The sequence below is a fragment of the Carcharhinus amblyrhynchos genome, chromosome 4 (assembly GCF_965287045.1).
Source record: "Carcharhinus amblyrhynchos chromosome 4, sCarAmb.v2.hapA, whole genome shotgun sequence".
In the NCBI taxonomy this organism is placed as follows: Eukaryota; Metazoa; Chordata; class Chondrichthyes; order Carcharhiniformes; family Carcharhinidae; genus Carcharhinus; species Carcharhinus amblyrhynchos.
Window position 1 is genome coordinate 167,877 of NC_137327.1, and position 144,179 is coordinate 312,055.

The 144,179-nt window shown below is 45.4% G+C and overlaps 1 protein-coding gene across 1 annotated transcript; it reads left to right on the plus strand.

Annotated features, from left to right (window-relative positions):
- Nucleotides 1-7,894: 7,894 nt before the first annotated feature.
- tat (tyrosine aminotransferase) lies at nt 7,895-116,649 on the plus strand. The gene is made up of 11 exons (XM_080188046.1): nt 7,895-8,099; nt 8,550-8,654; nt 41,021-41,088; nt 49,944-50,102; nt 58,447-58,585; nt 85,042-85,094; nt 89,684-89,836; nt 92,029-92,157; nt 107,962-108,045; nt 108,143-108,241; nt 116,500-116,649. Exons 1-11 carry the CDS (start codon nt 7,895-7,897, stop codon nt 116,647-116,649), a joined length of 1,344 nt encoding a protein of 447 aa, XP_080044172.1.
- The last annotated feature ends 27,530 nt before the right edge of the window (nt 116,650-144,179 follow it).

Genomic DNA, 144,179 nt, shown 5'->3' on the forward strand with positions numbered 1-144,179 from the left:
GAAATATTCATTTAGGATTTCACCCATTAGGATAGCCCCTTTTTGCCCTCCTGATTTCTCTCTTAACTCTACTCCTACACCCTCTATACTCTTCAAGGGATTCACATGATCCCAGCTGCCTTTGCATGTCATGTGCCTCTTTCTTTTTCTTGACCAGGGTCTCAATATCCCGAGTTATCCTGGGTTCCCTACTTCTGTCAGCCTTGTCTTTCACTCTAAGAGGAATGTGTTTATTCTGAACCCTGATTAACACACTTTTAAAAGCCTGCCACTTATCAGAGGTCCCTTTGCCTCCCCACAGACTCCTCCAATTAACTTTTGAAAGTTCCTGCCTGATACCATTAAAATCATAATATAAAAGAAGATAGAAAGAGTTTTTTTCAATATATAAAAGGTAAGACAGAGGCAAAAATAGCCATTGGATCACTAGAAAATGAAGCTGGAGAAATAATAATAGGAAACAAAGCAATGGCAGAGGAACTGAATAGTTACTTTGCATCAGTCTTCATGGTGGAAGACACCAGTGGGATGCCAGAGTGCCATGGGAGTCAGGGGGCACAGGTGAGTGTAGTGGCCATCATTAAGGAAAAGAATCTGGGGAAACTGAAAGGTCTGAAGGTGGATAAATCACCTGGATCGGATGGATTACACCCCAGGGTTCTAAAAGAGATAGCTGAGGGAATTGTGAAAACATTGGTGGTGATCCTTCAGGAATCACTGGAGGCAGGGAGGGTCATGATGTGGAGATGCCGGTGTTGGACTGGGGTAAACACAGTAAGAAGTCTGACAACACCAGGTTTAAATCCAACCGATTTATTTGATAGTAAACTCACAAGAGCTTGTGAGTTTATTATCAAATAAATCGGCAGGAAGGGTACCAGAGGACTGAAAAGTAGTGAATTGAACATCGCTGTTTAAGAAGGGTGGGAGGCAGCACACGGGAAATCATAGGGCAGTTAGCCTGACTTCAGTCATTGGCGAGATTTTAGAGTCCATTATTAAAAACGAGATTGCAGAGTAACTGAGTTAGCATGGCTCTATTAAGGGGAGGTCATGTCTGACAAATCTGTTAGAGTTCTTTGAGGAGGTAACAAGGAAGTTAGATAAAAGAGAACCAGTGGACATGATTTATTTAGATTTCCAGAAGACCTTTGACAAGGTGCTGCATAGGAGACTGTTAAATAAGTTAAGTGCCCACGGTAAGATCCTGGCATGGATTGAGTATTGGTTGACTGGCAGAAGGCAGAGAGCTGGGGTAAAGGAATCTTTCTCAGGATAGCAGCCAGTGACTAGAGGTGTGCTCCAGGGTTGTGCTGGGGCCACAACTTTTCAGACTATGCATTAACAATTTGGAGGAAGGAACTAAAGGCACTATTCCTAAGTCTGCAGATGATACAAAGATATATAGAGGGACAGGTAGTATTGAGGAAGCAGGGGGGCTGCAGAAGGACTTGGACAAGTTAGGAGAGTGGGCGAAGAAGTGGCAGATGGAATACAATGTGGAAAAGTGTGAGGTTATACACTTTAGAAGGTGCAATGGAGGCATAGACTATCTTCTAAGTGGGAAAATGCTTTGAAACTTAGAAACATAAAGGGACTTGGGAGTCACTGTTCAAGATTCTCTTAAGGTTAATGTGCAGGTTCAGTCGGCAGTTAGGAAGGCAAATGCAATGTTAGCATTCATGTCAAGAAGGCTAGAATAATAGAGCAGGGATGTACTTCTGAGGCTGTATAAGGCTCTGATCAGAGCCCATCTGGAGTATTGTGAGCAGTTTTGGACCTCATATCTAAGGAAGAGTGTGCTGACTTTGGAAAGGGTCCAGAGGAGGTTCAGAAGAATGATCCCTGGAATAAAGAGCTTGTCGTATGAGAAACAGTTGAGGACTCTAGGTCTGTACTTGTTGGAGTTTAGAAGGATGAGGGGGTATCTTATTGAAACTAACAGGATAATGCAAGGCCTGGATAGAGTGGGTGTGGAGAGGATGTTTCCAGTGGTAGGAAAAACTAGAACCAGGGGGCACAACCTCAGGCTAAAGAGACAACTCTTTAAAACAGAGATGAGAAGGAATTTCTTCACTCTCTTCCAGAGAGTGGTGAATCTGTAGAACTCTTTGCTGCAGAAGGCCGTGGAGGCCAAGTCATTGAGTGTCTTTAAGACAGAGGTAGATAGGTTCTTGATTGATAAGATCAGGGAATATGAGGAAAATCAGGGGAATGAGGATGAGAAAAATATCGGCATGATTGAATGGCAGAACGAACTCGAGGGGCTGAGTGGCCTAATTCTGCTCCTATGTTTTATGGTCTTATGGACTATCAGGTCTCCTTCTACAATCACATGCTTAGACTTAGCCTGACCCTGCTCCGCGGTGTGTCCAGCTGCTGCTCTAAGCGAACCATGTGGTCTGTGAGGAGCTGCAACAGGTTACACTTCCTGCAGACATAGTTGTCAGGGAAACCAGAAAGTTCCCTGATCTCCCACATCTGGCAGGGGGAGCCTATTGCTGCCCTAGCTGCCATCTTTGCCTTTGTACAATTAAGAAAGATCTAAGAATAAGAATCTTACCTTGTTTTTACCTTGCTTATTCTCCTCACAGTGCCTTTTTTATGACTAGAGGAGGAGAGAGGGAGGGAAACACTAATGTAGTATCTCAGGCTTAATCCCTCCTTGACACCAGTTCTTCCGTTATCCACTGCACAGTTGAGGTGACTGCGCCAACTCCTCCCAGAATGCTTCTCTGCCACCTCTGCTGCAAGTGATTAGGAAGGCAAATGGAATATTGTTGTTTATTGAAGGGAGAATGGAACATAAAATGAGGGATGTTTTGTTCTTTTGGTACAGGGTTTGGTGAGACCACAACTGGAAATTTCCAACCACGTCCAGGGCTAAGATTCTCCAGTTCTGCTGCTGTGAATGGAGATTTGGCTGGTGGCAGGGCATGCAAAACTGGAGAACTCAGACCAAATGTAGAGTGTACAGTTTTCGTCTCCTTTAGAGAGAACATAATTGCATTAGAAGCATTTCAGAAAAAGTTCCCTCGACTGATTCCTGAAATGAGGGTTTATTCTTATGAGGAAAGGTAGGTCAGGAGAGGCCTGTGTCCATTGGAGTTTAGAAGAATGAGAGGTGATTTTATCGAAGATACAAGATTCTAAGGAGATTCGAAAGTGTGGATGCTGAGAATACGTTTCCCTTTGTGGGAAAAATCAGAACTAGGAGAGAAATAAGGGGCCTCTCAGGGCAGGGATGAGGAGATTTTTTTATTCAGAGGGTGGTTAATCTGTTTAATTCTCTTCCCCAGACTCTGTGGAGGCTGCGGATTATTGAATATTCTAAAGACTGATTAGAGTTGGGTGGTACAGTGGTTAGCACTGTTGCCTCACTGCGCCAGTGACCCAGGTTCGATTCCAGCCTTGGGTCACTGTCTGTGTGGAGTTCGCATGTTCTCCTCGTGTCTGCATGGGTTTCCTGCGGGTGTGCTGGTTTCCTCCCACAGTCCAAAGATGTGCAGCCTAGGTGGATTGCCATGCTAAATTGTCCCTTAGTGTCCCAAGGTATGTAGGTTAGGGGAACTAGTGGAATAATTCCATGGGATTACGGGGTTAGGGCCTGGGTGAGATGCTCTGTTAGAGAGTTGGCACAGACTAGATGGGCTGAATGGTCACATGCACTGTAGGGATTCTTGATCTGATCTGACATAGTTCTGAAGAAGGGTCCTATGGACTCAAAACATTAATTCTGTTTCTCTTTCCACAGATGCTGCCAGACTGCTGAGTTTAGAAACATAGAAGATAAGAGCAGCAGGGGGGCCACATGGTCCTTTGAGCCTGTTCCACCATTCATCATAATCATGGCTGATCATCCAACTCCATAGCCTAATCCTGCTTTCTCTCCATGACCTTTGATCCCATTTACCCCAAGTGCTATATCAAACCGCTTCTTGAATACATTCAATGTTTTGGCATCAACTACTTCCTGTGGTAATGAATTCCACAGGCTCACCACTCTTTGCATGAAGAAATGTCTCCTCACCTCCATCCTAAATGGCCTACCCCAAATCCTCAGTCTGTGACCCCTGGTTCTGGACTCCCCCACCATCAGGAACGTTCTCCTTGCATCAACCCCATCTAGACCTGTTAGAATTTTATAAGTCACTATGACTGTCCCCTCATTAGAACAAAGAAACTTACGGTACAGGAACAGGCCCTACGGCCCTCCAAGCCTGCACCTACCAGACTGCCTGACCTGAACTAAAACCCCCCTATCCTTTTGGGGACCATATCCCTCTATTCCCATCCTATACATGTATTTATCAAGATACCACCAAAAGTATCCACTTCCACTATCTCTCCCGGCAACAAGTTCCAGGCATCCACTACTCTCGGTGTAAAAAGTCTGCCTCGTACATCTCCTTTAAACTTTGCCCCTCACACTTTAAACCTATGCCCCCTAATAATTGACTCTTTCACTCTGGGAAAAAGCTTCTGACTATCCACTCTGTCCGTGCCTCTCATAATCTTGTAGACTTCAATCAGGTCTCCCCCCAACCTCCGTCATTCCAGTGAGAACAAACCAAGTTTCTCCAGCTTCTCCTCATAGCTAATGCCTTCCATACCAGGCAACATCCTGGTAAATCTTTTCTGTACCCTCTCCAAAGCCTCCATATCCTTCTAGTAGTGTGACGACCAAAATTGAACACTATTCCAAGTGCGGCCTAACTAAGGTTCTGTATAGCTGCAACATGACTTGCCAATTTTTCAACTGAATGCCCTGGCCAATGAAGGCAATTATGCCAATGTGCTTTCTTGACTACCTTCTCCACCTGCATTGCCACTTTCAGTGACCTGTGTACTTCTACACCCAGATCCCTTTGCCTATCAATACTCATAAGGGTTCTGCCATGTACTATATATTTCCTATCTGTATTAGACATTCCAATATGCATTACCTCACATTTGTCTGGATTAACCTCCACCTGCCATCTCTCCGCCCAAGTCTCCAACTGATCTATATCCTGCTGTATCCTCTGATGGTCCTCATCGCTATCCACAAATCCACCAACCTTTGTGTCATCCCCAAACTTACTAGTCAAACAATTACATTTTCCTTCAAACAGTAAATTAGTCTGAACGCCAGCAAAAACAATCCTAACCTAGTCAATCTCTTCTCATTCATCAGTCCTGCCGTTCCCAGAATCAGCCTGGTAAACCTTCACTGCACTCCTTTAAGAGCAAGAACATCCTTCTTCAGAAAAAGAGACCATAACTGCACACAATACTGTAGGTGTGGTCTCACCAAGGCCCTGGATAGTTGCAACAACACATCCCTGCTTCTCACAATGGCCAATATGCCATTTGCCTTCTTTACTGCACCTGCATGCTTATCTTCAGTGACTGGTGCACAAGGACACCCAGGTCTCACTTCACACTTCTGTCTCCCAATTCACAGCCATTCAGATAGTAATATGCCTTCTTGTTTTTACTTCCAACATGAATAACCTCACATTTATCCAAAGTATACTGCATCTGCCATTGATTAGCCCGCTCACACAACCTGTCCATATCATGCTGAAGGATCTCTGCATCCTTGTCACAGTTCACCCTCCCAACTAACTTGGTATCATCTGCAAACTTTGAGATGCTACATTTTGTTCTCTCATCCAAATCATTAATATATATTGTGAATAGCTGGGATCCCAGCACTGATCCCTCTGGCACCCCACTAGTTACTGCCTGCCAATTTGAAAAGCACCCATTAATTCCTATTCTTTGTTTCCTCTCTGCCAACCAGTTTTCTAACCATCTCAAGACCCTTCCCCCAATCCCATGAGCTTTATCTTGCACAATAATCTCTTGCGCGGAACTTTGTCAACTGTTGGCTGAAAGTCCAAATATATCAGATCCACTGGCTCCCCCTTGTCAACTCTATTAGTTACATCCTCAAAGAATTCCAACAGATTTGTCAAGAATGATTTCCTTTCATAATTCCATGCTGTCTCTGTTTGATCCTGCCACTGCTTTCTAAATGCTCCACTATAAAGTCCTTGATAATGGATTTGAGAATTTTCCCCATTACCGATGTTAAGCTTACTGGTCTATAATTCCCTGTTTTCTCTCTACCTCCCTTTTTGAATATTGGAGTGACATTCACTACCCTCCGATCTGCAGAGACTGTTCCAGAGTCTATAGAATCCTGGAAGATGACCACCAATGCATCCACTATTTCTAAAGCCATTTCCTTAAGTACTTTGGGATGTAGATCATCAGGCCCTAGGGATTTATCCACCTTCAATCCCAGCAATTTTCCCAACACCATTTCTCTACTAATATTGATCTCCCTCAGTTCTTCCCTCTCACTAGTTCTTGCATTCTCCAACATTTCTGGTATCTGATTTGTGTCCTCTTTTGTGAAGACAGAACCAAAGTATGTATTCAGATGCTCGGCCATTTCTTTGTCCCCTCATATACATTCTCCCATTTCTGTCCGTAAGGGACCTACATTTGCCTTCACCAACTCTTTCCCTTCATGCATCTATAGAGATTCTTAGTCTTTATGTCCCCTGCAAGCTTACATTTGTGCTGTATTTTCCTCTCTTTAATCAGTCCCTTAGTCCTTCCTTGCTGAATTCTAAACTGCTCCCAGTTCTCAGACCTATTATTTTTCTTGGCCAATCTGTATGTTTCTTCCTTAGATCAGATACTCTCTGTAATTTCCTTTGTAAGCCATGGATTGGCCCTCTTACCCATTTTGCTTTTGTGCCAGCGTACTGTAAATTCACACCATTTTGCTTTTATATTGGATAGATTCTTGATTGATAAGAGAGTTGAAGAGTTGATAAGAGAGGTGAGAATCAATCAACAATAATCATATCAAATGGCAGAACAGGGACCAAATTGCCTACACTTGCTCTGGCTTTGGTTTGCATGCTGTGGATGCTGGAATCTAAAACAAAAACAGAAATCTTGGCAGATCTGACAGCATCTGTGGAGAGAGAATAAAGCCAACCTTTCCAGTATAAATAACACTTCCACAGAGCTCTGACTCCAAATGTTGACTCTATTCTCTGTCCACAGATACTGTCAGATCTGCGGAGGTTTTCCATCATTTTCTGTTTTTGTTCCATGTCAATAAAGCTCCAGATAATTTATCCTGCTGTCTTCAATGACTTATGCACACCTAACCCCAGGTTTCTCTGCTCCTGTACTGCCTTTAGATGATGAAAGTTGAAAGATCTGGGCGCAGAGAACTTTCTCGTGGACTTAACCTGATCATCAGTAAAAGCTGACATCTAAACCTGAAAAACAACATCGCAGAGATAGCGTCACTTTCCTTGATCGCAGATACTCCTCGCTGTGTGTGACTAGTCTACTGTTTACTTTGATTGAGTAATTCTGGTTTGTTTTTTGTCCTTGTTCTTGTCCCATTCGGCGGACGTCAATGTGGAAAGTCAGGCTCGGGGTCGGTGGCCGGACACAGCCTCCCGACGGATCCAATGAGCTTTCGGAGGTCAATTCGCCGCCCCCTCAAAGACCCTGCTTTTAGAGAGCAGCTCAACTCCCCCCGCCACTCTCCACTTTGCTTCACTGAGACTTACCTGCACATCATCTCAAACTTCCTCCCCAGCGGTAGGTATCCAACAGCGACTCACTCATCAAACTGGCATCATTAGAAATCCTAACGGTTTCATTTAATTATAACGAACATTGAGTTTAACTATTGCAATGATTTTCTAAGTGGAATAGTTTGCTAGTTTGGTTAGTGTCGATTTAAAGTGGCCGAGAAAGAGAGCAAATAGTTCCAGTCACAGAAATGCCATCAGCGAATCTACCTTCTCACCCAGCTCCCTGTGTTTTCATTCTGCTCCTTTATTTCTGAACCTTGTTATTTTCCAGTGACATGGCCAGCGAGAACCTGTTCATCCTCGATTCCATCCTGAACGGCAGCAGTTTCGCTTGTTCAGGAAGATTAAAATCCAAACGCACCAAATGGAATGTCCGAGCCTCAGAAATGTCTAAACGAACGTTCAACCCAATCCGTGCCATTGTGGACAACATGAGGATTGAACCCAATCCGGACAAAGCTATGATTTCCCTGTCTATCGGTAAGATATGAAATCAAATCATCTCCTTTTGTATTATTCGGTTCAGAACAACATTCGCCCACACAATTCTTGGCTGTTTCTTCAAATTCTGGTCTTTTTTTTCATCTACTGATTAATTTTTCAGGCAACTGGCGACATTCAGGGGAAATTGGGAATAAACTTCTGGCCACTTAAACCCGAATCAATAACACAGATTTCAAAAATTTAACAGAATCGAAAAAAATAGAAATAGTAAATTGGTTTCGAATCTGTGGGATTCAAAACGAGAAAAGAACTGATTCTAGGTGAGAGAGAGGTTCTGGCCAGTCGCAATCTTCCACATACATTTCCTAACGCCTGCATTGGTTTCATTGACACACTGGCGGTGCCTATGTTTCTTTGTAAATGCTCCCATTTGAGCAGAAGGTTCATGAAGAAGCATTTAAAAATCTAACTGTCATTTTATTAAAGGTGATCCCACAGTGTTCGGCAACCTTCCGACTGATGACAAGGTTTTACAAGCCATGAAAAACGCCGTGGATTCAGGCAGATTCAACGGTTATGCGTCTTCCATAGGTACAGATTCAGAATCTCGGTGCTGGATTTGAATGTAAACTATTTCCAAATCCTAATCTCCAAAGTCAATTTAGAAAATTTCCAAATCTCATGAGGTTTAAGTTTAACCAATTGTTCAAACGCATCCTCTTCCCTCATCTCTGATTCTGTAGTTTCCAATAAATTTGGGACTATGATGTTGTGGCCATTAGGGAGACATGGTTAGAACAGGCATAGGAATGGCTGTTGGAAGTTCTGGGGTATAGATGTTTCAGTAATAGTGGGGAAGATGGTAAAAGAGGTGGAGGAGTAGCATTGTTAATCAAGGGTCTTTGTTAAGGGCTGCAGAAAGGCAGTTGATGGGGGATCTCCAACTGAGGCTGAAATTAGAAATAGGAAAGGATCGGTCACGTTGTTAGGAGTTTTCCATAGGCCCCCAAATAGTAATAGAGATGTGAAGGAAGAAATTGCAAAGCAGATTATGGATAAATGTGGAGGTCACAGGGCCACAGGAACATAGAACATAGAACAATACAGCGCAGAACAGGCCCTTCGGCCCACGATGTTGCGCCGACCAGTTAAAAAACAATGACCCTCAAACCTAAACCAATCCCTTTCCATCCATAAACCTATCCACGGATCTCTTAAATGCCCCCAAACTAGGCGCATTTACAACTGCAGCAGGCAGGGCATTCCAATCCCTCACCACCCTCTGGGTAAAGAACCTACTCCTGACATCCGTCCTATAACTACCCCCCCTTAATTTAAAGCCATGCCCCCTCGTGCTAGCTTTCTCCATCCGAGGAAAAAGGCTATCACTGTCCACCCTATCTAAACCTCTAATCATCTTATATGTTTCAATAAGATCCCTTCTTAGCCGCCTTCTTTCTAACGAAAACAACCCCAAATCCCTCAGTTTCTCCTCATAGGACCTCCCCTCCATACCAGGCAACATCCTGGTAAACCTCCTCTGCACCCTCTCCAAAGCCTCCACATCCTTCCTATAATGCTTGATAGGGCGGACGCAACATGGTTTCATTAAAGGGAAGTCGTGTCTGACAAATTTACTGGAGCTCTATGAGGATGTGTCTAGGGCAGTGGATAGAGGAGAGCCGGTGGATGTGGTCTTTCTGGATTTTAAGAAGGCATTTGACAAGGTACCTCACAAGAGGTTATTGCAGAAGGTCAGGGGACATGGAGTTGGGGGTAGGGTGTTAGCGTGGATAGAGGATTGGTTGTCAAATAGGAGGCAGAGAGTGGGGGTCAATGGGTGCTATTCGGATTGGCGGTTGGTGACTAGTGGGGTGCCCCAGGGGTTGGTGCTGGGGCCTCAGCTATTTACCATTTATATAGATGATCTGGAGGAGGGAACCGAGTGCAGGGTGTCGAAATTTGCTGATGACACCAAGATTGGGGGAAAGGCAAATTGTGCGGAGGGTGTGGAGAGTCTGCAGAAGGATCTAGATAGGCTGGGCGAATGGGCCAGGAAATGGCAAATGGAATTTAATGTTGGCAAGTGTGAGGTGGTCCACTTTGGTAGGAAGAATGGTAGGAAGGACTATTACTTACGTGGTGAAAAACTGCAGCAGGCGACGGTGCAGAGGGACCTCGGGGTCCTTGTGCATGAGTCGCAAAAACCCAGCTTGCAGGTGCAGCAGGTGGTCAGGAAGGCGAATGGGATGCTGGCCTTCATAGCGAGGGGGATTGAATATAAAAGTAGGGAGGTCTTGCTGCAGCTGTATAGGGCATTGGTGAGGCCGCAGCTGGAGTACTGTGTGCAGTTTTGGGCGCCGCACCTGCGCAAGGATATTTTGGCCCTGGAGGGAGTGCAGAGGAGGTTTACTAGGCTGATACCGGAGTTGAGGGGATTGAGCTATGAGGAGAGGCTGAATAAACTAGGCTTGTACTCGTTAGAGTTTAGAAGAATGAGGGGAGATCTCATTGAGACGTATAAGATGATGAATGGGATGGATAGGATAGAGGTGGAGAGACTCTTCCCGCTCAAAAAAGACAGTAGGACTAGGGGGCACAGCCTCAAGATAAAGGGGAGGCGGTTTAGAACGGAGTTGAGGAGGAACTTCTTCACTCAAAGGGTGGTGAATCTCTGGAATTCTCTGCCCGTTGAAGTGGTGGAGGCTGCCTTGCTAAATATTTTTAAGAAGCGGGTTGATGGGTTCTTGATAAGAGAGGGGATTAAGGGTTATGGGGAGAGGGCGGGAAAGTGGAACTGAGCCACGACAGATCAGCCATGATCTTATTGAATGGCGGGGCAGGCTCGAAGGGCTAGATGGCCTACTCCTGCTCCTATTTCTTATGTTCTTATGTTCTTATGTAGAACTGCACACAATACTCCAAGTGCGGCCGCACCAGAGTTGTGTACAGTTGCAACATGACGCTGCGACTCCTCAATTCAATCCCCCTACCAATAAACGCCAAGACACCGTATGCCTTCTTAACAACCTTATCTACTTGATTCCCAACTTTCAGGGATCTATGTACACATGCACCCAGATCCCTCTGTTCATCCACACTATTCAGAGTCCTCCCATTAGCCCTATACTCGACACATCTGTTATTCCTGCCAAAGTGAATTACCTCACACTTCTCCGTATTAAACTCCATCCGCCACCTCTCGGCCCAGCTCTGCAACCTGTCCAAGTCTCCCTGCAAACTATGACACCCTTCCTCACAATCTACCACACCTCCGACTTTGGTGTCATCAGCAAATTTACTAATCCACCCAACTATACCCTCATCCAGATCATTAATAAAAATTACAAACAGCAGTGGCCTCAAAACAGATCCCTGAGGCACACCACTCGTAACCGAACTCCATGACGAATATTTACCATCAACCACCACCCTCTGTCTCCTATCTGCTAGCCAATTCCTGATCCAATTACCTAGATTACCCCCAATCCCATACATCTGCATTTTCTGCAGAAGCCTTCTGATCTGTTCCTTGCTGCCTGTACATTTCATACAACTCTCTGTTCCTCTTAATCAGTGTTACAATCTCCCTCGAAAACCAATGTTCCTTGTTCCTATTCACTTTGCCTTTAATCCTGACAGGAGCATACAAACTCTGCCCTCTCAAAATTTCTCCTTTGAAGGCCTCCCACTTTCCATTTGCATCCTTACCAGAGACCAGCCTGTGCCAATCCACACTTCCCAGATCCCTTCTCTGGTGATAAAGAAGGAATGTAAGAAAAGGGATAACCAGCTGTGGATAACAAAGGAAATAAAGGAGAGTATTAAATTAAAATAAGGTCGGGGGGGGGGAGTCAGTTTAGAACAGAGTTGAGGAGGAACTTCTTCTCTCAGAGGGGAGTGAATCTCTGGAATTCTCTGCCCATTGAAGCGGTGGAAGCTACCTCGTTGAATATGTTTAAGTCACAGGTAGATAGATTTCTGATCGATAAGGGAATTAAGGGTTATGGGGAGCAGGCGGGTATGTGGAACTGAACCACTTTCAGATCAGCCATGATCTTATTGAATGGCAGGGCAGGCTCGAGGGGCTAGATGGCCTACTCCTGCTCCTATTTCTTATGTTCATTTCATCAAATTTGGCCTTTTTCCAGTTCAGAACTTCAACCCGAGGACTAGATCTATCCTTATCCATCATCAGGTTGAAACTAATGGCATTATGATCACTGGATCCAAAGTGTTCCTTCACACTCACATCCATCACCTGCCCCAACTCATTCCCAACAGGAGATCCAATATCGCATCATCTATAGTTGGCACCTCTAGATACTGATGTAGAAAATTCTCCCAAACACATTTTACAAACTGTACCCCGTCTAAACCTTTAAGAACATAAGAAATAGGAGCAGGAGTAGGCCATCTAGCCCTTCGAGCCTGCCCCGCCATTCAATAAGATCATGGCTGATCTGACGTGGCTCAGTTCCACTTTCCCGCCCTCTCCCCATAACCCTTAATCCCCTTGCCTATCAAAAACCTATCTACCCGCGTCTTAAATATATTTAACGAGGCAGCCTCCACCACTTCAACGGGCAGAGAATTCCAGAGATTCACCACTCTTTGAGTGAAGAAGTTCCTCCTCAACTCTGTTCTAAACTGCCCCCCCTTTATCTTGAGGCTGTGCCCTCTAGTCCTACTGTCCTTTCTGAGCGGGAAGAGCCTCTCCACCTCTATCCTATCCATCCCATTCATCATCTTATACGTCTCAATGAGATCTCCCCTCATTCTTCTAAACTCTAACGAGTACAAGCCTAGTTTATTCAGCCTCTCCTCATAACTCAACCCCCTCAACTCCGGTATCAGCCTAGTCAACCTCCTCTGCACTCCCTCCAAGGCCAAAATATCCTTGCGTAAGTGCGGCGACCAAAACTGCACACAGTACTCCAGCTGCGGCCTCACCAGTGCCCTGTACAATTGCAGCAAGACCTCCCTACTTTTATATTCAGTCCCCCTCGCTATGAAGGCCAGTATCCCATTCGCCTTCCTGACCACCTGCTGCACCTGCAGGCTGGGTTTTTGCGACTCATGCACAAGGACCCTGAGGTCCCTCTGCACCGTAGCATGCTGCAGTTTTTCGCCATGTAAGTAGTAGTCCTTCCTACTATTATTCCTACCAAAGTGGACAACTTCACACTTGCCAACATTAAATTCCATTTGCCAGTTCCTGGCTCATCCACACTACCAGGTATCTTACCATTAGCCCAGCACTCTTTATTCCTGTTACTCCTTCCAAAGTGAATCACTTCACATTAAACTCCATTTGCCACCTCTCAGCCCAGCTCTGCAGCTTATCTATTCCCTCTTTAACCTCCATTGCCCATGCTAAATTCTCCCTCAGTGTACCTGAACAGGCACCAGAGTGTGGCAACTAGGGGATTTTCGCAGAAATTTTATGGCAGTGTTAATGTAAGCTGCTAAATAAATAAACAGTCCTTTTGCTCCTTGACTCCGATGCCCCCTCCCTCACCTCCAACAATAAATGAGAGGAACTCATGAACTTTGTAAATAAAATGGAGAATGGACTATTATACTGGCCTCTGCCACACTCTTCCTTTCTGTTTGTTGATCACTTGGCCAAACCTCCAATAAAAATTAATTCCTGTCTAACCCTGAATTCGAGTCTTTCTCCAATTTCTCTCCTTCACCTTAAGCCTTCTCTGAGCTCATCTAATCAATGAAACCCACCTCATCTTCTCTCAATACTATTTCCACTAAACATTTTTTTATTCATTTGTGGGCATCAATTGCTAGACCAGCATTTACTGTCCATCCTTAGTTCCCTTGAGAAGGTGGTGATGAGCTGCCTTCTTGTACCACTGCAGTCCCTGAGGTGTAAGTACACCCACAGTGTAGTTGGGGAGGGAGTTCCAGGATTTTGACCAAGTGACAGTTAAGAAACAGAAATATATTTCCAAGTCAGGATGGTGAGTGACTAGAAGGGGAACCTCTGGATGGTAATGTTCCCGGGTATCTGCTGCCCTCGTCCCTCTGGATGATAGTGGTTGTGGGTTCCTAATGGAAACCTTAATGGAAAGACTCTTAGTAGTGTTGACGAGCAGAGAGACCTCGGTGTACACGTGCAAAGATCTCTGAAAGTCGGCACCCAGGTTGATAAGGTTGTTAAGAAGGCGTACGGTGTGTTAGCTTTTATTGGTAGAGGGAATGAATTTTGGAGCCGTGAGATCATGTTACAACTGTACAAAACTCTGTTGCGGCCGCACTTGGAGTATTGCGTACAGTTCTGGTCGCCGCATTATAAGAAAGATGTGGAGGCATTGGAAAGGGTGCAGAGGAGGTTTACCAGGATGTTGCCTGGTATGGTGGGAAGGTCTTATGAGGAAAGGCTGAGGGACTTGAGGTTGTTTTCGTTAGAGAGAAGAAGGTTAAGAGGTAACCTAATTGAGGCATACAAGATGATCAGAGGGTTAGATAGGGTGGACAGTGAGAGCCTTTTGCCTCGGATGGTGATGGCTAACACAAGGGGACATAGCTTTAAAGTAAGGGGTGATAGATATAGGACGGATGTCAGAGGTAGGTTCTTTACTCAGAGGGTAGTAAGGGCGTGGAATGCCCTGCCTGCAGCAGTCGCCAACTTTAAGCGCATTCAAATGGTCAGTGGATAGGCGTATGGATAACATTGGAATAGTTTAGGTTAGAGGGTCGTTAGATTGGTTCCACTGGTCAGTGCAACATCGAGGGCTGAAGGGCCTGTACTGCACTGTAATGTTTTATGTTCTATGCTGTCAAGGGCTGTCACTCTCACCTCTGGAATTCAGCTCTTTTGTCCATGTTTGAACCAAGTCTCTAATGAGGTCAGGAGTTGAGTGACACTGGAAGGACCAAACTGAGCATCACTGAGCAGATAATTGGTTGGGTTGGATTTGTCCTGTTTCTTCTTTACAGAACATATCTGGACAATTTTTCACACTGTCAACATTGTTTCCACATTGCTAATATTCTTTGCTGATCAAGCAGCTTCCCCTTCCGATCACCATGTTTAACTTATATTGTTAATAGTTCTTTGTCTTCAGGGAGAGAAGTTACTTCCTTTAAGTCTACCATCATCCCTTCTCTCCTCATAAAATTTATCCTTAACCTCAGTTATCAGATCAGAAGTCATGATCCCATTGGATAGCAGAGCAGATTTAAAAGGATGGTCCACTTCTGCTTTCACATCTTATGGACTTTGAAAAGTAGTAGAACAAGGAACAGTACAGCGCAGGAACAGGCCCTTCAGCCCACCAAGTCTGCACTGATCATGTTGCCCTGTCTAGACCAACCGCCTGTATCTGTTCCCTGTCTGTTCATGTGTCTATCCAGATAAGTCTTAAATGTCGCTAATGTGTCTGCCTCAACCACCTCACTTAGCAGTGCATTCCAGACCCCCACCACCCTCTGTGTGAAAAAAACCTCACAACACATCTCACTGAACCTTTCCCCCCTCATCTTAAACTTGTGCCCCCTTGTAATTGTCATTTCTACCCTGGGAGAAAGCTTCCAACTGTTCACTCTATCCATACCCCCTCATAATTTTATAAACTTCTATCAGGTCGCCCTTCAGCCTCTGTCTTTCCAGGAAACACTTATCCCATTTCCAAAATCCCTTTCCAGTTGGAAGTCCTTGAACATAAATCCTTGGCTAACCATCCAAGAACTCCCTGTTGAACCCCTCGAATCAGATTCCTTTCCTGTCACAGAAAGACTCTTATCAAAATCACAAATGACATCCTCTGTGACTGTAACAAAAATAAACTACCCCACCATGTTCTTCCAGCCTGTGATACAATTGACCACACAATTGTTCTGCTTTCACTGCCTTTTGAGGAAGAGAGTTCCAGAGACCCAAGAATCCCTGAGGGGTAAAAACATTCTCCATCTTAAGTTCATAAAATATAGGAGCAAAATTAGATCATTCTGCCCATCGAGCACGCTCCACCATTCGATCATGCCTGCATTGCTCCTCATCCCCATTTTCCTGCCTTTAACTCATTACTAATTAAAAATCTGTCTAACTCCTCCTTAAATTTACTCACTGTCCCAGCATCCACCGCACTTTGGGGTAGCAAATTCCACACATGCACAACTCTTTGGGGGAAGTGGTTTCTTTTCAACTCTGTTTTAAATTTGCTACCCCTTATCCTAAGACTATGACCTCTTTGCCTCGAATGCCCAACAAGAGGAAGCATCCGCTCCATGTCTACTTTATCCATACCTTTTATCGTCTTGTCTTCCTCAATTTGATCTCCCATCATTCTTCTAAATTCCAGAGAGTATAGGCCTAAACTGTTCAATCTGTCTTCATATGATAAACCCCTCATCTCTGGAATCAATCTAGTGAACCTCCTCTGAACTGCCTCCATCTTTCCTCAAATACAGGGACCAAAACTGTACACAATACTCCAGGTGCGGCCTCATCAATAATGCCTTGTATAGTTGCAGCAATACTTCCTTATCTTTATAATTTATTCCTTTAGCTATAAATGCCAACATTCCATTCGCTTTCTTTATTATCTGCTGTACCTGCATGCTGGTTTCCTATGATTCATGAACAAGGGCACCCAGATCCCTCTGCATCGCACCGTGAAGTCTCTCCCCATTTAGATAATAAGTCGCCTTCCCATTTTTTTGATCGAAATGCAAGAACTCACACTTCTCCACGTTAAATTCCATCTACCATATTTTGGCCCACTCTCCTAACCTATCTATATCCATTTGTAAGATTCTTACAATATTTCCTCATTGTAACTTACTGTCCCACCTATTTTTGTGTCATCTGCAAATTTGGCTACAGAGCCTTCTATTCCTGTATCCAAGATAATATAGATTGTAAATAGCTGGGGCCCAAGGACCGAACTCTGCCATCCCATCAGTTACCACTTCCCATCCAGAAAAAAAATCTATCCCGACTCTCTGTCTTCTGTCCATCAGCCAGTCACCTATCCAAGCTAATAAATTACCCCCAATCCCATGTGATCTAACCTTGTGAATTAACCTTTTGTGCAGCACCTTATCAAATGCCTTCTGGAAATCCAGATTTACTACATTTGCGAGATCCCCATTATTCACTTTGCTTTTTACATTAGCAAATTAGTCAAACATGATTTGCCTTTCATAATACCATGTTGACTCTGATGGATAGTGTTTTGACTTTCCAAAACTCCTAATATTATTGCTTCCTTGATATTTGATTCTAACATTTACCCAACAACAGATGTTAAACCAACTGGTGTGTAATTCCCGCATTTTGCCTCTCTCCTTTTTTGAATAAGGGCACTACACTAGCATTTCAATCCATTGGAACCTTTCCTGTGTCCAGGGAATTTTGGAATATTATAACCAATGGAACCACTATTTCTGCCACCACATCCTTTAATACTCTAGGATGGGGGCCATCAGGCCCAGGGGACTTGTCTGCCCTCAACCCCAATAGTTTGCTGAATACCTTTTCCATTTTCGTGTTGATTATTCTAGACTCTACCCTTTCTATTAACTCTGACTTGCCCATTCCTGTAGGAGTGACTCAAATGAGTGGCCCCTTATTTTTAAACAGTCACTCTAGTTCTAGATCTTCTGACAACAGGAAACATCCTTTCCATATCCGTCCTGTCCCATAATCCTCAGGGTCTTAATGCTTTCAATCAAGTTGCTTATTACTCTTTTAAACTCTAGTGTATACAAAGATAACCTCTCCAGTCTTTCCTCACAAGACAACCCGCCCGTGTTTTCCTACTTACTTGCTGAACCTGTATACTAGCCTTTGTGATTCACTGAAAAAACGGAAGCTAAAGCTAAAGAAGCTATTCAAAAAAAGGGGGTAGAAAGAAAACAGGGAACTATAGACCAGCGAACCTAATGTCAGTTTGGGGGACATTGCTAGAGTCCATTATCAAGGATTTTATAACTCGGCATTTGGAAGGCAGTGGCATAATCAGACAAAGTCAGCATGGATTTACAAAGGGGAAATAATCATGCTTGACAAAGCTATTGGAATTCTTTGAGGATGTAACTGATGGAGTTGACCAAGGAGAACCAGTGGGTGTGGTTTATTTAGACTTTCAGAGGCTTTCAACAACATCTCACATAACAAATTACTATGTAAGGTTAAAACACGTGGGGTTGCAGGTAATGTCTTGAGATGGATACAAAGCTGGTTAACAGATAGGAAGCAAAGAGTTGGCATAAATGGGTCTTTTTCTGATTGGTAGTCAGTGACTAGTGGGGTTCTCTGCCAGGACCCAAAATGTTCACATTGTGTATTAATGATTTGGAAGAGGGAAGTGAATGTATTATCTCCAAATGTTCAGATGATATTTAGTTGGGTGGAAGAGTGAGCTGCGAGGAGGATGCAGGAGGAACTTCTTCACTCAAAGGGTGGTGAATCTCTGGAATTCTCTGCCCGTTGAAGTGGTGGAGGCTACCTCGCTAAATATATTTAAGTCACGGGTAGATAGGTTTTTGGTAGACAAGGGAATTAAGGGTTATGGGGAGAGGGCGGGAAAGTGGAACTGATCCACTTCAGATCAGCCATGATCTTATTGAATGGCGGAGCAGGCTCGAAGGGCTATATGGCCTACTCCTGCTCCTATTTCTTATGTTCTTATGTTCTTATAGAGATGCTCCAGTGTGATTCTGACATGCTGAATGTGTGGACATATGCATGGCAGATGCTGTATAATGTGGATAAATGTGAGGTTATTCACTTTGATAACAATAATGAAAAGACAGATTATTACTTGAATGAGTGTAATTTGAGAGAGGTTGATACCCAGTGAAATCTTGGTATCCACCTGCATCAGTCGTTGAAAGTAAGCACACATGTACAGCAGGCAGTAAAGAAAGCAAATGGTATGTTGGTTTTCATAGCAAGGGGACTTGAGTATAAGAACATAAGGGAGTATAGGGATACAGATGTTCTGCTGAAATTGTATAGGGCATTCGTGAAGCCACACCTGGAGTATTATGTGCAGTTTTGGCGTCCTTATCTGAGGAAGGAGGTCCTTGCTATAGAGGGAGCACAGCAAAGGTTTATTAGGCTGATTCCTGGGTTGGCAGGTCTGTCATATGAGGAGAGACTAAGTCGGTTAGGATTATGTTCACTGGAGGTTAGAAGACTGAGAGGGGATCTCATAGAAACATATAAAGTTCTCACAGGGTTAGACAGGATAGATTCAGAAAGATGTTCCCAATGGCAGGGGAGTCCAGAATTAGGGATCATAGTTTGAGGATAAGGGGTAAACCTTTTAGAACTGCAATGACGAGAAATTTGTTCACAAAAAGAGTGGTGAATGTGTGGAATTCACTACCATAGAAAGTAGTTGAGGCCAAATCGTTGTGTGATTTCAAGAAGAAATTAGATATAGCTCTTGCGGCTAAAGGGATCAAGGGATATTGGTGGGGTGGGGGTGGGAGAATCAGGATATTGAATTTGATGATCAGCTATAATCAAAATGAATGGTGGAGCAGGGTCAAAGGACCTAATGGCCTATTCCTGCTTCCAGTGCCATATTTCTATGTTAAGACTTTTTCCAGCAGTACCTTCAAGTTAATGCTCTTCAAGGACAATTGAAAATGGACAATAAGTGTCGATGACATTCACGTCCCTTAACAAATAAAATATCAACCTTCTTTGTTAACTCATGAAAAGATTATCAAGCTAGTCAGACACAATTTGTCTTTAACAAATCCACACTTGCTCTTACTGCTTAACCTATGAAAATTCATTTTGTCCCTAATAATGATTTTTAGTAACTACCCCATCACCAACATGAGGTGCAATGCCCTGTAGTTCCCTAGTCAGCCCCTGTCTCCTTTTTTCAATAATGGTATAACATCTCAAACTCTCCAGCTTTTTCCTGGACCCAGTGAGGATTGAAAGATTGTAATTAATGACTCTTCTATTTCTACTGTTTCTTTTTTCAGCAATTTAGAATGTATTCCTGACAACGTGACTTCTTTTTTACTTTTAATGCTACCAAGCTTTTAAAGTACCTTGTTTTAATCTATTTTTGTCATATCTTGGTCATCTGGTCGCAGGTGTTTGGCAGGACTTCATCCTCAAATCTTTTCACATTCAATCAGTTAATGACCAGGAGATGGTGCAGCCACCCAATTAATGGTGGTGGGCAGGAGCTGGTGCTGGCAGATTGCTGGAAGGTGCCCTTTCTAAAGAGCAGGCTGCAGGATCTGTCAGAAGGGAGCAAGGCAGCCTGTACATGATACCTCCATGGAGGTGTTCAGGCAAGTGCTGAAGGAAGAGGAAGAGCTTCTCATACCAACTGACAAGTGGGGGCGAGCCAGCCAGAGTTGGCTGAGTACGTCAGTAGCTATAGGTTGTTGCAAGAACATAGGTCCAGTGCCAGAAGAGATTTAATGGTCTGGTGTGGTTTGGAAAGCTGTGTTGCGTTCATAATTGCAAATGGGCAGCAGAACATGAATGGAAAGCCAGCCTTAAACTGTGAGGCTGGATGGCTGACTCATACATCAGACATGACCAGGCAATGCCATCCACACTGAGGCACCCATTTCTGCATATCTGAAAGCTCTGTCAGTGATCATATGCCGGCATTGGACTGGGGTAAACACAGTAAAAAGACTGACAACACCAGGTTTAAATCCAACCGATTTATTTGATAGTAAACTCACAAGCTAGTGAGTGTACTATCAAATAAATCGGTTGGACTTAAACCTGGTGTTGTCAGACTTTTTACAGTGATCATTGGTACATTGAGATAACTTAATGGCCGCTGGTTGCTGCCATCCCAACAACACACTGCAGGAGGCAGCATAACTGGGCCATCAGAGAGGAGCAACACTGTGTATGTTTGTGCTTGCTGGAAAAGTGCGCTCACAATTCCAGAGAAGATAAAGACATGGAAGGTGGAGTGTCACCAGTCTACTCTCAAACATCAGCAAAATGATGGCAGGTGTCATCAACAGTGTTGTCAAGTGGTACTTACTGAACAAACACCTGGACATCATGCTCCATTTGGATTCTACCAGAACACTTGACTGCAGTTTTGGTCCAACATGGCCAAGAGTTGAATTCCAGATATGAGAATGACTGCCCTTGACAGCCTGAACAAAATTAAAGCCAATAGGAACCAGAGGAAAATTTCTTCTCAGGTTGGAGTTATACCTAGTGCAAAGGAAGAAAGTTGTTGTTTGAGGCCAATCATCTCAAACCGAGGACGTCACTACAAGAAATCCCTAAGAGTACTATCCTATATCCAACCACCTTCACCTGCTTCACCAATTCACTTCCTTCCAACACTTCCTCCTACATGGGAGGTAAGTTAGGAAGGTTCAGGCGCTAGGTATACATGGAGAGGTAATAAACTGGATTAGACATTGGCTCAATGGAAGAAGCCAGAGAGCGGTTGTGGAGGATTGCTTCTCTGAGTGGAGGCCTGTGACTAGTGGTGTGCTGCAGGGATCAGTGCTGGGTCCATTGTTGTTTGTCATCTATATCAATGATCTGGATGATAATGTGGTAAATTGGATCAGCAAATTTGCTGATGATACAAAGATTGGAGGTGTGGTGGACAGTGAGGAAGGTTTTCAAAGCTTGCAGAGGGATTTGGATCAACTGGAAAAATGGCATGAAAAATGGCAGATGGAGCTTAATGCAGACAAGTGTGAGGTATTGCACTTTGGAAGGACAAACCAAGGTAGAACATACATGGTAAATGGTAGGACACTGAAGAGTGCAGTAGAACAGAGGGATCTGGGAGTACAGAGACATAATTCCCTAAAAGTGGCATCACAGGTGGATAGGGTCGTAAAGAGTGCTTTTGGTACATTGGCCTTTATAAATAAAGTATTGAGTATAAGAGTTGGAATGTTATGATGAGGTTGTATGAGACATTGGTGAGGTCGAATTTAGAGTATTGTGTGCAATTTTAGTCACTTAATTACAGGAAGGATATTAATAAGGTTGAAAGAGTGCAAAGAAGGTTTACAAGGAAATTGCCAGGACTTGAGAAACTGAGTTACAGAGAAAGGTTGAATAGGTTAGGACTTTATTCCCTGGAGCGTAGAAGAATGAGGGGAGATTTGATAGAATTATGATGGGTATAGATAGAGTGAATGCAAGCAGGCTTTTTCCACTGAGGCTAGGGGAGAAAAAAACTAGAGGATGTGGGTTAAGGGTGAAGAGGGAAAAGTTTAAAGGGAATATTTGGGGGGGCTTCTTCACACAGAGAGTGGTGGGAGTGTGGAATGAGCTGCCAGATGAAGTGGTAAATGCGGGGTCACTTTTAACATTTAAGAAAAACTTGCACAGGTTCATGGATGAGAGGGGTGTGGAGGGATATGGTCCAGGTGCAGGTCAGTGGGACTAGGCAGAAAAATGGCTCGGCACAGTCGAGAAGGGCCAAAAGGCCTGTTTCTGTGCTGGAATGTTCTATGGTTCTATGGTTCTACAAGTGGGGTTAGAAACATAGAACATAGAAAAACTACAGCACAATACAGGCCCTTCAGCCTACAAGTTGTGCCCTACATGTCCCTACCTTAGAGATTACTAGGCTTACCTATAACCCTCTATCTTACTAAGTTCCATGTACTTATCCAAAAGTCTCTTAAAAGACCCTATCGAATCCGCCTCCACCACCACCGCCGGCAGCCGATTCCATTCACCCACCACCCTCTGAGTGAAAAACTAACCCGACATCTCCTCTATAGCTCCTCCCCAGAACCTTAAACCTGTGTCCTCTTGTGGCAGCCATTTCAGCCCTGAGAATCCACTCGATCAATACCTCTCAACATTTTATACACCTCTATCAGGTCACCTCTCATCCTTCATCTCTCCAAGGAGAAAAGACTGAGCTCTCTCAACCTATCCTCATAAGGCATGCCACCCAATCCAGGTAACATCCTTGTAAATCTCCTCTGCACCCTTTCTATGGCTTCCACATCCTTCCTGTAATGAGGCGACCAGAACTGCACACGGTACTCCAAGTGGGGTCTGACCAGGGTCTTATAAAGTTGCAGCATTATCTCCCGATTCCTAAACTCAGTCCCTCGATTGATGAAGGCCAGTACACCACACACCTTCTTAACCACATCCTCTACCTGCGAAGCTGCTTTGAGCATCCTAGGAACCTTCTGATCTTCCAACTGCTGAGAGTCTTACCGTTTATATTCTGTCACTGGCGTGTATGGGTATCAGGGAGGGGTAATACCTTTGGTGAGGGAACATGTCACATCCTTTCAGGGTGGTTTGTCCATCCTTTGTCCCCACCTGTCACTCAGCTCTCACCTGTAGCTCCCTGTAGCTGTTTGCTTGCGACAGCGGCCACACCCCGGGCAATGGCCTCGACAAGCCGGCTAAACCGGGTGAGGGTAGCCGACGGGTCTCAACCCTCAGTGAGACAGGGAGATGTCTATCCCAGCATGTGAAGACAGAGTCCGATGGATTGAGTGGACGAGACCAATGGAAGGTCCAACGGTCAAGAAGGCGGTCTCTGCAAGTGTCGTGGAACGCGAAGAGCAGGACAAGACACAGAAGGCGTCCTGGTCATCCACTGTGCCTAGTCCCATCTCCAGCCATCTTGACTCTTGTCTTGCCACTGGATCTAGATGGGAATTGGGAAGAGACAGTGAGGCTGACGCTGCGCAACTCTCCCTCACTCTAATCCAAATCAAGCGCTAATTTCGACACCATCTTCATCATATCAGTGTCCTGTTCAATCATAAGAACATAAGAACTATCATAAAACTGCGTAAAATGCAGGATGCCTGGCTGAGCTCCAAGACAGATGAAATACAGGGATACGCTGACAGAAACAACTTGAAACGGTTCTATGAAGTCCTCAACACTCTCCATGGACCTCAGTCTCTCTGGAGTTCCCCCCTCCTGAGTACAGATGGTACAACTCTCATTACAGAGAGGGCTCAGATCCTGCAGAGATGGGCTGAACACTTTGAAGCCGTCCTCAACTGACCGTCATCTATTAACGATGAGGCAATAGACAGGATTCCCCAGGTTGATATCAACAGCGCCATGGATGACCCATCAGTAGTAGCCAAAGTCATGAAAGCTGTCAGCCAGCTATCCAGTGGCAAAGCCCCAGGGTAGATGCCATACCCGCAGAGATCCATAAAGCTGCTGGGCCTGCACTTATCGAGAAGCTCACCGAGTTGTTCCAGTCCTTTTGGAAGCAAGGATCCATTCCTCAGGAACTTAAAGATGTTTCCATCGTACACCTCTACAAGAGGAAGGGCAATCGGCAAGTATGTGACAACCACAAAGGAATCTCGCTGCTCTCCATCACAGGAAAAACCCTCGCAAGAGCCCTGCTAAATCGTCTGGTCACCCATCTGGAGCTGGGCCTCCTTCCAGAGTCACAGTGTGGCTTCTGCAAAGGTCGTGGGAATACTGACATGATGTTTGCTGCGCGCCAACTTCAGGAGAAGTGTCAGAGCAGAATCGCGAGCTGTACACAACCATTGTTGACCTCATGAAAGCCTTTGACACTGTCAGCCGACAAGGCCTGTGGAGAATCATGTCAAAGTTCAGCTGTCCCCCCCAAATTCATTCAGATGGTTCGCCAGTTCCATGGTGGCCAGAGTACTGGATGGCGGAGAATCCTCTGAAGCATTCCCAGTCACCAATGGCATCAAACAGGGCTGTGTGCTCGCACCCACACTGTTCAGCATGATGTTTACTGCCATGCTGAATGATGCCTTCCAGAACAGTGTTGCTGGAATCAGCCTCAAGTACAGAGTGGATGGGAAACTCTTCAACTTGAGCAGACTTCAAGCTATTACCAAAGTGTTCTGTTAGATTTCCTCTTTGCCGATGACTGTGCCCTGTATACTGGCTCAGAGCCAGAGATGCAAGTCAGTATGGACAAATTTTCCACGGTTTGTGACAACTTTGGACTCACCATCAACATTAAAATTACCAAAGTCATGCACCAGCCTGCTCCTCATGCACCGTACACAGAACCCATAATCACAATCAAAGGGCAGAAACTGCAGGCAGTGGACCAGTTCACTTATCTTGGCAGCACCCTCTCCCAAGCAGTGACTGTTGATACAGAACTTAACTGCAGGATAGCAAAGACAAGTTCTGCTTTCGGTAGACTGCGCTCCACTGTATGGGAACATCGAGGAATCAGCCCAGCAACAAAACTGAAGGTCTACAGCGCCGCGGTACTCACTACCCTCCTGTATGCCTGTGAAACGTGGACTGTGTATCGAAGGCATGCAAGACAGCTCAATCATTTCCACATGACTTGTCTTTGCAGAATATTACGCATCAGATGGCAAGACAAAGTACCAGACACTGAAGTTCTCTCTAGTGCAAGTCTACCATCAGTCCACACACTGCTGATGAGAGCGCAGACCCGGTGGGCAGGTCATGTCATCCGTATGTCAGACGAACGCATACCCAAGCAGCTCCTTTTTGGGGAACTCTCTGCGGGAAGACGCTCGCATGGAGGGCAGAAGAAATGTTTCAAAGACACACTCAAGGCCTCCCTGAAGTCACTTGACATTGACACGACCACCTGGGAAACGCTGGCACAATACCGCCCTACCTGGTACTGCCTCATCCACAAAGGCTGTCAAGCTCACGAAGCAAGGTGTATTGCTGAATCACAACTTAAGCACGAGCTGCTCAAGCCCAGAGCCACCAGTGCAACAACTATAGAGTCTACACAAGTCTGTCCAATATGTGCCTGGACATTCTGTGCCGACTTGTCCTAATCAGTCATTTTCGGACACACCGCAACCAGCCTCAAAATGATTAATGGTGTCGAGATCCTCATCGATGATGAACAACAACAATATTCTGTCATCCTATTTGACCTGCCAAAATGAACCACCACACACTTATCCAGGTTGAAGCCCATCTGCCACTTCTCCGCCCAGTCTTGCATCTTATCAATGTCTCGTTGCAATTCTGACATCCCTCCAGACTATCCACAACACCTCCAACCCTTGTGTTATCAGCAAACTTACCAACCCATCCCTCCACTTCCTCATCCAGGTCATCTATAAAAATCACAAAGTGTAAGGGTCCCAGAACAGATCCCTGGGGCACTCCACTGGTGACCGACCTCCATGCAGAAAAAAACCCATCTACAACCACTCTCTGCCTTCTGCAGGCAAGCCAGTTCTGGATCCACAAAGCAATGTTCCCTTGAATTCCATGCCCTCTCACTTTCTCAGTAAGCCTTGCATGGGGCACCTTATCAAATGCCTTGCTGAAGTCCATATAAACCACATCTACTGCTCTTCCTTCATCAAACTTCCTTAGTCACATTCTCAAAAAATTCAGTCAGGCTCGTAAGGCATGATCTGCCTTTGACAAAGCCGAGCTGACTATTCTTAATCATACTATACCTTTCCAAATGTTCATAAATCCTGCCTCTCAGGGTCTTCTCCATCAACTTACCAACCACTGAGGTTAGACTCACTGGTCTATAATTTCCTGAGCTATCTCTTCTCCCTTTCTTGAATAAAGGAACCACATCCAAAATCCTCCAATCCTCCGGAACCTCTCCCGCCTCCATCGATGATGCAAAGATCATCGCCAGAGGCTCAGTAATCTCCTCCCTCGCCTCCCATAGTAACCTGGGGTACATCCCATCCAGTCCCAGCAACTTATCTAACTTGATGCTATTTAAAAGCACCAACACATCCTCTTTCTTAATATCTACACGCTCAAGCTTTTCAGTCCGCTGCAAGTCTGCACTACAACCACAAAGATCCTTTTCCACTATGAATACTGAAGTAAAGTATTCATCGAGTACCTCTGCTATTTCTTCCTGTTCCATACAAACTTTCCCACTGTCACACCTGATAGGTTCTATTCCTTCACGTCTTATCTTCTTGCTCTTCACATACTTGTAGAATGCCTTCGGGTTTTCCTTAATCTTTACTGCCAAGGCCTTCTCATGACCCCTTCTGGCTCTCCTAATTTCCTTCTTAAGATCCTTCCTGTTAACCGTGTACTCTTCCACATCTCTAACATTACTTAGCTCTCTGAAACTTTTGTAAGCTTTTCTTTTCTTCTTGACTAAATTCATTACAGCTTTCATGCACCACGGTTCCTGTAACCTACCATAACTTCCCTGTCTCAATGGAACGTTGCTATGCAGAACTCCAGACAAATATTCCCTGAAAATTTGCCACATTTCTTCTGTACATTTCCCTGAGAAAACTTCTTTCCAATTTAAGCTTCTAATTTCATGCCTAATAGCCTCATAATTCCCCTTATTCCAAATAAACACTTTCCTAGCTTATCTGATCCTATCTCTCTCCAATGCTAGTGTAAAGGAGATAGAATTATGATCACTATCCCCAAAATGCTCTCCCAGTGAGAGATCTGACACCTGTCCAGGTTCATTTCCCAATACCAAATCAAGTACAGCCTCTCCTCTCGTAGGCTTATCCACGTACTGTGTCAGGAAACCCTCCTGAACACACCTAACAAACTCCTCCCCATCTAAACCCCTTACCCTAGGGAGATTCCAATCGATATTTGGGAAATTAAAATCTCCCATCACGACAACTCTTATTATTACACCTTTCCAGGATTTGTTTCCCTATCTGCTCCTCAACATTCCTGTTACTATTGGGCGGCCTATAGAAAACACCCAGTAAAGTTATTGACCCCTTCCTGTTCCCAACCTCCACCCACAGAGACTCTGTAGACAGTCCCTCCATGGTGTCCATCTTTTCTGTAGCTGTGACACTATCTCTGATCAACAGTTGTTCACTGATGATTGCACAGTGTTCAGTACTATTCACAAGTACCCCAGAAACTGAAGCAATCTGAGTCCGCAGGCAACAAGACCTGGACAACATTTAGGTTTGGCTGAAAAGTCATCGTCATCGATTGTGTCTCAATTCAGAAATGACATCTACTCAAGTCATGAGCTTCTACCGTTGATCTTCATGTGCCAGGACAGGCTGATTGTTGACCAGCAGATCTTTGAGCATTTGTGGCAGGATGTTCCATGAGGTCACAGGATGCAATGTGCAGGATTTGCTTCTTTTTCTTTCCTCCCAACCTCTGCTCTGCCTCATCATTACCACATTGTGGTTCAAACCTTGATGCATTTTGATGGACAAGTTGTTGCCAATTTGAGCAATTGGTAGCAAGCTGCTCACAGTCATTAACATCAATGCTGTTTGCATTAAGCAGAGCTTCAGAGTGTCTTTGAAGCATTTTGTTTGTCCTTCCTTGGAATACTGACCATTTGAGCATTAAGGAACAACACCTTGATAACATTTATTATTGTCACAGATACTAACATAATAGTAAAAAGTCTGGTTTCTTGCATGCTATACAGGCAAAGCATACCATTCACAAAGAAGGAAATGAGAGAGTGCAGAATGTAGTGTTACAATCATAGCTAGGGTTTAGAGAAAGATCGACTTAATGCGAGGTAGGTCCATTCAAAAGTTTGATGGCACTAGGGAAGAAGCTGTTTTTGAGTCAGTTGGTTCGGGACCTCAGATTTTTGTATCTTTTTCCCAATGGAAGAGGGTGGAGAAGATTATGTGCGGAGTGTCTGGCTTCTTTTCCAAAGCAACTGGAAGTGTAGACGGAGTCAATGGATGGGAGGCTGGTTTGTGTGATGGGCTTTGTTCACAACACTTTGTAATTTCTTGCAGTCTTGGGCAGAGCAGGGGCCCATACCAAGCTGTGATACAACCAGGAAGAATGCTTCCCATGGTGCATCTGTAAAAGTTGTCATAGCTGACATGCCAAATTTCCTTCAACTTCTGAGAAAGTAGAGGCTTTGGTGGGCTTTCTTAACTCTAGCATCGTCATGGGGGAACCAGGACAGGTTGTTGGTGATCTGGACACCTAAAAACGTGAAGCTCTCAACCATTTCTACTTTGTCCCCATTGATGTAGACAGGGACATGTTCTCCACTACGCTTCCTGAAGTCAATCACTATCTCCTTCATTTTGTTAACGTTGAGGGAGAGATTATTGTTGTTTCACCAGATTCTCTATCTCTTTCCTTCACTCTGTCTCGGCATTTTTTGAGATCCGACCCACTATGGTGGTATATCAGCAAACTTGATCAAGTTGGAGGGGAACTTGGCCACACCGTCATAGATGTATAAGGAGTATAGTAGGGGGCTGAGAACAGAGCCTTGTGGGACACCGGTGTTGAGGATGATTATGGAGGAGGTGTTGCTGCCTATCCTAACTCGTGTGGTCTGTGGGTTAAGAAGTTCAGGATTCAGTTGCAGAGGGAGGAGCCGAGCCTGAGGCCCGAGTTTGCAGCTGAGTTTCGGAGGAATAATGGTGTTGAAAGCTGAGCTGTAGTCAACAAATAGGAGTCTGATATAGGTGCCTTTGTTATTTAGGTTTTCCAAGGTTGAGTGTAGGGCCGGGGAGATGGTGTATCCTGTGGAGCTGTTGTGTCAGTAGGTGAATTGTAGTGGACCAGGCAATCTGGGAGGCCGTCCCTTCGTCCATGTCTACCCTTTTGAAGCATTCATAAAGATGGATATCAGAGGCACCAGATGATAGTCATTAAGGCACACTGCTTGGCTTTTCTTTGATACTGGGGTGATGGTCATCTTCTTAAAGCAGATAGGGACCTCAGATTGTTGTAAAGAGAGGTTGAAGACGTTAGCGAATACCGCTGCCAGCTGATCTGAGCAGGATCTGAGTGCTCGTTTGGGTACCCCATCTGGGCCACTCACTTCCCATCAAGTGACTTTTGAGAAGGCTGTTCTGACATCTGCAATGGTGACTTCAGATACAGGTTCATCTGAGGCTTCCAGGGTGGAGGGAGTGCTCCCACTATCTCTTGCTCAAAAATGCTCATAGAATGCATTGAGTTCATCGGGGAGAGGTGCGTTAAAGCCGATGATTTTACATGCCTTCATCTTGTAGCCTGTTACATCTTGCAGACCTTGCCATTGTCTGTACGGTTAGCCTGGGATTCTAGCTTGGTCCAGTACTGTCTTTTGGCATCTTTAATGGATCTTTTTAGATCATCTCTGGCTTTCTTGTATAGGTCACGGTTGCCTGACTTGAACGCCTCAGAACTGGACTTCAATAAGGTGTGGATATCCCTGTTCATCTATGGTTTCTGGTTGGGAAATACACAGATTTGCTTCTTGGGCACACAGTCTTCTGCACACTTACTAATGAAGTCAGTTACTGTAGTGGCGTACTCATTCAGGCTAATCGCAGAGTTTTTAAATACTGACCAGTCCGCTGACTCTAGGCAGCCCCGTAGGAGATCATCCAATTCCTCAGACCAACATTGCATGACTCTCTTTGATGGATTCTCCCACTTCAGTTTTTGCTTATAAGCCTGGAGCAGGAGCACAAACTTGTGGTCTGATTTGCCAAAGTGTGGGCAGGGGATAGAGCGGTAGGCATGTTTGATATTTGTGTAACGGTGGTCTAGGATGTTTGGGCCTCTGGTGGAACACAAGATAAGTTGGTGGTATCTTGGTAGGATGCTCTTGAGTTTGGCTTGATTGAAGTCTCCAGCCACGATGAACAAAGCCTCAGGATGTTTCACCAGAAGGCTAATGATGGTGGTGTGTATTTCATCTAGCGCAGTCTTCACATCCGCATGGGATGGGATGTAAACTGCTGTCAGGATAATAGACGTGAACTCCAACGGAAGGTAGAAAGAGACCCATGGGGGTGGGAGATGTTTTTCAGCCATCCAGACATTATGTCCAGTCCAAAGTTGATTTTACAAGGATTTTGTTTGAATATTTGTGAGTCTGGATTGAAGAAGGACACTAGTGTCTGTTCAACAGTCTTCCCATTGAATTCAGAGGATTATAGTGGAAGCATTGCTGATAGAATTTCTCTAGTGTTATTATGTGTTGCCAACACAGTCCAGGTTTCACTGCAGTGAACGTGTATGCTGATGATAACTGTTCTCTATATTAGGACCTTTGTTGACTGCAGGGATCTTTATTGTCAAACATAGCAAATTACTATGTAAAGCTAAAGTGCACGGGATTGAAGGTAGTCTCTTGAGAGGGATCGAAAGCTGGTTAGTAGATAGAAAGCAAAGAATTGGCATGAATGGGTATTTTTCTGATTGGCAGACAGTAACTAGTGGGGAACCATGTTAGGACCCCAGCTGTTCACATGATATATTAATGATTTGGAAGAGGGAACTAAATGTATTATCTCCAAATTTGCAGATGATATAAAGTTGGGTGGGAGGGTGAGCTGTGAGGAACATGTTTCAGTATGATTTGGACAGGCTGAGTGTGTGGGCATCTGCATAGCTGATGCAGTCTAATGTGGATAAATGTGAGGTTATCCACTTTGGTAGCAAATGGAATTTGCTAGGAAAATGGGTTATTATTTGAATGGGAGTAAATTGAGAGAGTTGGATTATCAGTGAGACCTTAGAGTCCTCGTGCATCAGTTACTGATAGTAAGTATACAGGCACAGCAAGCACATGAATATGCAAGGAATAGAAGGATATGGACCAAGGGAAGCAGAAGTGATAAGTCTAATTTGGCATCATGTTCAGCAGAACACTGTGGGCCCAAGGGCTGCTTCCTATGCTGTACTGTTCTAGGTTCTAAATACTAAGAATAGGAGTGAATCTCATAGAAACTTATAAAATTCTAACAGGATTAGACAGGGTAGATTCATAAAGAATGTTCCCAATGGTGGGGTAGTCCAGAACTAGGAGTCATCATTTGAGGATAAGGGGTAAGCCTTTTAGAACTAAGGTGAAGAGAAATTTGTTCACCAGAGGGTGGTGAATGTGTGAAATTTACTACCACAGAACATAGTTGAGGCCAAAATGTTGTCTGATTAGAAGAAGAAATTAGATATAGTTCTTGGGGCTAAAGGGATCAAGGGAGGAAGGTGGGATCAGAATATTGATTCTGATGATCAACCATAATCAAAATGAATTATGGAGTAGGCTCAAGGGGCCAAATGGCCCATTCCTGCTTCTATTTTCTATGTTTCTATGTCATTAAAACCCATCTGGTTCACTAATCATTGAAATTCATTATCCTTACCTAGTCTGCCTACATGTGACTCCAGACTCATAGCAATGTGGTTGACTCTGAAATGGCCTAACTGTTCGGTTCAAGGGAAATTAGGGATAGGCAACAAATGCTGGCCTGACCAGTGACGCCCACATCCTGTGAATGAATGAAAAAACTACAGCGAGTAGAATATTTGGCTGACTGGTGTGGACTGATATGTGAGTTTTATTTTGCAACAGTCAAGGACAGGCCATGTTTTTTGTATGCAGTATTGAAGAGATCAAGAACGGCTTGCAAATCTGGTGCAGAGTGACAACAGCACTGCAGTCACCTGCAAACTATAGACAACAATGTTAATTGTCAATTGTCGTAAACAAATCTGATTCACTAATTCAAAGGGGAGGCCATGGTGCCGTGGTATTGTCACTAGCATTCACACTAATAATCCAGAGACTCGGAGTCAAACCTAGGGACCCAGGTTCATAATCCCACCACAGCAGATGGTGAAATTTGAATAGCCAGCATGGTTTTGTCAAGGGAAAACCATGTCTAACAAATTTAATTGTACTTTCCAAAGAAATGATGAGGTTTGTAGATGAGGGCAGTGCAGTTGATGTAGTGTACATGGGCTTCAATAAGGCTTTTGACAAGGTCCTACATAGGAAATTGATTAAAAAATAATCCAGAGCAATTTGGCAAATTTAATCCAAAATTAGCATAGTGGCAGGAGGTAGAGGAGGAAGGTTAAAGGTTATTTTTGTGACTGGAAGCCTGTGTCCAGTGGTGTTCTGCAGCAATTGGTGCTGGGTCTCTTGTTTGTGTAGTGCACAGGGATGATCTAGATATGAATGTAGGAGGGATGATCATTAAGTCCCCAGATGATATAAAGATTGGTGGTGTGATGGAAAGCCTTAGAATACAGGATGACATAGACAGGCTGGTCAGATGGGCAGAACAGTGGCAAATGGAATTTACACCTGAAAAGTGTAAGGTGATACATTTTGGAAGGATTAACAAAGGAATACACCGTGAATGGTGGAAGCTATGGGGAGACCTGACATAAGTCTACAAAATTATGAGAGGCATACAAGCTGACAATCAGAATCTTTTTCTCAGAGTTGAAATGTCTAAAACAAGGGGGCATGCACTTAAGGTGAGAGGGGGAAAGTTCAAAGGAGATGTGAGGGGAATGTTTTTTCACACAGAGAGTAGTAGATGTCTGCCAGGGGTTGTGATGGAGGCAGATATGATAGGGCCATTTCAGGGCATTTTAGATAAGCACGTGAATATGGGCAGGTGGAAGGGATTCATTTAATTTGGTGCCATGTTCATAGAAACTGGAAGCAGGGGGAGGTCAAGCCTACTCTGCCACTCATTTTGATCATGGCTGATCATCGAATTCAATATCCTGATCTCCCCTTCCTCCATATCCCTTGATCCCTTTAGCCCCAAGAGCTGTATCTAATTTCTTTTTGAAATCACACAACATTTTGGCCTCAACTACTTTCTGTGGGAGTGAATTCCACACATTCACCACCCTCTGGGTGAAGAAATTTCTCCTCACCTCAGTTCTAAAAGGTTTACCCCTTATCTTCAAATCATGACCCTTAGTTCTGGATGCCCCGACCATTGAGATAGAGAATCTGATGAACTGGTGCAGCGATAATAATGTCTCTATCAATATCAACAAGAGGAGATTGTCAACGACTTCAGGAAGCGTAGTGTAGAATATGACCCTGTCTACATGAAGGGGGACAAAGTAGAAATAGTCAAGACCTTCAAGTTTTTAGATGTCCAGATCATCAACGATCTGTCCTGGTCCCCCATGCCGACACTATAGTTAAGAAAGCCACACCAATGCCTCTTCTTTCTCAGAAGACTAAGGAAATTTGGCATATCAGCGACAACTCTCACCAACTTTTACAAATGCCCCATAGAAAACATTCTTTCTGGTTGTATCACAGCTTGCTGCTCTGCTCAAGCCCACAAGCAAGTACAAAATGTCATAAATGTAGCCCAATCCATCACGCAAACTAGCCTCCCATCTATTGACTCTGTCAACACTTTCTGCCTTGGAAAAGCAGCCAGTATAATTAAGAACTCCGTGCACCCCGGACATTCTCTCTTCCACCTTCTCCCGTCAGGAAAAAAATACAAAAGTCTGAGGTCACGTACTAACTGACTCAAGAACAACTTCTTCACTGCTGCTGTCAGACTTTTGGATGGATCTACCTTGCATTAAGTTGATCTTTCTCGACATCCTAGCTATGACAATAACACTACATTCTGCACTCTCTGCTTTCCTTCTCTATGAACTGGAAACTTTGTCTGTATAGCACATAAGAAACAATACTTCTCACTGTATATTAATACATGCAACAATAATAAATCAAATCAAATCAAAATTGGGAAAATTCTTTCTGAATCTACCCTGTCTAACCCTGTAAGAATTTTATGAGTTTCTATGAGATCCCCTCTCACTTTTCTAAACTCTAGCGAATATAATCCTAACTGATTTAGACTCTCCTCATTTGACAGACTTGCCATCCCAGGAATTAGCATGGTAAATCTTCACTGGACTCCCTCTGTAGCAATGACATCCTTCCTCAGATAAGGTCTTCAAAACTGCACACAATACTTCAGGTGTGGTCTCACCAATGTGCTTTACAATTGCTGCAAAACATCCCTATCCCTATACTCAAATCCTCTCAGTATGAAGGCCAACATACCATTTGCCTTCTTTACTGCCTGCTGTACCTGCACACTTACTTTCAGCAATTGATCCATGAGGACACCAAGGTCTCACGGAGTATCCAGCTCTCTCAATTTACACCCTTTCAAGTAATAATCTATCTTCCCATTATTGCTACCAAAGTGGATAACCTCACATTTATCCACATAATACTGCATCTGCCATACATATGCCCATACACTCAGCCTATCCAAATCATCCTGAAGTATCTCTGCATCCTCCTCACAGCTCACCCTCCCACCTAACTTTGTATCATCTGTAAATTTGGAGATGATTCATTCAGTTTCCTCTTTCAAATCACGAATATATAATGTGAACAGTTGGGGTTCTGACACAGATCCCTGCAGTACCCCACTAGTCACTAGCTACCAGTCAAAAAAGACCCATTTATGCCACTTCTTTGCTTCCTATCTGCTAACCAGCTTTCTATCCATCTCAAAACATTACCTGCAATCCCATGTGCTTTACCTTTACATACTAGTCTGTTATGAGAGATGTTGTTGAAAGCCTTCTGAAAATCTAAATAAACCACATCCACTGGTTCTCCTCAGTCAACTCTACTAATTACATCCTCAAAGAATTCCAATAGATTCGTTAGGCATGATTTCCCTTTTGTAAATCCATGCTGACTTTGTCTGATTATCCCACTGCCTTCCAAATGCTGAGTTATGAAATTTTTGATAGCGGACTCTAGCAACTTCCGCAGTACTGACGTTAGGTTCACTGGTCTATGGTTCTCTGTTTTCTCTCTATCTCCCTTTTTGAATAGCAGAATTACATTCACTACCCTCCAATCTGTAGGAATCAATCCAGAGTCCAAAGAATTTTGGGAAATGACCACTAATGAACATAGTAAGAATATAAGAACATAAGAAATATGAGCAGGAGTAGGCCATCTAGCCCTTCAAGCCTGCCCCGCCATTCAATAAGATCATGGCTGATCTGAAGTGGCTCAGTTCCACTTTCCTGCTTTCTCCCCATAACCCTTAATCCCCTTCCCTACCAAAAACCTATCTACCCGCATCTTAAATATATTCAGCAAGGTAGCCTCCACCACTTCAACGGGCAGAGAATTCCAGAGATTCACCACACTTTGAGTGAAGAAGTTCCTCCTCAACTCTGTTCTAAACTGCACCCCCCCCCCTTATCTTGAGGCTGTGCCCCCTAGTCCTGCTGTCCTTTCTGAGCGGGAAGAATCTCTCTACCTCTACCCTATCCATCCCTTTCATTATCTTATACGTCTCTATAAGATCCCCCCTCATCCTTCTAAACTCCAACGAGTACAGACCCAGTCTATTTAGTCTCTCTTCATAGTCTAACCCCCTCATCTCCGGTATCAGCCTAGTGAACCTCCTTTGCACTCCCTCCAAGGCCAATACATCCTTGCGCAAGTGCGGTGACCAAAACTGCACACAGTACTCCAGCTGCGGCCTCACCAGTGCCCTGTACAGTTGCAGCAAGACCTCCCTACTTTTATATTCTATCCCCCTTGCTATAAAGGCCAGCATCCCATTCGCCTTCCAGATCACCTGCTGCACCTGCAGACTGGGTTTTTGCGACTCATGCACAAGGACCCCCAGGTCCCTCTGCACCGTAGCATGCTGCAGCTTTTCGCCCTTTAAATAGTAATCCCTCCTACTATTATTCCTGCCAAAGTGGATAACCTCACACTTGCTAACATTGTACTCCATCTGCCAGGTCCTCGCCCACTTGCTCAGCCTATCCAGATCCCTCTGCAGACTTTCTACACCCTCCGCACAATTTGCTTTTCCACTCATCTTTGTGTCATCAGCAAATTTCGACACCCTACACTCAGCTCCCTCCTCCAGATCATCTACATAAATGGTAAATAGCTGAGGCCCCAGCACCGATCCCTGCGGCACTCCACTAGTCACAAACCGCCAATCATTATAGCACCCATTGATACCAATGGATCTACTATTTCCAGGGTCACTTCCTTAAGTTGTCTGGGATGAAGATTATTAGGACCTGGAGATTTATCCACCTTCAATCCCATCAATTTCCCCAAAACCATTTCTCTCCTAATGCTGATTTCCTTAAGTTCCTCACTAAAACATGTTTCTCTCAGCACTTTTGGTACATTATTCATGTCTTCTTTGTGAAGACTGAAGCAAAGCACAAATTTAATTTCTTTAGTCCCCGTTAGAACATAAGAACATAAGAAATAGGAGCAGGAGTAGGCCATCTGGCCCTTCGAGCCTGCCCCGCCATTCAATAAGATCATGGCTGATCTGTTGTGGCTCAGTTCCACTTTCCCGCCCTCTCCCCATAACCCTTAATCCCCTCTCTTATCAAAAACCCATCAACCCTCTTCTTAAAAATATTTAGCGAGGCAGCCTCTACCACTTCAACAGGCAGAGAATTCCAGAGATTCACCACCCTTTGAGTGAAGAAGTTCTTCCTCAACTCCGTTCTAAACCGCACCCCCTTTATCTTGAGGCTGTGCCCCCTAGTCCTACTGTCCTTTCTGAGCGGGAAGAGTCTCTCCACCTCTAACCTATCCATCCCATTCATCATCTTATACGTCTCAATGAGATCTCCCCTCATTCTTCTAAACTCTAACGAGTACAAGCCCAGTTTATTCAGCCTCTCCTTATAGCTCAACCCCCTCAACTCCGGCATCAGCCTAGTAAACCTCCTCTGCACTCCCTCCAAGGCCAAAATATCCTTGCGTAAGTGCGGCGCCCAAAACTGCACACAGTACTCCAGCTGCAGCCTCACCAATGCCCTATACAGCTGCAGCAAGACCTCCCTACTTTTATATTCAATCCCCCTCGCTATGAAGGCCAGCATCCCATTAGCCTTCCTGACCACCTGCTGCACCTGCAAGCTGGGTTTTTGCAACTCATGCACAAGGACCCCGAGGTCCCTCTGCACCGTCGCCTGCTGCAGTTTTTCACCACGTAAGTACTAATCCTTCCTACCATTCTTCCTACCAAAGTGGACCACCTCGCACTTGCCAACATTAAATTCCATTTGCCATTTCCTGGCCCATTCGCCCAGCCTATCTAGATCCTTCTGCAGACTCTCCACATCCTCCGCACAATTTGCCGTTCCCCCAATCTTGGTGTCATCAGCAAATTTCGACACCATAGACTCGGTTCCCTCCTCCAGATCATCTATATAAATGGTAAATAGCTGAGGCCCCAGCACCGACCCCTGAGGCACTCCACTAGTCACCAACCGCCAATCCGAATAGCACCCATTGACCCCCACTCTCTGCCTCCTATTTGACAACCAATCCTCTATCCACGCTAACACCCTACCCCCAACTCCATGTCCCCTGACCTTCTGCAATAACCTCTTGTGAGGTACCTTGTCAAACGCCTTCTGAAAATCAAGAAAGACCACATCCACCGGCTCTCCTCTATCCACCACCCTAGACACATCCTCATAGAACTCAAGTAAATTTGTCAGACACGATTTCCCCTTAACTAAACCGTGCTGCGTCTGCTCTATCAAGCAATTCCTCTCAAGATGCCTCGCTATTTCCTCCTTGATGACGGATTCTAACATTTTACCTACAACAGACGTTAAACTAACCGGCCTATAATTCCCCGCCTTTTGCCTGGCACCCTTCTTAAACAACAGCGTAACATTAGCCGCTTTCCAATCTTCCGGCACTTCCCCGGAATCCAGCGACGTCTGGAAAATAACCACCAAGGCATCCACTATCACCTCCGCCATTTCTTTCAGAACCCTCGGATGCATTCCATCCGGTCCTGGGGACTTGTCCACAATCAGCCCCTCCAGTCTGTCGAGCACCACCTCTCTAGTAACAAGGAATTCTCCCATTTCTGACTGTAAGGGGCTACATTTGTTTGTCAATCTTTCTCTCTTTACATACCTATAGAAACTTTTACAATCAGTTTTTTATGTTCCCAACTGGCTTACTTTCATACTCTATTTTCCCATTCTCAATCAATCTCTTGGTCCTCCTTTGCTAAATTTTAAACTGCTCCCAATCCTCAGGCTTTTTCTTGCCAATTTATATGCTTCTTCTTTGAATCTGATACTATCTCTAATTTCCCTTGTAAGTCATGGTTCAGCCACAATTCCTTACCACTCTTGCGCCAAACAGGAATAAACAACTTCTGGAGTTCACCTATTCGTTCTTTAAATGCCTGCCATTGTCTGTCCACTGTCTTTCCTTTCAGTAATCTTTCCCAGTCCATCATGGCCAATTCATGCCCCATACCATCATAGTTCTCTTTACTGAGATTCACGGCCGTGGTCTCAGAATCAACTACACCATTATCTCGACAAGGAATTCTATCATGTTATGGTCACTCATCCCCAAGGGTTCTCTCACAACTAGATTGACAACTAATCCTTTCTCATTGCACAATACCCAGTCCAAGATGGCCTGCTTCCTTGTTGGTTCCTCAATGTATTGCTCCAGAAAACCATGCCCTATACACTCCAGAAATTCCTGCTCTACTGTACTGTGACTAATTTGATTCTCTCATCTATATGGGGATTAAAGTCGCCCATAATCACAGATGTTCCTTTAACACATGCATCTCTGATTTTCTGTCTAATGCTTTTCCCAACATTACCACCACAGTTGGTGGTCTGTGTACTGCCCCCGTTAATATTTTTTGCTCCTTGTTTTTTAACTCAATCCATATAGATTCCACTTCATCTATGCTAATATCTTTCTTCAATATCATAAAAATACAATCTTTAAACAACAATACAACTCCACCACCTTTTCCTTTCTGTCTGTAAACACTGAATAGCCCTCAATGCTTAATTGCCATCCTTGGTCACCTTGGAGCCACGTTTCCATAATGCCAACTAGATCATACCCCTTTACATTTATCTGTGCATCCATTTTATTTTGAATGTTCTGAGCATTCAGGTACAAAATCTTAAACCTTTGGCAGCACACTGTGGGCCGAAGAGCTTATTTCCTGTGCTGTACTGTTCTTTGTTCCTTGTTAATTGTTATAAAAGGTCTCTGGTTCACTAACCCCCTTTTGGGAAGGAAATCTGTCAAAGAACAAAGAAAATTACAGCCACAGGAACAGGCCCTTCGGCCCTCCAAGCCTGCATCAACCATGCTGCCATACTGAATAAAACTCCCTACTCTTCCGGGGACCATATCCCTCTATTCCCATCCTATTCATGTATTTGTCAAGACACCCCTTAAAACTCACTATTGTATCCGCTTCCACTACCTCCCCCGGCAGCAGGTTCCAGGCACCCACCACTCTTTGTGTAAATAATCTGCCTCGTACATCTCCTTTAAACTTGCCCCTCGCATAGTAAAGCTATGTCCCCCAGTAACTGACTCTTCCACCCTGGGAAAAAGCTTCTGACTATCCACTCTGTTCACGCCTCTCATAATCTTGTAGACTTCTATCATTCTGTCATTCTTACCTGTCTGGCCTACATATGACTCCAAACCCAAAACATTATGGTTGACTCTTACCTGCCCACTGTATTAGCCTGGCAAGCCACTCAGCTTAAGGGCAATTAGGGATGGGCATTAAATGCTGGCCTAGCCAGTGATGCCCACATCTCCTGAATGAATAAACAAACCACCACTGGGCTGGTAAAATTCTGCCCATTGAGTCTTAAGTTTACAGAATGCCTTTATGAATGGTTGATCCTGCACCTAGAACTTTGCCTTTAATTTTCCATGTGTTTCTCTTTAAGCAATGTTTTTGATTTCTGTACCAATCAGCATTACTGCACATTTGCCTAAATTAAAATTGTTTTCCTGCCTATCTGCATCATTGAATGAGAACTCTTTAAAAGTTGTTTAATGTTTTATATTTATTATTGAATTATATGGCTCAATATGATCAGTAAATGTTATATGAAAATCATTTATGAAATAGTATGAACAGGAAGTAGACAGAACTACTGTTAAATGCTGCTTTGTCTCAATTTGTCTATGATGTCAGTGCCAGATCCAGGAGCTGATTCTTTGTTTTATTAGTTTCTTCCTGATCACTTCAGAACATTTGTGTACATTGTGTCCACCTCTAGAATTTCTGAATGCTCAGTTTCTCTAGGTTAGGGTTCCAGGGTTTTGTGGCTTCTCAAAAGTCTTAAATTGTTTGTTAGGTAGAGGTATGATGAATTAGCTTGTGTAAAATGGCTGAAGTAAAATTGGAATGCTCGTTCACTCCTCACTCATTTCTGTTTCCTGCAGGTTATCAGAGCAGCAGAGATGCAGTGGCTAATTTTTACAGCTGCCCCGAGTCACCTCTTGAAGCAAAGGTAATGATTCAGCAACGTTGCATTCAATGGTGGGGAAAGGGGCTTGGGAGAGAAGCAGGAGAAGGAAAGAGGTTTTGGAGAAAGGAAAATGTGGGGGAAAGAGGTAGTGTCTGGAGGAGAAAGCTGTCAAGGATGTGACATGTAGCTAAACATCTGTGAATGAAAATGTGGGAAGACATTATTAAAGACGTCATAGCAGGGCACTTGGAAAAAATTCAAAGCAATTTTGGTGAAAAGGAAATTCTGTTTAACCAATTTATCTTTGAAGGAGTCACATGTGCTGTGGATAAAGGGGAACTGGTTGATATAATGTACTTAGATTTCTGGAAGGCATTTGATCAGGTGCCACACCAAAGGTTATTGTGGAAAATAAAAGTTCATGCTGTAGGAGGTAAAATGTTGGCATGAATAGAAAATTGGCTAGCTAACAGAAAACAGAGATTTGGCATAAATGGCAGGATGTGACAAGTGGTGCGCTATAAAGGATCAGTGCTAGGACCTTAAGCTATTACAGTTTATATAGAACATAGAACATCGAACAGTATAACACAGTATAGGCCCTTCGGCCCTCAATGTTGTGCCAAGCTTTGTCTGAAACCAGGAACAAGCTATCCCACTCCCTATCATTCTAATATGCTCCCCACTCTCTGAGTAAAGAACCTACCTCGGACATCTCTCCTATATCTCCCATGAACCTTATAGTTATGCCCCCAGTAACAGCTACATCCAGCCGAGGAAATAGTCTCTGAAATTCAACTCTATCTATTCACCTCATCATCTTATAAACCTCTTTGAAGTCGCTTCTCATCCTCCTCTGCTATAAAGAGAAAAAAGAAAGAGGATGAGTTGAAAGTTTTGAATAGCATCATAGAACATAGAACATTACAGCGCAGAACAGGCCCTTCGGCCCACGATGTTGCGCCGACCAGTTAAAAAACAATGACCCACTAACCTAAACCAATCCCTTTTCATCCATAAACCTATCCACGGATCTCTTAAACGCCCCCAAACTAGGCGCATTTACAACTGCAGCAGGCAGGGCATTCCAATCCCTCACCACCCTCTGGGTAAAGAACCTACCCCTGACATCCGTCCTGACATCAAGATGGATAAATCGCCTGGACCGGATGGGTTGTACTCCAGGTTACTATGGGAGGCCAGGGAATAGTTTGCAGAAGCTCTGGTGATGATCTTTGCATCATCGATGGAGACAGGAGAGGTTCCGGAGGATTGGAGGATTGCGAATGTGGTTCCTATATTCAAGAAAGGGAATAGGGATAGCCCGGGAAATTACCGACCGGTGAGTCTAACCTCAGTGGTTGGTAAGTTGATGGAGAAGATTCTGAGGGACAGGATTTATGAACATTTAGAGAAGTTTAGTATGCTCAATAGGAGTCAGCACTGCTTTGTCACAGGCAGATCGTGTCTTACGAGCCTAGTTGAGTTCTTTGAAAATGTGACTAAACACATTGACGAAGGAAGAGCGGTGGATGTGATTTATATGGACTTCAGCAAGGCATTTGATAAGGTCCCCCATGCAAGACTTCTTGAGAAAGTGAGAGGGCATGGGATCCAAGGGGCTTTAGCCTTCTGGATCCAGAACTGGCTTGCCCACAGAAGTCATGATGTGGGTATGCCGGCGTTGGACTGGCGTAAACACAGTAAAAAGTCTGACAACACCAGGTTTTAGTCCAACCTATTTATTTGATAATATCCTCGCAAGCTTTCGAGGGGTTACCCTCTTCGTCAGGTGGGTAACCCCTCGAAAGCTTGCGAGGATATTATCAAATAAATAGGTTGGACTAAAACCTGGTGTTGTCAGACTTTTTACTTTGCCCACAGAAGGCAGAGACTGGTTGTAGATGGGTCTTTTTCTGCATGGAGGTCAGTCACCAGCAGGGTGCCCCAGGGATCTGTTCTGGGACCCTTGCTGTTTGTCATTTTCATAAATGACCTGGATGAGGAAGTGGAGTGAAGCTGACAACACGAAGGTTGGTGGTGTTGGGGATAGTCTGGAGGGATGTCAGAAGTTGCAGCGTGACATAGATAGGATGCAAGACTGGGCAGAGAAGTGGCAGATGGAGTTCAACCCAGATAAATGTGTAGTGGTCCATTTTGGCAGGACCAACGGGATGAAGGAGTTTAATATCAAGAATAAGACTCTTAGCAGGGTAGAGGATCAGAAGGACCTTGGGTCCGGATCCATAGGACTCCTAAATTGGCCTCGCAGGTAGAGGATGTGGTTAAGAAGGCATATGGTGTACTGGCCTTCATTAATCGAGGGACTGAGTTTAGGAGTCGGGAGATAATGCTGCAGTTTTATAAGACCCTAGTCAGACCCCACTTGGGGTACTGTGTGCAGTTCTGGTCGCCTCATTACAGAGAGGATGTGGAAGTTATTGAGAGGGTGCAGAGGAGATTTACAAGGATGTTGCCTGGATTGGGTGGCATGCCTTATGAGGATAGGTTGAGGGAGCTAGGTCTTTTCTCCTTAGAGAGATGAAGGATGAGAGACGACCTAATAGAAGTGTATAAGATGTTGAGAGGTATAGATAGGGTGGATTCTCAGAGGCTTTTTCCCAGGGCTGAAATGGTCGCTGTGAGAGGACACAGGTTTAAGGTGATGGGGAGTTAGGCACAGAGGAGATGTCGGGGGAAATTTTTCACTCAGAGGGTGGTGGATGAGTGGAATCGGCTGCCGTTGGTGGTGGTAGAGGCAAATTCGATAGGGTCTTTCAAAAGACTTCTGGATGAGTACATGGGACTTAATAGAATTGAGGATAATAGGTAAGCCAAGTAGGTATGGATATCATCAGTGCAACTTGGGGCTGAAGGGCCTATTTGTGCTGCAGTTTTTCTATGTGCTATGTTCTAGAAAAGCCCCAGCTCCCTCAACCTTTCCTCATAAGACCTACCCTCCAAACCAGACAGCATCCTGGTAAATCTCCTCTGCACTCTCTCCAATGCTTCCACATCCTTCTTATAGTGAGGTGACCAGAACTGAACACAATATTCCAAATGCGGTCTCACCAAGGTCCTGTACAGTTGCAGCATAACCCCACGGCTCTTAAACTCAAACCATCTGTTAATAAACTCTAACACACTATAGGCCTTCTTCACAGCTGTATCCACTTGAGTGGCAACCTTCAGAGATCTGTGGATTTGAACCCCAAGATCTCTCTGTTTCTCCACACTCCTCAGAACCCTGCTGTTGACCCTGTAGTCCGCATTCAAATCTGTGAAGAGAGAATTCCAAAGATTCATTACCCTCTGGGAGAAGAAGTTCCTCCTCAACTCTGTTCTAAATTGACTCCCCCAAATTTTGAGGCTATGCCCTCTAGTTCTTGTTTACATTCTAAGTGGAAATAACCTCACTGCTTCTACCCTGTCTAGCCCCTTAATTATCTTATATGTCTCTATAAGATCTCCCCTTAACCTTCTAAACTCCAATGAGCACAGACCCAGTCTATTCAATCTCTCCTCATAAGCTAACCCCCTCATCTCCAGAATCAACCTGGTGAACCTTCTCTGCACTCCCTCCAAGGCCAATATATCCTTTCGCAAATAAGGGGACCAAAAATGCACACAGTACTCTAGTTGCAGCCTCACCAGTGCCCTGTACAGTTGCAGCAAGACCTCCCTGCTTTTATATTCTATCCCCCTCGCTATAAAAGCCAACATTCCATTTGCCTTCTTGATCACCTGCTGCACCTGCAGACTGGGTTTTTGCGATTTGTGCACAAGGACCCCCAGGTCCCTCTGCACAGTAGCATGCTGTAATTTTTCACCGTTTAAATAATATTCCATTTTACTATTATTTCTTCCAAAGTGGATAACCTCACACTTGCCAACGTTATACTCCATCTGCCAGATCCTTGCCCACTCACTCAGCCTATCCAAATCTCTCTGCAGACTTTATGTGTCCTCCACAATTTGCTTGCCCACTCAGCTTTGTGTCATCTGCAAACTTTGTTACCCTACACTCAGTCCCCTCCTCCAAATCGTCTACGTATATGGTAAACAGTTGAGGCCCCAGCACCGATCCCTGCGGCACGCCACTAGTCACTGATTGCCAACGAGAAAAGCACCCACTTATTTCAACTCTCTGCTTCCTGTTAGATAGCCAATCCTCAATCCACACTAACTCCATGTACCTTTATCTTATGCAGCAACCTTTTGTGAGGCACCTAATCGAATGCCTTCTGGAAATCTAAATACACCAGTTCCCCTCTGTCAACCGCACTCGTTATATCTTCATAAAATTCCAGTAAATTCGTCAAACATGACTTTCCCTTCATGAATCCGTGCTGCGTCTGCTTGATTGAACCATTCTTTTCTAGGTGTCCTTCTATTTCTTCCTTAATGATGGATTCCAGCATTTTCCCAACTATGGGTGTTAAGCTAACTGGCCTGTAGTTACCTGCCTTCTGTCTACCTCCTTTTCTAAACAGTGGCGTTACATTAGCTGTTTTCCAATCAGCTGGCACCTCCCTAGAGTCCAGCGAATTTTGATAAAATACAACTAACGCATCTGCTATTCCTTCTGCCGTTTCTTTTAGTACCCTGGGATACATTCCATCTAGGCCCAGGGACTTGTCTACCTTTAGTCCCATTAGCCTACCAAGCACTACCTCTTTAGTAATAGTGATCGTTTGAAGGTCCTCACCCCCTACAGTCCCATGACTGTCAATTTTCGGTAAGCTATTTGTGTCTCCACTGTGAAGACCGACACAAAAAACTTGTCAAAGGCCTCAGCCATTTCCTCGTTTCCCATTATTAAATCTCCCTTCTCATCTTCTAAGGAACCAACATTTACTTTAGCCACTCTTTTCCGTTTTATATATTTGCAAAAGCTTTTACTATCAGTTTTTATATTTTGAGCTAGCTTAGTTTCATAATCTATCTTTCCTTTCTTTATCACTTTCTTAGTCATTCTTTGTTGTTTTTTAAAGCTTTCCCAATCTTCTAATTCCCCACTAATTTTGGCCACTCTGTACGTATTGGTTTTTAATTTGATTCCTTTATTTTCTTAGTTATCCACGGCTGGTTATTCCTTTTCTTACATTCCTTCTTTATCACCGAAATATATTTTTGCTGAGTACTGAGAAAAATCTCCTTAAAAATCCTCCACTGTTCCTCAGCTGTCCTACCAACTAGTCTGTGCTCCCAGTCTACATTAGCCAATTCTGCTCTCATCCTATGATACTCCCCCTTGGTCAAGCAGAGGACCCTGGTTTGGGACCCTACTTTCTCACCCTCCATCTGTATTAGAAATTCAACCATATTGTGATCACTCGTCCCAAGTGGATCCCTCTCAAGGAGATCATTAATTTTAACTGTCTCATTACACAGGGCCAGATCCAAGATAACTTGCACCCTCGTAGGTTCTGTAACATACTATTCGAGGAAATTATCCTGACAGCATTCGAAGAACTCTTCCTCAAGTCCACAGCGTCCGACTTGAGTTGACCAATCAATATGGAGGTTAAAATCCCCCATGATTATTGCTGTTCCGTTTTTACAAACATCTGTTATTTGTTTCTTTCTAGCCCACCCCACCTCAAAGTTATTATTTGGGGGCCTATAGACCACACCCACCAGCGACTTTCTCCCCTTATTATTCCTTATCTCCACCCACGTTGATTCCACATTTTGCTCCTTACAGCCTATATCGTCTCTCATTACTGCCCTGATGTTATCCTTAATTAACAGAGCTACCCTGCCTTCTTTTCCTTCCCGTCTATCCTTCCGAATTGTCTGATACCCCTGGATATTTAGTTCCCAGTCCCGGTCACCCTGCAACCACGTTTCTGTAATGGCCATTAGATCATACCCATTTGTACTGATTTGTGCCATCAACTCATTCTCTTTGTTTCGAATGCTTTCTGTGTTCAGGTAAAGTGTCTTTATGTTAGCCTTTCTTACCTGGACCCGATTTGTTAGTGCATTCTTTTGATTGCACACTCTGTCCCTTCCTGTCACAGACTGGTTATTCTTCCCCAGACCATCTCCCTGCACTGCGTTGACCACCTCCCTTCTCGTGCTTGTCACCTTTTTTACTCTGGTTGAGGTTAGATTCCTGCCACCTTCTATACTCTCTGTCCTATTACGTGGTCTGAAAACCTCTCCTGAGCCCTCGGCTCCTGTAACTAGTTGAAAGTCCACATCATTAACCTGCACTCGTACCCTCTCCTTTACCTTTGATTTTGTAATTCTCCATACAACTGAACTCTCCCCCCAACTATGTAGTTTAAAGCCCTATCTACAGCCCTAGTTATATGATTCGCCAGGACTCTGGTCCCAGCATGATTCAGACGAAGACCATCCCATCTGAACAGGTCCCATCTGCCCCAGTACTGGTGTCAATGTCCCATGAATTCAAACCCATTCCTCCCACACCAATCTTTGAGCCACGCATTTACCCCCTTAATCTTATTGACCCTGTGCCAATTCACTCATGGCTCAGGCAGTAATCCAGAGATTATTACCTTTTTGGTTCTACATTTTAATTCAGCTCCTAGCTTTTCATATTCCCTTAGCAGAACCTTTGTTCCTGTTCTACCTATGTCATTGGCACCTACGTGGACCATGACAACTGGATTCTTACCCTCCCACTCCAAGTTCCTCTGGAACCCACCATGAGATATCCTGGACCTGAGCACCAGGCAGGCAACACAACCTTCGGGATTCTTGATCCTGGTCACAGAGAAGTGTCAATGCCCCTAACTACACTATCCCCAATTACCAATACATTTCTTTTTTCTCCCCCCACTTGAACAGCTCCCTGCACCACGGTGCTGTGGTCAGTTTGCTCATTCTTCCTGCAGTCCCCATTCCCGTCCACACTGGGAGCAAGAATCTCAAACCTGTTGATTAGGCTCAGGGGCCGAGGCTCCTGGACTCTGCCTCCTGGATCCCTCTACCTGCCTCACTCCCAGCCACACCCTCTTGCCCCTGACCATTGGCTGAATTCAAGTTAGTTAGTCTAAGGGGTGTGACTGTCTCCTGAAACACAGCATCCAGTAACTCTCCCCTTCCCTGATGTGTCACAGTGTCCGAAGCTCAGAATCCAGCTCCTCAACCCTGAGCCGGAGTTCCTCAAGTAACCAACACGTACTGCTGACATGCTCACTGGGGATCACATTGGGGTCCACCAGCTCCCACATCGTTCTGGAACAGTCCATCAAATGACTCTCCATCCTTATTTTATTTACTTAGTTTTTGAGTTTTTCTAAACTAAGAACTAAACATACCGTGCCTCGCCCTTTTCGCCTAAGCCCGTTGAACCAAAGCCTTTTAGCTCTCACTCTGCTAGCTGCTCACTCCACTGCCCACTACCGACGCTGCCCGCTGTATAGTGATGCCTGCCTTTTAAACCTTGCACGCTAACAAACCCTTCTCAGGTCACCCCTCGGCCTACTTCTGCTTTACCGCTAAAACACTTGGAAAAAAGAAACTCCGCGAAAAGCTAAGAAAAAAAGTCAATTGCTTACCCTTCACACTCCCACCACAAATCACTCCTCTCTGCTTGCTCTGGTCGAACAATGAGCAAGACTTTCCTATGTTTGTGTTCCATTCTTTGTAAAATAAAGGTCAATATTAAATTTAACTTCCCTCATACTCGCTGGACACTTTGCAACCACGCTTCCAGCATCTACTTCAATTTTCTTGCACACAATATATCTCATCAAGTCTCAGCCTATTATTTATCACAGCCAACTCTATAATCTATTAGTAGAGTATCATTTATTCATGTCCACCTGGCCTATTAGTCTCCAAAGCACATGTGAAAGTTTTCCTTTCATTCTAACTTTTCCTCAGTTAATTTCTTCTTTCCGGATGGCTGACAAGCTCACATCTGTTGTCCTCATCACCAGTTTTTGTTGTGAATTGAAGACATGATAGGCAGGATGGACATCAGTTTTATTAATGGTGTGCAATCTCTTCCATGGCTTCTGCCTCTCTCTCTGCTTTCTGTGCTAAGTCTTTACATCATTTTCAGTGCACACATTAATACAGCATTGTTCCAGTGAGCCAAGAGGAATAAATACAAATACATAACAGCTAGTATGGGTACAGCAGGATTTTATCATTTACAATGAGAAGAATTAATTGCAAAAGTTGGGAGATTATGTTTCATTTGTACAGGATTTTGTTGAGATATATTTGGAGTATTCTGTAAAGTATTGAACTCTTTGTTTAAGGAAAGATGTAAATGCATTAAAGCAGTTCAGAGAAGGTTTAATGGATTGATATCAGGAATAGACAGGTTATCTTATAAGGAAAGGTTGGAAAGGTTAGGTTTATATCTATTAGTGTTTAGAAGACCAAGAGGTGACTTTGTCAAAAGCTTTAAGATCCTGAGAGAGTATTGACATGGTGGATGTGGAGAGAATATTTCCCCTTGTCAGAGAATTTAGAACTCGGGTCACTGTTCAAAATAAGGGATCAGTCATTTAAGGTGGAAATGAGGAGAAATATTTTCTTTGTGAGTGTTGTGAGTCTTTCGAACTCTCTTTGTTAAAAGGCAGTGGAAGCAGAGTTTTTGAACATTTTTAAGGTAGAGCTAGATAGATTCTCGATTAACAAGGGGCTGAAAAGTTTATTGGGTGTAGGCAGGAATCAGATTAGCCAATGCTCTTATTGAAAAGTGGAGCAGATTCGAAGGGCTGAGTGGGTTACTCCTGCTCCTAATTTCTATGCTTGTACATTGAGAGGAGGTGAGGGGTATGTCTGATGCTGTTTTGAATGTAAATATTGTTGCAACTAAAACACCTCATATATTTCTGATCTGTCATTATAAACAGATAAGATGCAATTAATTTGATTTACACCAAATGCCTTTTCCTTCTTAGGATGTAATTTTGACAAGTGGCTGCAGTCAGGCGATTGAACTGGCCATCTCCGTCTTGGCAAATCCAGGTCAAAACATCCTGATTCCCAGGCCTGGCTTCTCTCTGTATAAAACATTGGCAGTGTCTCTGGGCATTGAGATCAAAAACTACAACTTACTGGTAGGTAACTATGGTGTAAACAAAGTATGAGTTGTGGATTGAATGAATCTGAATAGCATTGACTGTTGGGCTGATGTCTCTCTGTTTTATACAATGGAAGAGAATTCCCAACGGTTCTGCAAAATTGACCATTGTTGAGATTTGGTTTAACCAAATGCAACGTTTAGAATAATTACAAGAAGTAATGCAGGAGAGATTACTAAAATATCTCTTTAAACTCTAAGCTGAGAAACTTAAAATTCAGTTGGGTAACCATAACAGGAAATGAATTAATAACAGAACTGGCACAGCAGGTTAGGGCCATTAATTTACTGGAATAATAGTTTAAATTGGTACTGAGGAAATATAATATTACATAAACGTTATACCTTAACTAGTTAAATAACTTAATATAACTACAAATAAGCATCGAGTGATACTTCTAAACTTGAAACATAACCAGCTAAATTAAACACTATAAAGATGCAAGGCAGGTGATGTGTTGCCACTTTAGCATGTGGGAGCTGGTGCACACTATTATAATCCACAGTAACCACACTTGCAATAAGAGTCTGCAGCTTGAGGAACATCTCAGTTGATAAGCTGGAATTGCACCTTTGGATACTGCAATGCATCAGAAAGGAAGAAGGCTATCTGGACACTTGCTTCATAGAGGCATCCTTCAGGTTAGATTTGTTCTGTGGTCAGGGATGGGGGGGGATGCTACTGTAAGTGAGGCAGTACAGAGATGAAGAAAGCAGCAGTAGAGAAGCCTAAGCCCGTGCAATTGTCCAACGGATTTGCAATTTTGAAGTTTGTGTGCACGAGAACTGGGAAGGCAGGGAAGATGTGCAAAATGACCACAGCATTAGAGTCATAGAGGTTTACAACATGGAAACAGGCCCTTCGGCCCAACTTGTCCATGCCGCTTTTAATTTTTTGAAAAACCTCTAAACTAATCCCAATTGCATTAACATAGAACATAAAACATAGAACACTACAGCACAAACAGGCCCTTTGGCCCACAAGTTGCGCCGATCATATCCATACCGACCAGGCCTATCTATAACTCTCAATCCCATTAAATCCCATATACTCATCCAGAAGTCTCTTAAAAGACCCCAGCGAGTTCACCTCCACCATCCCCGACAGCAGCCGATTCCACTCACTCACCACCCTCTGAGTGAAAAACTTACCCCTGACATCTCCTCTGTACCTACTCCCCAGCACCTTAAATCTGTGTCCTCTCATAGCGACCATTTCAGCCCAGGGAAATAGCCTCCGAGAATCCACCCTATCTATACCTCTCAACATTTTATAAACCTCTATCAGGTCACCTCTCAACCTTCGTCTCTCCAGGGAGAAGAGACCCAGCTCCCTCAACCTATCTTCATAAGGCATGCCTCCCAATCCAGGCAACATCCTTGTAAATCTCCTCTGCACCCTCTCAATAGCTTCCACATCCTTCTTGTAGTGAGGCGACCAGAACTGCGCACAGTACTCCAACTGGGGTCTGACAAGGGTCTTAAAAAGTTGCAGCATTACCTCCCGACTCCTAAACTTAATGAACTTAATGAAGGCCAGTACACCATACACCTTCTTGACCACATCCTCCACCTGCGAGGCCGATGTAAGAGTCCTATGGACCCGGACCCCAAGGTCCCTCTGCTCTTCAACACTGCTAAGACTCCTACCCTTGATATTGTACTCCTTCATCCCATTGGACTTGCCAAAATGGACCACTACACATTTACCCGCGTTGAAGTCCATCTGCCACTTCTCCACCCAGTCTTGCATCCTATCTATGTCTCGCTGCAACTTCTGACGTCCCTCCAGACTATCCACAACACCACCAACCTTCGTGTCGTCAGCAAACTTACTAACCCATCCTTCCACTTCCTCATCCAGGTCATTTGTGAAAATGACAAACAGCAAGGGTCCCAGGACAGATCCCTGGGGCACTCCACTGGTGACCGACCTCCATGCAGAAAGAGACCCATCCACAACCACACTCTGCCTTCTGCAGGCAAGCCAGTTCTGGATCCAGAAGGCAACAGCCCCTTGGATCCCATGCCCTCTCGCCTTCTCAAGAAGTCTTGCATGGGGGACCTTATCAAACGCTTTGCTGAAGTCCATGTAAACCACATCCACCGCTCTTCCTTTGTCAATGTGTTCAGTCACATTTTCAAAGAACTCAACTAGGCTCATAAGGCACGACCTGCCTGTGACAAAGCCATGCTGACTATTTCTGATCATACTAAACTTCTCTAAATGTTCATAAATCCTGTCCCACAGAATCCTCTCCATCAACTTACCAACCACTGAGGTCAGACTCACCGGTCGGTAATTTCCCGGGCTATCCCTATTCCCCTTCTTGAAAATAGGAACCACATCCGCAATCCTCCAATCCTCCGGAACCTCTCCCGTCTCCATCGACGATGCAAAGATCATCGCCAGGGGCTCTGCAATCACTTCCCTCACCTCCCACAGTAACCTGGGGTACATCCCATCCGGTCCCGACGACTTATCTATCTTGATAGAATTTAAAAGTTCCAACACATCCTCTTTCTTAACATCCACATACTCAATCTTTTCAGTCTGCCTCAAATCTGTAGTACAACCTCCCAGATCACTTTACACCGTGAATATCGAGGCAAAGTACTCATTAAGCACCTCTGCCATTTCTTCCGGTTCCACACAGACCTTTCCCCCTTCACTTCTCATCCTTTTACTCTTCACATATTTGTAGAACGCCTTGGGATTCTCCTTAATCTTACCCGCCAAGGCCTTCTCACGTCCCCTTCTGGCTCTCCTAATTTCCTTTTTAAGCTCCTTTCTACAACCCGTATACTCCTCTAGATCCTTAACCTCTCCTAGCTCTCTGAACCTTCTGTACACCTTTCTTTTCTTCCTGACTAGGTTCATCACAACCTTCGTGCACCACGGTTCCCGCGATCTACCAAAAACTCCCTGTCTCATCGGAACGTTGTCGTGCAGAGCTCCAGACAAACATTCCTTGAAAATCCGCCACCTTCCTTCAGTACTTTTCCCCAAGAACACCTCCTTCCAGTTTACTCATCAATTATGGGCCATTCAAGTAGGAGAACAAATACAAATGTAGCTGGAGTAGGGAACAATATAGTTAAAGAAATAGATGATATTCTCTGCAGCAGAGAGCGTGAGTCCAGAAGAATGTTGCCTGCCTGGTGTCAGAGTCAAACACACAAGAATTAGAAGCAGAAATGGACCATTTGGCCCCAAAAGCCTGTTCTGCAATTAGATAAGATCTTGGCTGATCTGATTATGGCTTCAAATCCACTTTCATGTCTGCCTCCTATAACCCTTGACTTCCTTGTTGATCAATAATCTAAGTCTGTCTTGAGTTGACCCAGTCACCTCTGCTTTCTGGGGAAGAGATTTCCATAGACTAATGACCCTCAGAGAAAAATATTCGCCTCAAAAATATTCGCCTCTTAATTTCTAAGCTGTGTTCCTTAGTTCCAGATTTCCTCAGAGGTAAATATCCTCCCAGCATCCAACCTGTCAAGCATTCAGAATCTCATATAAATTCAATACTACAATTAGTGTAAGCCCAACCTGCTGAATATTTCCTTATATGGTAGTTCTTTCATCCTGGGAATCAGTCAAGCAAACCTTCTCAGGACTGATTCTAATGTAATTATATCCTGTCTTAAATAAGGAGACCAAAACTGTACCATGTACTCCAGTTCAAGTCTAATTAATGTGCCATCCAGCTGCAGCTTCACTTCACTGTTTTTATATTCCATTCATCTTGCAATAAATGAACACATTCAATTTGCCTTCCTGCTGCCCTCTTGATACAGCTTTTTATAATTCATCTATCAGTTTCTTACAATGTCTTTCCTAACCCTGCAATCAATGCAGAGTCATCAGTGATTCCAACTTGTTGACATGTGACACTCTCCCTCAATGTTACATCCTAGAAGAAATTTTATCTCACAGAGCTAGCTTTATTGTTTTCCTTCTTCAATCTCTGCCTCAAACAATTCTCATTCTCTGTGATTTCAATTGCTACCTCAACTCGTCATACTGTCTGAGTTTACTATCAATTTGTGGAGATGCCGGCATTGGGGACTGGGGTAAACACAGTAAGAAGTCTCACAACACCAGGTTAAAGTCCAACAAATTTATTTGATAGTAAACCCCCAAGCTTTCGGAACGCTGTTCCTTCGTCAGGTGTGTGGAGAGTTCTGATCAGAGAAGGGCATACAAAGGCACACACAGTTTACAGAATACTGATTAGAATGCGAGTCTTTACAGCTAATCTGCTATTCAAGTCTTAAAGGTGCAGGCAATGTGAGTGGAGATAGCATTAAGCACAGGCTAAAGAGATGTGTATTGTCTCCAGATAGGACAGTAAGTGAGATGTTGCAAGTTCAGGCAAGTCATGGGGGTTACAGATAGTGTGACATGAACCCAAGATCCCGGTTGAGGCCGTCCTCATGTGTGCGGAACTTGGCCATCAGTCTCTGCTCAACGACTCTGTGTTGTCGGGTGTCGTGAAGGCCGCCTTGGAGAACGCTTACCCGATGGTCAGAGGCCGAATGCCTGTGACAGTTGAAGTGTTCCTCAACAGGAAGGGAACAGTCTTGCCTGGTGATTGTCGAGTGATGTTCATTCATCCATTGTCGTAGCATCTGCATGGTCTCCCCAATGTACCATGCCTCGGGACATCCTTTCCTGCAGCGTATCAGGTAGACAACATTGGCTGAGTTGCAAGAGTATGTACCGTGTAGCTGGTGGATGATGTTCTCACGTGAGATGATGTCATCCATGTTGATAATCCGGCATGTCTTGTGGAGGTTGCTGTGGCAGGGTTATCTGGTGTCGTGGTCACTGTTCTCCTGAAGGCTGGGTAGTTTGCTGCGGACAGTGGTCTGTTTGAGGTTGTGCAGTTGTTTGAAGGCAAGAAGTGGAGGCGTGGGGATGGCTCTGGCGAGATGTTCGTCTTCATCAATGACATGTTGAAGACTCTGGAGAAGATGTTGTAGCTTCTCCGCTCCAGGAAGTACTGGACGATGAAGGGTACTCTGTCCACCGTGTCCCGTGTTTGTCTCATGAGGTGGTTGGTGCGGTTTTGCACTGTCAATTGATGAGTCAAGCACCATATCCTGTTCTTTCAGCGTCTGGAGGTGCCTGTTGCGATCCTCCTATGTATACAGAGGGCTTGTCCGTAGGGGATGGCTTCTTTAACGTGTTTAGGGTGGAAGCTGGAGAAGTGGTTATCTGTGAGGTTATCTGTGGGCTTGCGGTACAATGAGGTACTGAGGTGACCGTCATTGATGGAGATGTGTGTCCAAGAATGTAACTGATTCTGGAGAAGAGTCCACAATGAGTCTGATGGTGGGATGGAACTTGTTGATATCATCATATAGTTGTTTCAGTGATTGTTCACCATGAGTCCAAAGGAAGAAAATGTCATCGATATATCTAGTGTACCCGTCAACTCAAAACTCTGATCAAGACTTTTAATCCAGACCCTCAGAGTACCCTCCGTGCTCTCATCCCACAAAGTCCCTGCATTGGAGATGTCTACTGCCTCTCAAAGATACACAAGGCAAACACACCCGGCCATCCCATCGTAGCGGGCAATGGGACCTTGAGCGAGAACCTCTCCGGCTATGTCGAGGGAATCCTGAAACCCATTGTACAAAGAATCCCCAGCTTCTGTCGCAACATTACGGACTTCCTACAGAAACTCATAAGATTCTTAGGAGGTTAAACAGAGTAAATATTAGGAGGATGTTTCTATGTGTGAGAGTATAGGACCAGAGGGCAGAGTTGCCAAAATAGTAGGTGTTCATCTGAGAGGGATTTGAGGAATAATTTTTTTCTCTCAAAGAGTGGTGAATCTTTGGAATTTTTTACTCCAGGAAGCTGCGGAGGTCGAGTCCTTGAACATTTTTAAGCCTGAGATTGATATGTTTTAATCAGTCAGGGAAATAAGGGTTACAGAGGGAAGGAAGAAAATTGGAATTCAATGTTAGATCAACCATGATTTTATTAAATGATGGTTCTCGAGGGATATTGCAACTCTGATAAAGAGAGAGAGATGTATGACATGTATAGGCAACAGGGAACAAATAAGATGCTTGAGGAGTATAAGAAGTGCAAGAAACTACTTAAGAAGGAAATCAGGAGGGCTAAAAGAAGACATGAGGTTGCTTTGGCAATCAAGGTGAAGGATAATCCTAAGAAATTCTACAGGGGCAGCACGGTAGCACAGTGGTTAGCACTGCTGCTTCACAGCTCCAGGGACGGGGTTCGATTCCCAGCTTGGGTCACTGTCTGTGTGGAGTTTGCACATTCTCCTCATGCCTGCATGGGTTTCCTCCGGGTGCTCCGGTTTCCTCCCACAGCCCAAAGATGCGTGGGTTAGCTTGATTGGCCACGCTAAAAATTGCCCCTTACTGTCTTGAGATGCGTAGCTTAGAGGGATTAGTGGGTAAAATGTGTAGGGATATGGGGGTAGGGCCGGGGTGGGATTGTGTTCGGTGCAGACTTGATGGGCTGAATGGTCTCTTTCTGTGCTGTAGGGATTCTATGAGGTGTATTAAGAGCAAAAGGATAGTAAGGAATAAAATTGGTCCTCGTGAAGATCAGAGTGGTCAGCTATGTACGGAACCAAAAGAAGTGGGAGAGATATTAAATGGGTTTCTTGCAACCGTATTTACTAAGGAAACTGGCACGGAGTCTATGGAAAAAAGGCAAACAAGTAGGGAGGTCATGGAACTTATACAGATTAAAGAGGAGGAGCTGCTTGCTGTCTTGAGGCAAATCAGAGTAGATAAATCCCCAGGACCGGACAGGGTATTCCCTCGGATCTTGAATGAGACTAATGTTGAAATTGCAGGAGCCCTGGCAGATATATTTAAAATATCGGTATCCACGGGTGAGGTGCTGGAGGATAGTTCATGTTGTTCCGTTGTTTAAAAAAGACTCAAAAAGTAATCCGGGAAATTATAAAGAATAAAGAACAAAGAGCAGTACAGCAATACTGTATTATAGGCCGGTAAGTTTGCCCATGTCTACATGGACTTCAGTAAGACCTTTGACAAGGTCCTGCATGGGAGGTTAGTTAGGGAGGTTCAGTTGCTGGGTATACATGGAGAGGTAGTAAATTGGATTAGACATTGGCTCAATGGGAGAAGCCAGAGAGTGGTTGTGGAGGATTGCTTCTCTGAGTGGAGGCCTGTGACTAGTGGTGTGCCGCAGGGATCGGTGCTGGGTCCATTGTTGTTTGTCATCTATATCAATGATCTGGATGATAATGTGGTAAATTGGATCAGCAAATTTGCAGATGATACAAAGATTGGAGGTGTAGTGGACAGTGAGGAAGGTTTTCAAAGCTTGCAGAGGGATTTGGACCAGCTAGAAAAATGGGCTGAAAAATGGCAGATGGAGTTTATTGCAGACAAGTGTGAGGTATTGCACTTTGGAAGGACAAACCAAGGTAGAACATACATGGTAAATGGTAGGACACTGAAGAGTGCAGTAGAACAGAGGGATCTGGGAGTACAGAGACATAACTCCCTAAAAGTGGCGTCACAGGTAGATAGGGTCGTAAAGAGTGCTTTTGGTACATTGGCCTTTATAAATAAAGTATTGAGTATAAGAGTTGGAATGTTATGGTGAGGTTGTATAAGACATTGGTGGGGCCGAATTTAGAGTATTGTGTGCAGTTTTGGTCACCTAATTACAGGAAGGATATTAATAAGGTTGAAAGAGTGCGGAGAAGGTTCACAAGGATGTTGCTGGGACTTGAGAAACTGAGTTACAGAGAAAGGTTGAATAGGTTAGGACTTTATTCCCTGGAGCGTAGAAGAATGAGGGGAGATTTGATAGAGGTGTATAAGATTATGATGGGTACAGATAGAGTGAATGCAAGCAGGCTTTTTCCACTGAGGCTAGGGGAGAAAAAAACTAGAGGATGTGGGTTAAGGGTGAAGGGGGAATATAAGGGGGGGGTTTCTTCACACAGAGAGTGGTGGGAGTGTGGAATGAGCTGCCAGATGAAGCGGTAAATGTGGGCTCACTTTTAACATTTAAGAAAAACTTGCACAGGTTCATAGATGAGAGGGGTGTGGAGGGATATGGTCCAGGTGCAGGTCAGTGGGACTAGGCAGAAAAATGGTTCGGCACAGTCAAGAAGGGCCAAAAGGCCTGTTTCTGAGCTGGAATGTTCTATGGTTCTATTGTGCCATACTGTGCTCAATACTGTGCCTATTGTGCCATACTGTGCCCGTTACTGTGCCTATTCACATCTGCTTTATGCTATTAGATGGTGAGAAATTGATTGTGATTTTCTTTTGACTGATTACAGCCAGAAAGATCATGGGAAATTGACCTGAAACAAATGGAAGCATTGATTGATGATAACACTGCTTGCATCATTGTGAACAATCCCTCGAATCCCTGTGGCTCCGTGTTCAGCAAATCACATCTCCAAAAGATTCTCGCTGGTTAGTAATGCAGTTTGGACATTTTTCAAACCAAGGACCAGTGTTTGTGAATACAAAAGTAAAGTGAAGTAAAGTTTATTTATTTGTCACAAATAAGGCTTACATTAACACTGCAATGAAGTTACTTTGAAATTCCCCTGGTGTAACTGGTGAAGACTTTAGAGAGCTGTCTATGAATGGTACATGTCATAAAATCTCACCCACAAGTTGTGGTGTGGCAGAATAACATATCTGCAGAGTGCAGAGGGCGGGTTACAGAGTGGAGATGCAGTAGAGGGTGATGCACAACTAAGGTTGAAAATCCAAGTTGGTATTGGAAGGAAGAACAAAGGTTGAGATAGTAACGCACAAGAGAATACCACAAGGCTGGATGCAAGATGTCTTACGGGTAAGGCAGATGAACTGCAGACATTGATTAACTCACGGGAGTCTGATATTATCGTTATCATAGAGACATGGCTGAGGAAGGGGCAGAATTGGTAGCTCAATGTTCTGGGATATAGAATCTTCAGGCGAGGTGGGGAGAGTGCAATGTAAAAGAGGAGGTGGTGTTGCATTATTGATCAAGGAGTCAATTATTGCATAGAAACATAGAGACTAGAAGGAGGAGTACACCATTTGGCCCTTCGGGCCTGCCCAACCATTCATCTTGATCATTGCCTGATCATTGAATTCAATATCATGACACCCACAGTTCCCAAGAACCCTTTAGCCCCAAGAGCTGTATCTAATTTCTTGAAATCAGACAATGTTTTGGCCTCAGCTACATTCAGTGGTCATGAATTCCATACATTCACCACCCTCTGGGTGAAGAAATTTCTCCTCACCTCAGTTCTAAAAGGTTCAGCTCTTATCCTCAAACTATGACCTCTAGTTCTGGACTCCCCCACCATTGGGAACATTCTTTCGGAATCTAACCTGTCTAACCCTGTTAGAATTTTATACGTTTCTATGAGCTCCCCTCTTGTTCTTCTAAACATCAGTGAATATAATCCTAGCCGACTTAGTCTCTCCTCATATGACAGACCTGCCATCCCAGGAATCAGCCTGGTAAACCTTCACTGCACTCCCTCTATAGCAAGGACATCCTTCCTCAGATAAGGACACCAAAACGGCACACAATACTCCAGGTGTGGCCTCACCAATGCCCTATACAATTGCAACAAAACATCCCTATCGCATACTCAAATCCTCTCACTATGAAGGCCAACATATCATTTGCCTTCTTTACTGCCTGCTGTACTTACTTTCAGCGACAGATGCACGAGGATTCCAAGGTTTCTCTGAGTATCCAACTCTCTCAGTTTACACCCATTCAACTAATAATCTGTCTTTGTATTATTGCTACCAAAATGGATAACCTCATATTTATCCACATTATATTGCATCTGCCATACATACTCATCCTGTCCAAATCACATTGAAGTATCTCTGCATTCTCCTCACTGCTCGTCCTCCCATCCAACTTTGTATCATCTACAAATTTAGAGATAATACATTCAGCTCCGTCTTCCAAATCATTAACATATAATGTGAACAGTTAGCACAGATCCTTGCGAAACCCCACTAGTCACTGACTGCCAATCAAAAAAAGACCCATTTATGCAAACTCTTTGCCTCCTATCTGCTAGCCAGTTTTCTATCCATCTCAAGACATTACCTGCAGTCCCATGTGCTTTACCTTTACATACTAGTCTGTTATGTGAGACATTGTCGGAAGCCTCCTGAAAGTCTAAATAAACCACATCCACTGGTTCTTTTTGGTCAACTTACTAGTTATGTCCTCAAATACTTCCAACAGATTCGTCAAGCATGATTTCCCTTTGTAAATCCATGCTGACTTTGTCTCTTTATCCCACTGCCTTCCAAATGCTGAGTTATGAAATCCTTGATAATGGACTCTAGCAACTTCCCCAGCACCGACCGTTAGGCTCACTGGTCTATAGTTCCCTGTTTTCTCACTATCTCCCTTTTTGAATGGTGGGCTTACATTAGCTGCCATCTAATTTGTAGGAACTGTTCCAGAGTCCAAAGAATTTTGGTAAAGAATCACCAATGGATCTACTATTTCCAAGACCACTTCCTTAAGTACTCTAGGACGAAGATTATCGGAAACTGGAGATTTATCCACCTTCAATCCCATCAATTTTCCAAAATGACTTTTTCTACTAATGCTGATTTACTTCAACTCCTCAATAAAATGTTTTTCTCTCAGAACTTGTGGCATATTTTTCATGTTTTCCTTTGTGAAGACTGAAGCAAGTTACGAATTTAATTCTTCGACCATTTCTTTATTCCCCATTATGAATTCTCCTGTTTCTGACTGTATGGGGCCTACATTCATTTTTTAAATCCTTTTCTCTTTACATACCTATAGAAACTTTTACAGTCAGTTTTTATGTTCCCCACTATATTGCTTTCATACTCTATTCTCCTCTTAATCAAATCCTTGGTCGTTCTTTGCTAAATTTTAAACAAAACCAATCCTCAGGCCTATTGCTTTTTCTTGCCAATTTGTATGCTTCTTCCTGAATCTGATACTGTCTCTAATTTCCCTTGTTATCCATGGTTGGCCACAATTCCCTTACCACTCTTGCGCCAAACAAGAATAAACAACTTCTGGAGTTTATCTATTTGTTCTTTAAATACCTGCCATTGTCTATCCACTGTCTTTCAAAATGCAAGAATTAGTGAGAAGGAAGAACTGAGGGAGATCAATATTAATAAAGAAATGGTGCTAGGAAAATTGCTGGGATTGAATGTGGATAAATCCCCAGGGCCAGATGATCTACATCCCAGAGTATTTAAGGAAGTAGCTCTAGAAATAGTGGATATATTGGTGGTCATCTTCCAGGATTCTATAGACTCTGGAACAGTCCCTGCAGATCGGAGGGTAGTGAATGTCACGCCAATATTCAAAAATGGAGGTAGAGAGAAAACAGGGAATTATAGACCAGTAAGAACATTACAGCGCAGTACAGTAAGCTTAACATTGGTAGTGGGGAAAATTCTCAAATCCGTTATCAAGGTGGTTAAAGCAGTGGCAGGATCAGACAGAGTCAGCATGGATTTATGAAGGGGAAATCATGCTTGACAAACCTGTTGGAATTCTTTGAGGATGTAACTAGTACAGTTGACAAGGGGGAGCCAGTCGATGTGACATATTTGGACTTTCAGAAAGTGTTTGATAAAGTCCTGTATAAGAGATTATCGTGCATGATTGAAGCACATGGGACTGAAGGAAGTGTATTGAGATGGATAGAAAACTGGTTGGCACAGAGGAAACAAAGAGTAGGAATTAATGGGTGCTTTTCAAATTGACAGGCAGTAACCAATGGGGTGTCATAGGGACCAGTGTTAGGACCCCAGCTATTCACAATATATATTAATAACTTGGATGAGGGAACAAAATGTAACATCTCAAAGTTTGCAGATGATACCAAGTTGAGTGGGAGGGTGAAACCAAAAGGGAAAATGCTGGAACATCTCGGCAGGTCTGGCAGCTTCTGTAAGGAGAGAAAAAGCTGATGCTTTGAGTCCAGATGGCACTTTCTCAAAGCTGGGTGGGAGGGTAAACTATAACGAAGATGCAGAGATCCATTAGCATTAGAACATAAGAACTCGGAGCAGGAGTCGGCCATCTGGCCCCTCGAGCCTGCTCCGCCATTCAATAAGATCATAACTGATCTTTTTGTGGACTCAGCTCCACTTACCCGCCCGCTCACCATAACCCTTAATTCCTTTACTGTTCAAAAATTTATCAATCCTTGTCTTAAAAATATTCAATGAGGTAACCTCAGCTGGACAGGGAATTCCACAGATTCACAATCCTTTGTGTGAAGAAGTTCCTCCTCAACTCAGTCCAAAATCTGCTTCTCCTTATTTTGAGACTATGCCGCCCCGTTCTAGTTTCACCCACCCATGGAAACAACTTCCCTGCTTCTATCTTGTCTATTCTCTTCATAATCTTATATGTTCCTATAAGATCTCCCCTCATTCTTCTGAATTCCAATGAGTATAGGCCCAGTCTACTCAGTCTCTCCTCATAAGCCAACCCTCTCAACTCTAGAATCAACCTAGTGAATCTCCTCTGCACCCCCTCCAGTGCCAGTATATCCTTTCTCGAGTAAGGAGACCAAAACTGTACACAGTAACTCCAGGTGTGGCCTCACCAGCACCTTATACAGCTGCAACATAACCTCACTGTTTTTAAACTCCATCCCTCCAGCAATGAAGGACAAAATTCCATTTGCCTTCTTAATCACCTGCTGCACCTGCAAACCAACTCCTTGAGATTCCTGCACAAGGACACCCAGGTCCCTCTGCACAGCAGCATGCTGCAATTTTTTTGCCATCTAAATAATAATCCATTTTGCTGTTATTCCTACCAGAATGGATGATCTCACATTTACCAACATTGTACTCCATAAGAACATAAGAAATAGGAGCAGGAGTAGACCATCTAGCCCTTCGAGCCTGCCCCGCCATTCAACAAGATCATGGCTGATCTGAAGTGGATCAGTTCCACTTTCCCACTTTCTCCCCATAACCCTTAATTCCCTTGTCTATCAGAAATCTATCTACCCATGACTTAAACATATTCAGCGAGGCAGCCTCCACCACTTCAACGGGCAGAGAATTCCAGAGACTCACCACCCTTTGAGTGAAGAAGTTCCTCCTCAACTCTGATCTAAACTGTCCCCCCCTTATTTTGAGGCTGTGCCCTCTAGTTCTGCTATCCTTTCTAAGCGGAAGAATCTCTCTACCTCTACCCTATCTAGCCCCTTCATTATTTTATATGTCTCTATAAGATCCCCCCTCAGCCTTCTAAACTCTAACGAGTACAGACCCTGTCTATTCAATCTCTCTTCATAGGCTAACCCCCTCATCTCCAGTATCAGCCTGGTGAACCTTCTCTGCACTCCCTCCAAGGCCAATATATCCTTTCGCAAACGCGGGGACCAAAACTGCACACAGTACTCCAGTTGCGGCCTCACCAGTGCCCTGTACAGTTGCAGCAAGACCTCCCTGCTTTTATATTCTGTCCCCCTCGCTATAAAGGCCAGCATCCATGGATTTTAGTAAGGCGTTCGATAAGGTTCACCATGGTAGGCTTCTGCAGAAAATGCAGATGTATGGGATTGTGGGTAATCTAGGAAGTTGGATCAGGAATTGGCTATCAGATAGGAGACAGAGGGTGGTGGTGGATGGTAAATATTCATCATGGAGTACAGTTACGAGTGGTGTGCCTCAGGGCTCTGTTTTGGGGCCACTGTTGTTTGTAATTTTTATTAATGATCTGGATGAGGGTATAGTTGGGTGGATTAGTAAATTTGCTGATGACACCAAAATTGGAGGTGTGGTAGATTGTGAGGAAGGGTGTCATAGTCTGCAGGGAGACTTAGATAGGTTGCAGAGCTGGGCCGAGAGGTGGCGGATGGAATTTAATGCGGAGAAGTGTGAGGTAATTCACTTTGGTAGGAGCAACAGATGTGTCGAGTATAGGGCTAACGGGAGGACTTTGAATAGTGTGGATGAACAGAGGGATCTAGGTGTGTGTGTACATAGATCCCTGAAAGTTGGGAATCAAGTAGATAAGGTTGTTAAGAAGGCGTACGGTGTCTTGGCGTTTATTGGTAGGGGGATTGAATTTAGGAGTCGCAGTGTAATGTTGCAACTGTACACTACTCTAGTGCGGCCGCACTTGGAGTACTGTGTGCAGTTCTGGTCCCCGCATTACAAGAAGGATGTGGAGGCGTTGGAGAGGGTGCAGAGGAGGTTTACTAGGATGTTGCCTGGTATGGTGGGGAGGTCCTATGAGGAGAGACTGAGGGATTTAGGGTTGTTTTCGTTGGAAAGAAGGCGGCTAAGAGGGGATCTTATTGAAACATATAAGATGATTAGAGGTTTAGATAGGGTGGATAGTGATAGCCTTTTTCCTCGGATGGAGAAAGCTAGCACGAGGGGGCATGGCTTTAAATTAAGGGGGGGTAGCTACAGGACGGATGTCAGAGGTAGGTTCTTTACCCAGCGGGTGGTGAGGGATTGGAATGCCCTGCCTGCTGCGGTTGTAAATGCGTCTAGTTTGGGGGCGTTTAAGAGATCTCTGGATAGGTTTATGGACAAAAAGGGATTGGTATAGGCTAGTGGGTCATTGTTTTTGTAACTGGTCGGCGCAACATCGTGGGCCGAAGGGCCTGTTCTGCGCTGTAATGTTCTATGTTCTATGTTCTATCCCATTCGCCTTCCTGATCACCTGCTGCACCTGTAGACTGGGTTTTTGCAATTCGTGCACAAGGACCCCCAGGTCCCTCTGCACCGTAGCATGCTGCAGCTTTTCGCCCTTTAAATAATAATCCCTCCTACTATTATTTCTACCAAAGTGGTTAACCTCACATTTGCTAACGTTATACTCCATCTGCCAGGTCCTTGCCCACTCACTCAGCCTATCCAGATCCCTGTGCAGACTTTCCGCGCCTTCCACGCAATTTGCTTTCCCACTCATCTTCATGTCACCAGCAAATTTTGTTACCCTACACTCAGCCCCCTCCTCCAGATCGTCTATGTAAATGGTAAACAGTTGAGGCCCCAGCACCGATCCCTGCGGCACTCCACTAGTCACCAACCGCCAACCAGAATAGCACCCATTGATACCAACTCTCTGCTTCCTGTTAGATAGCCAATCCTCAATCCATGCTAACACCTTACCCCCAACTCCGTGCACCCTAACCTTTTGCAGCAACCTTTTGTGAGGCACCTTATCAAACGCCTTCTAGAAATGACTCCATCTGCCAGAATCTCACCCACTCACTTAGATTATCTATATCCCTTTGCAGACTTTCAGTGTCCGCTGCACACTTTGCTTTGCCACCCACCTTAGTGTCATCTGCAAAGTTTAACACACTACACTTGGTCCCCAACTCCAAATCATCTATGTAAATTGTAAACAATAAGAACATAAGAAATAGGAGCAGGAGTAGGCCATCCAGCCCCTTGAGCCTGCCCCGCCATTCAATAAGATCATGGCTGATCTGTCGTGGCTCAGTTCCACATTCCCGCCCTCTCCCCATAACCCCTAATCCCCTCTCTTATCAAAAACCCATCAACCCGCGTCTTAAAAATATTTAGCGAGGCAGCCTCCACCACTTCAATGGGCAGAGAATTCGAGATTCACCACCCTTTGAGTGAAGAAGTTCCTCTTCAACTCTGTTCTAAACCGCCCCCGCTTTATCCTGAGGCTGTGCCCTCGAGTCCTACTGTCCTTTCTGAGCAGGAAGAGCCTCTCCACCTCTATCCTATCCATCCCATTCAACATCTTATACGTCTCAATGAGATCTTCCCTCATTCTTCTAAACTCTAACGAGTACAAGCCTAGTTTATTCAGCCTCTCCTCATAGTTCAACCCCCTCAACTCCGGTATCAGCCTAGAGAACCTCCTCTGCACTCCCTCCAAGGCCAAAATATCCTTGCGTAAGTGCGGCGACCAAAACTGCACACAGTACTCCAGCTGCGGCCTCACCAATGCCCTATATAGCCGCAGCAAGACCTCCCTACTTTTATATTCAATCCCCCTCGCTATGAAGGCCAGCATCCCATTTGCCTTCCTGACCACCTGCTGCACCTGCAAGCTGGGTTTTTGCGACTCATGCACAAGGACCCCGAGGTCCCTCTGCACCGTCGCCTGCTGCAGTTTTTCGCCCCGTAAGTAATAGTCCTTCCTACCATTATTCCTACCAAAGTGGACAACCTCACATTTGCCAACATTAAATTCCATTTGCCAGTTCCTGGCCCATTCGCCCAGCCTATCTAGATCCTTCTGCAGACTCTCCACACCCTCCGCACAATTTGCCGTTCCACCAATCTTGGTGTCATCAGCAATTGCGGTCCCAACACTGATCCTTGAGGCACACTACTAGTCACTGATCGCCAACCAGAAAAACACCCATTTACCCCCACTCTTTGGAACATAGAACAGTACAGCACAGTACAGGCCCTTCGGCCCTCGATGTTGTGCCGAGCTTTGTCCGACACCAAGACCAAGCTATCCCATTCCCTATCATTCTGGTGTGCTCCATGTGCCTATCCAATAACTGCTTGAAAGTTCCTAAAGTGTCTGACTCCACTATCACAGCAGGCAGTGCATTCCACACCCCAACCACTCTCTGAGTGAAGAATCTACCTCGGACATCCCTCCTATATCCCCCACCATGAACCTTATAGTTATGCCCCCTCGTAACAGCTACATCCACCCCAGGAAATAGTCTCTGCACGTCCACTCTATCTACCCCTCTCATCATCTTATAAACCTCTATTAAGTTGCCTCTCATCCTCCTCCGCTCTAAAGAGAAAAGCCCCAGCTCCCTCAACCTTTCCTCATAAACCCTCCAAACCAGGCAGCATCCTGGTAAATCTCCTCTGCACTCTCTCCAATGCTTCCACATCCTTCTTATAGTGAGGTGACCAGAACTGAACACAATATTCCAAATGTGGTCTCACTAACATCCGGTATAGTTGCAGCATAACCCCACGGCTCTTAAACTCAAACCCCCTGTTAACAAACACTAACACACTATAAGCCTTCTTCACGGCTCTATCCATTTGAGTGGCAACCTTCAGAGATCTGTGGATATGAACCCCAAGATCTCTCTGTTCGTCCACATTCCTCAGAACCCTGCCGTTGACCCTGTAATCTGCATTCAAGTTTGTCCTACCAAAATGAATCATCTCACACTTATCAGGGTTAAATCCATCTGCCACTTTTCAGCCCAGCTCTGCATCCTATCAATGTCTCTTTGCAGCCTGCAAGAGCCCTCCACCTCATCCACTACTCCACCAATCTTGGTGTCATCAGAAAATTTACTAACCCACCCTTCAGCCCCCTCTTCCAAGTCATTGATAAATATCACAAATAGCAGAGGACCCAGCACTGACCCCTCTGGTACACCGCTGGTAACTGGCCTCCAGTCTGAAAATTTACCTTCCACCACCCTCTGTCTTCTATGAGACAGCCAGTTACTTATCCAATTGGCCAAATTTCCTTCTATTCCACACCTCCTTACTTTCTTCATGAGCCTACCATGGGGAACTTTATCAAACGCCTTACTAAAATCCATGTATACGATATCAACTGCTCTACCTTCGTCTACACACTTAGTTACCTCCTCAAAGAATTCAATCAAATTTGTGAGGCAGGACTTATCTCTCGCGAAACCGTGCTGACTATCCCGGGTTAAACTGCACCTTTCCAAATGGTCATAAATCCTATCCCTCAGGACCCTTTCCATTAACTTACCGACCACCAAAGTAAGACTAACTGGTCTATAATTACCAGGGTCATTCCTATTTCCTTTCTTGAAGAGAGGAACAACATTTGCCTCTTTCCAGTTCTCTGGCACAATCCCCGTGGACAGTGAGGACCCAAAGATTAAAGCTAAAGGCTCCACAATCTCATCCCTTGCCTCCCAAAGTATCCTAGGATGTATCCCATCTGGCCCAGGGGACTATCAACCCTCAGGTTTTTCAAAATTGCTAATACATCTTCCCTCAGAACATCTACCTCCTCCATCCTATCAGCCTATATCACGCACTCATCCTCAAAAACATGGCCCCTCTCCTTAGTGAACACTGAAGAAAAGTATTCATTCAACGCCTCACCTATCTCTTCTGACTCCATACACAAGTTCCCACTACTATCCTTGACAGGCCCTAACCTCACCCTGGTCATTCTTTTATTTCTCACATAAGAGTAAAAAGTCTTGGGATTTTCTTTTATCCGACTCGCCAAGGACTTCTCATGCTCCCTCCTAGCTCTCCTAAGCCCTTTCTTTAATTCATTCCTAGCTACCTTGTAACCCTCAAAACCCTCTTTGTTTTCTATTAGTTAACCAATCCTCTAACCATGCTAATACATTACCCGTAACACTGTGCACCTTTATCTCATGTAGCAGTCTTTGGTGTGGCACCTTGTCAAATACCTTCTGGAAATTCAGATACACCACACCCACAGGTTCCCCACTGTCCACTGCACATGTAATGTTCTCAAAGAATTCCACCAAATTAGTCAAACGTGACCTGCCCTTTATGAACCCATGCTGCATCTTACCAATGGGGACAATTTATATTCAGATAATATCCAGCATTATCCAGACTGGTTGGGTGAGTGGGCAAATCAATGGCAGATGCAGTACAATTTGGATAAATGTGAGGTTATTTACTTTGGAAGTAAAAACAAGAAGGCAGATTACTATCTGAATGGCTGTAAATTGGGAGAGGGGAGTGTGCAGTGGGATCTGGGTGTCCTTGAGCATCAGTCACTGAGGGTTGGCATGCAGGTACAGCAAGCAGTAAAAAAGGCAAATCATATGTTGGCCTTCATGGCTAGAGGTTTCGAGTACTGGAGCAGGGATGTGTTGTTGCAATTATATGTGACCTTGGTGAGGCCGTACAAAGAACAAAGAACAACACAGCACGGGAAACAGGCCCTTCGGCCCAACGAGCCCGCGCCACCATTTTAATATTGTGAGTGTCCTCTTCTCCCCATGACCTTTGTCTACACCTATTGGACTCCACAATAAAGGAGCCATAACCAGATTGAGGGACAACTAATTTAGGGACAATTTGTTAACACCAATCAGCCTAAGAGCACGTTTTTGCGATGTGGGAGGAAACCGGAGCACCCGGAGAAAACCCACGCAAGCACGGGGAGAATGTGCAAACTCCCACAGACACCGACCCAAATCCATGTATCTGCACAGCAAACAGTGATAGTCATTGATCTGTCGTGTCGCCCGTCAGCTGGTCCAGTTTAAGCACACACTAACGACGTGAAGCACTAGGCAACTCTCGAAACAACATCCAAGAGTAGCCCTCGCACGACCCACCGCATGTATGCCCCTTGTTGGACAACAAGGCAGACTGAATCACCTGTGAATTAAAAGAAGACATCAATAAACATGCACAACTGATACAGACATTCACGGAATGCCTAGAATAGTGTGTGCTGTTTTGGTCTCCTTTTCTGAGGAAGAATGTTCTTGGTCTTGAGGGAGTGCAGTGAAGGTTTACCAGGTTGATTCCGGAGATGGCTGGACTGATGTTAAAATTCTAACAGGACTAAGCAGGAAGGATGTTCTCAATGGTCAGGGAGTCCAGAACCAGGGGTCACAGTCTGAGGATTTGAGGTTGTCCATTTAGGATGGAGATGAGGAGACACTTAGAACATAGAACATAGAACACTACAACACAAACAGGCCCTTCGGCCCACGAGTTGCGCCGATCACATCAACACCTACCAACCTACAGACCTATCTATAACCCTCAATCTCATTAAACCCCATATACTCATCCAGAAGTCTTTTAAAAGACCCCAGCGAGTTCGCCTCCACCACCACTGACGGCAGCCGATTCCATTCACTCACCACCCTCTGAGTGAAAAACTTACCCCTAACATCACTTCTGTACTTTCCTCCCCGCACCTTAAATCTGTGTCCTCTCGTAGCGACCATTTCAACCCGGGGAAATAGCCTCTGAGAATCCACCCTATCTATTCCTCTCAACATTTTATAAACCTCTATCAGGTCGCCTCTCAACCTACGTCTCTCCAGGGAAAAGAGACCCAGTTCCCTCAACCTAACTTCATAAGGCATGCCTCCCAGTCCAGGCAACATCCTTGTAAATCTCCTCTGTACTCTTTCAATAGCTTCTACGTCTTTCCTATAGTGAGGCGACCAGAACTGCGCACAGTACTCCAAATGAGGCCTGACAAGGGTCTTATAAAGTTGCAGCATTACCTCCCGACTCCTAAACTCAATCCCTCGATGAATGAAGGCCAGTACACCATACGCCTTCTTGACCACCTCTTCCACCTGCGAGGCCGATTTAAGAGTCCTGTGGACCCGGACCCCAAGATCCTTCTGCTCTTCAACACTACTAAGACTCCTGCCCTTGATAGTGTACTCGTTCATCCCATTGGTTCTGCCAAAATGGACGACTACGCATTTATCCGCGTTGAAGTCCATCTGCCACTTCTCCGCCCAGTCCTGCATCCTATTTATGTCCTGCTGCAACTTTTGCCATCCTTCCAGACCATCCACAACACCACCGACCTTCGTGTCATCAGCGAACTTACTTACCCATCCCTCCACTTCCTCATCTAGGTCATTTATGAAAATGACAAACAGCAAGGGTCCTAGAACAGATCCCTGGGGCACTCCACTGGTGACTGACCTCCATGCAGAAAAAGACCCATCCACAACCACTCTCTGCCTTCTGCAGGCAAGCCAGTTCTGGATCCACAAGGCCAAAGGCCCTTGGATCCCATGCCCTCTCACCTTCTCAAGAAGTCTTGCATGGGGGACCTTATCAAACGCCTTGTTAAAGTCCATGTACACCACGTCCACAGCACTTCCTTCGTCAATGTGTTCAGTCACATTATCGAAGAACTCAACTAGGCTCGTAAGGCACGACCTGCCCTTGACAAAACCATGCTGACTATTCCTGATCATGTCAAACCTCTCCAAATGGTCGTAAATCTTGTCCCTCAGAAGCCTTTCCATCAGCTTACCAACCACTGAGGTCAGACTCACCGGTCGGTAATTTCCCGGGCTGTCTCTGTTCCCTTTCTTGAAAATAGGGACTACATCCGCAATCCTCCAATCTTCCGGAACCTCTCCCGTCTCCATTGACGACGCAAAGATCATCGCCAGGGGCTCTGCAATCACTTCCCTCGCCTCCCACAGTATCCTGGGGTACATCCCATCTGGTCCAGGCGACTTATCTATCTTGATAGAATTCAAAAGTTCTAACACATCCTCCACCTTAATATCCACAAACTCAATCTTTTCCATCTGCTGCAAATCCGTGGCAAAATCTCCCAGATCAGCTTCCACCGTGAATACTGAGGCAAAGTACTCATTAAGCACCTCTGCCATTTCTTCTGGTTCCACACAGACCTTACCCCCTTCACCTTTTATAGGTCCTATCCCTTCTCTTCTTATCCTTTTACCTTTCACATATTTATAAAAGGCCTTGGGATTCTCCTTAATCTTACCCGCCAAGGTCTTCTCATGACCCCTTCTGGCTCTCCTAATTTCCCTTTTAAGCTCCTTTCTACAGTCCTTATACTCCTCAAGATCCTTAACCTCTCCGAGTTCCCTGAACCTTTTGTACACCTTCCCTTTCCTCCTGACTAGGTTCAACACAGCCTTCGTGCACCACGGTTCCCGCGACCTACCAAAACCCCCTTGTCTCATCGGAACGTTGTCACGCATAGCTCCAGACAAACATTCCTTGAATATCCACCACCTTCCTTCGGTACTTTTCCCTAAGAACGCCTCCTTCCAGTTTATTTGTCCAAGTAACTTCCTGACTTCTTCGTATCTCCCCTTACTCCAGACAAACACCTTCCTAGCCTGCCTGATCCTATCTCGTTCCAATGCAATTGTGAAGGAGATAGAATTATGGTCACCATTCCCAAGATGCTCTCCTACCGAGAGATCCATCACCTGCCCTGGTTCATTCGCCAGTACCAGGTCAAGTACAGCCTCTCCCCTCGTAGGCTTATCCACGTACTGTATCAGGAAACCTTCCTGAACACACCTAACAAACTCCTCCCCATCCAAGCCCCTTACCCTAGGGATATTCCAGTCGATGTTTGGGAAATTGAAGTCTCCCATCACGACAACTCTGTTATTAATGCATTTCTCCAGAATCTGTTTCCCTATCTGCACTTCAACGTCCCTGTCACTATTGGGCGGCCTATAGAATACACCCAGCAAAGTTTTTGACCCTTTGCTGTTCGTAACTTCCACCCACAGAGACTCTGTAGATAGTCCCTCCACGGCATCCTCCTTCTCTGCAGCCATGACACTGTCCCTGATCAACAGTGCCACTCCACCACCTCTTCTGCCATCCTCCCTGTCCTTCCTGAAGCATCTGAAACCTGGCACCTGAAGTACCCAGTCCTGTCCCTGAGACATCCAAGTCTCCGTAATGGCCACCACATCACAATCCCAAGCAGCAATCCACACCCTAAGCTCATCTACCTTATTCACTACACTCCTTGCATTAAAATATATACACTTCACCCCCTCAGTCTGGGCATTTCCCTTCTCCACCCCCTGTCTAACCTCCCCCCCCATACTGCCTGCGGTCCTCCCCTACCTGGGAGCTAACCTCCTCCGTCCCAGTTTCCCCATCACACTTCCCTCCCCCCAAAGATGGTGAGCCTTCTTCACCCAAAGATGGTGAGCCTTTGGAATTCATTACCACAGGAAGTAGTTGATGTCAAAACATTGAATGTATTCAAGAGGCGGCTGGATATAGCACTTGGGGCGAATGGGATCAAAGGTTATGGGGAGAAAGCAGGATTAGGCTATTGAATTGGACAATCAGCCATGATCACAAGGAATGGCAGAGCAGGCTCAAAGGGCCAAATGGCCTTCTCCTGCTCCTGTCTTCTATGTTACTATGTTTTTCCTTTCAATAATGTTTCCCAGTCCAGTATGGCAAATTCATGCCTCATACCATCACAGTTACCTTTATTGAGATTCAGGACTCTGGTCTCAGAATCAATTACATCACTATCCACCTTGACAAAGAATTCTACCATATTATGATCACTAATCCCCAGGGTTTTCTCACAACTAGGTTGCCTTTCTCATTGCACAACATTTAGTCCAAGATGGCCTGTTCCATTGTCATAGAGTCACTGAATCATAGAGATTTGCAGCATGGAAACAGGCCCTTTGCCCCAACTTGTCCATGCCACCCCTTTTTTGAACCCCTAAACTAATCCTAATTGCCTGCATTTGGCCCATATCCCTCTAAACCCATCATACCCATGTAACTGTCTAAATGCTTTTTAAAAGATAAAATTGTACCCACCTCTACTACTGCCATTGGCAGCTTGTTCCAGACACTCACCACCCTCTGTGAAAAAATTGCCCTTCTGGACCCTTTTGTATCTCTCCCCTCTCACCTTAAACCTATGTCCCCTAGTTTTAGACTCCCCACCTTTGGGAAAAGATATTGACTATTTAGCTGATCTATGCCCCTCATTATTTTATAGATCTCTATAAGATCACCCCTAAGCCTCCTACGCTCCAATGAAAAGGTCTAACCAGCCTCTCCCTATAACTCAAACCATCAAGTCCCGGTAGCATCCTAGTAAATCTTTTCTGCACTCTTTCTACTTTAATAATATCCTTTCTATAATAGGGTGACCAGAACTGCACACAGTATTCCAAGTGTGGCCTTACCAATGTCTTGTACAACTTCAACAAGATGTCCCAACTCCTGTATTCAATGTTCTGACCAATGAAACCAAGTATGCCAAATACTTTCTTCAGCACTCTGTCCACTTGTGACACCGCTTTCAAGGATCCATGAACCTGTACGCCTAGATCTCTTTGTTCTATAACTCTCCTAATGCCCTACCATTAACAGAGTAAGTCAGAGTTCAATCTACCATGCATCACGTTGCATTTACCTAAATTAAACTCCATCTGCTGTTCATCAGCCCACTGGCCCAATTGATCAAGATCCCATTGCAATCCTCGATAACCTCCTTCACTGTCCACTATGCCTCCAATCTTGATGTCATCTGCAAACTTACTAAACATGCCTCCTAAATTTTCATTCAAATCATTAATATAAATGACAAATAACAGTGTATCAGGCAGGAACTTTCAACAGTTAACTGGGAGAGTCTGTGGGAAGACAAAGGGATGTCTGGTAATTGGAAGGCTTTCAAAAGTGTGTTAACCAGGGTTCAGGGTAAGCAGATTCCTCTTAGAGTGAAGAGAAAGGCTGGTAGAAGTAGGGAACCCTGGATAACTCAGGATATTGAGGGCCTGGTCAGGAAATAGAAGGAGGCATATCACTTGCATAGGCAGCTGGGATCAAGTGGATTGCTTGAAGAGTAGAGAGGATGTAGGAGTAGAATTAAGAGAGAAATCAGGAGGGCAAAAGGGGACACAAGAGTATTTTAACAGATAAGGCAAAGGAGAATCCAAAGAGTTTCTACCAATACATAAAGGGAAAAAGAGGAACTAGGGAGAGAGTAGGACCTCTTAAAGATCAACAAGGTCATCTATGTGTGGATCAACAAGAGCCATGAGGCACACCACTGATCATAGAACACAGAACATAGAAAAACTACAGCACAAACAGGCCCTTCGGCCCACAAGTTGCGCTGATCATATCCCTACCTACCAGGCCTACCTATAATCCTCAATCCTATTAAATCCCATGTACTCATCCAGAAGTCTGGTCACAGGCCTCCAGTCTGAAAAACAACCCTCTACAACTATCCTCTGTCTTCTGTTATCAAGCCAATTTTGTATCCAGTTGGCTACCTCACCCTGGATCCTGTGAGATTTAACCTTATGCAACAACCTACCATGCAGTACCTTATCAAAGGCCTTGCTAAAGTCCATGTAAAATGACATCAACTGCACTGCCTTCATCTACCTTCTTGGTTACCCCTTCAAAAAACTCCATCAAATTTGTGGGACATGATCTTCCACTCAGAAAGCCATGCTGACTGTCCCTAATCAGTCCTTGGTTCTCTAAATGCCTGTAGATCCTGTCTCTCAAAATACCTTCTAACAACTTACCCACCACAGATGTGAGGCTCACCGGCCTGTAGTTCCCACGTTTTATCTTGCAGCCCTTTTCAAACAAAGGTACAACATTTGCCCCCCTCCAATCTTCAGCACTTATCTGTGGCTGTCAATGATTCAAATATCTCTGCTAGAGCACCCGCAATTTCCACCCTAGCCTCCCACAATGTTCTGGGATGCACTTCATCAGGTCCTGGGGATTTATCTACCTTGATGCACTTTAAGACTTCTAGCACCTCCTTCTCTGTAATATGTACACTCCTCAAGACATCACTATTTACTTTCCCAAGTTCCCTAACATCCATGCTTTTCTCAACAGTAAATATTGATAAGAAATATTCATTTAGGATCTCACCCATCTCTTGTGAATCCGCACATAGATGACCTTGTTGATTCTTAAGAGGCCCTACTCTCTCTCTAGTTACTCTTTTGTTCTTTATGGCTCTTTGGATTCTCCTTTGCCTTATCTGCCAAAACAATCTCCTGTCTCCTTTTTGCCCTCCTGATTTCTCTCTTAACTCTACTCCTACAGCTCCTATATTCTTCAAGGAATCCACTTGATCCCAGCTGCCTATACATGTCATATGATCCTTTCTTCTACTTGACTAGGACCTCAATATCCCGAACCATCCAGGGTTCCCTACTTTTACCAGCATAGCCCTTCACTCTAAGAGGAATGTACTTACCCTGAACCCTGGTTAACACATTTTTGAAAGTCTCCCACTTACCGGCCGTCCCTTTACCTTCCCACAGATTCCCCCAATTAACTGTTGAAGCCTGTCTGATACCATCAAAATCTTGCTTGCCCCAATTTAGAATTTTAACTTTTGAGCCAGACCTATCATTCTCCATAGCTATCTTAAAACTAATAGAATTATGGCCCAAGTCCCAAAGTGATCCCTCACTAACATTTCTGTCACCCGCCCTTCCTTATTTCCCAAGAGGAGGTCAAGATTTTCCCCATCTCTAGTCGAGCTATTCACATACTGAATAAGAAATTTCATCTGAATACACTCAACAAATTTCTCTCCATCCAAGCCTCTAATACTATGGCTGTCCCAGTCGACGTTGAGTAAGTTAAAATCCTTGACTATTACCATCCTATTTTTCTTGGTGCTATCTGTAATCTCCTTCCATATTTTGCTCCTCAATTTCCCGCCAACTATAGAACAAAGAACAACAAAGAACAACCCAGCACAGGAAACAGGCCCTTCAGCCCAATGAGCCCGCGCCGCCGCATCACCCTACACCTATTCTACCCTGCATGTCTACGAATGGAACCCCTAACTTAGCCAGATTCAGGGGAGAATAGTGTCAATTTGGTAAAACCAATCAGCCTAAGAGCACATCTTTGGGGTGTGGGAGGAAACCGGAGCGCCCGGAGGAAACCCACGCAACCACAGGGAGAATGCGCAAACTCCCACAGACACAGGCCCAAATCCATGTATCTGCACAGCTAGCAGTGCTAGTCACCGAGCTGTTGTGGCGCCCGTCTACCGGTCCAGGATCAAGCACACACACCGACACGAAGTACTAGGCCACTCCCGGAACCTCCAAGAGCAGCCCACGCACGACCCACCGTGTGCATGCCCCTCGTTTGACACGAGGTGGACCTCCACCTGTGGAATAAAGACAAAAATATTAATCTTACAGCCTGCCTTTCCGGTGTCTCCCGAGGTTTAACCCTTATTTAATAGCCCCTACCATAACCCTCCATCCTCGTTTCACTCATGTGTCTATCTAACTGAACCTTAAACGAGTCCAACGTTCCTGCCTCCACCACCCTACTCGGTAGCGCATTCCAGACCCCCACAACTCTCTGCGTAAAGAACCTTCCTCTCACATCCAAATTATACCTCTCCCCCCTCACCCTTAAATGATGACCTCTCGTGTTCGTACCCAGTCTAGGGAGCAGTCTCTCACTATTAACTCTATCTATTCCCTTCAGTATCTTATATACTTCTATCATGTCCCCTCTCAATCTCCGTTTTTCCAAGGAGAATAGTCTCAGTTTCTCCAACCTTTCCTCATAACCCAGTCCCCCCATGCCAGGCAACATCCTGGTAAACCTCCTCTGCACCCTTTCCAGAGACTCCACATCCTTCCAGTAGTAAGGTGACCAGAACTGGACGCAGTACTCCAAATGCGGTCTAACCGCATTATGGGGACTATATGGGGACCTACAGTACAACCCTATGAAAGTGATTTTCTCCTTCTTATTTCTCAGTTCTACCCGTATAGATTCAGTGGCCAAACCCTCGGATATATCCCCCCTCAGTATGGCTGTAATGCTTTCCCTAATCAAAAGTGCAACTCCCCCTCCTCTCTTACCTGCTATCCTATCTTTCCTACATCATCTGTACGCCTGAACATTGAGCTGCCTGTCCTGTCTTTCCCTTAACCATGTTTCAGTAATTGCAATAATATCCCAGTCCCGTGTACCCATCCACGCTCTGAGTTTATCTGCCTTGCCCGTCAGGCCTCTTGCATTGAAATAAATGCAGTTTAATCTGGACTTCCCTTGCTCTCTGTCTTTCTTTTGCCTGATCTGTCTGGTACTAGGATTACTGACACTGCCTTTACTATTTAATGTACTCTCTTTAATTCCTGTGCTGTCCTCAACCTTCTCTTCTGTCCCCTTATTGCTTTGGGTCCCACCCCCCTGCTTTAGGTCCCAATACCCTGGGAAGGCAGTGGCCTAGTGGTATTGACACTGGATTAGTAATCCAAGGTAGAGTTCCAGGGTAATGGTCTGGGGACCTGGGTTCAAATCCCACCACAGATAGTGAAATCTGAATTCAATAAAACTCTGAAATTAAATGTCTAATGATGATCATGAAACTATTTTTCGATTGGTGTTGCTCCAGAAAATCCCGTACGCACTACAGAAATGCCTACTGTGAGTAGGGAGAGATGATATCTTAGAAGCTCCTCAATTGAGACCATACAGTGGAACAGAAAAAGGAAAAGGAAGCAATTAGATTGCTGGGAGTATGCTATTGGCCCTCAATAACAGCCAGGGAGACTAGTGGTATACCGCAGGGATCTGTTTTGGGGCCACTGCTGTTTGTCATTTTTATAAATGACCTAGATGAGGGTGTAAAAGGATGGATTAGTAAATTTGCAGATAGGCATGAACCTCGGGTCAGTAGTTTCAGCTGGGGGAAGGGTAATTATGAGGCTATTAGGAGAGGATTAGGAAGCATTGATTGGACTAGGAGATTACAGGGACTGGGAACGTCCGAGATGTGGAGATTTTTCAAGGAGCAGCTACTGCGGGTCTGTGATAGGTATATCCCTGTCAGGCAAGGAGGATTTGGTAGGCCCAGGGAACCGTGGTGCACTAAAAAGGTTGATTCGTTGGTTAGGAAGAAAAAGGAGGCTTATGTTCGGATGAGGCTTGAGGGCTCAGGTAGTGCATTAGAAAGTTTTAGATTGGCTAGGAGGGAGTTGAAGAGGGAGTTAAGAAGGGCTAAAAGAGGACATGAGAAGACTTTGGCTGATAGGATTAAGGAGAACCCTAAGGCGTTTTACAGGTATGTCAAGAACAGAAGGTTGGTTAGGGCAAGATTAGGGCCAGTTACAGACAGTAGAGGGAAGTTGTGTGTGGAACCGGAGGAGATTGGAGAGGCGTTGAACCAATATTTCTCTTCGGTGTTCACGCAAGGGGACATGAATGTAGCTGAGGATGACACTGGGGTGCAGAGGTGTAAAATAGACAGTATTGCAGTTGATACGGGGGATGTGCTGGATATTCTAGAGGGTTTGAAAATAGATAAGTCCCCTGGTCCGGATGGGATTTACCCTAGGATTCTCTGGGAGGCAAGAGCGGTGATTGCGGAGCCTCTGGCTCTGATCTTCAGGTCGTCGTTGGTCTCTGGTATAGTACCGGAAGATTGGAGGACAGCAAATGTTGTCCCATTGTTTAAGAAGGGGAGCAGAGACTTCCCTGGGAATTATAGACCGGTGAGTCTTACTTCTGTGGTGGGTAAGGTTTTGGAAAGGATTATTAGAGACAGGATTTATAGTTATTTGGAGAGTAATGAATTGATTAGAGACAGTCAGCATGGTTTTGTAGCGGGTAGGTCGTGCCTTACTAACCTTATCGAGTTCTTTGAGAAAGTGACCAATGAGGTGGATAGGGGAAAGGCAGTTGACGTGGTGTATATGGATTTTAGTAAGGTGTTTGATAAGGTTCACCATGGTAGGCTTCTGCAGAAAATGCAGATGTATGGGATTGGGGGTGATCTAGGGAATTGGATCAGGAATTGACTAGCAGATAGGAGACAGAGGGTGGTGGTTGATGGTAAATATTCGTCATGGAGTTCGGTTACGAGTGGTGTGCCTCAGGGATCTGTTTTGGGGCCACTGCTGTTTGTAATCTTTATTAATGATCTGGATGAGGGTATAGTTGGGTGGATTAGTAAGTTTGCTGATGACACCAAAGTCGGAGGTGTGGTAGATTGTGAGGAAGGGTGTCATAGTTTGCAGGGTGACTTAGAAAGGTTGCAAAGCTGGGCCGCGAGGTGGCGGATGGAGTTTAATGTGGAGAAGTGTGAGGTAATTCATTTCGGTAGGAATAACAGATGTGTTCAGTATAGGGCTAACGGGAGGACTTTGAATAGTGTGGATGAACAGAGGGATCTAGGTGTATGTGTACATAGATCCCTGAAAGTTGGGAATCAAGTAGATAAAGTTGTTAAGAAGGCATACGGTGTCTTGGCGTTTATTGGTAGGGGGATTGAATTTAGGAGTCGCAGCGTCATGTTGCAACTGTACACAACTCTGGTGCGGCCGCACTTGGAGTATTGTGTGCAGTTCTGGTCCCCACATTACAGGAAGGATGTAGAGGCTTTGGAGAGGGTGCAGAGGAGGTTTACCAGGATGTTGCCTGGTATGGAGGGGAGATCCTATGAGGAGAGACTGAGAGATTTGGGGTTGTTTTCGCTGGAAAGAAGGCGGCTAAGAGGGGATCTTATTGAAACATATAAGATGATTAGAGGTTTAGACAGGGTGGATAGTGATAGCCTTTTTCCTCTGATGGAGAAAGCTAGCACGAGGGGGCATGGCTTTAAATTAAGGGGGGGTAGTTATAGGACTGATGTCAGGGGTAGGTTCTTTACCCAGAGGGTGGTGAGGGACTGGAATGCCCTGCCAGCTGCAGTTGTAAATGCGCCTAGTTTGGGGGCGTTTAAGAGATCTGTGGATAGGTTTATGGACGAAATGGGATTGGTTTAGATTAGTGGGTTAGTGTTGTTGTTTTTTTTTAAAAGCTGGTCGGCGCAACATCGTGGGCCAAAGGGCCTGTTCTGCGCTGTAATGTTCTATGTTCTATGTTCTATAACACGAAAGTCGGAGAAGTTGTAGACAGTGAGGATGGATGTTACAGTTTGCAGAGGGACATAGATAAGCTGCCGAGCTGGGCCGAGAGGTGGCAGATGGAGTTTAATATGGAAAAGTGTGAGGTGATTCACTTTGGAAAGAGTAACTGGAGTACAGAATATAGGGCTAATGGAAGGACTCTTGGTAGTGTCAACAAGCAGAGAGATCTCGGGGTACATGTGCATAGCTCCCTGAAAGTTAGCACCCAGGTTGATAGGGTTGTTAAGAAGGTGTACGGTGTGTTAGCTTTTATTGGTAGAGGGAACGAATTTTGGAGCCGTGAGGTCATGTTACGACTGTACAAAATTCTGGTGCGGCCGCACTTGGAGTATCGCGTACAGTTCTGGTCGCCGCATTATAAGATGTGGAGGTATTGGAAAGGGTGCAGAGGAGGTTTACCAGGATGTTGCCTGGTATGGTGGGAAGGTCTTATGAGGAAAGGCTGAGGGAGTTGAGGTTATTTTCATGAGAGAGAGAAGAAAGTTAAGAGGTGACCTAATTGAGGCATACAAGATGATCAGAGGGTTAGATAGGGTGGACAGTGAGAGCCTTTTTCCCCGGATGGTGATGGCTAACAAGAGGGGACGTAGCTTTAAAGTAAGGGGTGGTAATTATAGGACGGATGTCAGAGGTAGGTTCTTTACTCAGAGGGTAGTAAGGGCGTGGAATGCCCTGCCTGCAGCAGTTGTGGACTCGCCAACTTTAAGGGCGTTCAAATGGTCAGTGGATAGGCATATGGATAACATTGGAATAGTTTAGGTTAGAGGGTCATTAGATAGGTTTCAGAGGTTGGCGCAACATCGAGGGCCGAAGGGCCTGTACTGCGCTGGAATGTTCTATGTTCTCCACATAGGGAGGGATTTTCCAGCTGCGCTTGCTCCAAAGCCAGAAAATCCTGGCCCAAGGTGAATGGAGCTTTGCATGGTCTGTGTCCTGCCTGCTCCAATTCCCATGGAGAGTGTGATGGGAACATTCCGCACAAAAAAGAGCCGATATGTAGGCAAATCTCAGAAGTATAAAAACTTCAATTTCCCCAATATTCATTTGGATAGGCAAAGCATGAGAGAATGAGAAGGGGCAGAATTCTTAAAAGGTGAATCCAGGAGAGCTTTTAGAGAAAGGAGGTAGAAAGATCCTACAAGAGAACAGGTAGCACTTGACCTATTTTTAAGAAATGAGGTCATGCTATGATAGGTGGACATAACTCACTAAGATTTAAGAATATAGAATCATAGAGGTTTACAGCATGGAAACAGGCCCTTTGGCCCAACTTGTCCATAAGAACATAAGAAATAGGAGCAGGAGTAGGCCATCTAGCCCTTCGAGCCTGCCCCGCCATTCAATAAGATCATGGCTGATCTGAAGTGGATCAGTTCCACTTTCCCGCTTTCTCCCCATAACCCTTAATTCCCCTATCAGAAACCTATCCACCCATGACTTAAATATATTCAGCGAGGTAGCCTCCACCACTTCAATGGGCAGAGAATTCCAGAGATTCACCACTCTTTGAGTGAAGAAGTTCCTCCTCAACTCTGTTCTAAACTGCAGCCCCCCCCCCCCCCTTATCTTGAGGCTGTGCCCTCTAGTCCTGCTGTCCTTTCTAAGCGGGAAGAATCTCTCTATCTCTACCCTATCCATCCCCTTCATTATCTTATACGTCTCTATAAGATCCCCCCTCATCCTTCTAAACTCCAACAAGTACAGACCCAGTCTATTTAATCTCTCTTCACAGGCCAACCCCCTCATCTCCGGTATCAGCCTAGTGAACCTCCTCTGCGCTCCCTCCAAGGCCAATATATCCTTCCGCAAGTGCGGCGACCAAAACTGTACACAGTTCTCCAGCTGCAGCCTCACCAGTGCCCTGTACAGTTGCAGCAAGACCTCCCTACTTTTATATTCAATCCCCCTCGCTATAAAGGCCAGCATCCCATTCGCCTTCCTGACCACCTGCTGCACCTGCAGACTGGGTTTTTGCGACTCGTGCACAAGGACCCCCAGGTCCCTCTGCACCGTAGCATGCTGCAGCTTTTCGCCCTTTAAATAATAATCCCTCCTACTATTATTCCTGCCAAAGTGGATAACCTCACACTTGCTAACATTGTATTCCATCTGCCAGGTCCTCGCCCACTCGCTCAGCCTATCCAGATCCCTCTGCAGACTTTCCACACCCTCCGCACAATTTGCTTTTCCACTCATCTTCGTGTCATCAGCAAATTTCGTCACCCTACACTCAGCCCCCTCTTCCACATCGTCTATGTAAATGGTAAGCAGTTGAGGCCCCAGCACCGATCCCTGCGGCACTCCACTAGTCGCCAACCGCCAACCAGTATAGTGCCCATTGATTCCAACTCTCTGCTTCCTATTTGACAGCCAATCCTGTATCCACGCTAACACCTTACCCCCAACTCCGTGCACCCTAACCTTCTGTAGCAACCTTTAATGAGGCACCTTATCAAATGCCCTTTGGAAATCTAAAAACACCACATCCACCAGTTCCCCTCTGTCTACCGCACTAGTCACATCTTCATAGAAATCCAATAAATTCGTCAAACACAACTTCCCCTTAACGAATCCGTGCTGCGTCTGCTCGATCAAACCATTCCTTTCTAGGTGCCTCGCTATTTCTTCTTTGATGACGGATTCTAGCATTTTTCCAACTACAGACGTTAAACTAACCATGCCGCCCTTTTCTTTTAAACCCCTAAACTCAGCCCAATTGCCCGCATTTGGCTCATATCCCTCTATACCCATCTTACCTATGTAACTATCCAAATGCTTTTTAAAAAACAAAATTGTACCCACCTCTACTACTACTTCTGGCAGCTTGTTCCAGACACTCACTAAGCTCTGTGTGAAAAAAGTGTCTCTCTGGACACTTTTGTATCTCTCCCCTCTCACCTTAAATCTGTGCCTTTTAGTTTTAGACTCCCCTACTTTTGGGAAAAAAATTGACTATCGAGCTGATCTGTGCCCCTCATTATTTTATAGTTGTTATGGAAAAGGACAAAGATGGACTAGAATAAAGGTAATGAATTGGGAGGGTGGGATGATTTTAATAGGATAAGGCAGGATCTGGCCAAAGTGGACTGGGAGCAGCCACTTGTAGGAAAATTTACATCAGAGCAGTGGGGGTCATTCAAAAAGGAAATAAAGTGCAGGGAGTAAAATAAATCAGGAGAGTGAAGATAGGGCAATAAAAAACGCTGGCAGGCAAAATAAAGGAACATCCCAAGGTGTTTTATAAGTATATTGAGGGCAGGGGTGGCACAATGGCACAATGATTGGCACTGCTGCCTCACAGCTCCAGGGACCTAGGTTCAAATCCTGCTTTGGGGGACTGTCTGTATGGAGTTTGCATATTCTCGCCCTCCCTGCGCCAGTTTCCTCTGAGTGCTCCAGTTTCCTCCCACAGTCCAAAAACGTATAGGTGGATTGGCCATGTTAAATTGCCCCTTGGCATCACATTGATGTGTAGGTTAGGTGGATTAGCCACGGTAAATGTGTGGAGTCATGAGGATAAGACAGAGGAGGAGGGCCTGGCTAAGATGCTCTTTTGAAGATTTGGTGCAGACTCAATGGATTGAATGGCCTCCCATCTGCACTATAGGGATTCTAAGAGGGTAACCAGGGAAAGATTAGGACCCGTTTGGGACCAAAGTGACAACTTGTATATGGAGCGAAAGACGTAGGTGACTATGGAGAAGGCCAATGTAGGTATAGAAGAAAGCAGGGAGAGAAACTTGATATAATTAAGCAGATCAGTATTGAGAGGGAGGTGCTGTTAGCGATTTCAACAGACTTAAAAGTGGATAAATCCCCAGGCCCAGGTGAGAAGTATCCTAGACTGCTGTGTCAGGCAAGAGACAAAATTGCAGGGGCTCTGGTGCTAATTTCCAAATACTCTTTGGCCATAGATGAGGTGCCAGAAGACTGGGGGATAACTATTGTGGTATCATTATTCAAGGCGGAAAGTAGGAAAAAACAAAAAATTGCAAGGCTAAGGGGAAACAGCATGAGAGTTGGACAAATTAGATAGCTCTTTCAAAGGGAAGGCATAAATTCAATAGGCTGAATGGCTTCCTTCTGTGCTATATGATTCTATATTATGATTTTTGGTACTGTGCAGAGGAGGAGATGGGCTGGCCGGGGTCAGCAGTCTTGGGCTGGAAATTGTTGGGGCAGATTCGCTCTTTTCCCAGTTTTAGAGCAGGGTTAAGGTTCTTTCAGAACTATATAAGAATCATTAGCGACAGGAAGAGAAAGACAGGGAAGTGGGGCCCCACGAAGGGTGTGTTGGGGGATTTGGGATAGGAGACTCAGGAGAGGGGATTGTGTTGGGAATCAATAAAAATTGAAATATAGTTTAAAACATATTAACTTGGAAAAATGTTTACTCTTTTATTTTACTGCATTTGTTTACTATTTTATTTTACTGGTTTATTCCTCTTTCAGTTGCAGCAAGAAATTATCTTCCAATCCTGGCAGATGAAATCTATGGAGATATGGTGAGAAAAGTTGAGGAGATTGGATATTGGCAACATATGTACTTGTAATGTCTCACAGTTACACAAACCTGCTCATTCATACATATATGAATTAGGAACAACAGTAGGCCTTTAGGCCCCTTGAGCCTTCCTTGGCATTTGATAAAATCAAGGCAAATCTCATTGTGGCCTCAACTCCATTCTTGTCAATCCTGTACAGCCTTTGACTCCCTTGTCAGTCAAGAATTTATCTTACACAGCATTGAATTCACTATTCTCTAGGAAAGAGAATTCCACAGACTATCAACCCTCAGAAAAAAAATCTCATCGTGGCCTTAATGGAAGACAACCACAGGAATCACAGCAGGCAGGACAGAAAATTTGGCAGACCACACAAAGGTCTGTTGACCTCAAGCAGGAATTTCTGGCCTCGGGATAAGTGCGACTGGAAAATCTCGCCCCTTATTTTTAATCTGTTCCTCTAGTTTGAGATTCTCTCACATGATGAAACATTCTATAGAACATTACAGCGCAGTACAGGCCCTTCGGCCCTCGATGGATTCTTTCAGCATCCATCCTGTAGAGTCCCCTCAGGATTTAAAAGTTTCAATACGATTGCATGTTTTCTAAACTTCTATGGATACAGACTCAAACTATCCTCATAAAATAAACCTTAATCTCAGGAATCAGTCAAGTCAACCTCTCTGAACTGTTTCTAATTCTATTATATCCTTTCTGAAGTAATGATGTGGAGAGGTTGGTGGTGGACTGGGGTGGGCACAGGAAGAAGTCTCACAACACCAGGTTTGGTGACTAGTGGAGTGCCCCAGGGATCAGTGCTGGGGCCTCAGCTATTTACCATTTATATAGATGATCTCGAGGAGGGGGCTGAGTGTAGGGTGTCGAACTTTGCTGATGGCACGAAGATGAGTGGAAAAGCAAATTGTGCAGAGGGTGTGGAAAGTCTGCAGAGGGATCTGGATAGGCTGAGCGAGTGGGCGAGGACCTGGCAGATGGAGTACAATGTTAGCAAGTGTGAGGTTATCCACTTTGGCAGAAATAATAGTAGGAGGGATTACTATTTAAAGACGAAAAGCTGCAGCATGCTACGGTGCAGAGGGACCTGGGGGTCCTTGTGCATGAGTTGCAAAAACCAAGTCTGCAGGTGATCAAGAAGGAGAATAGAATGCTGGCCTTTATAGCGAGGGGGATAGAATATAAAAGTAGGGAGGTCTTGCTGCAACTGTACAGGGTACTGGTGAGGCCGCAGCTGGAGTACTGTGTGCAGTTTTGGTCGCCGCACTTGCAGAAGGATATATTGGCCTTGGAGGGGGTGCAGAGGAGGTTCACTAGGCTAATACCGGAGATGAGGGGGTTGGATAATGAAGAGAGATTAAATAGACTGGGTCTGTACTCGTTGGGAGTTTAGAAGGATGAGGGGGGATCTTATAGAGACGTGTAAGATAATGAAGGGGATGGATAGGGTAGAGGTAGAGAGATTCTTCCTGCTTAGAAAGGATAGCAGGACTAGAGGGCGCAGCCTCAAGATAAGGGGAGGGGGGGCAGTTTAGATCAGAGTTGAGGAGGAACTTCTCCACTCAAAGGGTGGTGAATCTCTGCCCGTTGAAGTGGTGGAGGCTACGTCGCTAAATATATTTAAGACACGGGTAGATAGGTTTTTGGTAGGCAAGGGAATTAAGGGTTATGGGGAGAAAGCGGGAAAGTGGAACTGAGCCACTTCAGATCAGCCATGATCTTATTGAATGGTGGGGCAGGCTCGAGGGGCTAGATGGCCTACTCCTGCTCCTATTTCTTATGTTCTTATGTTAAAGTCCAACAGGTTTATTTGGTAGCATGAGCTTTGAGAGCACTGTCCCTTCATCAGGTGAGTGGAGAGTTGTGTTCACAAACAGGGCATATATAGATACAGACTCAATTACAGGATGTTTGGAATGTGAGTCTTAACAGGTAACCAAGTCTTTACAGGTATAGGCAATGCGAGTGGAGAGTGGGTTAAACACTGGTTAAAAGAGGTGTGAATTGTCTCAAGCCAGGACAGTTAGTATGTACCTGTAACCCCCACAACTTGCCAGGTCCTTTTAGGGCAAACCAAATAAACTAACTCAAATTAACTCAGGGACAAAGTAAAAGGGGCAGCTCCTGAAAAGGAGGGGGAACAGCCTGAAGAGAACAGAAGGACAAAGGACTTTAACCTGGTGTTGTGAGACTTCTTACTGTGCCTTCTCAAATAAAGTTATGTGTCTGGAGTAGCAGTGAACATAAGAACATAAGAAATAGGAGCAGGAGTAGGCCATCTAGCCCTTCGAGCCTGCCCCGCCATTCAATAAGATCATGGCTGATCTGTCGTGGCTCAGTTCCACATTCCCGCCCTCTCCCCATAACCCTTAATCCCTTCTCTTATCAAAAACCCATCAACCCGCGTCTTAAAAATATTTAGTGAGGCAGCCTCCACCACTTCAACGGGCAGAGAATTCCAGAGATTCACCACCCTTTGAGTGAAGAAGTTCCTCCTCAACTCCGTTCTAAACCGCCCCCCTTTTATCTTGAGGCTGTGCCCCCTAGTCCTACTGTCTTTTTTGAGCGGGAAGAGTCTCTCCACCTCTATCCTATCCATCCCATTCATCATCATATACGTCTCAATGAGATCTCCCCTCATTCTTCTTAACTCTAACGAGTACAAGCCTAGTTTATTCAGCCTCTCCTCATAGTTCAACCCCCTCAACTCCAGTATCAGCCTAGTAAACCTCCTCTGCACTCCCTCCAAGGCCAAAATATCTTTGCATAAGTGCGGCAACCAAAACTGCACACAGTACTCCAGCTGCGGCCTCACCAATGCCCTATACAGCTGCAGCAAGACCTCCCTACTTTTATATTCAATCCCCCTCGCTATGAAGGCTAGCATCCCATTCGCCTTCCTGACCACCTGCTGCACCTGCAAGCTGGGTTTTTGCGACTCATGCACAAGGACCCCGAGTTCCCTCTGCACCGTCGCCTGCTGCAGTTTTTCGCCACGTAAGTAATAGTCCTTCCTACCATTCTTCCTACCAAAGTGGACCACCTCACATTTGCCAACATTAAATTCCATTTGCCATTTCCTGGCCCATTCGCCCAGCCTATCTAGATCCTTCTGCAGACTCTCCACACCCTCCGCACAATTTGCCGTTCCCCCAATCTTGGTGTCATCAGCAAATTTCGACACCCTACACTCGGTTCCCTCCTCCAGATCATCTATATAAATGGTAAAAAGCTGAGGCCCCAGCACCGACCCCTGGGGCACTCCACTAGTCACCATCCGCCAATCCGAATAGCACCCGTTGACCCCCACTCTCTGCCTCCTATTTGACAACCAATCCTCTAGCCACGCTAACACCCTACCCCCAACTCCATGTCCCTCGACCTTCTGCAATAACCTCTTGTGAGGTACCTTGTCAAACGCCTTCTGAAAATCCAGAAAGACCACATCCACCGGCTCTCCTCTATCCACCGCCCTAGACACATCCTCATAGAACTCCAGTAAATTTGTCAGACACGACTTCCCTTTAATGAAACCGTGCTGCATCTGCTCTATCAAGCAATTCCCTTCAAGATGCCTCGCAATTTCCTCCTTAATGACGGATTCTAACATTTTACCTACCACAGACGTTAAACTAACCGGCCTATAATTCCCCGCCTTTTGCCTGGCACCCTTCTTAAACAACGGCATAACATTAGCCGTTTTCCAATCTTCCGGCACTTCCCCGGAATCCAGCGACGTCTGGAAAATAACCACCAAGGCATCCACTATCACCTCCGCCATTTCTTTCAGAACCCTCGGATGCATTCCATCCGGTCCTGGGGACTTGTCCACAATCAGCCCCTCCAGTCTGTCGAGCACCACCTCTCTAGTAACAGTAATGTCATTAAGACCCTCCAGTCCTACCACCTTTCCATCGCTAACACCCAGCAAATTATTCACGTCCTCCTCCGTGAAGACAGAAACAAAAAAGTTATTCAAGACCTTAGCCATTTCCCCATCCCCTACCACTAGGTCCCCTTTCTCATCCTCTAAAGGACCAACGTTCAGCCTAGCCAGCCTCTTCCTTTTTATATATTTATAAAAACTCTTGCTATCCTTTTTTATATTAAGCGCTAGCCCAGCTTCATAGTTTCTCCTACCCTTCTTTATCAACTAGTAGGATCATATCCAAACTCACACACACACAGCCATTGTAAAGGTCAAGCACTCCTACTTATTTGTTCTCATTGGCACACAGACAGTTGCCTTGTGCAATGAGAGCCTTGGTACACACACAGGCCAGAGTGTGACAATCGGTCTGGTATACAGATAGCTAGAAGTCTCATATAAAGAGCTCACAGTGCATCACATTTTTTATTTCATTCCGTTCCCTTCATGTCCTGTCCTATGATTTATTGTTGATTAATGCAGTATGTGTTGAAGATGATCTAGAATAGTCCATTGGTTCATGTGTAATGCATTCTTCCTTCACCTTTATCCCAAAATGTTTATATTTCATTGCCTGATTTTAGAGGATGAATTTGAGCACTTTCTATTAAGATAGTCTCTGACCTACGTTCCATGTATTCTCCAGGTCTTTCCAGACTGCAAGTTCATTGCCCTTAGCTCCCTGAGCAGCAATGTCCCCATTCTGTCCTGTGGCGGACTGGCCAAACGGTGGCTTGTACCTGGCTGGCGAATGGGCTGGATTCTCATTCATGATCAAAATAGTATTTTCAGCAGAGAGGTGAGTTTCATTCGGAAATTAACTGATCATTGCATCAGTATTCACAAAGGAGAGGAACATGTTGACTGGGAGTGTCTCAGAGGAAAGTGTAGACCTGATAGAGAAAATCTCCATTACAAGGGAGGAAGTGTTAGGTTTTTTAGGGAACATTAAAACTGACAAATCCCCAGGGCCTGATGGCATCTACCCTAGACTGCTCAGGGAGACAAGAGATGGAATTGCTGGGCCTCTGACAGAGATTTTTGTCTCTTCACTGGACACAGGTGAGGTCCCTGAGGATTGGAGGATGGCAAATGAGATCCCGTTATTTAAGAAGGGTAGCAAGGATAACCCGGGTAATTATAGTCCGGTGAGCTTGACGTCTGTGGTAGGGAAATTGTTGGAGAGGATTCTTACAGATAGGATGAATGCACATTTAGAACGGAATAATCTCATTAGTAATAGACATTTTGTAAGAGGGAGGCCATGCCTCAGAAATTTGGTGGAGTTTTTTGAGGAAGTGACAAAAACGGTTGACGAGGGTAGGGCCATGGATGTCGTCTATGTGGATTTTAGTAAAGTGTTTGACAAAGTCCCTCATGGCAGGCTGGTGCAAAAGGTTAAATCTCATGGATAAAAGGAGAGGTGGCTAGATGGGTACAGAACTGGCTTGGCCATAGAAGACAGAGGGTAGCAGTGGAGGGGTCTTTTTCCAGTTGGAGGTCTGTGACTAGTGGTGTTCCACAGGGCTCTGTGCTGGGACCTCTGCTGTTTGTGATATATATAAATGATTTGGAAGAAGATGTAGCTGGTGTGATCAGTAAGTTTGCGGACGACACGAAGATTGCTGAAGTTGCGGATAGTGATGAACATTGTCAGAGAATGCAGCAGGATGGATATAGATAGGCTGGAAAATTGGGCGGAGAAATGGCAGATGGAATTTAATCCAGATAAATGCAAAGTGATGCATTTTGGTAGATCTAATGTAGGACCGAGCTATACAATAAATGGCCGAACCATCAAAAGTATAGATGCACAGAGGGATCTGGGTGTGCAAGTCTACAGATCTTTGAAGATGGCAGCACAGGTGGAGAAGGTGGTGAAGGAGGCATATGGCATGCTTGCCTTTATAGGACGGGGCGTAGAGTATAAAAACTGGAGTCTGATGTTGCAGTTGTATAGAAATGTTAGGGCACATTTGGAGTACTGTGTCCAGTTCTGGTCGCCGCACTACCAGAAGGACATGGAGGCTTTGGAGAGAGTGCAGAGAAGGTTTACCAGGATGTTGCCTGGTATGGAGGGTCTTAGCTATGAGGAGAGATTGGGTAAACTGGGGTTGTTCTCCCTGGAAAGACGGAGACCTCATAGACATGTATAAAATGATGAGGGGTATGGATAGGATGAACAGTGGGAAGCTTTTTCCCAGGTCAGAGGTGACAAACATGAGGGGTCACAAGTTCAAGGTGGGGGGGGTGCGAGGTTTAACTCAGATATCAGAGGGATGTATTTTACACAGAGGGTGGTGGGGGCCTGGAATGCACTGCCAAGCAGGGTGGTGGAGACGGACATGCTGGGATCGTTTAAGACTTACCTGGATAGTCACATGAACAGATTGGGAATGGAGGGATACAGAAGAATGGACCAATGAGCGGCGCAGGCTTGGAGGGCCGAAGGGCCTGTTTCCTGTGCGGTATTGTTCTTTTTTCTTTGATCAGTTGGTGAGAGCCACTGGCAAACTAACCAATCACTAAACAATGGTTGCTAGCAGTTAGGGCTCTGAAGAAATTGACCAATCAATTGGAAAGGGTCACTGGAAAACTAACAAATCAGCAATTAGAAGAATCATAGAATCCTTACAGTGCAGAAGGAGGCCATTCAGCCCATCAAAACTGCACTGAAAACAATACCACCCAAGCCTTATCTCTGTAGGTCCAGTATTTACCCTGCTTGTCACCCTGACACAAAGGGGCAATTGAACATGACCAATCACCTAACCTATGCAAGCCATCTGGTTAAGGCAAAAACTGTTAACATTTATTTAAAGTGAGACCAGCGAGATGGATTAAGGAGAAGAGAGTAATAGAATAGGGAACAGAGCGGAGTAAGTATAGAGATGTTACAATCAAAGAACTGATCATTCAACCTGGCCAGTCTGTTTTCATCATCTTATTGCATTCTCTAACACAAACTAAACCAATAATTTGTTCTAACAGGTCCGAGCTGGCCTGGTTTCTTTGAGTCAAAGAATTCTTGGCCCATGCACAATTGTACAAGGAGCACTGGAAAATATTCTGAACAAAACAACTCAAGAATTTTACGCTGGTACCATCAGCTTCCTGAAGGTAATGTGCTAAGCATTCTCACCCACTCTGGCTGATTTCTGATCACACTGATTAGAGCAGGGAATTCAGCCCATCTAATCCACATTGGCTCTCTGTAGAACAATCCAGTCAGTCACATTCCCCAGCTCATCCCTTTAGCCTTTTTAGTCTGAGCATGCAATGGAAGGAAGGCAGTGGTGTAGTGGAATTGTCACTAAACCAATAATCCAGACACCCATGGTAATGTGCTAACAGATGGTTTGAACTCAATAATCACCTCAGTCCTGAAAGGTTTATCCCTTATCTTCACTTTGAGGAGAGTGCAAGAGGAGGACACAGGGATAGATACTCAGCAGGGCTGTAAGGAGAGTGTGAGAGGAGGATTTAGAGGATTTAGACTAGCGTTAGAGTTGTGCAGTACTGGGATTGAGAGTGGATTTAGATTGTTGTTTACAGAATAGTCTATTTAATATATTTTAGCAAGAGTCTAACACCAGAGACCATCTGGTTAGCTGTTAATTAATTGAATAGAAACTTATTTTTAATTAAATAGTTGCTAGAGGTTAAAAATGGCAGTCAGCGGGATAGTAAGCATCTCCAGCGGGATGTGGGAAATTAAAGACAATTCAAAATTCCCTGATGACCACATCTACAGGAAGTGTGTCCAATTGCAGTTCCTGTCAGACTGCATGGATTGGTTGGAACGGCAGTTGAGAGAATGCAGGAACTGGAAAGCATCATAGACAGAAGTTTTAGAGATGTGTCAGCGTGGCCATTCCCCTTTCTGACAAATATACTATTTTCGTGGGGGTGAGGGGGGGAAATGGCCCATCAGGGGATGGTGACAGCAGCAGCTAGAGAAGTAGCACCACAGTTGGCTCTGTTGTACAGAGTGCAGTAGAGCAGTAGTAACAGATAGGCATGTAGAGTAGTAGTAACAGTGCAGTAGAGCAGTAGTAACAGATAGGCATGCAAAAGATGATGTGTTACCTCCCTGGGTGCCAAGATCAAGGATGTCTCTGAACGGCACAAGACATTCTTGAAGGGAGGGTGAGCAACCAGAGGTCATGGTACACATTGGTACTAATGACATAGGCAGGGAGAGTGAAGAGATCCTGCAAAGGGAGTTCAGAGAGTTAGGTACCAAATTGAAAAGTAGGACCTCTAAGATTGTAATCTTGGAATTAGTCCCTGTGCCACGTGCCAGTGAGGCTAGGAATATAAAAAGAGTACAGTTAAATATATGGCTAAAGGGCTGCTGTAAGAGGGAGGGCTTCAGATATATGGATCATTGAAATGTCTCCCAGGGTAGGTGAGACCTGTACAAGAAGGACAAGTTGCACTTAAACTGGAGGGCACCAATATCCTGGAGAGGGGGAGAGGTTTGCTAGTGTCACTTGGGAGAGTTTAAACTAATGTGACAGGGAGGGTGGAAATCAGAACCATGGGTCAGCAAATAAAATAACAGGAGTTTGAGATTATAGCTAGTAAGGCTAACAGGAAGAACAGACAGGGAGAGGTTACTGAACATAGTGGGGCTGGCATCTGAAGTGTATTTGTCTTAACACCAGGAGTATGATAGGTAAGGATGAACTTAGAACTTGGATTTATACATAAACTATGATGTTGTAGCAATTACAGAGACTTGGTTAAGCTGGGACAAGACTGGCAGCTTAATGTCCTGTGATTTAGAGTTTCAGGTGTGACAAAGAGGGATAGAGAGGGGAAGCTGTGTTATTGATTAGGGAGAATATCACAGTAGTACTGAGGGAGAACACCTTGGGCGGCTCATCCAGTGAGGCCATATGGGTAGACTTTGGAAAAACTATGCACTTATTAGTGATAGGCAGCACGGCTTTGTGCAGGGGAGGTTGTGTCTCACAAATAAGTGACAAAGATGATTGATGATGACAGGGAGATGGATGTTGTCTACATGGACTTTATCAAGGCCTTTGACAAGGTCCCTCGTGGCAGACTAATACAGATGGTGAAGCCACACGGAATCCACCACGAGCTGGTAAAATGAATACAGAGCAGACTTGGACATAGAAGAAAGAGTAACAGCTGAAGGGTGGATAGGGGTAAGGCAGTTGACGTGGTATATATGGATTTTAGTAAGGCGTTTGATAAGGTTCACCATGGTAGGCTTCTGCAGAAAATGCAGATGTATGGGATTGGGGGTAATCTAGGTACTTGGATCAGGAATTGGCTAGCAGATAGGAGACAGAGGGTGGTGGTTGATGGTAAATATTCGTCATGGAGTTCGGTTACGAGTGGTGTGCCTCAGGGATCTGTTTTGGGGCCACTGCTGTTTGTAATTTTTATTAATGATCTGGATGAGGGTATAGTTGGGTGGATTAGTAAGTTTGCTGATGACACCAAAGTCGGAGGTGTGGTAGATTGTGAGGAAGGGTGTCATAGTTTGCAGGGTGACTTAGACAGGTTGCAGAGCTGGGCCGAGAGGTGGCGGATGGAGTTTAATGTGGAGAAGTGTGAGGTAATTCATTTTGGTAGGAGTAACAGATGTGTTGAGTATAGGGCTAACGGGAGGACTTTGAATGGTGTGGAGGAGCAGAGGGATCTAGGTGTATGTGTACATAGATCCCTGAAAGTTGGGAATCAAGTAGATAAGGTTGTTAAGAAGGCGTACGTGTCTTGGCGTTTATTGGTAGGGGGATTGAATTTAGGAGTCGCAGCGTCATGTTGCAACTGTACACAACTCTGGTGCGGCCGCACTTGGAGTACTGTGTGCAGTTCTGGTCCCCACATTACAGGAAGGACGTGGAGGCTTTGGAGAGGGTGCAGAGGAGGTTTACCAGGATGTTGCCTGGTATGGAGGGGAGGTCCTATGAGGAGAGACTGAGGGATTTGGGGTTGTTTTCGCTGGAAAGAAGGCGGCTAAGAGGGGATCTTATTGAAACGTATAAGATGATTAGAGGTTTAGATAGGGTGGATAGTGATAGCCTTTTTCCTCGGATGGAGAAAGCTAGCACGAGGGGGCATGGCTTTAAATTAAGGGGGGGTAGTTATAGGACGGATGTCAGGGGTAGGTTCTTTACCCAGAGGGTGGTGAGGGATTGGAATGCCCTGCCTGCTGCAGTTGTAAATGCGCCTAGTTTGGGGGCATTTAAGAGATCCGTGGATAGGTTTATGGACGAAAAGGGATTGGTTTAGATTAGTGGGTCAGTGTTTTTTTTTAGAAAAACTGGTCGGCGCAACATCGTGGGCCGAAGGGCCTGTTCTGCGCTGTAATGTTCTATGTTCTATGTCTTCCTGGCTGGAGATCAGTGATCAGCGGTGTTCCAGAGGAATCAGTGCTGGGACCCTTGAAGGAGAATGTAGATAGTCTGATTGCTAAGTTGCTGACAGCACAAAGATTTAGAAGCATTAACATACAGACAGATCTAGGCTGAAAGTGACAAAGTTGTCAAGAAGGCCTATGGAATGCTTGCCTTCATCAATCGGGGCACATATAATAAAAATCGGCAAGTCATGTTGCAGCTCCAACACCACCAGAAGGATACAGAGACTCTGGAGGGGGTACAGAAAAGGTTTACCAGGGTGTACTCACTTACCTTCTCCTTGGCCTGTTATTTTAAATTGGGCTGCTTATTTTAAATTCACCTGCTTAATGGCAGCATGTGCCATAAGAAACAGGCTGTCCTGTTTTGCCTCAATTCTTTTCAACTCTGATGCAGACCTGGGGACATGCTGCAGTGCCCGAATCCCACCCAACCTGAGTCAGGAAGGTTGGGCAAAGAAGGCAAAGGAGACATTTAGCACAGTTGAGTGGATCTACTGTTGATTGCGACTCCGAGGAAGTTATGGTCCTATTCATCCTAAAGGATGACAAGCTCCCTGGACCATCCTAGGGTCTTAATAGAAATGGCTAAGAAATAAGGGATGCATTGGTTGTGTTATTCCAAAATTCCTTAGACTCTGGAAGAGTCGCAGGGGTTGGAAAACAGCTACTGTAACACCTTTATTCAATGAAGGAGTAAGACAAAAAGCAAAAGGTTACAGGCGCCTTGCATCTGGCACAGGGAAATTGCTACAATCCCATTCAGAATCAATATCAATGAGTTGGATGAAGGGAGTGTGTGGTAACCAGATTTGCTGATGACACAAGATGGGTAGGAAAGTAAATTGTGAAGAGGATATAAGGAGTTGGCAAAGAGGGACAGATAGGTTAAGTGCGTGGACAAAAATCTGGCAGATGGAGGATAATGCGGGAAAATGTGAACTTGTACATTTTGGCAGGAAAAATAGAAAAGCAGCAAATCATTTAAATTGAGAGATTGCAGAACTCTGAAATACAAAAGAACCTGGCTGTGCAGATACAACGATTAGTGTGCAGATACAACGAATGATTAGAAAGGCAAATGGAATGTTGATGTTTATTGTAAGGTGAATGGAACATAAAAATAGAAGGTTTAGCTACAATTGTACAGAGTGTAGGTGAAACTATATCTGGAGTACTGAGTGAGATTCTCCAGCCACGCTTGCCTGAAAACTGCAGATTCCCACCCAACTTCAATGGACCTTTGCATTGGCTGCCCCCGCCTGCTAGAATTCCACTGGTGGGAGGGATGGGGGCATTCCAGTTACTGTGTCCAGATTTCGTGTCCTTATTTGAAAAAAATATATTATTGTGTTAGAAATTTCATTTGATTCCTTCCTGGGATAAAGGGATTATCTCATGAGGAAAGGTTGGACAGGATGAGCTTGTATCCAATGGAGTTTAGAAGAGTGAGAGCTGAACTTTTTGAAATGTATCAGATCCTGGGGGAACTTGACAGGATGGATGATGAATGGATATTTCTGCATGTGGGAGAGACTAGTTTGGGGGACACAGTTTAAATCTCCTTTTAAGATGGAGATAGGGAGATTTTTTTTCTGAGGATTTTTGGTCTGTGGAATTCTCTTCTCCAGAGAGTAGTAGAGGCTGGATCATAGAATATAGAACATAGAACACTACAGCACAAACAGGCCCTTTGGCCCACAAGTTGCGCCGATCACATCTATACCTACCAAGCCATAGAACTATCTGTAATTTCCAATCCCATTAGATCCCATACACTCATCCAGAAGTCTTTTAAAAGACCCCAGCGAGTTTGCCTTTACCACCACTGACGGCAGCCAATTCCACTCACTCACCTCCCTCTGAGTGAAAAACTTACCCCGAACATCTCCTCTGTACTAGCTTCCCAGCACCTTAAACCTGTGTCCTCTCGTAGCGACCATTTCAGCCCTGGGAAATAGCCTCCGAGAATCCACCCCATCTATTCCTCTCAGCATCTTATAAACCTCTATCAGGTCACCTCTCAACCTTCATCTCTCCAGGGAGAAGAGACCTAGCTCCCTCAACCTATCTTCATAAGGCATGCCTCCCAATCCAGGCAACATCCTTGTAAATCTCCTCTGCACCCTCTCAATAGCTTCCACATCCTTCCTGCAGTGAGGCGACCAGAACTGCGCACAGTACTCCAAGTGGGGTCTGACAAGGGTCTTATAAAGTTGCAGCATTACCTCCCGACTCCTAAACTCAATCCCTCGATTAATGAAGGCCAGTACACCACACACCTTCTTGACCACATCCTCCACCTGCGAGGCCGATTTAAGAGTCCTGTGGACCCGGACCCCAAGATCCTTCTGTTCTTCAACCCAGCTAAGACTCCTGCCCTTGATATTGTACTCCTGCATCCCATTGGTCCTGCCAAAATGGACGACTACACATTTATCCGCGTTGAAGTCCATCTGCCACTTCTCCGCCCAGTCTTGCATCCTATCTATGTCACACTGCAACTTCTGACATCCCTCCAGACTATCCACAACACCACCAACCTTCGTATCATTGGCGAACTTACTAACCTGTCCCTCCACTTCCTCATCCAGGTCATTTATGAAAATGACAAACAGCAAAGGTCCTAGAACAGATGCCTGGGGCACTCCACTGGTGACCGACCTCCATGCAGGAAAAGACCCATCCACAACCACTCTCTGCCTTCTGCAGGCAAGCCAGTTCTGGATCCACAAGGCCAAAGCCCCTTGGATACCATGCCCTCTCACCTTCTCAAGAAGTCTTGCATGGGGGACCTTATCAAACGCTTAACTGAAGTCCATGTATACCACGTCTACCGCTCTTCCTTCGTCAATGTGTTCAGTCACATTTTCAAAGAACTCAACTAGGCTCGTAAGGCACGACCTGCCCTTGACAAAGCCGTGCTGACTATTCCTGATCATTCTAAACTTCTCTAAATGCTCATAAATCTTGTCCCTCAGAATCCTCTCCATCAACTTACCAACCACTGAGGTCAGACTCACCGGTCGGTAATTTCCTGGGCTATCCCTGTTCCCCTTCTTGAAAATAGGAACCACATCCGCAATCCTCCAATCCTCCAGAACCTCTCCCGTCTCCATCGACGATGCAAAGATCATCGCCAGGGGCTCTGCAATCACTTCCCTCACCTCCCACAGTAACCTGGGGTATATCCCATCCGGTCCCGGCGACTTATCTATATTGATAGAATTTAAAAGTTCCAACACATCCTCTTTCTTAACGTCCACATACTCAATCTTTTCAGTCTGCCTCAAACCTGTAGTACAACCTCCCAGATCACTTTCCACCGTGAATACCGAGGCAAAGTACTCATTAAGCACCTCTGCCATTTCTTCCGGTTCCACACAGACTTTTCCCCCTTCACCTTTTATAGGTCCTATCCCTTCTCTTCTCATCCTTTTACTCTTCACATATTTGTAGAAGGCCTTGGGATTCTCCTTAATCTTACCCGCCAATGCCTTCTCATGTCCCCTTCTGGCTCTCCTAATTTCCTTTTTAAGCTCCTTTCTACAAGCCTTATACTCCTCTAGATCCTTAACATCTCTTAGCTCTCTGAACCTTCTGTACACCTTTCTTTTCTTCCTGGCCAGGTTCACCACAACCTTCGTGCACCACGGCTCCCGCGACCTACCAAAACCTCCTTGTCTCATCGGAACGTTGTCGTGCAGAGCTCCAGACAAACATTCCTTGAAAATCTGCCACCTTCCTTCAGTACTTTTCCCCAAGAACACCTCCTTCCAGTTTATTCGTCCACTTGTCTGCCTGGTGTCATCATATTTCCCCTTACTCCAGACAAACACCTTCCTAGCCTGCCTGATCCTATCTCTTTCCAATGCAATTGTGAAGGAGATAGAATTATGATCTCCATCCCCGAGATGCTCTCCCATCGAGAGATCCGACACCTGTCCTGGTTCATTAGCCAGCACCAGGTCAAGTGCAGCCTCTCCTCTCATAGGCTTATCCACGTACTGTGTCAGGAAACCCTCCTGAACACACCTAACAAACTCCTCCCCATCCAAACCCCTTACCCTAGGGATATTCCAGTCGATGTTTGCGAAATTATAGTCTCCCATCACGACAACTCTGTTATTACTACATCTCTCTAGGATCTGTTTCCCTATCTGCACCTCAACTTCCCTGTCACTATTGGGCGGCCTATAGAATACACCCAGCAAAGTTGTCGACCCTTTGCTGTTCCTAACTTCCACCCACAGAGACTCTGTAGATAGTCCCTCCACGGCATCCTCCTTCTCTGCAGCCATGACACTGTCCCTGATCAACAGTGCCACTCCACCACCTCTTTTGCCCCCCTCCCTGTCCTTCCTGAAACATCTGACTCCCGGCACCTGAAGTACCCAGTCCTGTCCCTGAGAAATCCAAGTCTCTGTAATGGCCACCACATCATATTCCCAAGCAGCAATCCACACCCTAAGCTCATCTACTTTGTTCACTACACTCCTGACGTTAAAGTATTCATACCTCAGACCCTCGGTCTGGGCACTTCCCTTCTCCATCACCCGTCTAACCTCCCTCTCATACTGTCTACAGTCCTTCCCTACCCGGGAGCTAACCTCCTCGCTCTCAGTCTCCTCATCTCTGTTCCCTCCCCCCAACCTTTCTAGTTTAAAGCCCCCCCCCAGTATCCCTAGCCAATCTTCCCGCTAAGATATTGCTTCCCCTGGGATTTAAGTGCCACCCGTCTTTACTGTACAGGTCACACCTGCCCCTAAAGAGGTCCCAATGATCCAGGAACCGGAATCCCTGCCCCCTGCTCCAGTCCCTCAGCCACGCATTCACCCTCCACCTCATTCCATTCCTGCTCTCACTCTCCCGCGGCGCAGGCAGCAATCCTGAGATTACTACCCTCGCGTTCCTCTTTCTCAGCTGTCTACCTAATTCCCTATAATCCCTTTTCATGACCCCTTCCCTCTTCCTGCCTATGTCAGCGGTACCTATATAAACCACAACCTCCAGCTCCTCACCCTCCCCTTTCAGGATGTCTGGGATGCGTCCAGAGACATCCGGATCCCAGCTCCAGGGAGACAAACCACCATCCGCGACTCCCGTCTGCATCCGCAAAAACGCCTGTCTGACCCCCTCGCTATGGAGTCCCCTATTAACACTGCCTTGCTGCTCTCTTTCTTACTTTTTTGAAGTACTGGGTTGGACTCAGCTCCAGAGACCTGGCCACTGCTTCCTCCCCCAGGTGGGCTGTCCCCCCCCAGCAGTCCTCAGACAGGAATACTTATTTTGAAGGGGGACATCCACCGGTGAGCTCTCCATCACGTGAGCTTTCCCCTTCCTAACAGTTACCCACTTGCCTTCTTCCCGTTGCCCCGGTGTGACCAGTTGCCGGTAGCTCCTGTCAGTTACCTCCTCATTCTCTCTAATGAGACGAGGGTCCTCGAGCTGCAGTTCCAGTTCCTTAACCAGGTCCCGTAGGGACTGCAGCTCCACACACCCAGCACAGATATGGATGTCTGGGAGACCAGGAGCCTCCAGGACCTCCCAAATATTGCACTGGCAACAACATACTGGCCTCACACTCATACTTGTCCTTTTTAGAAATACAGAGAAGAAAGTAATAAAAACTTATAAACTTACCTTGCCGTCATAGAATTTATTCAACACAAAGTCGGACAGATTTTTGATAAACAATGGAGTTATGGGTTATAATGGGAGATAGGAAAGAGGAGTTGAGCCCACAACCAGATCAGCGATGATCTCATCAATTGGCTCAAAGGGCACAGTAGCTTACTCCTGCTTTTAAGTCCAATGTCCCAATATTCTGATCTTCGCCAGAGTGGGACAGTCCGGGAGCGAGGGGGCCAGACTGGGACAGTCCGGGAGCGAGGGGGCCAGACTGGGACAGTCCGGGAGCGAGGGGGCCAGACTGGGACAGTCCGGGAGCGAGGGGGCCAGACTGGGACAGTCCGGGAGCGAGGGGGCCAGACTGGGACAGTCCGGGAGCGAGGGGGCCAGACTGGGACAGTCCGGGAGCGAGGGGGCCAGACTGGGACAGTCCGGGAGCGAGGGGGCCAGACTGGGACAGTCCGGGAGCGAGGGGGCCAGACTGGGACAGTCCGGGAGCGAGGGGGCCAGACTGGGACAGTCCGGGAGCGAGGGGGCCAGACTGGGACAGTCCGGGAGCGAGGGGGCCAGACTGGGACAGTCCGGGAGCGAGGGGGCCAGACTGGGACAGTCCGGGAGCGAGGGGGCCAGACTGGGACAGTCCGGGAGCGAGGGGGCCAGACTGGGACAGTCCGGGAGCGAGGGGGCCAGACTGGGACAGTCCGGGAGCGAGGGGGCCAGACTGGGACAGTCCGGGAGCGAGGGGGCCAGACTGGGACAGTCCGGGAGCGAGGGGGCCAGACTGGGACAGTCCGGGAGCGAGGGGGCCAGACTGGGACAGTCCGGGAGCGAGGGGGCCAGACTGGGACAGTCCGGGAGCGAGGGGGCCAGACTGGGACAGTCCGGGAGCGAGGGGGCCAGACTGGGACAGTCCGGGAGCGAGGGGGCCAGACTGGGACAGTCCGGGAGCGAGGGGGCCAGACTGGGACAGTCCGGGAGCGAGGGGGCCAGACTGGGACAGTCCGGGAGCGAGGGGGCCAGACTGGGACAGTCCGGGAGCGAGGGGGCCAGACTGGGACAGTCCGGGAGCGAGGGGGCCAGACTGGGACAGTCCGGGAGCGAGGGGGCCAGACTGGGACAGTCCGGGAGCGAGGGGGCCAGACTGGGACAGTCCGGGAGCGAGGGGGCCAGACTGGGACAGTCCGGGAGCGAGGGGGCCAGACTGGGACAGTCCGGGAGCGAGGGGGCCAGACTGGGACAGTCCGGGAGCGAGGGGGCCAGACTGGGACAGTCCGGGAGCGAGGGGGCCAGACTGGGACAGTCCGGGAGCGAGGGGGCCAGACTGGGACAGTCCGGGAGCGAGGGGGCCAGACTGGGACAGTCCGGGAGCGAGGGGGCCAGACTGGGACAGTCCGGGAGCGAGGGGGCCAGACTGGGACAGTCCGGGAGCGAGGGGGCCAGACTGGGACAGTCCGGGAGCGAGGGGGCCAGACTGGGACAGTCCGGGAGCGAGGGGGCCAGACTGGGACAGTCCGGGAGCGAGGGGGCCAGACTGGGACAGTCCGGGAGCGAGGGGGCCAGACTGGGACAGTCCGGGAGCGAGGGGGCCAGACTGGGACAGTCCGGGAGCGAGGGGGCCAGACTGGGACAGTCCGGGAGCGAGGGGGCCAGACTGGGACAGTCCGGGAGCGAGGGGGCCAGACTGGGACAGTCCGGGAGCGAGGGGGCCAGACTGGGACAGTCCGGGAGCGAGGGGGCCAGACTGGGACAGTCCGGGAGCGAGGGGGCCAGACTGGGACAGTCCGGGAGCGAGGGGGCCAGACTGGGACAGTCCGGGAGCGAGGGGGCCAGACTGGGACAGTCCGGGAGCGAGGGGGCCAGACTGGGACAGTCCGGGAGCGAGGGGGCCAGACTGGGACAGTCCGGGAGCGAGGGGGCCAGACTGGGACAGTCCGGGAGCGAGGGGGCCAGACTGGGACAGTCCGGGAGCGAGGGGGCCAGACTGGGACAGTCCGGGAGCGAGGGGGCCAGACTGGGACAGTCCGGGAGCGAGGGGGCCAGACTGGGACAGTCCGGGAGCGAGGGGGCCAGACTGGGACAGTCCGGGAGCGAGGGGGCCAGACTGGGACAGTCCGGGAGCGAGGGGGCCAGACTGGGACAGTCCGGGAGCGAGGGGGCCAGACTGGGACAGTCCGGGAGCGAGGGGGCCAGACTGGGACAGTCCGGGAGCGAGGGGGCCAGACTGGGACAGTCCGGGAGCGAGGGGGCCAGACTGGGACAGTCCGGGAGCGAGGGGGCCAGACTGGGACAGTCCGGGAGCGAGGGGGCCAGACTGGGACAGTCCGGGAGCGAGGGGGCCAGACTGGGACAGTCCGGGAGCGAGGGGGCCAGACTGGGACAGTCCGGGAGCGAGGGGGCCAGACTGGGACAGTCCGGGAGCGAGAGGGCCAGACTGGGACAGTCCGGGAGTGAGAGGGCCAGACTGGGACAGTCTAGGAGATTCATGGATTCATGAAGGGAAACTCATGTTTGATGAATTTACTGGGTTTTTATGAAGATGTAATGAGTGCGGTTGACAGAAGGGAACCGGTGGATGTGTTATTAGATTTCCGGAAGGCGTTCGATAAGGTGCCTCACAAAAGGTTGCAGCATAAGATTAAGGTACACAGAGTTGGGGGTGAATTGTTAGCGTGGATTGAGGATTGGCTATCTAACAGGAAGCAGAGAGTTAGAATAAATGGGTGCTTTTCTGGTTGGCAGTTGGTGACTAGTGGCGTGCCGCAGGGATCGGTGCTGGGGCCTCAACTGTTTACCATATACATAGACGATCTGGAGGAGGGGACCGAGTGTAGGGTAACAAAGTTTGCTGATGACACAAAGATGAGTGGAAAAGCAAATTGCAAGAAGGATGCGGAAAGTCTGCAGAGAGATTTGGATAGGCTGAGTGAGTGGGCGAGGACCTGGCAGATGGAGTATAACGTTAGCAATTGTGAGGTTATCCACTTTGGAAGGAATAATAGTGAAATGGAATATTATTCAAACGGTGAAAAATTACAACATGCTACGGTGCAGAGGGACCTGGGGGTCCTTGTGCATGAATTGCAAAAACCCAGTCTGCAGGTGCAGCAGGTGATCAGGAAGGCGAATGGGATGCTGGCCTTTATAGCGAGGGAGATAGAATATAAAAGCAGGGAGGTCTTGCTGCAACTGTACAGGGCACTGGTGAGGCCGCAACTAGGGTATTGTGTGCAATTTTGGTCCCCTTGTTTGCGAAAGGATATACTGGCTTTGGAGGGAGTGCAGAGAAGGTTCACCAGGTTGATACCGGAGATGAGGGGATTAGATTATGAGGAGAGATTGAGTAGATTGGGCCTGTACTCATTGGAGTTTAGAAGGCTGAGGGGTGATCTTATAGAGACATATAAGTTAATGAAGGGGCTAGACAGGGTAGAGGCAGAGAGATTCTTTCCACTTAGGAAGGAAACAAAATAAGGGGGAATCAATTTAGAACGGAGTTGAGGAGGAACTTCTTCACTCAAAGGGTGGTGAATCTCTGGAATTGTCTGCCCATTGAAGTGGTGGAGGCTACCTTGCTAAATATATTTAAGTCTTGGGTAGATAGGCTTTTGATACACAGGGGAATTAAGGGTTATGGGGAAAGTGGAACTGATCCACTTCAGATCAGCCATGATCTTATTGAATGGCGGGGCAGGCTCGAGGGGCTAGATGGCCTACTCCTGCTCCTATTTCTTATGTTCTTATGGAACCATTTACAGATTCAGCTCTATTCCACAGGCAGCTGGTATTTCTGGAAAACATTTGGCTCAGAGCAGGGTAAACATGTCATGTTTGCTCAGGATAGAACAAAGAACAAAGAAAATTACAGCACAGGAACAGGCCCTTCAGCCCTCCAAGCCTGCACCGACCATGCTGCCCAACTGAACTAAAACCCCCTACCCTTCGGGGAACCATATCCCTCTATTCCCATCCTATTCATGGATTTGTCCAGATGCCGTTAAAAGTCATTACTGTATCTGCTTCTACTACCTTCCTCGGCAGCAAATTCCAGGCACCCACCACCCTCTGTCTAAAAAATCTGCCTCGTACATCTCCTCTAAACCTTGCCCCTTGCACCTTAAACCTATGGCCCCTAGTAATTGACACTTCCACCCTAGAAAAAAGATTCTGACTATTCACTCTGTGCATGCTCCTCATAGTCTTGTAGATTTCTATCAGCTTCTATAGAGCTAATGGATTTCTGTTTATAGATGGCGATTTCCTCTGATTTAAGGAATCAAAGATGGATTTAAGTGTGCAGGGTCATGCAGTGATGTGGTTACTGGGAGGAGCTAGGTCTGTACCAGAGAAAAGCAGCTTTTCAGTTCTGGCTGGGGTTTGTTTAAAGCAGAAGTTTTCTGCAAGTTGCTGAAACTCATCTCCTCTGAAAGCTTCAAAACTGTCTACACTCATTCTAGCAAGCATATTTATGGTTGCTAACTGTATTTAAAGGGGCATTGTTCTATGAGGATGTGTCTAGGGCAGTGGATAGAGGAGAGCCGGTGGATGTGGTCTTTCTGGATTTTCAGAAGGCGTTTGACAAGGTACCTCACAAGAGGTTATTGCAGGAGGTCAGGGGACATGGAGTTGGGGGTAGGGTGTTAGCGTGGATAGAGGATTGGTTGTCAAATAGGAGGCAGAGAGTGGGGGTCAATGGGTGCTATTCGGATTGGCGGTTGGTGACTAGTGGGGTGCCCCAGGGGTCGGTGCTGGGGCCTCAGCTATTTACCATTTATATAGATGATCTGGAGGAGGGAACCGAGTGTAGGGTGTCGAAATTTGCTGATGACACCAAGATTGGGGGAAAGGCAAATTGTGCAGAGGGTGTGGAGAGTCTGCAGAAGGATCTAGATAGGCTGGGCGAATGGGCCAGGAAATGGCAAATGGAATTTAATGTTGGCAAGTGTGAGGTGGTCCACTTTGGTAGGAAGAATGGTAGGAAGGACTATTACTTACGGGGCGAAAAACTGCAGCAGGCGACAGTGCAGAGGGACCTCGGGGTCCTTGTGCATGAGTCGCGAAAACCCAGCTTGCAGGTGCAGCAGGTGGTCAGGAAGGCGAATGGGATGCTGGCCTTCATAGCGAGGGGGATTGAATATAAAAGTAGGGAGGTCTTGCTGCAGCTGTATAGGGCATTGGTGAGGCCGCAGCTGGAGTACTGTGTGCAGTTTTGGGCGCCGCACCTGCGCAAGGATATTTTGGCCTTGGAGGGAGTGCAGAGGAGGTTTACTAGGCTGATGCCAGAGTTGAGGGGGTTGAGCTATGAGGAGAGGCTGAATAAACTAGGCTTGTACTCGTTAGAGTTTAGAAGAATGAGGGGAGATCTCATTGAGACGTATAAGATGATGAATGGGATGGATAGGATAGAGGTGGAGAGACTCTTCCCGCTCAAAAAAGACAGTAGGACTAGGGGGCACAGCCTCAAGATAAAGGGGAGGCGGTTTAGAACGGAGTTGAGGAGGAACTTCTTCACTCAAAGGGTGGTGAATCTCTGGAATTCTCTGCCCGTTGAAGTGGTGGAGGCTGCCTCGCTAAATATTTTTAAGACGCGGGTTGATGGGTTTTTGATAAGAGAGGGGGTTAAGGGTTATGGGGAGAGGGCGGGAAAGTGGAACTGAGCCACGACAGATCAGCCATGATCTTATTGAATGGCGGGGCAGGCTCGAAGGGCTAGATGGCCTACTCCTGCTCCTATTTCTTATGTTCTTATGTTCTAAGTCTATAAGAGGAATGTTGCTTATTTGGAACTGAAGCAGTGATAAGTTAGAAAGTAAAGTTATTTCATTTTTAAATTTGATCAACTGTTAATAGTTAAGCTGCTTCATTTATAGTCATATTTAAACTATGTTGTTAAATAAAATTTGTTTTACTATAAAAGATTCCTAATTTGTCAGTGGAATTACTCCTGGAGCGAAATATCCTTTCCTCACATTTATACCAAAATAGAAAATGTGTTGGGATCTAGCTCGGCTCCATCATATACCTTGGGGTTCTGGTCCAGGACCCTAACAGGAGTACAAAGGAAATTTGGGTGATTTCAGGTCTGAAGGCAGAGGAGACAAGCAAGCTGATGCAAGAACAAGGGAATAATAATTAAACAAGAGCAAAAACATATCAAAGGCATCTCAGAATGCCAGTTTGGGCTAAGTGTTTCTCAAAGTGTTCACAAATAATCAAAGTATAGACGTTTAAGTTGCAGCTGTACAAAACTCTGGTGCGGCCTCACTTGGAGTAATGCATACAGTTCTGGTCGCCACATTATAGGAAGGATGTGGAAGCATTGGAAAGGGTGCAGAGGAGATTTACCAGGATGTTGCCTGGTATGGTGGGAAGGTCTTATGAAGAAAGGCTAAGGAACCTGAGGCTATTTTCGTTAGAGAGAAGAAGGTTAAGAGGTGACTTAATAGAGGCATACAAGATGATCAGAGGATTAGATAGGGTTGACAGTGAGAGCCTTTTTCCTCAGATGGTGATGGCTAGCATGACGGGACATAGCTTTAAATTGAAGGGTGATAAATACAGGACAGATGTCAGAGGTAAGTTCTCTACTCAGAGGGTAGTAAGGGCATGGAATGCCCTGCCTGCAACAGTAGTGGTTTCGCCAATATTAAGGGAATTTAAATGGTCATTGGATAAACATATGGATGATATTGGAATAGTGTAGGTTAGTTGGGCTTTAGATTGGTTTCAGAGGTCATCGCAACCTCGAGGGCCGAAGGGCCTGTACTGCGCTGTAATGTTCTATGTTCATGTTCTACATTTATTTGGACAAAGAGCTGATTGGTAATTGGGAAACTAAAAGAAAATTACTGAAGTCGGAATTAAGACGGAATCAATTTTGACTTTTCTTTCCTCAGTCCAATGCAGACCTGTGTTTTGATGCCCTTGTAATGGTTCCCGGCTTACAACCAATCAGACCTTGTGGTGCCATGTATCTGATGGTAAGTTGGGTGGAACTACGTATTGACTAAAACTTTGAAATCTCCAATTCCCATTTGATAATCTCGGATTCTCATTTCTTCATTTCTGTTTTGTCAGGTTGCAATTGATATGGACGATTTTCCAGAGTTTGAGAGCGACATTGACTTCACCGAACGACTGATTGCAGAACAGTCAGTTTTCTGCCTTCCCGCCACGGTAACCCATTTCCTTGAGCTCAAACTAAAACCTTATTCAGCAGTGAGGCTGAAGGAGGCAATTAGGCCCAGAATTCTGCTGTCCTTCAGTGATAGGTCAACTACACTGGTATCAACTCAAATGCAAGTAAATGACCAGAGCAGAAAGTCTCATCATGACATCAATTTTTTTTGACACTGCGGCCTAGCACTGCAGAATATTGGGCACGCAGCTCTGAACTGATGTGAGCGCTAATGTGGCCTTCCAAGGAAATACTGGGTGGAAGTCACTCACATCCTCACATTGTGTCACAACAGAGAATGCAGCCTGAATATTTACCCTTCCCCTACCTTCACGAGAAAAATCTCAACTGTTCAAATGGGGAAAATCCAAAGAGAATGTTGGGGTGCTCGTCAAGGAGACAAAGTAGCCTTAATGATTAAAGATGAAGTCAGTTAGAGTCATAGAGGTTTACAGCATGGAAATAGCTTCCTACTGTTCACTCTATCTAAACCCTTCATAATCTTGTACACCTCTGTTAGGTCTCCCCTCATTCTCCGTCTTTCCAAGGAGAATAACCCCAATTTGTCCAATCTTTCCTCATAACCCAGTCCTTCCATACCAGGCAGCATCCTGGTAAACCTCCTCTGCACTCTCTCCAGGGTCTCCACGTCTTTCCGGTAGTGCGGCGACCAGAACTGGACGCAGTACTCCAAATGTGGTCTAACCAACGTTCTATACAACTGCAACATTAGACACCAGCTTTTATACTCTATACCCCTTCCTATAAAGGCAAGCATACCATAAGCCTTCTTCACCACCTTCTCCACCTGTACTGCCACCTTCTCAGACTTGTGAACTTGCACACCTAGGTCCCTCTGTGTTTCTATACTCTTAATAGTCCTACCATTTATTGTATAACTCCCCCCTACATTAGTTCTTCCAAAATGTATCACCTCACATTTATCTAGATTAAATTCCATCTGCCATTTCTCTGCCCAATTTACCAGCCTATCTATATCCTGCTGTATTGTCTGACACTGTTCATCACTATCAGCAAGTCCAGCCATCTTCGTGTCATCTGCAAACTTGCTGATCACACCAGTTACTCCTTCTTCCAAATCATTTATATATATCACAAATAGCAGAGGTCCCAGTACTGGGCCCTGCAGCACACCACTAGTCACAGACCTCCAGCTATAAAAAGACCCCTCCACTACTACCCTCTGTCTCTTGTTACCAAGCCAGTTCTCAACCCATCTAGACACCTGTCCTTGTATCCCATGAGCCTTAACCTTTTTCACCAACCTGCCATGAGGGACTTTGTCAAACGCCTTACTGAAATCCATATAGACGACATCCACGGCTCGTCCTTCGTCAACTGTTTTTGTCACCTCCTCAAAACATTCTATCAGATTCGTAAGGCACGACCTCTCCTTTACAAAGCCATGTTGCCTGTCACTAATCAGATTGCTATGTTCTAAATGCGTATACATCCTATCTCAAAGAATCCTCTCTAACAACTTCCCTACCACTGACGTCAAGCTCACTGACCTATAATTACCCAGGTTATCCCTACTACCGTTTTTAAACAACGGTACCACATTCGCTACCTTCCAGTCCTCTGGGACCTCACCTGTGTCCAAAGAAGAGACAAAGATTTCCGTCAGAGGCCCAGCAATTTCATCTCTCATCTCCCTGAGCAGCCTCGGATAAATGCCATCAGGCCCCAGAGATTTATCTGTTTTAATATTACCTAAAAACTCTAACACTTCCTCCCTTGTAATGGAGATTTTCTCCAACGGTCCAACAATTCCCTCCAAGACACTTCCAGACAACAAGTCCCTCTCCTTTGTGAATACTGATGCAAAGTATTCATTCAGGATCTCCCCCATTCCCTCGGGCTCTAAACATAGTTCCCCTCCTTTGTCCCTAAGAGGACCGATTTTTTCTCTAACCACCCTTTTGTTCCTAACATATGAATAAAATGCCTTTGGATTTTCCTTAATCTTGTCTGCCAAGACCATTTCGTGCCCCCTTTTTGCCCTTCTAACTCCCCGTTTGAGTTCCCTCCTACTCTCTCTGTAATCCTCCAAAGCTCGCTCTGTTCTCAGTTGCCTGGACCTAACATACGCCTCTCTTTTCTTCCTGATCAAGTTCTCAATATCCCTAGTTATCTACGATTCTCTAATCCTGCCTTTCCTATCCTTCCTCTTAACCGGCACATGTCTGTCCTGTTATCAGTTGTCCCTTAAAAGACTCCCACGTGCCGAACGTGGACTTACCCTCAAACAACCTCTCCCAATCAGTGGCTAACAGTTCCTGCCTAATCCAGCTGTATCTAGCCTTCCCCAATTTAGCACCCTCCCCTTCGGACAACACTCATCCTTTTCCATTAGTATCCTGAAGTAGACAGAATTGTGGTCACTATTTGCCACATGTTCCCCTACTGATACCTCAACCACCTGACCAGGCTCATTTCCCAGAACTAAATCCAGTATAGCCCCCTTTCTAGTCGGGCTAGCTACTGCTCCAAAGAACCTTCCAGTACACATTTTACAAATTCCTCCCCTTCTGGACCCCCAGCCCTAGGCACCTTCCAATCCACACCAGGGAAATTAAAATCTCCCACTACAACAGCCCTATTTTTTCTGCACCTATCCAGAATTTCCTTACATATACTTTCTTCCACTTCCCGCAGGCTATTGGGTGGCCTATAGTATACCCCCAGCATAGTGATTGCTCCCTTCCTATTTCTGAACTCCACCCACAGCGACTCATTTTCCAACTCCTCTAAATTGTTCTCCCTCTGCACCACTGTAATGTGCTCCCTAACTAACAATGTCACTCCCCCACCTCTTTTTGACCTTCCTCTGTTGTGCCTGAAACACTTATACCCCGGAATATTTAGCTGCCAGTCCTGCCCTTCTTTTAACCATGTCTCTATCACTGCTACCACATCCAAATTCCGTGTAAGCATTAAGGCTCTAAACTCGTCTGTCTTACCCGTTACGTTCCTCGCGTTGAAGCAGATGCACTCCAGATCTCCAGGCCCACTCGGGTCCTCCTTCTCCAGGATGATCCTCATGTTATCTAACCTTTCCCCGGCACCCAACTCGCTCCCAATCCCAGTGCCTACTGAGCTATTGGTTTCACCCCCCCCCCCCCCCCCCCCACATTAGTTTAAACCCTGCCAAAACACTCCAGTTAACCTCCCAGCTAAGATACTTGTACCCTTCCCATTTAAGTGTTCCCCATCCTTCCTATACAGGTGCCGTTCTCTCATGAAAACTTCTCAATGATCAACAAATTTAAAACCCTCCTTCTTGCACCAATCCTGCAGCCACGCATTCAGTTGAAGGATCTCGCTGTTCCTAGCCCCATTGGGCACTGGTCGCAGTCCAGAGATTGCCACCCTGGTGGCCTTACTCTTTAGTCTAGCACCCATCTCCCTAAATTGCTAACGTATTTCCCCCTGCTCTTCCTTCCTACGTCCTTCTCACCTATATGCACAATCACGTCCGTTTGATTCCCTTCGCCTTCTAATATTCCTTCTACCCTCTCTGAGGCATCCTGTACCCCTGCACCAAAGGATAACCAAAAAGGCAAATGAGGGCAGTGCAGTTGATGTTGTCTACATGGACTTTGGCAAGGTACCGTACGGTGGGTTGTTGCATAAGGTTAAATCTCATGGGATCCAGCTAAATGGATACACCATTGACTTCTTGACAGAAAACAGGGGTGTTTGTAGAGGGTTGCTTTTCAAACTGGAGGCCTGTGACTGGCAGTGTGTCTCAGGGATCAATGCTGGGTCCACTGTTATTTGTCACGTATATTAATGATTTGGATGAGAATTTAGGAGGCATGGTTAGTAAGTTTGCAGATGACACCAAGATTGGTGGCAAAGTGGATAGTGAAGAAAGTTATCTCCAATTGCAACGGGATCTTGATTTATCGAGCCAGTGAACTGACAAATGGCAGATGGAATTTAATTTAGATAAATGCGAGGTGATGCATTTTGGTAGATCGAACGAGTGCAGGACTTATTTAGTTAATGGTAGAGCGTTTGGGAGAGTTACATAACAAAGAGATCTAGGGGTACGTGTTCATAGTTCATTGAAAGTGGAGTCACAGTTGGACAGAGTGGTGAAGAAGGCATTCAGCATGCTTGTTTCATTGATCAGAACATTGAATACAGTAGATGGGATGCCTTGTTGAAGATGTACAAGACATTGGTAAGGCTACACTTGGAATACTGTGTACAGTTCTGCTCACTCTATTATAGAAAGGATATTATTAAATTAGAAAGAATGCAGAAAAGATTTACTAGAATGCTACCGGAACTTGATGGTTTGAGGTATAAGGAGAGAAAAAATCCCAGTCTATCCAGCATCTCCTTATAATACAATCCATCAAGTCCCGACAGCATCCTAGTAAATCTTTTCTGCACTCTTTCTAGTTTAATAATATCCTTTCTATAATAGTGATCAGAACTGTATTCCAAGTGTGACCTTACAAACCTCTTGTACAACTTCAACAATCATCCGAACTCCTGTTTCAATGTTATGACCAATGAAACTAAGCATGCTGAGTGCCTTCTTCACCACCCTGTCCACCTGTGACTCCACTTTCAAAGAGCTATGAAACTGTACTATTAACTGAGTAAGTCCTGCCCGATTCAATCAACCAAAATGCATCACCTCTCATTTATCTAAATTAAACTCCACCTGCCATTCATTGGCGTACTGGCCCAATTGATCAAGATCCCCTTGCAATCCCAGATAACTTCTTCACTATCCACTACACCACCAATTTTGGTGTTATCTGCAAACCTAGTAACCATGCCTCCTATATTCTCATCCAAATCATTAATATAAATGACAATTATCAGTGGACCCAGCACTGATCCCTGAGGCACACCGCTGGTCACAGGTCTCCAGTTTGAAAAACAACCACCTACAACCACCCTCTGTTTTCTGTCATCCAGCCAATTCTGTATTCAACTGTATCCAATGTAATGATTCATGTAGCCTGACTGTAAAGGTACATAATTTATAACAGAATGCAAAGTAAAACCACTGCCATGGTGTACACACAGTGGTCCCTATCTGGGACTACAGTTCAGCAGGCCCAGTCCTGGGCCTGCCATATAAAAGGCTCATGTAAGAAGTCCCAAGTGGGGAGGCCACTCACTGCTTGTTACCAGGTGAACTCATACTTAACTGGTCCCACAGGGAAATCAATCAGTGATTCCCCATGGACCTGATGGTGGTTATCCAGTTACAATAAGGGGGTGTGGGATATATCAGTGTTACAGTGAGAGGTATGGGGTATATCAGAGTATTACAGTGACGTTGTGGTACTGTCTCTGGACGTGCAATCTATAGACCTAGGACAAGATCCCAGGTTGAAATCCCGCCGTGGCAGAAGGTGAAATTTGAGTTCAATAAAATTCTGGAATTGAAAGTCTAATAATGACCATGAAATCATTGTTTATTGTCCTTTAGAACCATAGAACATTACAGCACAGAAACAGGCCTTTTGGCCTTTCTTGGCAGTACCGAACCATTTTTAGAACATAGAATACTACAGCACAAACAGGCCCTTTGGCCCACAAGTTGCGCCGATCACATCTATACCTACCAGGCCATAGAACTATCTGTAAGTTCCAATCCTATTAAATCCCATGTACTCATCCAGAAGTCTTTTAAAAGACCCCAGCAAGTTCGCCTTTACCACCACCAACGGCAGCCGATTCCACTCACTCACCACCCTCTGAGTGAAAAACTTACCCCTAACATCTCCTCTGTACTTGCTTCCCAGCACCTTAAACCTGTGTCCTCTCATAGCGACCATTTCAGCCCTGGGAAATAGCCTCCGAGAATCCACCCTATCTATTCCTCTCCACATTTTATAAACCTCTATCAGGTCGCCTCTCAACCTTTGTCTCTCCAGGGAGAAGAGACCTAGCTCCCTCAACCTATCTTCATAAGGCATGCCTCCTAATCCAGGCATCATCCTTGTAAATCTCCTCTGCACCCTCTCAATAGCTTCCACATCCTTCCTGTAGTGAGGCGACCAGAACTGCGCACAGTCTCACTGACTAGTCTCTGCCTACTCTCACTGATCTGCACCTGCGTCACATCCCTCCACTCCCCTCTCATCCATGTACCTGTCCAAAGTTTTTCTTAAATGTTAAAAGTGAGCCCGCATTTACCACTTCATCTGGCAGCTCATTCCACACTCCCACCACTCTCTGTGTGAAGAAGCCCCCTCCCAATATTCCCTTTAAACTTTTCCCCTTCACCCTCAACCCATGTCCTCTAGTTTTTTTCTCCCCTAGACTCAGTGGAAAAAGCCTGCTTGCATTCACTCTATCTATACCCATCAAAATCTTATACACCTCTATCAAATCTCCCCTCATTCTTCTACGCTCCAGGGAATAAAGTCCCAACCTATTCAACCTTTCTCTGTAACTCAGTTTCTCAAGTCCTGGCAACATACTTGTAAACCTTGTCTGCACTCTTTCAACCTTATTTACATCCTTCTTGTAATTAGGTGACTAAAACTGCACACAATACTCTAAATTCGGCCTCACCAATGTCTTATACAACCTCACCATAACATTCCAACTCTTATACTCAATACTTTATTTATAAAAGCCAATGTACCAAAAGCACTCTTTCGACCCTATCTACCCGTGACGCCACTTTAGGTTTACTAGGCTGATGCCGGAGTTGAGGGGGTTGAGCTATGAGGAGAGGCTGAATAAACTAGGCTTGTACTCGTTAGAGTTTAGAAGAATGAGGGGAGATCTCATTGAGACGTATAAGATGATGAATGGGATGGATAGGGTAGAGGTGGAGAGACTCTTCCCGCTCAGAAAGGACAGTAGGACTAGGGGGCACAGCCTCAAGATAAAGGGGGGGGAGCGGTTTAGAACAGAGTTGAGGAGGAACTTCTTCACTCAAAGGGTGGTGAATCTCTGGAATTCTCTGCCCGTTGAAGTGGTGGAGGCTGCCTCGCTCAATATTTTTAAGACGCGGGTTGATGGGTTTTTGATAAGCGAGGGGATTAAGGGTTATGGGGAGAGGGCGGGAATGTGGAACTGAGCCACGACAGATCAGCCATGATCTTATTGAATGGCGGGGCAGGTTCGAAGGGCTAGATGGCCTACTCCTGCTCCTATTTCTTATGTTCATATGTATTCCCAGATCCCTCTGTTCTACTACACCCTTCAGTGTCCTACCATTTACCATGTATGTTCTACCTTGGTTTGTCCTTCCAAAGTGCAATACCTCACACTTGTCTGCCTTAAACTCCATCTGCCATTTTTTAGCCCATTTTTCTAGTTGGTCCAAGTCCCTCTGCAAGCTTTGAAAACCTTCCTCACTGTCCACTACACCTCCAATCTTTGTATCATCAGCAAATTTGCTGATCCAATTTACCACATTATCATCCAGATCATTGATATAGATGACAAACAACAATGGACCCAGCACCGATCCCCTTGGCACACCACTAGTCACAGGCCTCCACTCAGAGAAGCAATCCTCCACTTCCGCTCTCTGGCTTCTCCCATTGAGCCAATGTCTAATCCAATTTACTACCTCCCCATGTATACCCAGCGACTGAACCTCCCTGACGAACCTCCCATGCGGGACCTTGTCAAAGGCCTTACTGAAGTCCATGTGGACAACATCCACCGCCTTCCCTTCATCCACTTTCCTGGTAACCTCCTCGAAAAACTCTAACAGATTGGTTAAACATGACCTACCACGCACAAAAGCCATGTTGACTCTCCCTAATAAGTCCCTGTCCATCCAAGTATTTGTAGATCCTATCCCTTTCAATAATTTACTGACTACTGACGTTAAACTTACCGGCCTATAATTTCCCGGATTACTTTTTGAGCCTTTTTTAAACAACAGAACAACATGAGCTATCAACATGATCTTTCTTTTGGGAAGGAAGTCTGCCAACCTTACCTGGTCTGGCCTACATGCGACGCCAGAGGCACAGAAGTTTGGTTGATTCTCAAATTCCCTCTGGAATCGAGGGCATTTAGGGATGGGCAATAAATGCTGGCCCACCCAGCAATGCTTGTGTCTCAAAAAAATGAATAAAAACAAAATCAGAGTATTACACTAAAGGGAATTATGATTGAAATTCATAGTAAAGGCATTCGCTGACTTGTTTTTTCCTGAGATTTGTTCTGAGGCAGTGAAAGTGCAGAAATGATTCTTTGAAATGTTTAACGCCACATCTTTATTCAACAGTGTTTTGAATATCCAAACTACTTCAGAGTGGTTTTAACTGTTCCAGAAGACCTGATGCTGGAGGCATGTAACCGCATCCGTGAATTCTGCGAGGAACATTTCCAAGCTCACGGGAATTGCACTGTACCCGATATTGAATGCGACAAGTGAGGCTGCTTTGGAGGATTTGCTGGGCATCTTTAATGACAGACTGCGGTTCAGTCTGAACTATTTAACTCAAGTCTAATATAATTTAAAAATGTCTGTACAAAGATTAATTTATTATTTACGTGAAGTAATTCACATGAAACTTAATCTGGATCATGGAGCCTTGGTGTTTACTGGTGAATCCCCAATTTATCAAGGATTGATGTGGAGATGCTGGAGTTGGTCTGGGATAGGCACAGTAAGTAGTCTCACAACATCAGGATAAAATCCAACAGATTTATTTGGTAGCACCAACTTTCGGAGCACCAGAGCATTGATCCTTCATCAGATGAGTCTCACCTGATGAAAGTGCAGCGCTCCAAAAGTTGGTGCTACCAAATAAACCTGTTGGACTTTAACCTGGTGTTGTGAGACTACTTACTGTATCAAAGATTGGTTTCAACATTTTTGACACTGTATAGGTAATGTTCTGATCATACAGAGACCTATAACTCTGTATGATCAGCATTGACACTATAACTAATATATTACACAATTACTTTGTTGGTGAACACTTTTTCTCCAAGGATATCTCCCATATGTGCTGCAACCCAGCTCATACAGAAGCATGGGATTAAAGAACAAAGAAAAATACAGCACAGGAACAGGGCCTTCAGCTTTCCAAGGCTTTGCCAATCATGATGCCATAACTAAGCCATAAAAAAAACCTTCTACCCTTACTCAGTCCATATCCCTCTATTTATTCCCAATTCATGTACCCACCTAGATGCCTCTTAAATGTTGCTAATGTGCCTGTTTCCACCACCTCCTCTGGCAGCGCGTTCCACACTCTGCACGAAAAACTTCCCCCGAATAACTCCCTTAAACTTTCCCCCCTTTCATTTTAAACCTGTGCCCCCTTGTAATTGACACTTGCATCCTGATAAAAAGCCTCTAACTATTCTCCTTGTCATTGCCTCTCATAATTTTGTAGACCTCTATCAGGTCTCCCCTCAGCCTCTGTCTACAATCTCTCCTCAGCCTCTGTAAACAATCCTAGTTTATTCAACCTCTCCTCATAGTCAACATCCTCGAGACCAGGCAACATCCTGGTGAACCTTCTTTGCATTCTCTCCAAAGCTTCCACATCCTTCTGGTAGTGGGACAATTGGAATATTGAACATATAAACAAGTTGGCTGAATCAAGAATCTCCTTTTCTGTATCACCAACTCCACTGAGTAGGTTAGGTGCCTGGTCCTCACTGGTATTGGCGATAGACCTCTGGCCAACTGTAAAATAAAACTTCTAAGTGCCCCAGGGATCTGTTCTAGGACCCTTGCTGTTTGTCATTTTCATAAATGACCTAGATGAGGAAGTGGAGGGATGGGTAAGTAAGTTCGCTGATGACACGAAGGTCGGTGGTGTTGTGGATGGTCTGGAAGGATGTCAAAAGTTGCAGCAGGACATAAATAGGATGCAGGACTGGGCGGAGAAGTGGCAGATGGACTTCAACACAGATAAATGTGTAATCGTCCATTTTGGCAGAACCAATGGGATGAACGAGTACTCTATCAAGGGCAGGAGTCTTAGTAGTGTTGAAGAGCAGAAGGACCTTGGGGTCCGGGTCCACAGGACTCTTAAATTGGCCTCGCAGGTGGAGGATGTGGTCAAGAAGGCGTATGGTGTACTGGCCTTCATTAATCGAGGGATTGAGTTTAGGAATCGGGAGGTAATGCTGCAACTTTATAAGACCCTTGTCAGGCCTCATTTGGAGTACTGTGCGCAGTTCTGGTCGCCTCACTATAGGAAGGATGTAGAAGCTATTGAAAGGTACAGAGAAGATTTACAAGGATGTTGCCTGGACTGGGAGGCATGCCTTATGAAGTTAGGTTGAGGGAGCTGGGACTCTTTTCCCTGGAGAGTCGAAGGTTGAGAGGCGACCTGATAGAAGTTTATAAAATGTTGAGTGGAATGGATAGGGTGGATTCTCGGAGGCTATTTCCCCGGGTTGAAATGGTCGCTACGAGAGGACACAGATTGAAGGTGCGGGGAGGCAAGTACAGAAGTGATGTTAGGGGTAAGTTTTTCACTCAGAGGGTGGTGAGTGAATGGAATCGGCTGCCGTCAGTGGTGGTGGAGGCAAACTCACTGGGGTCTTTTAAAAGACTTCTGGATGAGTATATGGAATTTAATGGGATTGGGGGTTAGAGATAGGTCTACTGGTTGGTAGGTGTTGATGTGATCGGCGCAACTTGTGGGCCGAAGGGCCTGTTTGTGCTGTAGTGTTCTATGTTCTAATAATTTTTCCTGATGCATAGAAATGCCAACTAAGAATAGGAACAGGTTTGAAAATGCTACAGGAAAATGTTACAAAATACTGTGACCACATGGATAAAGTAGAAGGGGGAAGATTTTGGCTCAAGTTCTGAGCCAAGCTGTGACAAATGATTTCCTAAAATTAAACCTTACAACAATAGAATATGTGCGTGCCAGTCCACTCGCATGAAGGAGATAATTCCAGTTTTCACAGCTCTTGGTGTGAAACTACCTACTTCTAATTTTATTATCAAGACTTATTGCAGACTCACTAACCAGAAGAAGAAATTGATGTTAGAAATCTAACACCAATTTCTCCCTATTGTTGTTTTTCCCTATCTACTTTTATATAATTATCATTTAATTATTTGAAACAGCTCAATTAAATCATTCTGTTGTCTATTGTGTTCAACAGAATACATTTAATCTACTCGATCTTTCCCGTAACTCTTTCTGCCTTGGATCATTCTGGGTGATTTTCGTGCTGCTTGTCTACAAGGTCAAGATCCCACTCTGAGCCATGGTGCCCAGAACTGAATACAGTTGCTCCTAATAGTGTCAAACCACAACTTTATCTAATTGTGGCAAAATTTTTTTGTATTTCAGTCTTCTAGAGGTAAAGGACAACAATCTGTTATTCCTAATTAATTTTGTTATCTGTGCTATCTAGTTTACAGTGATTTCTGCACCTGAATCCCCAAATCACTTTTCTCACATGCAGTTCTTAGCTTTTTACCATTCAAAAGAAAACAAGCTTTGATTTGTCTTAAGTCTAAAGTGGATAACTTCTCATTTCCCACAATAAGTTCCATCTCCCACAGTTCTCTGATTCAATTAATTGACCAATATCCCTTTAAAACTTACTGCTTTCATCTACACTGTTGACTGTATCACCTAACTTATTACCATCAGGAAACTTGGATATATAGCTCACTATTCTTTCGTCTGAGTCATGTCCAAAAGAGTCCCATTCCCTCTAGATGCTTTGCGTATATTTTTGTTGGTGGTATTGAGTAAAGCAATTTTGCACAAAACTGGATGAGAGTTTAATTTTGACTGTTTTTGCTGCTTGATTTATTTCAGGTTTCTCGTGCATCAGGGTTACTCACACATTTTGTTTTTTTAAAACTTATTTAATAATATTATTGTGTTTCTAATAAATATTATGCCACATTGACCATTTGACAATTGTTTATTAGTGATTAGTTAAATTCAGGAAATGGGACTTTCTGGTCCTGCACCTCACCCCATGGCGTGTATTGTTGGGGCTGAGGTGGCTCAGCAGAACATCCCGCTAGTGGGAATGGCCAGAAAATCTTATCAAAGATGTGTAGAGAATATGCCTGTGTGGGTTGGGGGAATGAGTGGGATTTGCATGTGTGTTTCTGCAGCCTCAGCCCAACTGTTTCAGTACAGCTACAGCACTGGCATCTCCTGACAATGTGCAAAATTACCCAGGAATGTCCTATAACACAAGACACAGGGCAAAACCAGTCTAGCTCCCATCAGTCTACTATCAATCATCAGTAAAGTGATGGAGGGGGTCATCGACAACATTATCAAGCAGCACTTAATTAGCAATAACCTGTTATGGAGTCATAGAGGTTTACAGCATGGAAAAAGGCCTTTCAGCCCAACTTGGCCATACTGCCCAGTTTTTACCATTAAGCTAATTCCAATTGCCCGCATTTGGCCCATATCCTGGATATGATGCACACTTTGGGTTTTGCCAGGATCACTCAGCTCCGAACCTTATTACAGCCTTGGATCAAACATGGACAAAGGTATGAGTAACTGCCCTTAACATCGCAGCACATTTGACTGAGTGTGGCATGAAGTAGTCCCAGCAAAACTGCGGTTAATGGGAATTAGGGGGGGAACTCTCCGCTGACTGGAGTCATACCTGAGCAAAGGAAGATGGTTGTTTGATTAGAGGTCCATCATCTCAGTTCCAGGATATCACTGTAGGAGTCCCTCAGGGTAGGATCCAAAGACAAACCATCTTCAGCTGCTTCATCAATAACCTTCCTTTCATCATAAGGTCAGACTTGGGGATGGTCACAGATGATTGCACAATATTCAGTATCATTTGCGACTCCTCAGATACTGAGGCAGTCCATTCCCAAAAGCAGCAAAACCTGGACAATATCCAGGCTTGGGCTGGCAAATGACAAATAACATTCGCACCACACAAGTACCAGGCAATGACCATCTCCAATAAGACAGAATCTAACCATTGCCCCTTGATAGTCATTAGTATTATCATCACTGAATCCCCCACTGTCAACATCTTGGAGGTTACCATTGATCAGAAACTGAACTGGATGAACCATATAAATACTGTGGCTATCAGAGCAGGTCAAAGATGAGGAATTCTGTAGCAAGTAACTCATCTCCTTACCAAAGCCTAAGTTGGGAGTGTAATAGAATATTCTCCACTTGCCTGGATGAATGCAGCTCCAAAAACACTCAAGAAGCACTACACCATCCAGGACAAAGCAGCCTGCTTGATTAATATTCCTTCCACACACATTTGTTGTGAAATTAGTGTTTGTAAAATTACTTAAAAATTCTAAAAATGTGAGGAGCTGTAAAATTGCATTATCTGTTTTAAAAAAGGTAGTTTTTTTTTGCTGTGATTAGAGAGTTAGGAAATGCAGATGTAAACACACAGAGACCCAAAGTGAAATATTGTATTGAGAGGCTAGGCAGTAGTGTTGCCATGACAACAGGTTGTTTCTGAAGTTTGCCCAATCAAATTGAAATAAGCATGTGAATAGCAGCAGCCTATCAGATTTGAATTTGTTGTTTTGATAGTCTATAAACCAATCTTATGGTGGAGGTTTTTGGTACGTCATTGGGGATATAAAGGCCTCAGCTTCTAGCTCCAAACTGCCAGAAGACTGCCTGCCAGCCGCTTCCACATATCACAGCTAGAGAGAGAGACACAGACAACTGTCTCTGTCAGTGTAATAACCACATTTATGTCTGAAAAGAAAGCCTCATCTCAATCATAAAGGTACTGGCAAAAGAACAGAGGACAGAAGAAAATCAGCACAGACGACGACAAACCTGATTGCATTTTCCTGATTCCATCTGCCACTTCTCCGCCCAGTCTTGCATACTATATCTATAGATATCTATACATTGGATGCAAGACTGGGCGGAGAAGTGGCAGATGGGCTTCAACCCAGATAAGTGTAAAGTGGTTCATTTTGGCAGGACAAATGGGATGACAGAATATAATATTAAGGGTAAGACCCTTAGTGTGGAAGATCAGAAGGATCTTGGGGTCCGGGTCCACAGGACTCTTAAATCGGCCTCGCAGGTGGAGGATGTGGTCAAGAAGGCGTATGGTGTACTGGCCTTCATTAATCGAGGGATTGAGTTTAGGAGTCGGGAGATAATGCTGTAGCTGAATAAGACCCTGGTCAGACCCCACTTGGAGTACTGTGCTCAGTTCTGGTCGCCTCATTACAGGAAGGATGTGGAAGCCATAGAAAGGGTGCAGAGGAGATTTACAAGGATGTTGCCTAGATTAGGTGGCATGCCTTTTGAGAATAGGTTCAGAGAGTTCGGTCTTTTCTCCTTAGAGAGACAAAGGATGAGAGGTGATCTGATAGAGGTGTATAAGATGTTGAGAGGTATTGATCGAGTGGATTCTCAGAGGCTTTTTCCCAGGGCTGAAATGGCTGCCACAAGAGGACACAGGTTTAGGGTGCTGGGGAGTAGGTACAGAGGAGATGCCAGGGGTAAGTTTTTCACTCAGAGGGTGGTGGGTGCGTGGAATCGGCTGCCAGCAGTGGTGGTGGAGGTGGATTCGATAGGGTCTTTTAAGAGACTTTTGGGTAAGTACATGGAACTTAGTAAGATAGAGGGTTATAGGTAAGCCTAGTAGGTAGGGACATGTTCAGTGCAACTTGTGGGTCGAAGGGCCTGTTTGTGCTGTAGTTTTTCTATGTTCTATTTTGAGTGTGGCTAAAAAAATTTTTTGTTATAAGTGGGAATTGTAATTATCTAAACAGCATTCTGTTAGAATAGTGTTTTATTTGGTTTGGTAATAGTTTAGTTAACTTTATTAAATGAGTACTTATGTCAGTATTCACCAAAGAGAAGAACTTGGTGGATGATGAGTCTGGGGAAGGGTGTGTAAAATGTCTGGGTCATGTTGAGATCAAAAAGGAGGTTGCTTGAAAAACATTAAGGTAGACAAGTCCCCAGAGCCTGAAGGGATATACCCCAGAATACTGAGAGAGGCAAGAGAGGAAATTGCTGGGGCCTTGAGAGATATCTTTGTATCCTTACTGGCTACAGGGAAGGTCCTAGACGATTGGAGAATAGCCAATGTTGTTCATTTGTTTAAGAGTTGCAAGGATAAACCAGGTAATTACAGGGCGGTGAACCTTACGTAAGTGATAGGGAAATTATTGCAGAAGATTCTTTGAGACAGGATTTAGTCCCACTTGGGAATACATGGACATATTGGCGAGAGGCAACATGGTTCTGTGAAGGGGAAGTCGTGACTCACAAACTTGATCGAGTTTTTCAAAGAAGTAGCAAAGATCATTGATGAGGGTAGGGCAATGGATGTTGTCTACATAGACTTAAGCAAGGCCTTTGAAAAGGTTCCTCATGGCTGACTGGTACAGAAGGTGAAGTCGCATGGGATCAGAGGAGAGCTGGTAAGATGGATAGAGAACTGGCACGGTCAGAGAAGACAGAGGGTAACAGTGGAAGGGTGCATTTCTGAATGGAGGGCTGTGACAAGTGGCTTTCCTCAGCGATCAGTGCTGGGACCTTTGCTGTTTGTAATATATATAAATGATTTGGAAGAAAATGTAACTGGTTTGATTAGTAAGTTTGCAGATGACACAAAGATTGGTGGATTTGCAGATAGCGATGAGGACTGTTAGAGGATACAGCAGGGTATAGATCAGTTGTGAAGAGAGCTGACAGTTGAAATTTAATCCGGACAAATGTGAGGTAATGCAGGTCTAATGCAGATAGGAAATATACAGTAAATGGCAGAACTCTTAAGAGTATTGATAGGCAGAGGGATCTGAGTGTACAGGTACACAGGCCATTGAAAGTGGCAATGCAAGTGGAGAAGATAGTCAAGAAGGCATATGGCATGCTTGCCTTCATCAGTCGGGACACTGAGTTTAAAAATTGGCAAGTCATGTTGCAGCTTTATAGAACCTTAGTTAGGCTGCACTCAGAATATAGGCTGGGATTTTACCAAAACAGGCACAACGCAGTCGTAAAGTGGGATGTAAATCGATTAGTGCCGGTTACTCGATTGGCACTATTTTACAAGCTTCAGATTTCGGGCGCAGTCAGCCTCTTGCCAGAAGTGGGCGAGAGGCAGGTGAATTTATTTACATTCATTTAAAGAAGCATTTCAATTACATTAGCGAGCCTGGAGCTCAAATGTCCAGGCTTTCCCCCTTTATAATCTTGCCGGGAAAGGTTCTCGCTGGCGACGAATAGACATGCTCCCCATGAATGGGAGCAGTCAATGTGGCCTTGTCGGTGGAACTGGAGACCATTGAAGCCTTCCAGGGATGCTGAGGGCAAAGAGGAGTGCCCTTTGGGCAGTGCCAGACTGGCAATGCCACCTTGGCACCTGAGCAATGCCCACCAGGCAGTGCCAGGAGGTAGGGTGAGTGGAGGAGGGGCCTATGGAGTGGGGCAGTGGTGGCAGGGGCCTGTAGTGGTAGGGCTAATGGGGGCGGACTAATGGCGGGAAGGGGCCCACTGCCACTCTGCAGCGATTGGTGGGGGGAGAGAGGGAAAGGGGACCGCTGCCACTCTGCAGCGGTAAGTGGGGGAGGGTGGCCTAGATTGGATTGGGCACCGGAGGGGAGTTGGCAGGGTCTGTATCTCAGGCCATGGGCCCCCACAATTGCAAGGAGGGAGCCACTTTCGGCTGCCTGTACTAGCAGTTGGCCTTACAGCTCTCCCTTTGTCTGTCAGACCCCTGCTACTGCTAATGCACATGTGCAGCATCAGAGCACTGCACACACACATCACCTCCCTCTGCAGGCTTTCAGACACTTTAAGCACTGCCCACAGGCTTCTGCAGCAAGCAACAGAGTTGCTCAAAAGTTTCAAGGCAGAGTTAATATGGCGGGTGGGGGGTGGGGGGTGGTGGTGGGGGGGTGCCTAAAAACACCTCCAAAAGACAGATCTCAAAATCTCCCAATTTCAAATCTGCCCAGTATGGGGTCACAGCGCCAGGGATCCAGGTTCGATTCCCAGCTTCGGTCACTGTCTGTGTGGAGTTTGCACGTTCTCTCCATATCTGCGGGTTTCCTCCGGGTGGTCCAGTTTCCTTCCACAGTCTGAAAGACGCGTTGGTTAGGGTGCATCAGCCATGCTAATTTCTCCCTCAGTGTACCTGAACAGACACTGGAGTATGGCAACTAGGGGATTTTCACAGTAACTTCATTACACTGTTAATGTAAGCCTACTTGTCACTAATAAATAAACCCTAACTTTCACTTAGACAAAAAATGGCAAAATTGGGCCCATGGTGTTCAATTCTGGTCATCACACTATCAGAAGGATGTGGAGGCTTTGGAGAAGGTACAGAAAAGATTTACCAGGATGTTGTCTGATATGGAGGGCATTAGCTATGAGGAGAGGTTAGACAAACTTGGTTTGATCTCACTGGAACGACAGAGGTTGAGGAGAGACCTGATAGAAGTCTACAAGATTGTGAGAGGCATGGACAGAGTGGATAGTCAGAAGCTTTTTCCCCCAAGATTATGAGAGGCATGGACAGAGTGCATAGTTAGAAGCTTTTTCCCAAGGGCGGAAGAGTCAATTACTGGGGCATAGGTTTAAGGTGCGAGGGACAAAGTTTAAAGGAGGTGTAAGAGGCAGATTTTTTTTACACAGAGAGTAGTGGATGCCTGGAACTCATTGCCAGGGGAGGAAGCGGATACGGTACTGAGTTTTAAGGGGCATCTTGACAAGTACATGGATAGGATGGGAATAGAGGGATACGGTCCCCGGAAGGATAGGGGGTTTTAGTTAAGTCAGGCAGCGTGGTCAATGCAGGCTTGGAGGGCCGAAGGGCCTGTTCCTGTGCTGTTTGTTCTTTGTTCACTGTTTGTTGGATACAGTGTTACTTTGTTGCTTTCACAGATCAAGTCTCAGAGAGTTATTTTGATTTAACCACTAAAAACTGGTGAAGTGCCGATAACCCCCTCCTCACAAACTCTTTAACAGATTATGAAGGGAGGTACTTTTCTGAGTGGTTAAGTGTTAGTTCTGAGAGGAAATCAATCTCCCCTTCGTAACACACTCAATCCTTGCACCACTGACAAACAGCTGCAGCATTGCACCATCTACAAGTCACACTGCACTGACTCACCAAGGCTCTTTCAGTAGCATCTTCCAAACCTATGACCACTAGATCAGTTGCACAAGAGAGCTCCGAACATCACCAAAGTACGACGCAACACCATCCGTGCTCTCAAGACCAACTGCAACATTGTCATCAAACTAACAAAGGAGGGGCCATTGTCATACTGAACAGAACGGATTATTGCAAAGAAGTGTACCAACAAATGAACAACGAGGAACACTACAGACAGTTACCCACAGATCCAACCAAAGAACACACCCATCAACTCAACAAATTGATCAAGACCTTTGATCCAGACCTTCAGAGCACCCTCCGTGCTCTCATCCCACAAAGTCCCTGCCTCCCGAAGTTACCCAGGCTAACACATCCGGCCATCCCATCACATCAGGCAATAGGATCCTGTGTGAGAACCTCTCTGGCTATGGTGAGGGCGTCTTGAATCCCATTGTACAAAGAACCCCCAGCTTCTGTCACAACATTACAGATTTCCTACAGAAACTCAGCACACATGGAGCAGTTGAACCAGGAGCATTCCTCGTCACAATAGGTGTCTCGGCACTCTACACAACGATGGCATTGCTGCAACTGCCTCAGTATTCAACGCCGACAACTCCCAATCTACAACTCATCCACTTCATCCTGAACCACAACATCTTCACCTTCAACAACCAGTTCTTCATCCAGACACACGGAACAGCCTTGGGGACCAAATTCACACCTCAATATGCCAACACATTCATGCATAGCTTCGAACAAGACCTCTTCACCGCACAGGACCTTCAACCAATGCTATACACAAGATACATCAATGATATTTTCTTCCTTTGGACTCATGGTGAACAGTCACTGAAACAACTATAGGATGACATCAACAAGTTCCATCCCACCACCAGACCCACCATGGACTATTCTCCGGAATCAGTTGCATTCTTGGACACATGATTCTCCATCAAGGACGGTCACCTCAGCACCTCACTGTACCGCAAGCCCACAGATAACCTCACGATGCTCCACTTCTCCAGCTTCCACCCGAAACACATTAAAGAAGCCATCCCCTACAGACAACCCCTCCATATATACAGGATCTGTTCAGATGAGGAGGATCGCAACAGACACCTACAGACATTGAAAGATGCCCTCATAAGAATAGGATATGGTGCTCCACTCATCGATCGACAGTTCCGACGCGCCACAGCGAGAAACTGCACCAATTTCCCCAGAAGACCTTCTCCTCAAAGCGTGGATATTAGGAGACTTCGGGAAATAAATAGTGATGTCTTGAGGAGTGCACATATTGCAGAGAGGGAGGTGCTGGAAGTCTTAAAATCTCCCAGGACATTGTGGGAGGCTAGGGAGGAAATTGCAGGTCCCCTAGCCAAGATACTTGAATCATCAATAGTCACGGGTGAGGTGCCTGAAGATTGGAGAGTGGCAAATGTTGTGCCTTTGTTTTGAAAAGGGCTGCAGGGAAAAGCCTGTGAACTACAGGCCAATGAGCTTCACATCTGTGGTGGGTAAATTGTTGGAAGGTATTTTTGAAAGACAGGATCTACAGGCATTTAGAGATGCAAGGACTGATCAGGGACAGTCAGCATAGCTTTCTGAGTGGAAAATCATGTCTCACAAATTTGATTGAGTTTTTGAAGGGGTAACCAAGAAGTTGGTGAGGGCAGTGCAGTTGATGTTGTCTACATGGACTTTAGCGAGGCCTTTGACAAGGTACCACATGGTAAGTTGTTGCATAAGGTTAAATCTCTCAGGATCCAGGATGGGATATCTAAATGGATGCAAAATTGGTTTCTTGATAGAAGCCAGAAGGTGGTTGTAGAGAGTTGTTTTTCAAACCAGCCTCAGGGATTAGTGCTAGGTCTACTGTTATTTGTCATTTATATTAATGATTTGGATGAGAATATAGGAAGCATGGTTAGTAAGTTTGCAGATGACACTGAGATTGGTGGCATGGTGGACAGTGAAGAAAGTTATCTCCAATTACAATGAGACCTTAATCAATTGGGCCAAGGAACTGACAAATGACAGTGGACTGATATTATTAAACTAGAAAGAGTGCAAAAAAGATTTACTAGGATGCTACCAGGACTTGATGGATTGAGTTATAAGGAGAGGCTGAATAGAGTGGGACTTTTTTCTCTAGAGTGTAGAAGGCTGAGGGGTGACCTTATAGAGGTCTATAAAATAATGAGGGGCAAAGACAAGATAGATAGTCAATATCTTTTCCCAAAGGTAGGGGAGTCTAAAACTAGAGGGCATAGTTTAAGGTGGGAGGGGAGAGGTACAAAAGTGTCCAGGGGGTAATTTTTTCACACAGAGGGTGGTGAGTGTCTGGAACAAGCTGCCAGAGGTAGTAGAAGAGATGGGCACAATTTTGTCTTTTAAGAAGCATTTAGATAGTTACACGGGTATAATGGTTATAGAGGGATAAGAGCCAAATGCGGGCAATTGGGATTAGCTTAGGGGTTTGGCATGGACAAGTTGGGCCGAAGGGCCTGTTTCCATGCTGGAAACCTCTATGACTCTACAAAACAAACACAGGACACAGCAGACAGGGTACCCTTCGTTGTCCAGTACTTCCCCGGAGCAGAGAAGCTACTACATCTTCTCTAGAGCCTTCAACATATTATCGATGAAGGCGAACATCTCACCAAGGCCATCCCCACACCCCCAATTCTTGCTTTCAAACAACTGCACAACCTCAAACAGACCACTGTCCACAGAAAACTACCCAGCCTTCAGGAGAACAGTGACCATGACACCACACAACGTTGCCACAACAACCTCTGTAAGACATGCCGGATCATCAACATGGATGCCATCATCTCACGTGAGAACACCATCCACCAGGTACACGGTACATACTCTTGCAACTTGGCCAACGTTGTCGACCTGATACGTTGCAGGAAAGGATGTCCCGAGGCATGGTACATTGGGGAGACCATGCAGACGCTACGACAACGGATGAGTGAACACCGTTCGACAATCACTAGGCAAGACTGTTCTCTTTCTGTTGGGGAACACTTAACCAGTCACGGGCATTCAGCCTCTGATCTTCGGGCAAGCGTTCTCCAAGGCAGCTTCACGAAACATGACGGCGCAGAGTCACTGAGCAGAGACTGATAGCCAAGTTCCGTACGCCTGAGGATGACCTCAACCAGGATCTTGGGTTCATGTCACACTATCTGTAACCCCCATAACTTCCCTGGGTTTGCAGAATCTGACTAACTGTCCTGGCTGGGGACAATACACATCTCTTTAACCTGTGCTTAATCCTCTCTCCATTCACAATGTCTGTACCTTTAAGACTTGATTACCTGCAAAGACTCGCATTCCAACCATTATCTTGTAAATTGAGTTTGTGTCTATATATGCCGTGCTTGTGAACAGAACTTCTCACTCACGTGAATAAGGAGCAACACTCCAAACGCTTGTGCTACCAAATAAAATTACAGGCTTTTTTTTGTACCCTGGGATGCATTCCATCCTGACCAGGGGACTTGTCTACCTTTAGTCCTATTAGCCTACCAAGCACTACCTCTTTAGTAATAGTGATCGTTTGAAGGTCCTCACCCCCGACAGTCCCATGACCATCAATTGTCAGTAAGCTATTTGTGTCCTCCACTGTGAAGACCGACACAAAAAACTTGTTTAAGGCCTCAGCCATTTCCTCGTTTCCCATTATTAAATCCCCCTTCTCGTCTTCTAGGGGTCCAACTTTAGCCACTCTTTTCCTTTTTATATATTTGTAAAAACTTTTACTATCAGTTTTTATATCTTGCACTAGTTTAGTTTCATAATCTATCTTTACTTTATCACTTTCTTAGTCGTTCTTTGTTGTTATTTAAAGCTTTCCCAATCTTCTAATTCCCCACTAGTTTTGGCCACTCTGTACATATTGGTTTTTAATTTAATACTCTCCTTTATTTTCTTAGTTATCCGCGGCTGGTTATTCCTTTTCTTACATTCCTTCTTTATCACTGGAATATATTTTTGCTGAGTACTGAGAAAAATCTCCTTAAAAATCCTCCACTGTTCCTCAGCTGTCCTACCAACTAGTCTGTGCTCCCATTAGCCAATTCCATCCTCATCCTATCATACTCCCCTCTGTTCAAGCAGAGGACACTGGATTGGAGCTCTACTTTCTCACCCTCCATCTGTATTAGAAATTCAACTATATTGTGATCACTCAATTTCTGCCCCATCAGTCTCTTCAATCATTAGGAAGGGGTTATTGACAGTGTTATTAGGTGGCATTTATAACACTAATAACCTGCTCGTGTTCTGCCAAGATCACTTGGCCCAAATGAAGATGGTAGGGCATGTTGAAAGAACAGTTAATAAAGTATATAGTATCCTAGGCTTTATTAATATTGACATTGAGTACAAGAGTAAGCAAGTCCTGTTGAACTCATTAGAGTATTAGACCTCATCTGGGGCACCGCGTTCAATTCTGGGTGCCATGTCTGAGGAAGGATGGGAAGACATTGAAGGCAGTTCAAAGGAGATTCACAAGCGTGATTCCAGGGATAAGAAACTGTAGCTATGAGGATAGATTGGGCCTGTTTTCCTTGGGAAAAGACTGAGAGACATTTGATCCTGTGGAGTATAGAAAGGGTAAGTAGTGAGAAACTGTTTCTTGCCAAGTGAGCATCAAAAGCTAGAGGACAGAGGTTCAAAAGAATTGACAGATGGAGTAAAAGTGATGTGAGAAACATTGTTACATCCGGAACATGGTTGGAGTGTAGAACAACCTTCCTGAGAGGATGGTGGAGAGAAGTTTGATTGAGGTTTAAAGAGGTATTTCAGAATACATAGAATACACATATAAGAACATAAGAAATAGGAGCAGGAGCAGGTCATCTAGCCCCTCGAGCCTGCCCCGCCATTCAATAAGATCATGGCTGATCTGAAGTGGCTCAGTTCCACATTCCCGCTTTCTCCCCATAACCCTTAATCCCCTTGCCTACCAAAAACCTATCTACCCGTGTCTTAAATATATTTAGCGAGGCAGCCTCCACCACATCAACGGGCAGAGAATTCCAGAGATTCACCACCCTTTGAGTGAAGAAGTTCCTCCTCAACTCCGTTCTAGGCTCACTCCCTCCAAGGCCAAAGTATCCTTGCGCAAGTGCGGCGACCAAAACTGCACACACTACTCCAGCTGCGGCCTCACCAGTGCCCTGTACAGTTGCAGCAAGACCTCCCTGCCTTTATATTCAATCCCCCTCGCTATAAAGGCCAGTATTTCAACAAGTAAGAGAAATTCCAAGAGCAGCCACAGCATTCATGTTTAACCAGCAAGTTAAAGATAGTATCAGACTTATAGAAAAACATATATAAAGATAGGTATAAGGTCACAAGATTGGACATGATATAAGGAACAGCAAAGGACGACTAAAATATTAATAGGGAGAAAAAAAGAGAGTATGAGAGAAAACTAGCCAGAAATATAAAAACAGATAGGAAGAGTTTCTATGATTTTTTTAATTCATTTGTGGGATATGGGTGTTGCTGGCTGGACCAGCATTTATTACCCATCCCGAGATGTCCTTGGAGGGCAGTTGGGAGTCAGCCACATTGCTGTGGCTCTGGAGTCACATGTAGGCCAGACCAGGTAAGGACGGCAAATTTCCTACCCTAAAGGACATTAATGAACTAGAAGCGTTTTTCTGACAATTGTCAATGGTTTCATGATTATCAGTAGATATTTAATTGCAGATTTTTTAAAAAATTGAATTCAAATTCACTGTGGCATGATGGTTAGCACTGCTGTCTCACAGCACCAGGGACCCGAGTTCGATTCCCAGCTTGGATCACTATCCATGCAGAGTCTGCACGTTCTCCCCGTGTCTGTGCGTGTTTCCTTTGGGTGTCCCGCTTTCCTCCCACAGTCCGAAAGACATGCGGGTTAGCTGGATTGGCCATACTAAATTCTTTCTCGTGTATCTGAACAGGTGAAGGAGTGTGGAAATTAGGTGATTTTCACAGTAACTTCATTCCAGTGTTAATGTAAGCCTACTCATGACACTAATAAATAGAACATTTTTTAAAAATTGTACCATCTGTTGTGGCAGAATTTGAAGCGGGGTTCCCAGAACATTTGTTGAGTTTCTGGATTAATAATCTAGCAATAATACCCTTAGGCCATTGCCTTCCTTTTTTTTAAAGAGAACAAGTTAGTGTTTAAAAAGAACAAGTCAGTGTTGGTCCAAAGCAAATCATCATGATAATGGAAAACAAGAAGGTGGCAGATAAACTTTAATAGGTATTTTGCGTGTCACCACTATAGAGAGTACAAGAAAGGGGGATCAATGAATTTGATGATCAGCCATGATCTTAACGAATGGCAGAGCAAGCTCGATGGGCTGAATGGCCTACTTGTGCTTCTAGTTTCTACCTTTCTATTGCTGAAGCAGCTACAAGTCAGGAAATGGAAGGGATTGAGGAACTCCAGAAAATAGTCAGCATGGTTTCACCAGAGGAGCCATTGATTGATTTTTTTTTGAGAAGATGACCAGGTGTGTAGATCAGGGTAATGCAGTTGATATAGTTTATATAGATTTCAGCAAAATTTGTTCAAGCCTCTGACAAGGTCCAACATAGGAGACTTATAAAGAAGGCAAATGCACATGGGATAGTGATAATTCGATAAAACGGACTGAAAATTGCCACAGTTGTAGGAGACAGAGGGTGATGACAAATGGCTGCTTTAGTGAGTGGAAGCCAGTGTCCAGTGGTGTACCACAGGGAACTGTGCTGGATTCCCTCTATTATTCATCATAGGAACATAGAAAATAGGAGTAGGCCATTCAACCCTTTGAGCCAGCTTTCCTATTTAATCATGGTTGACCATCAAATTCAATATCCCGATTCCCCTTTCCCCCATGTCCCTCAATCCATTTAGCGTCAAGAGCTATCTCTAATTTATTCTTGAAATCACACAATATTTTGGCTACAACTACTTTCTAAGACAGTAAATTCCACTCTCTGAGTGAAGAAATTTCTCCTCACCTCAGTCCTAGGTTTACCCCTTATAGAACATAGAACATAGAAAACTACAGGCCCTTCAGCCCACAATCTGCGCTGATCATATCCCTACCAACCAGTCTTACCTATAACCCTCAATCCCATTAAATCCCACGTACTCATCCAGAAGTCTCTTAAAAGACCCCAACGAGTTCGCCTCCACCACCACCGACGGCAGCCGATTCCACTCACCCACCACCCTCTGAGTGACAAACTTACCCCTGACATCTCCTCTGTACCTACTCCCCAGCACCTTAAACCTGTGTCCTCTGGTAGCGACCATTTCAGCCCTGGGAAATAGCTTCTGAGAATCCACTCGATCAATACCTCTCAATATCTTATAAACCTCTATCAGGTCACCTCTCATCCTTCGTCTCTCCAGGGAGAAAAGACCGAGCGCCCTCAACCTATCTTCATAAGGCATGCCACCTAATCCAGGCAACATCCTTGTAAATCTCCTCTGCACCCTTTCAATAGCTTCCACATCTTTCTTGTAATGAGGCAATCAGAACTGCGCACAGTACGCCAAGTGGGGTCTGACTAGGGTCTTATAAAGCTGCAGCATTATCTCCCTACTCCTAATCTCAATCCCTTGATTAATGAAGGCCAGTACACCACACGCCTTCTTGACCACATCCCCCACCTGCGAAGCCGATTTAAGAGTCCTATGGACCCGGACCCCAAGGTCCTTCTGATTCTCTACACTGCTAAGAGTCCTACCCTTGATATTGTACTCCTTCATCCATTGGACCTGCCAAAACAGACCACTACACATTTATCCGGGTTGAAGTCCATCTGCGACTTCTCCGCCCAGTCTTGCATCCTATCTATGTCATGCTGCAACTTCTGACATCCCTCCAGACTATCCACAACACCACCAACCTTCATGTCGTCGGCAAACTTACCAACCCACCCCTCCACTTCCTCGTCCAGTCAAAACATGACTGGTAACATTTTTTCTGAATCTACCCTGTCTAATCCTCTCGGAATTTTATAAGTTTCTACGAGATCCCCTCTCACTTTTCTAAACTCCAATAAATACAATGCTAACCAACTTAGTCTCTCCTCATGTGACAGGCCTGCCATCCCAGGAATCACTGCATTCCTCTGATAAGGATCCCGAAACAGCACACAATACTCCAGGTGTGGCCTCATCAGTGCTCTGCACAACTGCAGTAAAACATCCCTATATCTACATTCAAATCCTCTCGCTATGAAGGCCAACATACCATTTGCCTTGTTTATTGCCTGCTATACCTACGCACTTACTTTCAGCAACTGATACATGAGGATATCAAGGTCTCACAGAGTATCCACCTCTCTCAATTCACACCAATCCAAATATTAATCTGCTTTCCTATTTTTGCTATCAAAATGGACAACCTCACATTTATCCACATTATACTGCACCCGCCGTGCATATATCCACTCACTCAGCCTGTCCAAATCACACTGAAGCATCTCTGTATCCTGCCCACAGATCACCCTCTCACCCAACTTTGTATCATCTGTAAATGTGGAGATAATACATTCAGTTCCATCTTTCAAATCATTAATACACAATGTGAACAGTTGGGTCCCAGCACAGATCCCTGCAGAACCCCACTAGTCACTGCCTGCCAATTGGAAAAATACACGTATACATACTCTTTGCTTCCTCTCTAACAAGCTTTCGATCCATCTCAAGAGGCTAGCTACAATCCGATGCACTGTATAAATGACATAAATGACTATGTGGGGGATAGGATTAGTAAATTTGAGGAAGATCAGCCATGTTGTTAATAGTGAGGTGAGTGTCTTGGATAACAAGAAGATATAGACGGGATAGTCAAACGTAGAAAATAGAGATAAAGGCAAAATACTGCAGATGCAGGAATCGGAAACAAAAACATAGAATGCTGGAAAATCTCAGCACATCTGACAGCATTGTGGAGACAGAATACAGCTAACTTTTCAAGTCTGGATGATGCTTCGCCAGAGCTCGTCAGGAAATAGAAGCAGGACTAGGCCAATCGGCCCTTTGTTCATTTGGATCACGGCTGATCATCAGATTCAATATCCTGATCAAAGAACAAAGAACAGCACAGCACAGGAAACAGGCCTTTCGGCCCGACAAGCCCGCACCGCCCATTTTAACTCTCAGTGCCTTGTTCACGTCTTTCTTCTACCTATAACTTTTGTCTACACCTAGTGGATTCCACAATAAAGGGGTCCAAATTTAGGGAATTATATGTGCGCCAGATTAAGGGAGATCCAGTTTAAGGACAATTTATTGACACCAATCAGCCTAAAAGCACGTTTTTGGGGTGAGGGAGGAAACCAGAGCACCCGTAGAAAACCCACGCAACTACAGGGAGAATGTGCAAACTCCCACAGACATTGACCCAAGCCGGAGATCCGACCCGGGTCCCTGTAACTGCACAGCAAACAGTGATAGTCACTGAGCTGTCATGTTGCCCGTCAATTGGTCCAGTGTAAGCGTACACTAATGGACGTGAAGCACTAGGCAACTCTCGAAGCAACATCCAAGAGCAGCCCTCGCACGACCCACCGCGTGTATACCCCTTGTTGGCCAATAAGGCGGACCGAATCGCCTGTGGATGTAAAAATGAGACATCAATAAACATACACAGCCTATACAGACAATAATGGAAGATCCCCAATAGCTCCAACGTAAGAGACAGGTGAGCCTTAAAATTTGTTGGACGGCCCCTAGGAATCTGTTAATTCCCAGGAACGTCCTGAGGCTCTTGATCTTCAACTAGAACATTCTTTTGTATCCCTCTAGTCTGCTCATGTGCCTATCAAGGTAACCCTTAAACAACAATAAGATGATTAGAGGTTTAGATAGGGTGGATAGTGATAGCCTTTTTCCTCGGATGGAGAAAGCTAGCACGAGGGGGCATAGCTTTAAATTAAGGGGGGGTAGTTATAGGACGGATGTCAGGGGTAGGTTCTTTACCCAGAGGGTGGTGAGGGATTGGAATGCCCTGCCTGCTGCAGTTGTAAATGCGCCTAGTTTGGGGGCGTTTAAGAGATCCGTGGATAGGTTTATGGACGAAAAGGGATTGGTTTAGATTAGTGGGTCATTGTTTTTTTTTTAACTGGTCGGTGTAACATCGTGGGCCGAAGGGCCTGTTCTGCGCTGTAATGTTCTATGTTCTATGTTCTAACTCTAGTGTGTCTGTTTCCGCCACCCTACTCGGCAGTGCGTTCCAGGCCCCCACAACCCTCTGAGAAGGGTTGGGTGAGAAGGCATGGGATCCAAGGGCCTTTGGCCTTGTGGATCCAGAACTGGCTTGCCTGCAGAAGGCAGAGAGTGGTTGTGGATGGGTCTTTTTCTGAATGGAGGTCAGTCACCAGTGGAGTGCCCCAGGGATCTGTTCTAGGACCCTTGTTGTTTGTCATTTTCATAAATGACCTAGATGAGGAAGTGGAGGGATGGGTAAGTAAGTTCGCTGATGACACGAAGGTCGGTGGTGTTGTGGATGGTCTGGAAGGATGTCAAAAGTTGCAGCAGGACATAAATAGGATGCAGGACTGGGTGGAGAAGTGGCAGATGGACTTCAACGCGGATAAATGTGTTGTCGTCCATTTTGGCAGAACCAATGGGATGAACGAGTACACTATCAAGGGCAGGAGTCTTAGTAGTGTTGAAGAGCAGAAGGATCTTGGGGTCTGGATCCACAGGACTCTTAAATCGGCCTTGCAGGTGGAGGAGGTGGTCAAGAAGGCGTATGGTGTACTGGCCTTCATTAATCGAGGGATTGAGTTTAGGAGTCAGGAGGTAATGCTGCAACTTTATAAGACCCTTGTCAGGCCGCATTTGGAGTACTGTGCGCAGTTCTGGTCGCCTCACTATAGGAAAGACGTAGAAGCTATTGAAAGGGTACAGAGGAGATTTACAAGGATGTTGCCTGGACTGGGAGGCATGCCTTATGAAGTTAGGTTGAGGGAGCTGGGACTCTTTTCCCTGGAGAGACGTAGGTTGAGAGGCGACCTGATAGAAGTTTACAAAATGTTGAGAGGAATAGATAGGGTGGATTCTCAGAGGCCATTTCCCCGGGTTGAAATGGTCGCTACGAGAGGACACAGATTTAAGGTGCGGGGAGGAAAGTACAGAAGTGATGTTAGGGGTAAGTTTTTCACTCAGAGGGTGGTGGGTGAATGGAATCTGCTGCCATCAGTGGTGGTGGAGGCGAACTCGCTGGGGTCTTTTAAAAGACTTCTAGATGAGTATATGGAGTTTAATAGGATTGGGGGTTATAGATAGGTATATAGATTGGTAGGTGTGATGTGATCGTCACATCTCGTGGGCCGAAGGGCCTGTTTGTGCTGTAGTGTTCTATGTTCTATGTTCTGTGTGAAAAAATTCCCTCTGATATCTGAATTATACCTCGCCCCTCTCACCTTGAGCCCGTGACCCCTCGTGATTTTCGCATCCAACCTGGGAAAAAGCTTCCCACTGTTCACTCTATCTATACCCTTCATAATCTGATACACCTCTATTAGGCCTCCCCTCATCCTCCGTCTTTCCAGGGAGAACAACCCCAATTTGCCCAATCTTTCCTCATAGCTAAGACCTTCCATACCAGGCAGCATCCTGGTAAACCTCTGGACTCTCCAAGGTCTCCACGTCCTTCCGGTAGTGCGGCGACCAGAACTGGGTGCAGTACTCTAAATGTGGTCTAACCAACGTTCTATACAACTGCAACATTAGATGCCAGCTTTTATACTCTATACCCCGTCCTATAAAGGCAAGCATACCATATGCCTTCTTCACCACCTTCTCCACCTGTACTGCCACTTTCAAGGACTTGTGAACTTGCACACCTCGGTCCCTCTGTGTTTCTATACTCTTAATAGTCCTACCATTTATCGTATAACTCCCCCCTACATTAGTTCTTCCAAAATGCATCACCTCGCATTTATCTAGATTAAATTCCATCTGCCATTTCTCTGCCCAATTTACTAGCCTATCTATATGCTGCTGTATTGTCCGACACTGTTCATCACTATCAGCAAGTCCAGCCATCTTCGTGTCATCTGCAAATTTGCTGATCACACCAATTACTCCCTCTTCCAAATCATTTATATATATTACAAATAGCAGAGGTCCCAGTACGGAGTCCTGTGGAACACCACTAGTCACAGACCTCCAGCTAGAAAAAGACCCTTCCACTGCTACCCTCTGTCTCCTGTTGCCAAGCCAGTTCCCAATCCATCTAGCCACAGGTCCTTGCATCCCATGAGCCTTAACCTTTCTCACCAACCTGCCATGAGGGACTTTGTCAAATGCCTTACTGAAGTTAAGTCCTGCCTTCCCACTCTATTGCTTGATCCCTTTAGCCCCAATATCTAATTTTTTCTTGAAATCATACAGCCTTCTGACCTAACTACATTCTGTGGGAGTGAATTCCAGACATTCACCACTCTCTATGTAAACCCCTCAGTCCTAAAAGGTTTATCTCGTACCCTCAGACTGTGACCCTGGTTCTGGACAGCCCCAATATAGAGAACATCCTTCCTGCATGTACCCTTTCTAGTCCTGTTAGGATTTTATAGACATGTTAGGGGATAGACATGTTTCTTATAAAAAAAAGGGATAAGGGGAAGAGGTGGGGAGGTAGATTTGAGATCAGGGAGAGATCAACCATGATCTGATTGAAAGGCAGAAAGGGCTGAATTTGCCAACTTCTGCTCCTAATTCCTATGTTTCTATTGAGATTCCTCCTCATTTTTCTGAACTCTAGCAAGTATAATCCTAACCAACTCAATCTCTCCTCATAGGTCAACCCCATCATCCAAGTAATCAGTCTTGTAAACCTTCTCTGCACTCCTTCTAAAGCAAGAATATCTTTCCTCAGATAAGGAGTAAAAACTGCACATACTATTCCAGATGTGGCCTCACCAAGGCCCTGTATAATTGCATCAAGACAACCCTTCTCCTGTACTCAAATGTCACGATGAAGGCAACATTCCATTTCCCTTTTTTATTGCCAGCTGCATCTGCATGCTTACCTTCAGTGAGGATACCCAGATCTAGTTTTGGAGAGCCGAAGGGCCTGTTTCCTGTGCTGTACTGTTCTTTGTACTTGCACTTCCCCCTCTTAATTTATATCCATTCAGATAATAATCTACCTTCCTGTTTTTTGCTACCAAAGTGGATAACTTCACATTTAACCACATTATACTACATTTGCCATGCATTTGCCCACTCACTCAGCTTGGTCAGATCACGTTCTGAAATATCGCTTCACCTTTTAGGACTGAGGGGTTCACTTTGAGCTCCTCACAGCTCACCATCCCACCCAACTTTGTGTCATTTGTAAATTTGGAGATATTACATTCAGTTCCCTCATCTAAATCATTAATATAAGAACATAAGAACATAAGAAATAGGAGCAGGAGTAGGCCATCTGGCCCTTCGAGCCTGCCCCGCCATTCAATAAGATCATGGCTGATCTGTCATGGCTCAGTTCCACTTTCCCGCCCTCTCCCCATAACCCTTAATCCCCTCTCTTATCAAAAACCCATCAACCCGCGTCTTAAAAATATTTAGCGAGGTAGCCTCCACCACTTCAACAGGCAGAGAATTCCAGAGATTCACCACCCTTTGAGTGAAGAAGTTCCTCCTCAACTCTGTTCTAAACCGTCCCCCCCCCTTTATCTTGAGGCTGTGCCCCCTAGTCCTACTGTCTTTTTTGAGCGGGAAGAGTCTCTCCACCTCTATCCTATCCATCCCATTCATCATCTTATACGTCTCAATGAGATCTCCCCTCATTCTTCTAAACTCTAACGAGTACAAGCCGAGTTTACTCAGCCTCTCCTCATAGCTCAACCCCCTCAACTCCGGTATCAGCCTAGTAAACCTCCTCTGCACTCCCTCCAAGGCCAAAATATCTTTGCATAAGTGCGGCAACCAAAACTGCACACAGTACTCCAGCTGCGGCCTCACCAATGCCCTATACAGCTGCAGCAAGACCTCCCTACTTTTATATTCAATCCCCCTCGCTATGAAGGCCAGCATCCCATTTGCCTTCCTGACCACCTGCTGCACCTGCAAGCTGGGTTTTTGCGACTCATGCACAAGGACCCCGAGGTCCCTCTGCACCGTCGCCTGCTGCAGTTTTTCGCCCCGTAAGTAATAGTCCTTCCTACCATTCTTCCTACCAAAGTGGACCACCTCACACTTGCCAACATTAAATTCCATTTGCCATTTCCTGGCCCATTCGCCCAGCCTATCTAGATCCTTCTGCAGACTCTCCACACCCTCCGCACAATTTGCCGTTCCCCCAATCTTGGTGTCATCAACAAATTTCAACACCCTACACTCGGTTCCCTCCTCCAGATCATCTATATAAATGGTAAAAAGCTGAGGCCCCAGCACCGACCCCTGGGGCACTCCACTAGTCACCATCCGCCAATCCGAATAGCACCCGTTGACCCCCACTCTCTGCCTCCTATTTGACAACCAATCCTCTATCCACGCTAACGCCCTACCCCCAACTCCATGTCCCTCGACCTTCTGCAATAACCTCTTGTGAGGTACTTTGTCAAACGCCTTCTGAAAATCTAGAAAGACCACATCCACCGGCTCTCCTCTATCCACCGCCCTAGACACATCCTCATAGAACTCCAGTAAATTTGTCAGACACGACTTCCCTTTAATGAAACCGTGCTGCGTCCGCTCTATCAAGCAATTCCCTTCAAGATGCCTCGCTATTTCCTCCTTAATGACAGATTCTAGCATTTTACCTACCACAGACGTTAAACTAACCGGCCTATAATTCCCCGCCTTTTGCCTGGCACCCTTCTTAAACAACGGCGTAACATTAGCCGTTTTCCAATCATCCGGCACTTCCCCGGAATCCAGCGACGTCTGGAAAATAACCACCAAGGCATCCACTATCACCTCTGCCATTTCTTTCAGAACCCTCGGATGCATTCCATCCGGTCCTGGGGACTTGTCCACAATCAGCCCCTCCAGTCTGTCGAGCACCGCCTCTCTAGTAACAGTAATGTCATTAAGACCCTCCAGTCCTACCACCTTTCCATCGCTAACACCCGGCAAATTATTCACGTCCTCCTCCGTGAAGGCAGAAACAAAAAAGTTATTCAATACCTTAGCCATATCCCCATCCCCTACCACTAGGTCCCCTTAAATATATATTGTGAATAGCTGGGGTTCCAGCACTGACTCTGCTATAACTCACTAGTCACTGCCTGCCATTTGGGAAAAGACCCATTTTATCATACTCTTTGTTTTCTGTCTACCAACCTGTTTTCCATCCATGTCAATACACTATCCCCTGTCCCACGCACTTTAATTTTACATGTTAAACTCTTCTGTGAAACTTTGTTGAAAATCTTCTAAAAGTCCAAATAAACCGAATCCACTGACTCCACTTTTCTTGATGATTTAATTTCATAGTTCCTCTTTTCCTTTATAATTGTGGTTTTGTCTTCACACCTAACGTCTTCATATAGTTCTTGTCTATACACTGTTGTGTATTCATGTTGGTTTCTAGTTGGAACAAGGTCACTTTTAGAATCATAGAACCCCTACAGTACAGAAGGAGGTCATTCAGCCCATCGAGACTGCACCAACAACAATCCCACACAGGCCCTATCTCTGTAACCCCACAAATTTACCCTGCTAATCCCCCTGACACTAAGAGCCAATGTGGCATCACCAATCATCCTAACCAGCACATCTTTGGACTGTGGGAGGAAACTGGAGAACCAGTGTGGAATGCAGACTCCACACTGACAGTGATCCGAAGCTGGAACCGAACCCAGGGACCCGGTGCTGTGAGGCAGCAATGCTAACTGCACTGTGATATGTTGCTCAAGAGCCTGTAAATACCTTTCCAATAAAACTCCTGTTTATTTGCAGCTTTGTGGTCTGCAAGCCTATCTTTTAAAAATATCACAAAGAAAACTGGCAGCGCTGAGGTTGGAACCATGCTGCTGACTCTCCTGAGAAATAAGAAAATATATAAAAATAATCAGTCTGTGCTGCAAACATCCAAAAAGGATTAAGATAAAAATATTGCTGCACCAAAGCTGGAGGGCTGCCAAAAATCGACAGCAACCATTGCAGGAACTGAAATTTAAACAAAGATTTTAGAGAAAACAACATGGAAAAGAATCTCGCTACGTGCTCTGCTGGGAAAGATCTGGTGTAGAGATGTCAGCGTTGGACTGGAGTACACACAGTAAGAAGTCTCACAACACCAGGCTGGACTCTAACCTGGTGTTGTTAGACTTCTTACTGGGAAAGATCTGGAACAGGACAGCGAGCACTGTGAGCAACAAGGATTCTGCAATAATAGGTTTGGAGCTGGGGGTGTTGCCAAACTCAAAAGGAAATAGGCTGGATTCAGGGATACCCTGTTTGAAAGAATGAGAAGCAATGCAGTGTTAAAAACGTCATAGAATCATAGAATCTTACAGTGAAGAAGGAGGCCATTTGACCTATTGATCCTGCAGTGACAACAATCCCATCCAGGCCCTATCCCTGTAATTCCATGTATTCGCCCTGCTAATCCTCCTGACACTAAGGGAATTTTATCATGGCCAAACAATCTAATCCACACATGGAGTGTGGGAAAAAAACCAGAGCACCTGGAGAAAACCCACACAGACATGGAGAGAACATGCAAACTCCACAAAGGCAGTCACATGAGGCCAGAATTAAACCAGATCCTTGGCGCTGTAAGGCAGCAGTGCTATCCATTACGCTACATGCTGTCCACATAATGCTTATACAAGTCCTTCCCATAGTAAAAATGGTGGGAGCCTTTTGTTGTCATGGGACCATATGATGAGAACATGAGTCGTTTAGCTCACATACTGCAAGAACATAAGAAATAGGAGCAGGAGTAGGCCATCTAGCCCCTCGAGCCTGCCCCGCCATTCAATAAGATCATGGCTGATCTGAAGTGGATCAGTTCCACTTTCCCGCTTTCTCCCCATAACCCTAAATTCCCTTGTCTATCAGAAACCTATCTACCCGCGTCTTAAATATATTTAGCGAGGTAGCCTCCACCACTTCAACGGGCAGAGAATTCCAGAGATTCACCACCCTTTGAGTGAAGAAGATCCTCCTCAACTCCGTTCTAAACTGCACCCCCCCACACTTATCTTACATAGAACATAGAACATAGAACATTACAGCGCAGAACAGGCCCTTCGGCCCACGATGTTGCGCCGACCAGTTACAAAAACAATGACCCACTAGCCTATACCAATCCCTTTTCGTCCATAAACCTATCCAGAGATCTCTTAAACGCCCCCAAACTAGACGCATTTACAACTGCAGCAGGCAGGGCATTCCAATCCCTCACCACCCGCTGGGTAAAGAACCTACCCCTGACATCCGTCCTGTAGCTACCCCCCCTTAATTTAAAGCCATGCCCCCTCGTGCTAGCTTTCTCCATCCGAGGAAAAAGGCTATCACTATCCACCCTATCTAAACCTCTAATCATCTTATATGTTTCAATAAGATCCCCTCTTAGCCGCCTTCTTTCCAACGAAAACAACCCTAGATCCCTCAGTCTCTCCTCATAGGACCTCCCCACCATACCAGGCAACATCCTAGTAAACCTCCTCTGCACCCTCTCCAACGCCTCCACATCCTTCTTGTAATGCGGGAACCAGAACTGCACACAGTACTCCAAGTGCGGCCGCACTAGAGTAGTGTACAGTTGCAACATTACACTGCGACTCCTAAATTCAATCCCCCTACCAATAAACGCCAAGACACCGTACGCCTTCTTGACAACCTTATCTACTTGATTCCCAACTTTCAGGGATCTA

Bases quoted from the DNA above. Each gene is read 5' to 3' on its own strand.
- tat (XM_080188046.1), top strand. From the start codon at position 7,895: ATGGCCAGCGAGAACCTGTTCATCCTCGATTCCATCCTGAACGGCAGC. The intron at 92,158-107,961 runs GTAATGTGCTAA...TTCTTTCCTCAG, and splicing joins GTACCATCAGCTTCCTGAAG to TCCAATGCAGACCTGTGTTT. The intron at 108,242-116,499 runs GTAACCCATTTC...TTTATTCAACAG, and splicing joins TTTTCTGCCTTCCCGCCACG to TGTTTTGAATATCCAAACTA.